The sequence below is a fragment of the Uloborus diversus genome, chromosome 3, assembly GCF_026930045.1.
Source record: "Uloborus diversus isolate 005 chromosome 3, Udiv.v.3.1, whole genome shotgun sequence".
NCBI classification, from domain to species: Eukaryota; Metazoa; Arthropoda; class Arachnida; order Araneae; family Uloboridae; genus Uloborus; species Uloborus diversus.
In genome coordinates, this window is record NC_072733.1 from 109026527 (window position 1) to 109170705 (window position 144179).

At 34.3% G+C, this 144179-nt stretch overlaps 1 protein-coding gene across 1 annotated transcript; it reads right to left on the reverse strand.

Annotated features, from left to right (window-relative positions):
- Window positions 1–36475: 36475 nt before the first annotated feature.
- LOC129219209 (uncharacterized) lies at window positions 36476–111267 on the reverse strand. Its single transcript, XM_054853534.1, has 6 exons — window positions 111182–111267; window positions 92074–92210; window positions 86390–86524; window positions 79481–79618; window positions 58033–58170; window positions 36476–36992 (listed from the first exon to the last, which is right to left on the reverse strand). The coding sequence occupies exons 2-6, from the start codon at window positions 92172–92174 to the stop codon at window positions 36899–36901; spliced, it is 606 nt and encodes a 201-aa protein (XP_054709509.1). The 5' UTR covers window positions 92175–92210; window positions 111182–111267; the 3' UTR covers window positions 36476–36898.
- Between the last annotated feature and the right edge of the window lie 32912 nt (window positions 111268–144179).

The window sequence follows — 144179 nt, forward strand, 5'->3', positions numbered from 1 at the left end:
AAGTTCAAGTTACTCTAGTAACAAAAATACGCTGATACCAATGATTAAAATTTAATAGCATCTAAAAGACACTTCAATATATTACATAAAAAAAGAACTTGAGTAAATTTAGAGCATTCCCTCATCTTCAAAAAAACATCTGAAATAGAGGAAAAAATGAAATTTTCGATTTTTTAAAGTACAATTTCGTCATCAAGAAATTCATAAACAATAACTAAATTCGAACAGATAGTTATAGATAGTTTTTCAATCTGAATCATTTTTACTCTTATATTTTCATTAAAAGAGCTAGGAGACTGATTTGAAATCTGAAGTAAATTGGCAAAATTTATATTTGTTAATATCTCAGATTCAAAAAAAGATCCGAATAAATTCTACTTTGCTTTTTCCCCAATAGAGATTTGTTTATAGAATGCGGAAATATTTATTTTTTAAGTGTACGTTTATAACCTATGGAGGTATTGAGTCACAAACTGGCAGCAATGAGATCTGAAAATTTAGGCTTAGCGTAAGCATCAACTTCTAATGTCAATAACAAAGCAACAAACAGTTTTTAAACTTCCATACTTTGCATTCCCTCATAGATATGCATGGTTTACCTAAACACAAATTTTCATTGAAATCTGTTACATGTCAGCCACAGCTGATTTACTCATTTCGCATGGAATGACCCATGTATCGAATATACTTATCAACTCATCCTCAAATTGGGAAATGATGGTCTTTGTGGGGGCTACGTTTATAATTCGAAAGTTTCCTTAATGATTAGAGTTTTCAAGTGATAAACGTTCACTCTGCCATTTACGATGAATTAAACATACTATTTACTATTCAACTTCTTTTCTTTGGTTGGCATGTATTTCCATTTTTACGGTATGTAGGATGCCTCAAAAGGATAAGAGTATTTTTTGTTCATGCATAAATCTAGGTAAAAAAAACGAATTGAAATTACCACACTCTACCAAACAAGGAGTCTTCTGATAATAGTAAACCACAAAATATGCTAAATATTTAATGCTGTCTCTTTTTAAAACTTTTTACATTTTAATATTGCTCTGCAAACAGATACCCCCCCCCCCAGCTCAAGTCATGTTCATGTGTGTGGGAAGTTGGACTTTAAAATAGAAAAAAAATCAGTTGAAGTATGAGTCGAAGTAACTGCAGATTTGTCATCTATTGTACTTGAACTTTATTGTACAAGCTTATTTGGTTTCCAACAAAAATAAAGCCCGAAAAAACCGCTATATCCCGACATTTCCCTTAGTGTTAGCATGGAATCAAAGACACGTTTCTTCAACTACCTCAAAAACTCATTTCTGCAGGTACTGCGCTTTGCCTACCCACGGCAGTAATCGAATCAAATTGTATTTACGACAACGTTAATGATGCATAAATATAAATATTAGTTAGTTGTATTTAATGTTAGATAATAATTTTCTTTAAAATGTTTGCTTTAAAAAATATTTTACATAAAACAATTGCAGACAACTCTATTGCATTAAAACTTTCTTGTGTAAGAGTTGGTAGTATTATAAAAAGAAACTCGCAGCACTTCGAAACCAACTAATTTCAGTTCTATTTATAACTCTTAGGATTGCTTATAAATGTGTAATACAGTGAAACTTCTATGAGCGACAACCTCTATATAGCGACCACCTCCATCCATTAACGACCACTTTTCTGAGGCACCGATTTTATCCCGTACATGACTACTAATGCTAAAATACCTCTGGGAAAGACCACTGAAACCTCTCACAACGACCGGCAAATCGTAAACCTCAGCATTAAGAAATATAGGAATTTTTGTTAGAGAAAACTCAAAAAGAGAGAGACAATAAAAGAAAAAATGCATGGAGTTCATACACAGACCAGTTTTCTCATGCTGACGAAGGTGGAAAGAAACCAGAATAAGGGATTAAAATGGATTCTTCAGTGGGTCCAAACGTATTCCGTTCTTGGTCTCTCTGCTTTCAACCTCAAAAATGTCACAAAAAGGAGGGCGTTGTTTTTCGGACCCTTGGAAAGTTTTTAAAGTGGCACATGCAAATCTCAAGGCAAGTCAAGCGTGCGCCTTTCATTGAAGGAGGTTGATAAGAATAGAACTTCGTTAAAAGGTTGTTTCTTGGAATTTCTTGATTGTTTACGGGAGAGGTGGTTAGAAAGGAGCATTCCTAGTTCATCAGAGTGGACAAAATCTATTTTTCGTGCCTTTGAGTAGCTCAAGAATTGGTTTCAGTGAATACATCGCTGTCAAAATTTCGAAAAAGCGAGTTATCTCACGCTCGAGAAACATGCAGAAGTCATGAACTTACACGAGAAAGGAAATTAGCGGTAAAAAAAAGTTTTTGTCTTTCAGGCACACAGAATCTGATGAAGAAAATGAAAGTGATGAAAATGTGGAGTTGAGGGATACTGTACAACCAAAGCTATCAGCACAATACCTCTAACAGAAATAATCTTATCTTGTACTAATAATGCCTATTAGTAATTAATTTTTGCAACTGAAAACTAAACTAGAAACTAAGGTTGTTTTAGAAAAAACCAAAAATCTGAAGCAAACGAATCTCTTCACATATTTTAAAGCGATTAGTTTTTAAATAGAAAAATCATGTAAAGTATATTTTTCGTTTAAAATTAAAAAAAAAAGTTTCTTTATTCAAATACATTTTTATCATAATGTTCTTGATTAATATACTGCAGGAAGAAGGTAAATAACAACTATGGTGCTATATCTGCAGGTTGGAAAAGGACCTCTAAGAGCGATCAACCTCCATTAATGACCACTTTTTTCAGGAACAGAGAGTGGTCGCTCCAGAGAAGTTTCACTGTATTTAGAAGCAAAAAAGCTAAAAAAATTTCATGATTTCTGCATAATAATGTTTTACATGATCTTTTAGCATTTTTTTTTTAAACCATAGATTAAAGAATAATGAATTGATAATAAAATGTGAGCACTTATATTTTAAAACTGGCGCAGTTTTTGTTCTGATTAGCTTACATTTTTATATATTAATGCATTCTGTAACTAAACTAAATAAAAAATATAGTAGCTCGATAATTTTTAAGAAAAAATTATCTGGGTTTTCCTAGAGTAGATTGGTGGTAAATTAGTTGCAGATCATGAAATGGCAGTATACTGCCGAGCAGGCCTACGTACAAGCGCTAAGCAAACTATAGCTTAGGGCCCCCGCTATGTTAGGAGCTCCATATCTCGGAAATTAGCATGATTTGTTCCAAAAAAGAAAAGAAAAGTACTTGAAAACATTAATTTCATTTTCTAGTACTTGAAAACCTTAAAAATTTGGAAAAGTGTGGCTACAAACCACAAATGGGAGGGAATAGGGTGAAGGGATGCCAAATATATGTCAAATTCAGTTCCCTGCTACATACTGCACCAAAAGTGTAAAAACCATGGTTCTCACGTTTCTGAAACATATCACAAATTTTTGTGATTCACATGTTTCATATCTTGCTGTTTATATAATTCCGAATGCAGTATTTAGGAAATTCTTTTGTTATTGCTTGCTTTTACCTTACTTCCTCTGCATATTGTCAATCTGTTAGCATGAAAAAAAAAACTACCTCTATTCCTTTTTGTTTTCTGCCCCACTTGCAACTGAAGAAAAGCTGTTGTCATGAGAAATCTGTAGTTTCTTTTTCTTTTAAATTTAAAATAGCAGTTTCTTACAAAAGAAGAACAGGACTAAAAATTTACAATTAACTTCCAAAATATTGTCGCGAAGACACGAGCCAAGGAACAGATAACGAGAGAGTTCGGAACCCCCCTCACCTCCTTCGAGTAACCCCGAGCCCCGGAGGGTGAGAGAGAGAGAGGAGAACTCAGACGGGGTGCGACGACCGGGAGACCAGTAGGAGTGGGCTCGAGCTGGCTAGCCACGGGGGGTAAGTGTTTCTTTTGGAATTCCTCTTAATCAGTTACTTGTCTATTATTGAATTATGTATTAAAATATAGAACGGACAATTCAACTCTCTGTTTATTGTCTAATCTTTGTTCCAACATGTTCGAGCGTTGGTTCATCTGGTGCCATGATCAGGAGAGTTGATGCATCGATTTGAGAAAGCATGCGTTCATGCGTATATGCATGCAATTTTTTTTTTCTCCTTGCACCATTCTGTTATAGTTTAGCTCTAGGCATTGTTAAAGGAAGGCGTAAACTAAGCAAAAGAACTATTTTTTGCAATTTTGACTTAGTATTCGTGCGTATTCCAGTCTGAGCCACGTGCAAGTTTTTTCAATAATCTTTTTGCATCAGTCGCTGAATTTCAATGAGGTATTAACGTTGCACTTGATCTTAATTCATAATGTTCACTGTAGACAATTGTACAGTTATTTTGTATATTTCTCAAGACGTTGCAATTAGCAGCACAAAATTTCTTGTTTGTGCCACGTGCTGCTAATGTTGGGTATAGCTGACGCGAAATTTCTAGTAATTTGTTACTTTCACATTGTATTGTTTTGTGTGCTCGCAAATATTTTATTTTCTTGGTTATTAATTTGGTCTTGTTCCATTTGAGAAGTTAAAATGAGTCGGAGGGGACGTAGGCAAAACAATAATACCGTATCGGGAAATTCGAGAGCTTCGTTAACAATGAACGCTAACTCCACGGTTGAACCAATTCCCAATATTTCTTTGCTGGAATTAATTCCTAAATTTTCAGGGACCGCTGCGCTTCCCGTGAGGGCATTTATAGCAAAAATTAACGAGATTTTTCACAAAAACGGGTGGTCGGATACACAGAAACTAATAATAACAAAACTAAAATTGACTGATGGGGCGGAAAGTTTTGTGCACGCGGACCCGAGGGCTTCGACCACACGAAGTTTCGATGAATTAGTAGAAAGGTTGCTATACAGGTTCGATAATCCTCTCCCCTTATCAACGTATCTGAACGAGCTCGCAACTTGCGCACAACGTACGAAAGAAACAGTTCATGACTACTCAACGCGGCTAAGAGTGTTAGGGAGAAATATAGGTTCAGTTCAGGGCGACAGAATCTCTCCAGAAATTCGGCAAGCAAGCGACAAGTTATTGCAAGCTCGTTTCGTGGCAGGACTGCTCCCCGAAATCCAACGACACGTCTTGAGCCGGGAACCCTCAAGCTTCGAAGAAGCTATCTCTGTCGCTTTGACCGAAGAGGCCAATAATAAGATTTTCGAGGGATCTTTGACGCGTCGGGAAAGTGAACGCGAGCAGGCCGACGTGTTTGCAGTGCTAACCGAACAGGTCCGCGACTTATCGATGCAAGTACAAAACCTTAAGGAACAAGTAAATGTAAATACTATTCATCCCAGAGGAATGAACGGTGCGCCATATCGCAGCAGGGCGAATGTCAAATGTTACTTTTGTGGGAGAGAAGGGCACTATCAATATGAATGCAGAAAAAAGATGAACAGTGGGAATAGATCCCCAATGAGAAATAGAAGGGTTAGCTTCTCCCCTCGCAGAGACGAAACAAATGAAGCACACGAAAGGCAGTTAAACACCAGAGGGAGGCGCCGATACTAACTCATTCCGGACCAGACGAGCAGCTTCCCGATACATTACGTAATGGTCCCAATTACTTCCTACCACTAATTAGAATCAGATCCCAAGGGAACGAATTTCTGTCCTTGCTGGATTCCGGTGCTGCGGTTTCGCTGATTTCCCCTAAAATCTTTAATAATAAAATTAACGAAACTGTAAGTCTAAGACCTCTGAACTCGTCAATTCAAATAAGAGCAGTCAACGGCGAGGAAGTTCCCATTAATGATTCGTAAAAATCGTGATCGAAATAGGCAACGCCCTGTTCGAGCACATATTTTTTGTTACAAAATTGGAAATCTCTCCAGCGTATGAGGCGATTCTTGGATACGATTTTTTAAAGTATAGGGGCGCAATCTTAAATCTAGATGAGAATGAATTGTGTATTTCAAATGAAAAGGTTTAACAATTCTTTTCAAAAGAAAAAGAAATCTCTCTTAAGGCTCTTCTAAAGCTCTCCATAAAATCTGACAAGGCGAAAACACGGAATCTGTGGCAACACAGAGGGTGTATCTGGGAGGGTCTAACTCGATTTTTTTTGCACTGCTAATTGGTCAGATTTCATGATGGACAGCGTCAATCACATACGTGAATGGACAGCCATAAATCTAAGCTGTGCCCGTCGGTACTGTCTTTGCGATCGGACGAGGGCAGAGAGGGCTTCCCTGAGGCAGAGGATCCTGTTCCAAACCATGTTACCCACCCGGCCTGTTTCCCCTCCGTAAGTTAGTAAACATGTGTTTTCGTTTCAAAGTGTTTCTAGAGCTGAATGCTTACGATTTCCGAGAAATCGGTATTCAGCGAAAGGAATAGCAGGGAAAGCTGTCTGAGTTGTCCACTCAAGTTCTCCCGCCAAAGGGTGACAGAAGAAAAGAAGAAAGAAGACTATGTGTCAGGAAATTAACTTATTCTGCAAACTAGAAAATTTGCAGAATGCGTAGAAAATAGAATTGAGAAATGAAGGCAGAAAAAAAAGAGAGACAAGAAAAGTTATAAAATAAATTCAAGTGCTTTATTAATCATCTAAATTTCAATATTGAACATGGTGCGCACAAACGATGAACAAAATTTTTAAAAATCGAATTTTCGAAACTACTGCACATATCACAATAAGTGATACTTGAGAATAAATAGGAACATTTCAAGGTTTTTTTTTTCCTTTTCAGTTACAAACAGGGGCGGAGGGCGATAACAGAAATTAATGTTGCGAGGGGGAAGGGGGATGTATAATAGTCATTGAGATAAAAGACGCAATTTCAAGAACAATCACTAACAAAGACAAAAACATTATTATTCCACTATAAATATGGATGTTATTCTCAGACATTAGTCATTCGTCCTGAAAATTTTTTTATCAATTCCACAATGCTACAAGTTAGAAATAAATTCCCGTTCCTTGAATTTATTTTTTCATATCAACTGATGTATTTGACTGTACTCGGGTTTTCAACGCAACATTTCAATCCGAAGAAAGGAGTAAGTAATGAAAACTACCTAATAACATAACATAAAATCAAGTTACATGACATAAAGTGGAAACAATAGATCGCAGTCCGACGGAAAAGGTATTTCTACTTCTTTCATTCGATTTACAACTGCTCGGGGTTTGAATTCTTTAATGCAGTAATGAAAATAATTGAGATCAATATCATTAAGTACAATAATGACACCTTGAGAACAAAAATTAACATTACCCAAAACCGCTGAACTATGCACTGGAAAATTGTTAAAAGCCATTTTATATAACTGCCGAGCACAGACCAGGCATTAAAAAAAAAAAAAAAAAAGGTTCAAAAGGTTCGCGTACATTCAAGGAGGATATAATAAAAATTCTAATTTTATCAACCCAGTATGTCGAAGGGAAACATGTTAGGAAATATTTTTTTATCATTTCATTGAACAAAAGAACCTTTCAGTAATTCATGCATTAGAGACGTACCGAGTAGCACTTTGGTCGAGTATCGAGTTCCAATTATGTTTTAAGAAGAACCACCGATACACACGTGACGAATTTTGAACTCAGTGGTCAGTGGAATAGTATATACCTCCATGTCCACACACACACACACACACACAAATAATAGTTTTAAAAACAAAATTCCAGCCGAAATTTAATTACGCATTATTGAAAAGATTTGTTTCTGTCAATAATTTGATAAATAAGTTATTTTTTAAATTAAAAATAAACAAATACATAAAAGGTAGGGTTAATCAAGTTGGAATTAAAACAAATTATATCAATCCATACTTCTAGTCCGCAAAACGTAAATAATTTTGAAAAGCAAATGGAACAACGTTAAAAGCACAAATGTGTAGGAACACTGCAGACACGTGTTTCTGCATCACAAGGAACATCTTTTTCAGTGCATAAAGTATGAGCTAATGAATGTTTAAAAAATACGACTTTTGTCGGATGTCTTCAAATCCATAAGATCACGTTTTGTGCATTGAAAAAAGCATTTCTTGTAATGCCAGAACACGTGTCTGCAGTGTTCATGCACATTTGTGCTTTTAACGCTGTTTTATTTTTTTAAGAAAAGGTATTTTTATGCTTCAAAAATCCATTTAATAACATAGAAATTTCATATTTTCTGTACTTACCTTTTTTGTTCCATTTTTAATAAATAAGTTTCATTAACTTTGGGGCATTAAAATATAAGATTTACTCCATTGAAGCATAAAAAAAATTCCTTATTCTCAAAATTTGAATTTGACTTTTAAGTTTGAATTGTAAATGATTGCAGTATATTATATGCTTGCACTTTTTTATTAATTGTAAAATCTGCTTTGAACAATATTCAATTTTTTACAACTACGCGGTATTGGCTGAGTTCTTGATCAAAATATGGACGAGTACCGAGTACTCGGTGCGTCTCCTGTATGCATGCTGCAACAGGGAAAGTGACAAAAAAAATTTTAAGTTAATGACAATGTCTGAAAAATATCAACTTCACACTCTTGCAAAACTCTACCTTGCAATAATCTATTCTGTTGTGCTAGTAATTAAACTTTCCATAGCTGTAATTCCGTGATCAAAACATAATTATGCTACAATCCTACAAAGCTTTTTTAAAAAGATTTCTTTTGGTATTTCTGCTTTATTTTCGTTCACGTGGAATAGGAATGAGGCTCTTTTCCGTTACGATTAAAATTTGTAATTAACGTATGAATGCTTGGTGTTTTTTCCAGTTTTCTTGAAGATGTAAAATATGAGCACCTAACATTTGATTAAAAATTTATTTTAAAATGAGAGAGAAGAAGAAGGAGAAAGCTATAAAGACATATTTTTTAAAGTTTAAAACATCTTCAATCAGGGCTGCCAGTGCCAAATCTTTCTGCGATGCTCGAGTACACTGTTAAAAATACAGGTTGCATTCGGCACCTTTCAGGGGTTCAACGCTTGACCACCAGCGGCACCCTATACGGAGCCGAAATGGTACCTCTATCTAGGGTGAAAAACAGGCACCTTTTAAAAAATAGGCAGCTGGGTTGAAAAATAATCATTCTCAAAGAAAGAAAACGGCAAATCAAAAGTCCCGAAAAAATTAAACGCAACCCTCCATAAATACAACTAAAATCCACCCCCGCCCCCCCCCCCAAAAAAAAAGAAAGAAGATAAATCGCCAAATAATAAACCAAAAGGGGAATTTTGTACCTCAAAACAAAAATAAAATTTTATTTAGTCATAACCGAGGAAAAAAAACCTGGCAACCTTCTGAACGCTAATTTAAAATGAGTCGTGTCCGATGTAAAATTAGAGTTCCATTAGGCTTAGCAGTGCTTTTTAGTTTTTTCCCGGTGATTTAACGGCTTTTTTTTTTTTTAAATTCGAAAGAAATGAATGAATGAACTGTATGGGAGTCTTACGCGCGTTTTCGAATGGCGCCAAAACCGAACTGATCGGATAGTTATTTCGGGTAGAAAGAGTCATTTAATGTCATTTTCGGGCCCTAAAAATAAAATTCGAATGGTTCGGTTCTTTTTTGGCGTCTGAACACCCCCCCCCCTACGTTCTTTCTCGGGTGAGCAAGTACCTACCTGCTAAATTTGGTCCAGATCCGACGAAAACTGTGGATTGGTATAGGGAACATATACACACATATATATACACACATATATTTGTTTTATTTATATACGAGCTGCGTTGCCCTACTTTGCACGGTCTACCTCGAAAATAAAAGTTAGGTCAAGTGACGCATGCTCAACAATCAGGCTTCAATTACAGAAAAAAAAAACGACAAAATTTCCCGTCAAAATAATCATTCTCAAAGAAAGAAAACGGCAAATCAAAAGTTCCCGAAAAAATTAAACGCAACCCTCCATAAATACAACTAAAATCCTGAAGAAAAAAAAAAAAAAAAAAGATAAATCGCCAAATAATAATCAAAAGGGGAAATTTTTACCTCAAAACGAAAATGAAATTTTATTTAGTCACAACCGAAAAAAAAAACTGGCAACCTTCTAAACGCTACTTTAAAATGAGATAGCTCAAACGATATTTTTCCGATTTAAAATTTCTGTTCCATTAGGCTTAGTAGTAATTTTTAATTTTTTCCTGGTGATTTCAAAGCTTTTTTACTTACAAAAAAGGAAGTATTGTATTCACGAAAAAAAATTATCTCAAAATTCGGACTTAATTTCCATTTTGCTCACCCCCGAATGAATATTGAGTTTTTTTTTCCAACCCGACCACACGCGGATAAGTGCCTAAGAACGTATAAACACCCGAAATATCCATTTTGACATTCCCCGAGTTAATTACAAAGATTTTTCTCGTGACGTCCGTATGTACGTATGTATGTCGCATAACTCAAGAACGGTATGTCCTAGAAAGTACGTAGGTAGAAAGTATTTGGTACGTAGACTCCTAGTGGGGTCTAGTTGTGCACTTCCTATTTTGGTTTCATTCGGATGGTCCAAAGGGGGTCTTTTACACCTTTTTTGGGGGGGGGAATCAATGTTAATTCAATGCAAACTCAAGTAGCGTTATAATTTATGCAAACACTTGGCAATTTTTCGCCAAGCTTTTGGTCACCAAGTTTTGTCGCCAACTTTGCGACAAATTTGGCATTTTTTTGAGCAATCACGATCGCTAATTGTTTTCATTTGACCGTCCTTGATGCCTGGTTCCATTTTCAACCCCATCGCCCTCTGCAGGCGCGGCTCCGGCACGGCTCCTCTGGTCCTGAGCACTGGCCCCAAGTAGCCGATGCTCGTGGTCAGTGGTGTCCATGTCCTAGACACACGCACGCTCACACACACACGCGCCTTTACACACATACACACACACCAACGTGCATACACACAGGTCTACACACACATACAAGCCTACACATACACGTAACCACCCAAGAGAAGGGGCAGGCTTGGAGGGACAAGAACAGTTTCTAGAAACAAGTGAGTGGGGTAGTAACCAATGAGTAGCGTCCTATCGCAACTCGTGATTGTGTAAAACATAACTTAAATTCAAAATTTCAAAATTAAAATTAATTTTGAAAAAAAATTTTTTTTTTTTTTTTTTTTTTTTAATCTGGTTTCAATCTGGCCATTTTTGGTGATATTTAGAGAGTTGACTATTGAATCAAATTAAAATTGGCAATAATGGGGAAATAACTTTAAATTGGTGTAAAAGGAAGTCATGTGATGCACACATCAGCTCGTTTCTTTTAGTGAAACTCGAAGGAAATGAATGAGCTCTACCGGTGTTTTTCGCGGGCTTTTGAATGGCGCCAAAATCGTACTGATCGACTAAATATTTCGGTTAGAGAGAACCATTTAATGCCATTTTCAGGCTTTAAAATTAAAACTCGAAAGGTTCCGTACTTTTTGCATTCGAAAACCCTCCTACGTTCCTCCCCTCCGGTGCCCAAGTACCTCCCTGCCAAATTTGGTCGAGATCCGACGTAAACTGTGAATTTGTATAGGTAACATACAGACACACACATATAAATATATTCTCTATTTTATTTATATAGACTAGCTGCATTGCCAGGCTTTGCACGGTCTACCTCGAAAATAAAAGTTTTGTCAAATGACGCATGTTCAACAATCAGGCTTCAATTAGAGAAGAAAAAAAAAAAAACTACAAAATTTCCCATCAAAACAATCATTTTCAAAGATAGAAAAAAGAAAACGGGAAATCAACAGTTCTCGAAAAAATTAAACGCAACCCTCCAGAAAGATAACTAAAATCCTATAAAAAAAAAAAGAAAGAAAGAAGACTAATCGCCTAATAATAATCAAAAGGAGAAATTTTTACCTCAAAACAGAAACAGAAAACAAAATTTTATTTAGTCACAACCGAGAAAAAAAAAGGGGGTAACCTTCTGAACGCTAATTTAAAATGAGATCGCGCAAACGATAATTTTCCGATTTAAAATTTCAGTACCATATAGCTTAGCAGTGCTTTTTAATGTTTTCCCGGTGATTTTAAAGCCTTTTTTTTTTTTTTTTTTTTCGAAATTCGAAGGAAATAAAGGAACTCTTTGGGTGTTTTTCGCGGACTTTCGAATGGGACTTTAATTAAAGAAATCGGTTAATTATTTCGGGTAGAAAGAGCCATTTAATGCCATTTTCAGGTCCTAAAATTAAAATTCGAACGGTTCGGTTCTTTTTTTGGCGTTCGAACAACTCCCTACGTTCCTACTCGGGTGCCCAAGTACCTCCCTGCCAAATTTGGTCCAAATCCGACGAAAAGTGTGGATTTGTATAGGGAACATACATATACACACATATTCTTTATATATATATATATATATATATATATATATATATATATATATATATATATATATATATAATATTATATTTATTTATGTGTGTGTGTGTAACGAAAACAAACTGTTGATTATATATAACTAGCGACGATTATTCATAATTTTCAACAGACTTGGTAAATATGATACATTATGTAATGTTTATCAAATTTACTAAGTTTATTCACATAATTTCCTATTCTTCGTGGATAATGCAATAAATTAGGATTATTTGTGGAGTAATGAGATCTTAATTGCAAAAATTGAACATTTTCAAGCAACACAAGAAAACTCAATCGTCTAAAAAAAGAAAAATGTCTCGGTTGCAATTAAACTTTCTAATAATACTTCAATTAAAAAACTGAAATGTGCTTTTTTTCGTACATTACTTTCATTTCTTACCTTGGAAAATGTATATTAGATAATAGTATTAATTCTATAAAAAAAAAGTTTATATTATTAACTATTTAATTTTTACCTAAACAAAACGGAACTTCAATTTTAATTACATATTTAGAATTCTAGGTAATGTCAAAGTCTTGAAAATTAAAGATCTGAAAGTAAATGCACCAAAAAGCAAACTAAGCCAATATTCTAAAGAAAAACATTTTCTTGTAAGATAACCTATTCAGACTCATTCTGCTGTGACTTTCAGAATTATTACCAACTTTTTTACTAAACTTCATTTTTAAAGGCATCGTTGTGTGTGATATATCTGATCCTTCCAGAAAGAGACGATTATTTTAAATTAATATTGCTAGTTCTGGAACATTGTCAAGCAAAATATTTTTTCTATACAAATTGACCTGATTTTTAGTAAAGCTATGGACTTTTATTATATTCACCACTACAAGTCAAGGAATACATTTGATAAATATTAAATACTAGTGGTACCCACACGGCTTTGCCCGTAGTAGAAAATTAAAAAGTCTTATGGTTCGCCTGTATAATTACAAAAAATGTATGGTGAATTTTTCGTCAATTGGCTTACACCATGTTACGGTTCCACGTTATGATAACTTGGTAATTTACTCGTCCATCGTATGATAATTTTGTTCGGGAAAATGTTCTTAAAATTGGAGTAGAAAAAGAACAAAAACGAATTTTTGAAAAATTGCTTCGAGGCGCACACCCCCACGCTTACAAACTAACTTTGTGCCAAATTTTCCTGAAAATCGGCCGAACGGTCTAGGCGCTATGCGCGTCACAGAGATCCAGACAACCAGACAGAGAGACTTTCAGCTTTATTATTAGTAAAGACTATTTCCCAACTTTAGTGGCAATGGGGTTGTTTCCAAAATTAAAAGTATTTTTTTTTTCTGAAAGAGCATGCTTAAAAACATTCGCAACTCCAATAAACTATAGGGGACGCTGCAATCACTGTCTAATGGCGGATGAAAAAGGTAAAACAAACAGATGCCGTAACTTATAACCTGCTTTGACGCTTAGTGAATGACAGTAATTTTTGATCGTGTTTGTGGAAAGCTTTCTTTTCTATTCTTCTGAAATTACATTACACAACAAACTGGCTGAAGCCTGTAATTTACCCCAAAGAAAACACGTGGAATGGAATGTTTTACCTCTTTCTTTAGTACTGTTAATCACCGCAAGGTAGCGTATTCGAGCTCTGGAGATGCGAATAGGATCTGACCGTTTTTTAAATAATTTGACTAAGTTTAATAATTTTAAAAAATTATTTTAATCGGTGCGCTTTTATTATGTACGCTTCTGCCGATGACATCACAAATGATGAAATGTCATTCACTGTTGCCATTCGTAGAGCGTAATATTTAATTCGCTTCTTGATTAAACGTGAAAACGCAGTACACAGATGCGCCTAAGTACATCATTTGTGACGTCATAAAGACCACGTGTTATTTTCAAAATCGGACATGTTAAAAAATTCGTTAAAAAATAAGCGTCTGGAAAATGAAAGTTTTTTCTCGCTTCATGTTATTTTTATTTTTTGCTTATTCAATGAATTTCAATGACTAAAAATAGTAATTTTGACTGAAGGAAACAACCCCATTTTGAATAATCTCTGCGGAATATGTATACAGGGCCTGATTACCGCACAGGACTACTAGGCCTGGGCCTGGGGCCCTCTCTTCCTAAGGGGCCCCAAATTACGTAAAGAGTTTTGCATAACATTACAACTGTACAAAAAAAATAATCACATTTTTAAAATAATAGCCTTCAGGGGGCCTAAAAATTATTGTGGGCCTTGGGCCTCACTTTTAGTTAGTCGGGCTCAGTATGTATAATCGCCAGATTAATCTCATTCTACTGCACATACACTCAGGAGCGGGAAATTTCATGATTTACTTGCCACTTCCCCTAATGTGGCTAGTGTATTTTAAGTGAATTGGTTTATATTTTTGCAAATTTCACATCGAGATATAAATCGCAATCACTGTACTTGGCTATATATTTTTTAAATTAATAATTTAATAAAGAAATCTATACATATAATAAAATAAGATGTTTGTGTGTGTGTGGCGCGCATCCCGGGAAAACGGTAAGGCCTAGAAAGATGAAATTTGGTGTACAGGTGTAGTTTTTGCTGAAATTGTGCACCTCGGGCTTCGATTTTTGATATTTTAATTAGAAAAAAAGTTATTTAATGTTTTATGTGATTTTTAGCACTTTTTAGTACTTTTAACCTCACAGACCCCGAACCAATCGCGCCAGACGAATATTTTTTGTACTATAGTGTCGGAAATTTAATTTTAAATATGATGAACAAAAACATTTTAAAGATAGAGCAGTTTTTGTATTTTTTATGAATTTTTGAAAAAACCTTTAATTTGCATTCTTTCCTGGGTTTTATTTTTTCTAATATCATCCTGCGAGAAGTATCAAAGCCTCATTTCTAAAATTTAAGTTGGTAATAGTAAGAACATTTCGCCCTCTTCAAAAGAAAAAAGTTCTTAAAAATACGCAATAGTTTTTTTTTTACAATTTTTTTAATGCTGAACACATCACGTCTTTCCACGCATCGGTCGAAAAAAAGCGTTCTTCAATCTTTTATGTCTCTGACGTCACTATTTGGATTTCGATTCGATATTTAGGATGGAATCTTAATCGCAAACAAATGTTAATCTTTTTTTTTTTACCTATATAGTTTACTCCTACATTTTATGAAGTGATGACCACGTGTTTTTCCGGCAGTGCTTGCTTTTTTTCTTTCCTTTTTTTTTGTTTTACTTAGGGATTGCATTTATTTCTTTTTCCATTCCCCCCCCCCCCCTCGCCCAAACTGGACGTTTTGCTGTATCTATATTAGACAACATTTCATAGTTGTGCGCATTTATTTCAATAAAAACAGCGAGTTTTTCTTTTCTTTGTCAAACGCTACTTTTTGCACACAACGGGGAATTTTGGGGATAACTTTTTTTTTTGCTCTACTTGAATTTTTAAAAAAAAGCGATTTTTTGAGTGATCTTTGTTTTTATTAGGAAATGGGGGGGAGGTTAAAATAAATAGATATGGATAAGAAAATTAAGAGATAGATTGTAAGGGTAGATAGCCGCCGAAGGCGGCAATCTTGGCTTAAAAATGTGAATGGCACAAAAAAAGATAGAGATGGATTGATTAATACTGCTGTCAAATTTATTTAAACAGCCGCCGAAGGCGGCAAACTTGAAGTAAAAAGGTAAATGACAAGTTAGCCAAACAGCCGCCGTAGGTGGCTGCCTGCATAGAATGGCGAATGGCGTAAGAAGGCGAACCAGCTGGTCGCCGCAGGCGGCTATGATGAAATAAGATGTTTGTGTGTGTGTGGCGCACTTACCGGGAAAACGGTAAGGTCTAGAAATTATTCTATTCAAATTAATAATAGTATAGATATAGATTGATTGATATCGCCCCGAAATTTATTTAAGCAGCCGCCGAAGGCGGCAACCTTGGCGTAAAAAGGCGGACCAGCTGGTCGCCGCAGGCGGCTAGTACATAAATAAAAATGGCATTTCGAATTTTTTTTTTCATTTTAAAATGCGGTAATTTTCACTGATTTTTCAAACAAAATAACTTCTACATTTAAACGGGGTACTTATATTAAAACAGCATTGAAAAATATATCGCCTAAATAATTTCAAAAACTTATCGAATAGAACTCGAAAAAAGAAAAAAACTTCTTTTTAGAACGAGTTTCGTCGATGTCACAGAAATACAAGACCAACACACAAAACGACAAAGAATGAATGGTCATTAGTAGGGATTCAGTAGTTTTATTGCCTGCCATTGAGGCAAAGCGGAGAAGCAGCAGACAAGACCCTAAAGACCCTGGGGGAGAAGAGAAAGTGGTCCCCCAAAGTGGGAGGAAATGGGTGTGGTCTGGTGAAAGGCGTGTTTTTCGCAGTTTTTCACAATTTTTCGAAAACAAGGCTTTACTACGTGGAGAATATCAATAGAACAAATTGTCTCAGAAATAAACTTAAAATATGTTTTTAAAGAGAAATGTTCAATCTCTTGCGCTCCTTTTTCCGTTTTTACTTCCTTTTACAAAAAAGGAAGTATTGTATTCGCGAAAAAATTTTCACTCAAAAATCGCCCTTAATTTCCATTTTGCTCACCCCCAAATGAATGTTGAGTTTTTTTTTCGATTCGACCACATGCGGAAAAGTGCCTAAGAATGTATAGACACGCGAAATATCCATTTTGACCATCACCGAGGTAATTACAACGACTTTTCTCGTGACGTCTGTATGTATGTGCGTATGTGTGTATGTGCGTATGTGCGTATGTATCTCGCATAACTCAAAAATGGTATGTCCTAGAAAGTTGAAATTTGGTACATAGACTCGTAGTGGGGTCTAGTTGTGCACCTCCCCTTTTGGTTGCTTTCGGATGTTCCTAAGGGGGTCTTTTGCACCTTTTTGGGGGGAAATCATTGTTAATTTCGATGTAAACTCAAGTGGCGTTATAATTTGTCGGACACTTGGCGATATATCGCCAGTCTTTTGGTCGCCAAGTTTTGTCGCCAACTTGGCGACAAATTTGGCGGAGTTTTTTTTTTTTTGGTTTCAATTTGGCCATTGTTGGTGATATTTAGAGAATAAATATTGAATCACATTAAAATAGCGAATAATGGGGAAATGACATTAAATTGGAGTAAAAGGAAGTCATGTGATGCACACATCAGCTCGTTTCATATCATTTTTCAAACGTGTGAAAATAGTCGTTTAAAGTTTTAAAATGTTATTAAAAAAGTTTCAAAATAACCACAGAAAAAATAAAGAAGCACATCTCTAGTTCTGTGTCATAGCCATCGTTTAAAACAAACCGCATGAAAATATTCCAGTAATTTCTCGTGTTATGCTTTGAATAAGTAGCAGATTTTCCCGTAGAGAAAGCATTAGCGTCGAAAACCAAGATGGACGGTATAGAAGAGCCTTAAGTTGCAAAGGAAAACTTTTCTCGCCCCAGGACAAAAGACTATTGTCAGCGTCTCAATTCCGATTCTCCCCCATTCAAGCGTGAGTGTGTACATGTCTAGCACGGCGAAGCTGAAAGATAAGGGTGTCGACTTCCCCTCAACGTTTTGTACGATCGACAAGGAGAATAGGGAAGTGCTTCTTGAATTGAATAATAGATCTCACAAGGAGAGGTTACGGTCTCGGAAATTCAGATCGAGATGAGATTTGGTAGATTAGTAGTATCCTTTAAGGGTACTCGCAGGGTAAAATAATAAAGCGCACTATCCATAAAATTCCGAGAAAACAGCCTTTAAAGATTTACGCGCAACTTATAAACTAGTAGAGATTGTTCGTAAACAAGCGCCCGGTGGTCATGTGGGCAGCGCTCTGGGGTTCCATGCGGCCGATCCGAGTTCAAATCCACTGCAAGTTTCTTTTTTGTTCATTTTATGAAGTGACTATTACCGCTTTTTGCAGTTTGAATTGAAGGTAATACTTAATTTAAAAAATATGATGTATTTTTAATGTGTGATAGTACATTAAATTTCTATTTACTATTCTCACAAACAAGTGATTACACATTTTTAGATATTATAAACTTTGACGAAGTAAATGATTTTTGCAATAAATGCAAAATTTAGTTTCTTTGTGGATGAGTAAGAAGAATGTTGTTTTATTGCATATAAGCAGGTAGTCAAATTTTAAAAACCCTAACCACACTTATCGAGCAATGGTTTTGCTCCTTGATTCTGTTATTTGTAAATTTGTCGTCTGCTGTATTTTATATTGAATATTCAACTCTTTATTTTCCATCTAATTATCGTCTGCAATGTTCATGTTTGTTTTCATCATTAAATTTATTTATCGTCTGTGCTGTATATTAGACTGGAAAATTCTATACCGTGAAAAAGGATTTGAGTTTTTTAAATATTGTGAATCGAAATGGTCGGTTATTGAAGTAACCCTGAAACGAATAAAATCTGTTAACAAAATGGATAAAAATTCATTGCACAGTGAAATGTTGAAGCAGAGATTAAAAGATGCTGTCGTTTATTACGAGAGCTTGCTTACTGAAAATCATTTGATTGCATCAGAATCATATCAAGTTCAATTTCTCGCTTCCATTTTTATAGACAGGTAAAGAATTTAATAAAACGTATACAAAATTGCGCGTATCTCGTTGAAAATAATAGAGAAATGAATACCCGTGAAGACTACATAAAATACAATCAATTGTCCATCATCAACTGTCATCACCAATTTTTGATAAAATGATTCGATGCCTGGTATACTTCTAAACTTTCTGACAAAAGAGAAATTTTCCTGAATGTAAATGAAGTATGTTCCAACGACTCTTTTACAAAGAAGTTGTTCCTGTAAGCAATCTTCCTTTATAAATTGTGCGAGATGTCAAAACAGTTTTTGTTTTCCATGTTTTTATGATAAATATAATTCTGGTGTATGTATATAAATAACAACTATATTGTTAAAAATCATCTATAAATTAAGCTCTACAGTGATTTTGTAGCCGTTGTAATTCAAATTTTAACTTGTATCGATTTAATTTATCTCCATTTTCTCTATTAAAGTGCTTTACGTGTTCAAAAATTTCGCATTATCTTCAATTCAAATTGCACAAAGCTGTAACAGTCACTTTATAAATGAACAAAAACGAAACTTGCAGTGGATTTGAACTCGGATCGGACGCATGGAACCCCAGAGCGCTGCCCACATGACCACCAGGCGCTTGTTTACGAACAATCTCTACTAGTTTATAAGTTGCGCGCAAATCTTTAAAGGCTTTTTTCTCGGAATTTTATGGATAGTGCGCTTTATTACTTTACCCTGAGAGTACCCTTAAAGGATACTACTAATCTACCAAATCTCATCCCGATCTGAATTTCCGAGACCGTAACCTCTCCTTGTCAGTCTAGCGTCTTGTTAAATAAAAACATGAGGATTTGTAATGTCAATAGCTTTGAAGAAATTCCTACCTCAGAGGTACCTATTTCAAGTGAAGTTTTACCCCCGCTAAATGAAAAGGATTTTAAACTCGGGTATTTAGACGTGAGAATAAATTCTAGAGTCGCGAAAATTTTACTGGAGCATTCGAATGCTTTCGCTAGGACAACAAAAGATCCGACGGGCGCGTTTACCGAGACGCACCGTATCATTCTTGAGCATAACAGACCAGTCAGGTGCCCAATTTACAAAATTCCTTACAACTTAAGATCCGAATTTAGGAAACAAATCAACGACCTTGAGGAAGCGCAAATTATTTCAAAATCCAAATCTCAATATAATGCACCAGTACTTTTTGTGAAACAAAAGAATAAATGGCGATTGGTTTTAGACTTTCGTAAACTGAATGAGGTAACCGTGACAGAAGAATTCGGAATTCCCACTTTAGACGATATTCTGCATGAAATATCGGGCTCAAATAATTTTACTGCTTTAGATATGAAATCAGCGTTTAATCGAATTCCCCTGCACAAGAGCGATAGATACAAAACTGCCTTTGCTACACCTGATGGGGACAAATATGAATTTAATAGATTGTGTTACGGACTTAAAAATAGTCCGAAAATTTTTCAGTCGATTGCACAAAGCGTCCTAGGAGATCTTCTGCACAGCAGCGTTCTTGTTTACATCGACGATATAATTTTATTTACGAAAACGATCGACGAACACCTAACACTATTAAACGAAGTTCTTAAACGGTTCGAAGAAATTAATCTCAAATTCAATCCGGAGAAATGTCAATTTCTAACGAAGTCGTGTAAATTTTTAGGATTTATAATAAGTTCGGACGGAATGCGTATCGATGAAGATAAAACCGTTTCAATAAATAAGTTTCCGCCTCCGACCGACCAGAAGCAAGTTAAGTCGTTTTTAGGCTATTGCAATTTTTATAGACGCTATATCAGACACTTTGCCCGTAGAACTCTTCCCTTGACAAATCTGCTGCGCAAAGATGTGGATTTTGAATGGACAGAAGAAGCTCAGGCTTCATTTGAGTACATAAAGTCGGCAATTTTAAACCCCACTGTGCTAGCACTACCCGATCCTGCAGCTCAGCTACAAATCACCACGGACGCTTCTGCGCTTGGTATTGGAGCTGTTCTAGAACAGAAGTATCCAAACTCGGAAGTCAAACCATTGTATTTTTACTCAAAAAAAGTTAAACCCCTCGCAGTCCAAATACAGTGCAACAGTTTTAGAGTTTTTTGCTATCTATTCAGCTTTGAATTTTTTTAAACCTTTTCTGTCAGGGAAATATTTTGAAGTGTTTTCAGACCACAAGCCTCTTGAAGGGTTTCTCTCAAATAAAAATCCGGCCGCTAAAATATTAAGGTGGAAGTTAGCACTCGAAGAGTTCAATTACAAAATCCGCTACATTGAGGCTGCTTTGAACCCAGTGGCCGACCATCTCTCTCGTTGCGTGAACGCGATAACGATCATCTTTCCAAGTACTGAAGAGTTGATAAAAATGCAAAACAACGACCCTAAATTAAAGACTATTATTGACTCGTTAAAAAACCAAAAAACTCAAACCAATTACAAAAATTATACAATCGATGAAGACGAAATTTTAGTTCATTTGTCCAAACGAAATAGCAGATCCCTCAGGAAAGGCATTAGAAGACAAATCAGTGTGCCGCATTCCTTAAAAGGCAAAGTCTTAGAATCAATTCATTCGGAGATTGGCGGGCATCTTAGGTTTTTTAAAACATACAACAGACTTAGCGAGAATTTTTCTGGCCTACGATGTATAGCGACACGCAGAATTACTTGCGCTCCTGTACTATTTGTCTTTCTAGACGGAGCGCGCAGAAAGTGACTAACGCGCCGCTTCAGCCGTACGATGAATGCGGGATTCCTTGTCTAAGATGTCATATGGACGTTTACGGCCCTTTAAAAATGACAGAAAGAGGTAACAAGTACGTTCTCTCTATGGTTGATGCGTTCTCAAAGTACATCCATGTAGTGCCACTTCCGGATCTGAATTCCGAAACTATATCCAAAGCCTTTTTCGAACATTATATTGTGCACAAAGGTTGCCCCAGAGTATTGATTACCGATAACGCCCAGTACTTCAAGGGTGCGGAGTTAACAGATTTTTGCAAAACACAAGGTATAAAAAAGAGGCATATTTCTGCGTATTCTGCTCATGTCAATGGCACGGCCGAAAAGCCAAATCAATCGATAGCAAATATTTTGGCAGCTCTCTCTATTGAAAAGCACGATTGGGATATACATTTGCCTAATGTTATGTTAGCATTAAATTCCGCGATACATGAGGCGACGCAGACGTCGCCCTTTTTCTTAGAGCACGGCAGAGATATTAAATTACCGTATAGTCTAAACAAAACTGATGAAACCCAGCAATCAAAATTCGAGTACACAAAACATCTAGTATCTTCACTTAATGATGTTTTCGAAAAGGTTCTGGAAAACCTTAAACGTCAAGAATCGAAAAACATAGAACGTAGCAGAAGGGGGAAAAGGGATAATAAATTCGACTACTCAGTTGGCTCTCTATGTTACATTAAAACTCCGAATTTTAACCTGGGAATTTCCTGCAAGCTAAGAGCAAAGTATGAAGGTCCCTTTCGAGTAATCGAGCGATTTTCAAACGTGAACTACAGAGTGCGCCATGTCGAGAACCCAAAAGAGACATTAAACGTTCATGTTAATAGAATGAGTCCTTACACTCAACGTTTCAGTCACTTACACTTAGTAAACACTGAACAGATTGACAACGCGGCTCCGTCAGAAACAGACGACGATGAGATTATCGCACCAGAACCAAATCAGAGGTACAATTTGCGAACGCGTCATTAAAAAAAAAGAAAAAAACGCTAACAATTCTTTTTTTTCTCTTCCTTCACATTGGCTCAGACTACGCCGAAATATTAGTCTAATTTCCGTTTTGACGAATAAATTAGTTTAAGCTAACCAAGTAAAAAAAAGAGGTTTTTCCAGAAGGGCTTTCCCTGCTTGTTACCGCCAAGGTCTACCCGAATGACAGTTTCAAAACAAAAAAAAGAGACACGGATTCTGCCTCTGGTATCTTTTCCCTAGGAGGCGTGCCCACTGGCCACAGCAAGAGAACCTGTAGAGCACAGGAGGATCACTTGGTACGAGTTCCCTGTCAATGGAGTCGACGGATTCATCTTACTACAGCAACATGAACACTACCGACGCTGTCCTGCGTCATGCCTCTGCGCATCACCGGACTTGCTGAGAGCCCCCACCACTTCAGGCCAGGCAAGCGATATCGGGAAACGAGGGAAACGTCCCACCTGTTTTCAAACACAGTTTGGACATTACTCAGGACTTTATGTGCTTATTATGTACAGGACTTTGTTATGACTCGTTATGTACAGGACTTTGGACATAACTCAGGACTTTATGTAGCCCTGTAGGCTAGCCAGTTTATTCGAACAATTTTTTCTTGGTGGGGAGGAGTGTCGCGAAGACACGAGCCAAGGAAGAGATAACGAGAGAGCTCGGAACCCCCCTCACCTCCTTCGAGCAACCCCGAGCCCCGGAGGGTGAGAGAGAGAGAGAGGAGAACTCAGACGGGGTGCGACCGGGAGACCAGTAGGAGTGGACTCGAGCTGGCTAGCCACGGGGGGTAAGTGTTTCTTTTGGAATTCCTCTTAATCAGTTACTTGTCTATTATTGAATTATGTATTAAAATATAGAACGGACAATTTAACTCTCTGTTTATTGTCTAATCTTTGTTCCAACATGTTCGAGCGTTGGTTCAATATCAGACTGGAAAGAACAAATAAATGAAACGCGTGAAATAACTGTAGTTGTTCAAGAGTCCCTGAAAATAATTAGGTAAGTCTTTGAAAATCCTAAGTAAAGTGGGCTCAAATTTTATTTCTTATCAAGTGCATAAATTATGAATTATTCAAATGAGCAGATGTCACTCTCTTGTAACCTATTTTCTAAATCTGTACACCATTCCTCAAAAACTATAGTAGCTCGATAAGCATTTAATTTGTTTAAGCATTTTTTACTATTGATCATTTGTATTTAATTTATTGTATATGTCGGTGGGTTGGCGAGGTGATCAAAAACTGATTGTACCGAAAGCCAATATGAGCAAGTAACAATGCATTGTCTTTTCCTTTCCCGCTCTCTTTCTCTTTGTCAACTGCTGTCATTGGTTTGTTGAATCAAAACATTTTTTTACTGTGTATTATCTTAATTTGCGAAAGAGTAGACTGTTATAACTAGGGGTTCCAGACGAGTGAATATATTCCCTCTAAGGTGAAAGCATGGTGCCATAAGGTGCAATACTAGCCAGGAAATAGAGCAGAGGAGCCAAAACGACATGCAATCATAGAAAGACTTGCTGCGCATGCGCTTTTGCCTTAGACATGCATTCAACCACTTCAATATGGCGGACAAATGGTGGTTGCATCTTTCACATTGAATGAAGTACACTATTGGATTAAAACACAACTTTTCTAGGATTAATTATCCGAAATAACAAGTAAGTACAGCTTTTGATCACTTTTAGCTTTTAGGGCTTTCAAACATAGTTAAAAGTATTTAAAAGTGTCGTTTAGTTTCCGTTTATTGTTACTGTCGTGAAATTTCCATCATTCAAAACGCTAACAAAAATATCTATCATTATTTTCTTGAGTACTCGATAAGCAGCATTTAATCACGAAAATAACCAGCTAAGATTATCAATAATCAACAAGTGAGGACTAGAACAAAAATGATTCTTGTACTTCGTAGGATATAACAGAATAGCATGCGAAAACGTAACCAGCAAAAAAAAAAAAGAATCTTTCTCCGTCTGGCTTTTTTTTCCCCTTCTTCATTCAAGTGTTTGAATCATTTCCTGTTAGCGGTTAATGTCTCGATAGCGCTAAAAGTTTCTTTTGGTTTTTAAACTATGGACAAATTTCATGTGCATTTTATTTTGTTACTCTTGGGAATAACGTTTATGAAACGGTTTTGTTTTTCCGTAACTGTAATATCCCAGAATATTTTTGGCTCTTCATGTAAATAATCCATAAGTACCTCTATACTTCATTTTCGACACGGGTCACGTTTTGTAAATGTATAATTTCTCACATTATTTAAATAATTACTCGTCTTTAAATTATAACATCTTTGATACCAAGTGAAGGGTAGATATTTATTGTTTTATTGACTTTTAATGTTACTTCGTATAAAAGATAAAATTAAATTAACCAAAAAGAAACCCTCATCAGAACTCCGAATTTTTTTCACAAGTTTTTAACGCCCCCCCCCCCCCGAGTTATTATTATTCTTTATTTTATGAATTTTTAAGAAAACGATTAAGATTTCACTGGTCCGAAAAGTTTTTCATTTGCTTTTACCGGCCCGTGGGTCAAAAGAGGTTGAGAAACACTGAGTTAGAGCACGATTAGATGAATTAAAGCAATGAGCACTTCTTAACTATGTTGAAAACTCTGAAACATGATCAAATGCTGTAATTACAAGTTTTAATCATTTCCAGTACTGAGTTCAATGTGAAAAATGTCCAAAACGTAGAATATCATGAATCAAAAGAAAACTATTTAAAAACAAAACAAATACACAACTGTATTCAAAAATGCACACAGTACGGGGAAGGGGGGAAGAGGATCTACAGTAAGGGTACCATTTCTCTCTCTGAAGGTTCCTTTTTTTCACTCCGGCTGTCTATTTTTTAAAAGGTGCCTGTTTTTCACCCTATTTAGAGGTGCGATTTCGGCTCCGTATTGGGTGCCGCTGGTGAACAAGCGTTTGTCCCCTGAAAGGTGCCGGATACATCCTGTAGTTTTAACAGTGTATATATATAACTTTAAGAAAGTTTTGTTTTCCAACTTCTGTCCTGATATTTTTGTAATTCCAACTGCATCTTATAAGTCTTCAAAATGCAGAATTTTATATCTATTTTTCAAAATTTCCTCCGGGGGAGAAACCTCCGGCCCCCATACAATTGGAGATGTTCTTTACTCCACTTAAAGAGGAGTCCTGGGTCAAGCTCATGATACCATTACCCCTCTTCAAGCCAATCCAAAAAGGACATCATGGAAACACACATTAAAAAACAATCAAAAAAGTAAAAAGTATTGCTGTATGTATCAGAGGAAAGAGACATACCTAGTAAAGGGGAAAAAAATGTCTCTTACACCACATAGAAAAACGTTATTCAAACTACAAAAGGGGCCCTATATATGAAATAGCTTAGGGCTCCTAGTCTAAAAATCTGGCTCTAATAGTCTTTTCATCATCATAGTCAAGATCATTATAGTAGAGAAGGAAAACTTTTCCAAAACTGTCAGCTGGAAAATTGTCATTTTATTTTGAACATCCTTATTTGCGCACATGCATATATATGAAAGAAAATTTCGTTACTATTATTTTTTTTTAAATATAAATTCATGTATATTAATTGAAATTTGTAAACAAGTTTTGTATGTTTTAAAAAATATATACTTGAACTTCACATTCAATAAGTTTTAACTATAAAAGGTTATTTGCAAAGATTTTATTTTGTTTTTAAATTTTTTTTCTACAAAATACACCAAAAATATACTTTTAGACACAAGTATTTTGGACAGGACGTAAAAACCAGTTTTACCTTGGTTTTTACCACAGTGTTCAAAACCTTGTGAGCCTTGCCATAAACCACTATGAAAATTTGTAACACTGTAAGATTCAAATACTTTTAGTACTCCTACAGACTCACAACTTTTTGAAGTGCAATATGTGTGCCGAAGTGAATTGCATAGTAAACATCAAGTATTTCTGCCATCAATATTAACACGTTATTATGAGATAACCGAGATATATTTCACCTTGATAAAGAGATATAAAATATTTGAGTTTCCTACTTCATTCCTTGTCATGGAATCAAAATTGTAGGTTAAGTAAACTGAACATTAAATTTTCCATTAATTGCTTAAAATTGGTCATTAGATTTTTTTATGGGCATATCGCTCTCCGACGACAATAGTGGCATATCTCAAAAATAGGAAAAGGATATTATTGACTTAAAATCTGAATTTAATGCTCTTTCTCAGGTAAAAGTTTGATTTTATGTCCAATAATGTTTTTTAGAGATGTGCCCTTAGAGCAGGAATTAAAATGGAGGGTGCAAATCCAATCATTGGCTTAACAAAAGCTGAGGCCCAAGAACCCAAGTCACGTGACGCAAAAACGACGAATGGTGGGCACGTTTTGCGTGAAACAAGCGGAAGAAACCTGATTTTTTCCAATGCTTTGCTTTAAAATCTATCACATGACTTGGGGGTCTTGGTTTCATGAATAAAAGTATTCACTCTCTCCGTTTTATTTCTTTTCAATGGCCACGATACTTTCCGTGAGCGACATGCTACGTTTTTTTTTTTTTTTTCCAACAGATGACTCGGCATATAAATGCCTAAATAACCAGTTCTACGTACTCTTTTCAATATAAAATTATACTTTACTATTACCTTAAAAGGAGAAATAGATGCATAGCGTCCTTTAGAAAAGATAAGTGATTGATGTAAAAAAATCATTGCAAAAAGCAAAAAAACGACATCTTAAATGAGAGCTGAATACTTGGTATTCAACTTTTTTACATTCAATTCTTTTTAATGAATGCAATAAAAATTGAATTTTTGTAATCCAAATTCATTTTCGAAAAAAATGACTTGATTTTATGAAAGCCATGTTGAATTGCGTTTAATATGTAGTGTGTAGTGTACGAGCTGATTCATATATTTTTCAACGCTCAAAGTAAAACAATTGATCAATTAATGAAAGCCAAAACTAGTTATTTTTAAAAGTAATCATTTGTTTTGTTTTCTTTTATAAAATGTTACTTCTTGATTTTTATAAGTATATTATATTTTTATTTAAATCAGTATTTAATTATTAAATAATTAATAAATCATTTAATAAAATGAATCATTCCATTTTGAATAAATTATAAATTGCTTTAATAACTATGCTAATTAATGTTAATCAAATATTGAATTAAAAATGAATGTTTTTTTTTTCTTTTTGTTAATTAATTTTAGAGGCGCTGGTTTTCCTTGGAGCCGGAACCGAATTTTATTCCCAGTAAGACCCTGGTGTTGGACGTAATTACCAGATCAATAGCCAGTAACTTTTGGAATTTTTATTTTACGGTTTTTTTCAATAAAAACGTCATTGAAGGCCCTCATTGACGACAATTTCAAAAAAGTTTTTGATTCCAGCGATTTTTTCCGAAATAAAAGCTCCAAAGTTCAAAAATTTCGACGATCTTCGATGACTTTGAAGAGAGGGGTTGAGGAACTCTCTTCCGGAAATTTTTTTTCGGAATTAAAGTCGTAAATGTACAGTTGTTGACGATTTTTGTCATGTGTTGGAGGGGGGGGGGGAGAGAGTTTAATGACCTTTTAACGGAAATTTTTTGAATTTACAAACCTTTTGGGGGGGGGGCGATCGCCCCAATCGCCCCCCCTGTGGATCCGCCACTGCAAGAGAACCTGAAATGCGTTTTAAAGACTTCGAAAAAGTTCTGGAGATCTCCGTGAACACTCACTCTTTTCATAATGTTACTATAAAATATAGAATAAATTGTATCTTTGAAACTTCAATTTCTAAATTTAGCCGAAGAAGATACCTAAGTTCGTCTCTACACGCTTAACGTCTTTAAACAGAGCCAAAAATTGCTCTTTTAGGATTTAAACTTTTATAAATTTCCGGAGGGTTTTCCCTCGAGCACCTCTTCCATAGTATCAGCACAGACAGCTTTCAATTACGTTTTAGAAAATACCTCGGGAGAATCCCCGAACCTTTTTTCTTCACATGCAACTTAAAAATGACTTCTTGATAGAGATTTCGGGAGGGAAGGAGGCCGATAGAGTCAAGAGGCAGGATCCTCTTTCTTTCCCAAACCTAAACTTTAAGTCATATCTTTAGGACATCATTTTTTTTAAAAATCCGGAATAAAGACCTTACATCACTTTTGTGACGTTAGGAGATTCTCCTAATGTTGACGAAGAAGGCGTACACAGTTGAGTTTTTTTCGATCTTTAGGGTCCAAAAACTTCCAGAGACAGCCCGTGAACTTTTTCCATTTCCCAAATAAAACGCCACCAAGGACAGCCTTTTGAAGACTTAGTTGTTAAAATATTTTCATAGAGAGCCTCCAAAAATTCTCATTTTCTAAACTTAACTAATCACCGACTAAAAAATTGTGAACTGTTTTGTTGACACGAAAATTGTGTCTTTCACACTTCACTGAAGAAACTTTTCCAGAGAGGGTCTCCGAATTCTTTTCATTTCCTATACGTCACCAGTTATAGCCTAAATTGGAGTGTTCAATGTCGAAAAACTTCCGGAGGAGAGCCGTTTAGTAACGTAAATTCACCAGAAGTTGCGTAAAACTTCTTAAAGACTCCAATTTTGAAAAATTTTCAAAGTAAATCTCCTAACGTCCCCTAAGATAGTCTATCATCGTGATTTCCTGAGTTGAAAGACGTGCCCCCCCCCCACCCTCCCGTACCGCCGTGTCTGCAGGTACGTAGATCCGGGCCTGCCCTGTACCATCACAGATAGCATAAAATTGCGTTTTTAACCTATTATTTGTGCAAATTTCTGGAAAGAGCATTCGATTCCCCAATATTGCTAAAGAAAGCTTGAAATTGACTATAGGAAAGGTAGGAAAATACTCAAGAAGGAACCTCAACCCCATCTCAACTAACTTTACCACCAAAACGTTCCGAAATTTGCGTTTTTGACATCACTTTTTCAAATTTCTACGGGAGGGTCCTGACCCCCTTCACGCATCCGCTTCTTTTTACTACCTTTCTCTAGCAACAGCTGGGGTATAGTGTTTATACTGTAGCTTTTATCTTCGTGTTTTGATAAGGAGTCATACCATGTTGCACACATCTTTCTGTTATGCAAATGTATTTTTATCTACCAATGTGATAATCTACTCAGCTTTATAGAGGTTTTTGCCTGAGCATGGTTTTAGCTACTCCAGACTCATGAGCGCTGTAACTGACATTTTCGGTGTTTGCTTGCAATTTCGTCTAAGCTCTGGCCATTGTGCGGAAATTTGTAGCTTTACATCAAACTGAGGTGTATATAGTGTTTTCAGACCTTTAAAATGTTCGTGAACAGTACACTATATAAGTTTATTTCAAGTAAAAAAACCGTATTTAAAGTCCTAAATTTTTCGGGAGAGGGATATCTTGTAGAAAAAATTTCATATTGTTTAAACAAGGGTGTTTCCCTCTAAGATCGATCCCCCCCCCCCCCGAGATTGAGAGTATTCGCAAAAACGACGAAAAAGACCCTCTAAAACGGTGACTCCCAACTTAGACCGAGGTTAGTCCCCCCCCCCCCAACTTGCTCGAGTTCTAGATCCGCCACTGATTACATGTATACTTGCCATACAATAAAAAAAAAAAAAAAAAACGCACGTAAGGCAATAAAATAAAGGAGACACGAATGCTTAAGCCTGCGGTTAAAATGACGCCTATTGAAAAGGATTCCTTTTTTTAAAGCTTTGGTTCCACTCAGAAAAACTAAAGCGTAATGTAAGCATAAATAGAAGTATCAGATTTAAGATTCTGCATTAATGTCTTCTACTCTGACAAGAGACTTGAACTTTAGAGATTTTTAGAAAAACAGCAGAAAAAGAGAAAATTTACAAAATATTTTAAATTCCGCTGAATCGCCTTAGTGCGGTAATTTTTCAACTTCTAAACACGAACAACTGCGTAAAATTTCAAGCATGTGAGTTAATTTTTTTCTGCTCTCTGGCAAGAGTTCTGAATTTTGAGAATTTTACATAAAATTCCTTGAATACGAGTGACATCTTACAAAGTAGCTACATGCCTAATACGCTGCAATACTACGAATTTTTGATTAAATCAACGGCATAAGACCACCCCTTGAACCAGGTATTTCCTTTCAGGGTTAGGGTGAAGGGGGTCAATGGCCTCCCTTACTTTAAAAAAACTAAAGTTTTAAATGTAAGTGGGCGTGGTTTTGTAGTTTTTAATAAAATTTCATTGAATTCACGCCCTTTATCCCCTCCCCCTTGAATATATTGATATAATGGGCCAGTTTGGAACTGAAATACGCTCTATTTCTTGAATTATACGGGGGAAATGATAAAGAAGTCACGTGGTTTAAATATTTGTTAAAAGTTGTCTGTTTTTGAGAATGTTACGTAAGATTCCCTAAACACGAGAGTTACATTACAGAAAGTAGTTACGTACCTAATACACTGATATTCCAATTTTTAACCACACCAACGACATCCATCAACCTCTTGAACTAGGTCCGTCATTTAAGCGGGTAGGGGTCAATGCTCCTTCTTGAGAGCGTGATTTTGTGGTTTTCCGATTTAGTGCCCTTACCCCCCCCCCTCCCCTGTAAAATTAAAAATAACGGAACTGTCTTGAACAGAAATAGACCCTATCTCGTTGTTTATACAGGGGAAATGATGAAGAAGTCACGCGGTTTAAATATTTGTTAGAAGTTGTCTGTTGTGTCTGATGCATATTTCAATCTTTTAAATTCACTAGATTAAGAGATGGAATTGAAACAAAAGCTTCGCAGATGGCAGATCTCTCCAGTGGGCTGTTTTCCTTTTAGATCTTAACTCTCATTTGGGCATTCTACCAGTTTGTTGATGGTTCAACGTCAGGGGCTCCAAATCTTAGTCCAGTAACATTAGAAAAAGGCTGTGCGACTCTGAAAAGCGTCTCATAGTTGTTTTAAGCCATTAGAATGCAAGTTGACCCGATGAGCGATGATATTGAGAAAAGACAAACAATATTTATTACTAATATCACATGCCATGAATTAGGCGTATGCTCTTCTTATTTTCTTAACCGCGATCTGGGTGCGCTAAATATGTCTCTGTCTGAAAACAGCTAATAGAATACTGAGATTGTACAATTCTACTATAAAACCACTAAGTTTCACATTTTGGTCAAATTTATTAATGTGTGTACTCCATCCTGGTTTAGAACAAAAATCAACCCATTCTATTAGAGACGGAGCTAAGCATGCGTGGGAATTCCTTCGTGCATCAAGATACTAGCCAAAAAGGTATCAATGTAATTAATTCCATAAATTGAGCGAAAAAAGTACATTTTGTAGTTTTAATTACACATAGTAAACAAGTTTTATAAGAAATTTTATAATTTTTCCTCAAAGAATAGAACTCTATATCCTAAATGCAGTTCTAATTTTTTGCATATTTCCCAGAGAGTTTTTGTAACCGTATAAAAACATTGATTTTTTATCTAACTTGTCCTAGGAACCAACTCGCCGATCGTTGGCGTCGCTGAGGGGAAACTTGATTCTTCTGCGTATGCGCCCCCCGAGCTAAATCGACGTCGTGAATGGCCATGCCGGAATCCACTCGACTTTGATTTCAGCGTCACGGCGAGGAACGACGTCGAAGATCGGCGATTCGTTCCTAAGAAACCAGAGCTTTACGCGAGGGATGCGTTCCAAGACCCCTCGCATAAGACGAAATTTTGCGTTGTGGAAAAGGATATGCGTAATAACCTTTATAAACATACCCAATTATTTTAGACACTTGTGAACACCACCTCAAGCTGTTTTAAACCATTCCTTAAGTATACATTACCATTTCTTACATCAAGAACGGAATTTTTATTCGTATTTTTTTAAAAAAAGCTGTTTTATTCATCATAAAATACTGTTAAGTTTCAAAATAAATGATCAATGGGAAAGACGGATATAAAATAAACTAGTACGGTACGTATAGCAGACTAGTAAATAATGCACTATAACTGTACTGTACAGTAGATCCAATAATGATATTTGTAACTTAAAAAAGAATGAAGATGATAATGATTTATGCTGCGTTATCAAACCGTTATTCTAATATATTTTTAAATACAGTTGCGTCGCAAGTTCTTGTATAACGTTTCCATCTGCGGCAACACCGCTCTTCCTGGTTTCTTTAATTCACAATACAAGAGCACCATCCAATTTCATCATTTTTTGCGTTTTGCTTAGACACTACTCGGCGATATTTTACGAATTTCCTTTTCGACTTTTAGTTGTGCGTATGGAAGATTCACTCAGAATCATACCTAATTGTCGTGCTACCTTACTTTAGATGAAACAGCGCTCTTGGTAGACATGATTTTTATCAACTTTCGCATTTAGAATGAAAAAAATAAATGGAAAATGAGGAGTAGTTATTTGTAAGCTCTAACAAAGTGATGTTCAGACTAGTACGCTGTAGGAATTTCCGCTGTCAGTAATGCTAAAGGAGTGAAGTTCCATTTGCGAAAAAAATATTTTTAGCAGCCAATAACAAAATCGATACTTACGCACTGCGATTCTCTTCCAAAAATTTTCGTGTTGCTGGCGAATAATTCTTGTTTGATCCAAAATTCTTTACTGGTGAAAAATTTGCGTTATAGCCATTTCGTGTAAGTTGAATCGCGTTGTAGCGGGAGTCGACTGTAATCTAAATCGAACTTCTTACACAAAACTACACAAGATAATGATAGAAAAAAAGATTTCCATGGAGGATGTATTTGAGAAGTATGAATATAGTTTTATACACATGTAAAACTTTTGCTTTTTATCTCAGTTTATTAAGTTTTTGTATTTTTTTACACCAGACTTTATTATTTCACTAAAACAAGACCAGAGAAAGAGGAAAATACCCGATGTATTTTCTTAAGATAGTGAATTTATGAATACTACGTACTTCACTAATTATTTTTGTCACTTTGTAACTTTTTTACTATCATAAATCAGTTTGAAACAAATCTGTTTCACTTGATTTACGTTTTCATCACTGCAAACTAGTCTTTCAGGATATTTATTGCAGAAAGGGCATAATTCCCCAAATAAAAAAAAAATTAATATCAGTGACGAAATGAAACTTAATTTAAGGCGAGGTAGTGATCCTACTTGTGAATAGATTAGTCATAAAAATTTTCGTAGAACTTGGTTTATTTCTCAATGAAATAATCAATTTTTATTGATTCCTGAATAGTTGCATTAGTTGGACTTCTGCCCTTTCTAAAATAATCTATTTTACTACAGCCTGAAGCGTTCCCGTCTCATTTATTTTATTGTCTCACGTGAAATATTTACTGTACTGAAAATGTACATGTACAGTGCGATAGATTGGTGTATTTTTTTCAATGCTGGCGACCGCCTGGGCCAGAACCAGTTGAACGCTCTACCGATCGAGTTATTTAGCTCTGTCGGTCAAACAGCGCAAGTTAAACATATAAATTTAACCGAAAAACTTAGTCCGGTGCTTTTAAACACGTTTGTTTCATAGCAAAAACAAGTTTTAGATGGTTGGTCTATTTTACGTCATTAGCCTGCTCGATAAGCTTTAAAATGAGGGGTAAATCAAGAAAAATGATCAAGAGTTGAGGAAGATCTTGCATAGCGACAAAAATAAAACAGGCTACAGAAATAATATATAAGGATATGAAGATTATAAGATGACTGCAGTTATTGAGTGTTGTAACCAAGAAGTCATATCCTTATTATTATTTTTTTTTTCATACTTTTTAGTGAGAACCAAGCTTATAGAAATAGTCTTTAGATTTAAAAACCATTTGTTACCTTTTATTGCAGCTTTTGGATTCGTGGCAAAACTTATTTCAATTTACCGCACCCTCAGAAGTTTCCATCCAGGCTACAAGAGATAGATTCCTTTTACTATTCTATTATTTAGATCGAAGTAAAAAAAATATATTATTTTTATTTGAAAGTGATTATTTAGAATAGATTAGGCAACAAAACCGTTTGCTGACAGTTGCTATTGTTAAAGAAAGTTATAAAAACTAGTGGGTCGGAAGAGGTCACTATTACAGTAACTTTAGTAAACAATCAAGCTAGCAGTGGCGAATACAAGGGGAGAGTCATGACCCCGCCAAAAAACCGTCGGCAATATTATCTGCCCGCATTGTGTTCACATTTTTGTAAAATGTAAACAATATCCTAATCTGTTCAATTCATTATTCTTAAAAGTAAATACATTTAAACATGTTTTTGTGTGCGGTCTTTTCTTTAAAAAACGAACTGTTTTTTATGTGGTCCCTAACACCGCACAAAAACAAGTTTGAGTGTATATGAAATACTTCCTTTCACTGCTCATGAAATTAACTGGTGTTCTATTCCTAGTTAATTTTGTTCTTTTAATGCCCAAAACCGTAGCTTCGTTCATGGGGGGGAGGGGGTGTCACTCTTCAGCATGACTCCTCCCCCTCTAAAATGATAGTTTGTATCCGCCCCTACAAGCAAGATGGTTGCTAATGGCCGTTATTTTCTTATTAGTAGGCCTTTTCACATGAAAACATAAAACATGCAAGGAGAGTTTGACAATTTAAGAGAAAAGGAAGCTCGTAGTTGGCATGTTTTTTAATGACTCAGACTCCTTTACCCCAAAATCAGTCCGACTGTACAGCCCTATGCAAAACTCGGTACTTCCAATATTTTTTTAGATTTTTTCTTTTTACAACGTGAAAATTATTTGGGATATTGGGCTCATAAAAGTAAGTCCTATGTTTTAGTCTCTTATGCCGGAAAATAAGAAAAAATATGGTTAAATCTGTACAATAAAAGATTGGTTTTGAGGATTTAAAAAATATTTTAGGGGGGGGGGGAACACCCCTATAAGCAGGCTTGCCAGACGTCCCGTTTTTTCGATAAAATCCTGGTGTCCCAGCCGGTTTACTTCACGTCCCGGAAAATGATAAATTTGATTATAGGAGACCAAAAAGTCTAGACAACTGTGATTGGATGTTTAGAATATTTACTTTTGCATTTGAAACCTTGACGCATACAATTGCCATTGGATTAGCTTGTAAACATTTTTACAACAAGGTTAAAACCAAAAAAAAAGATCGACTTTCGAAAAAAGTCCTAGCCAATAAAAACAACAAGTGAATATCATGGTCAATTTTTTTTTTCATTTCAACTGTTTCTTCTTTCACTTACAAATATCCACATGTTTCAAATAAAATGGGTAAATAAATATGCTTCAGTAATTTATTATTGGTACTGGATTAGGTTCTCTCAATTAGTATCAATTTATTTATTAGCTTTTGAAATTACCCACTAAATCACTCTAAAAACAAACAGCCGATTGTACTCTTCAATTTGTGTGAAACTGGGGGGGGGGGGCATTCCATTGTCCCGGTTGAACATTTCAGAAATCTGGCAAGCCATCTCTAAGTATTCGAACTTGCTCCAAATCTTTATGCTTTTGAACTTAGCACCTCTCTAGCCTCTTAAAAATGTCAATGGCTAATAAAACGTGCCCTTCCTCTCCGAATATAAATAATGGCTCTGAACCTGTCAAAAACTGAAGAAACCCCCCCCCCCCAGACCGTGCCATTTCCAAAAAAAGTGGGACGTGTAGGGGGAAATCAGTGGTAATATTTGAATTCAGGGTGTCATTTTATGTAAGAACCAGCAAGAATTATGTCAGTATTGTAAAGGCATTTTTTTTTGCTGTACAGTGTATCTGATACTTTTTTTGTTACATAAGCTACAAAATAACTGTCACCATTTTTATTATTCTCACCTGAAAATGCACGAAATTTTCCGTTTCATGAACTATTTTTCCTTAATTATTGTGCCTAATGCTATGAAAATCATCATGTTAGGAAACCCCTTGGTTGCACCCTGACCATTTGTTAAGCATGATACAGAACTAATTCAAATCACTAGATACAAACTTTATTATAATGCCCGCCATCAACACAACATGGAACGGAGCTGTGTTTCCTCAAAAAAAAAAAAAAAAAAAAAAACGACGACCTGTCAACACAAGGAACTATTTAAAAAGCAGTATTTCACTTCTCTCCTCTCCTTAAAGCCAAGTGGATTGTATAAGTTCTATTGTCGTCCTTCACATGGGGATGGACGCCACTGAGCAGCAGCTTCTTTACAATTTTGATGGATGCTGACGAGCAGCAAGATGAATCGGAGTAAGACCAGATTCATCTTGTTCATTGTTCGTGCCGTCAGCATAAAGTAAAATGTCCACTACACCTGAGCCTGTTGTAGTTTCCTTGCACAGAAGCAGAGCGAATTGGAGAGGTATCCATCGCCTAGACCCGGGGCACGGGTGTCGAAACCTTCGCTCAGCAGTTCATTCAACCCTCCACATCTTCATCTTCTACTGCCCTACAACGCAGTGCAATGCTGTCCGACCACTTCTGTCCGTTCCTGGTGCGACCGGACGAGAGGTTTCAGCCTCTGGCTCACGTTTCCTGGAAGAAAAGAAGGACTTCTTGGTTAACACATACTAAACTGTTATTTGCGATTGCTTTAGGTTACAGTTCTCTAAATATATGGAACTGATTTCCCTAATACTGAATTGAAACAATTTTTCAAATATTTTTTCTGATCTCAATCGTTAGCGATGTTAACGAGATACGGGAAATTCAATATTTTAACTTCAAATTTTATTATGTTTCTCTTGTATGCTGTTAAATATTCTGAGAGTTTAGTAACGTTTGATGGCAAGCTTTACATGTTATGAGTTGAAAATCTTCAAATAAAATTTGTATTGTGGATATTAGAGATATCGTGGATATGAAAATTAATTCTACAAATTACGTTAACTTATTACTGAAATTTGTAGCTTATTCCCAGCTATTTACAATGAAGGATGATCAAATATCTGTTTTTTCAATTTTTTGCTGTTTCTCTAAAGCAATAGATTTAATTTTTTATTGAAAACTGACGTTTTGAGTATACCTTTTATGTGAAAAAAATTATAGAACAATTGGTTGCTTATTTCTCGAGAAATTTGAAAACATTTGGAAATCCGTGAACAATGAAAAATGTCATTGTTAAAGCTGGATGAAATTATAAGGACAACAAGCGTTTTGTCCTGAAAACCCTAGTTATCAATAATATCCCCCTTTTTTTCAATAACTTATCACAGGGCTGTCATTAAATTCTGGAGAAAAATATCCCCGTGTTTTCCCTGTATGAATATGCAACAATACAAATCGACAAACACTGATACGAAAAAGAACAATAATATCCCGATAGCTTCAATGCAGGAAAAACTAAATAAATAATTAACGGGGAATAAAGAAGAATTCATTATTACTGAAATAATAGCAGGGTGATTGAATTTATTCAACTTTTATTTAATTAAAAAAAAAACTCCTCTTTACAATTCATTACTTGGACCTAGATTTAAAAAATGTTTTGATCACTAGTTTCATGCTTCTTAAATTAAATTGGCATAAATTTCAAGTACATGAGAACTAAAACAATTAATAATTTTTACTTTTATGTTAGACATCATTTCATCACTTTCACATTACATAAAATAAAATGTTACTTTTTTAATTTATTTTTTGGTAGTTTATATACTTAAGCATGGATTTTTACAACTTCAATTTAAAAAAAAATAATAATAAAATAAAATTCCCAGCATTTTCCAGGTTTTTAAGGAAAATTTCAAAATTCCGGGGATTTCCCCAGCTTTTTGGTTGATTTTTGAATTTTCTGTATTTTACCTGTTTCTTCAGGTTTTCCTGTGACGTGGCAACCCTGTATCAGTCTTGATGTCATGGAAGTTGAAGAACTTTCTTGGGGAAATTTTTATCCCAACTTTTTCGATGGAGAAAATGAGTCCTTGCTTGTTTCGATATTGAATACCATTTTTTTAGACTTCAGGTGCCAGAATGCTCAGCAAAGTTTCCATTAAACTTACCTCCAGCCTTTTGTCCGACCAGCAAAGTTATTTCTCGAAATAAACATCAAGCAGTGGTTTTGAGGTTTGAGAAACATGCTGTCAGGCACTATCCTGCAGGTACAATTTGTTTAAATTCGTAGTTAACGGTGTTTTTGGTTTTAAAAAATATTGCTCACTATATCACCATTACTTTCCGAATTCATTATGCCCTGCACAAAAAGATTGGTTAAGTTTCTGTCTGTTGTGAAACGTCATCAGACCATTATTCAGCTGCCTCCAAATGTAAGCTTTCAGATTTTTTTCCTTCACAGAGATCAGGGGCGGACTGGCCACGTGTGAGATGTGGAAAATTCCACATGGGCCGTCCTTAACTCGGGCCGTTTTCTGTGCATTCAATTTGTACGTACCGTTTTCCTCAATTTTATTAAAAAAAAAGTTCTTTACTAGGCCGGCCGTTCTTGTGCCGAAGGCTGCAGACAGAACTGCTCTTTTTTGGGTGGGTGGGTGGGGGGGGGGGGTGAGAGAGGAGGACGGCCGCTTCTTTTCCAACGGTCACTTTCAGGAAGTTACTCTGTTGTTGCCTAACTATTACCGTATCTTGTTACGTAGGGAAAACAAAACAATGTCTTTGTTGGGTGGTCTTGTCCGAAGTGAAGCCTTCAGGGTTCATGTCTCCTCCCTGGTCCATGGATGTCTCTCGTATCTGTTCGGGATTGATGTTTCCTGGAATTCTGGTAAGGAGTTTTATTGGGGGTGGGGATCTTTTTTTGTGGCCATCTGAGACTGTCTGGGAAGTGGGAAAAGATTACATTGAACCTTTTTCTAATGAAATAAGAGAAAGGCGCCATCCTAAGTTCTAAGAATAGAATTTATAGGAGCAAAACGTCTGCTAAAAAGCTTTTTTTTCCCCTTTTCATCCTTCGTTCTTTTGTTATGTTTCCCAGCACTTTGCAATAGATAGATGCATGACTTTCTCAACCAATTAGATAATTTTGAGATCTCCTGAATTTCGTCTCCGAGGAAAAAAACGAGTCATTTGTTTATACACCGTGTTGACTGCTCAATGGGATTGCATGTGGTTTAAATCCAACGGTGACAAGAATCTCTTTTAGGTAAGTTTAATATTTTTTAATCATCATGTGTTTTTTAATTTTTTTTTTTTTTTTTGTCATCAGCACTTTAAATAATAAGAACTTGAACTATCAGTTATAATTATAACAAATTGACGGTGTTACACAAAAATGGGTCAACCCACCAAGCAGTACTTTTGAGTAAATTGAATTCTAAGCTGAACTTTATAGATGGCATATTAATTCAGAATTTGGCTTAAATCGTCTTTGTATCCCCTTAGTGTATCAGTTTATCTGCCAACCTATGTGAATAACTCATTATTTTTTTGGAAATTTTTGTTGGATAACTCATTTTTGTATAACACCGCCCAATTCATCTATTTTCGTTTAGCAAACATAAAATTCACAAAAGTACAAACAGTATAAATATTTAAAACTGTGATTTCCAACATTTTTTTTATCCGTCGCCCCCCTTACCTTTTACCTCGAAAAAAGCATATTTTAGAGCAACGTAAAATCGATATTAGGTATTTCTTGCATACAGTGAAACCCGTGTAAGTTGACCACTCGCGGTGCAGTACTTTGGTGGTCAACTTTGACTGGTGTCAACTTATAAAGGGCAGTAATGTTTTTTTGAAATATTTTTTGTCATTTCTCGCACCGTGTATTCATTTTTCGAGTAATTCACTCTTATTACTCTTTCTGTTCAACTAATTTTCATTGTTTAACATTATTGAAAGTGAAACCATAATTAAAAATACTATTCAAATAGTTTTGTTATTTTTTCCTTGTTTTAAACTATATTAGACACCGTAGTTTTAGAAATTCCATATGTGCCAGTTAATTTTCTCTGGCTTTCTCCGTTTTCAATTCATTTTAATATTTCATACTTTTTATTGATTTCAAGTTCAACTAACTTTTTTTTTTTGAAGTCTTTTTATGTAACACTTTTGCACAAAGAGCAACAAGCTCGACTCTCTCTGTTCATTAAAGCAAAATTAAAATGTCCTATATCTTAATCCCTTGCACCCGAAATAAGCCAGAAGGGCTCTTTAGCAAGCCCATATCTGCGTACACGCAGTGCGGGAGGGCTCACTTCCTCAAGGGGGCTAACGGCCCTAGAAATTGAAGGGAAAAAAATAGCATTAAGACTTATTAACTCTACAAATAGACTCTGCTGGCCACTAGGGAGATGCCCTACCCATTTGTTGCAGAGGGCCCAAAATGTACAGATCCGGGCCTCTGCACAATTCCAGTATTGCCACAGCCTATTGCAACTGAAAGAAAACACTTTGTACTTTTCTACTGACATCTATTTTTATTGAACAAAATGCAAAAACTATCTCAAATAGAACAACAAATGAAAAACAAGTTTGGAGAATAAAGAGCAGCATAAGCTTTTTGCTGCTTTCTAGTTAGTAAAATGCTAGTCCGTCATCAAAGCATTAAAAACATTCTTGGAAAGCTATCAAATAATAATAATAATACAATAATAATAAATTAATAAATAATAAAATAAAATAATTTACCGAAGAAAAATTTAAAAAATAAACCAAGTGGTAAACTTACAAAGGTTTTTTTTACAATACTCCAAACCAAATTTGGCGTACATTAGTATTCAAGATAGACAGGTGGTCAAGTTACAGAGGTTTTCCTTCATTATATAAGATAGGACTAATTCCGTTCCTGACTAAAGAGGTCAACATAGACATGTGGTCAACTTACAAGGGTGGTCAACTTTACAGGTTTAACTGTACTTAATTTTAATTTAAAACCTAAATACTGTAAAAATTTTATCCACTTATTGTTACACACATGTTTTATGTTTTTTTTTTTTTTTTCAAGAGTATTTAATTTTTGAAGGAAGATAATAAACTAAGATTATTAATGTACTTTTCAAAGACAGCAGCACATTTTTCTTTTTTTCCTTTTTTTTTTTGTATAAAATTTAGCATTTGGAAGAATAAAAAACTTTAGCAGTTTAAACTTGAAGAAAAAAAAAAAAAAAAAAGAAGAGAGATAATGGTTTGTTCCGGTATCCAGAACCTGCCCTGAGTACACAATTCGTATGCTTGTCCAAGATATGAGGATGCGCATGGCCCTCCTGAACTTAATTCATTTCTTTTTAAAACTCATGATTTTTTGTCTAAACTCTGGACCATCGATTTTGCATACGTTTTCACTTTCAATATTTGCTGTTTTGTTTCAATTTTTAAATTCTTATGATTTATGTTTATTATTAGTAATAAACACAAATCATTAGAATTTAAAAATTGAAAAAAAAATAATGATTTATGTTTATTTACTTATGTTTATTATTATTATTATTATCATTTAAATTTTTGTTTTGAATGTTCATTGCCTCAATGGAGGAACCAAATCAACCTTTTGGGGGTAATCGCTTCAGGTTGGAAACCACTGATTTAAAATATACTGGATATTTCACTTAATTAGAAATAAAAAGCAAAACATCCTTTTCATAACGTTCTCTTGAGGACTTTTGTTAATTTTAAAATGAATATGAACTTAAAATTTCAGTTGACAATCAGCGATTATGCTATAGAATTTGTAATTCGTATTGAAAGTTATCCATAAACTTTTATGTGATTTGTTTTGATTTTTAAAGAGAAAATGTCTTACATTTTTAGATACATCTATTTAATTCATGAATATAACACGGATTGTTTTTACATTTAGCTTTAAATTTTATGACGTAGTAACATTCCTGAAGTAAATTTCAGTTTTACTGTTAAATAAACAAATTAGTTAAAAAAAAAAGAGAGAGAGAGAGAGAAAGTGAGAACGTGAGGAAAAGTTTACGCTACAATAAACAATCATAATTTCCTATATTAGTTGGTGTTTTATGTTGCATATAAGCAATCTTAATGAATTCTTAAAACAGATTAATAAAATGTATAAGTCTAAAGAAGCTTAGCTGGCTCAGCACTTATAAATTGAATCAATACCAGCAACAACAGTGATTTATCATTATAAATAATGTCTTCACGATTTTTAAAGCAGAAATACATTAAACAATATACAATTTATCCCCCCACCCCCTCATCTCTGGGAGGGATGAGGAACCATTTCGCACTGAAAGCAATTGAAAGCCACATGCAATCTCAGAACTAGGCATTAAAAAAACAAATAAAAGGTGCGGCTATATGAAAATAATTTTTTCTCGTCAATACTTTTTCATTCTGTAAAAATTACGGATTGCAATAAAGAAGTTTAAAGTTTCAAAACTTATTTAAAAAACTTTAAAAATGTCTTTGAAGTTGTATATTTCGTTTTGGCATTTAAAAATAAATTACCTTTTACAATACTATTTATGATAAAAATTTAAACTAATAAGTTTAGGTACATTAGGATGTCTTCTTATGTAAAATGGAAAATAATACACAATTAATTGATATGAAAATTAAAAATGAAAATATTTTAAAAGATTTTGAGTTTACAGCGTTTAATAGATTTATTGCGATTTTTTAAATTTATTATTTGTAATTCGAGCATAACATTGCACGTCAGCTTTTCCCAGCAACCTTTACTTTTGCTCTAAAATTTTCCAGCTGCTGTATTTGTGTTTTAATGTTCATAAAACACTATTGCATTTAAAAGAAAGGACACCCGAGTGGAATATGCGCAGGACAATCTCCATTACTAAAACAAAGAAAGAAAAAAGTACATGGCTTAAAGCTTCAACGGGTCTCAGTTGCCTTAGTTTCCATAAAATTCTTAATTGTTTAAGAATTGTTCTAAAGTATCTAAAAAATTTAAGTATTTGTGTCTGAAATTTTTCATTTTTTTTTCACAACCTAAAAGTTTTCATTGTCTTGCAAACGAATTTTTAAAATAAAAACGCTAAATTTGGCTTCTATTTTATCGTTATATTTAATTATCAAGAATAAATTTTTTTATGTTTAATATTAGTTTCTGTGGTGAATTTTAAATTTAAGAATTTAATATTTATGTTTACAATTGCCTGCATACTTGCATATTCGGCACAATATATGCATCACCAAGAGTTCCCCGCCTTGTTTTTAAATAATTTCAGTAAAAAAAATTAATTCGAAAAAGAAAATATATTAGTTTTACTTATTATGATTATTGTTTATGTAATTCAAGTAATTCAATTTCAACTTATCACAGGTATGTAATCTAGATCTTGAAGTTGCATTTTAATTTGAATTAGTTTTTTGTTTTATACGAAGAAAATTAAGTATCAAGGAAAGAAAAAAAAAATTGTTAATTCTTTTCTTTTTTAAATTTAACAGTTTTTCGGAACATTAAAATAATTGTTCAGACAAATGACACTCAATTCATTAACGCAAAAAATGTTGTCTGTGCAAAAAAAAAAAAATTGTTAAAACGAAAACATTAAAGGTTTTTATTATTTTTTCTTTCTTAACATTTACTTACACACTGATCATTTGTTACAACTTAATCAAAGTTCCTATTTATTATTTAAGAAATGATATCATTTAAAGCGTATAAGACGGAATTATTTCCTCATTCGATCTTCTCTGCCTATTTTTTTTTAAATTTTATTGCACTAAAAATTTCCTGAAAATGTTTTCCAAATTGTGTTTTGATTTAACTTCCGCCCTCTTACTGCTGACTCGTATTACCTTACAACAATAAGATTACAACTTATGCATTAAAAGGTTATCTTATTGCCTCAAAACATGTGTTGCAATATTTTTTTGAAATGTTTGTGTTTGTTACACATTACGTTTACTAATTGTTTCCACACAAAGGTTTTACATCAGAATTACGCGTGCTTCAATTTTCTGCTAAGGACTACATATGTTGTTCTATACTGGATGTTCTAATGATTCAAAAATAATGATAACAATAAAACGCTTTATAAAATGAAATTCAATGCTTTTAGGCTAATTTTATAATGATTTACCCAAGAACTATTGAAATAAATAGCATTTTAAAACTGAAACAAGCTATAAATTTAAATTATTTGCTGACGAAAAATAATTATAGAAGATAAAATATCAGAAAAAAATATCAGTAAATGAATTTCGATATGATTCGACTTCGTCTTGCTAAACTGTTGGCTAATTGCTAAAAACTTGCTTGGGCATATTTGTATTCAGCTTTATTCTAAATGAAAGTTCCAAAAAATTAATTTCAAAATTCCTTTTTGATTTCAAAAATTTTAATTGGTTCAAATCGATTAAACTATTGCAAACTAATATTTTGAAAGTATTAAATTTTGCAAAATTAATGGATATTTGTTGAAATATGCTTATTTATCAATAAATATATATGAATTGGTTATAAAGGCACCCTGCTTATAAGGTCAGTTTCGTGAAGTACCGAGGGGTAACTTCCATTGGAGGTCTGACTGTGTATACATACATATATATATATATATATATATATATATATATATATATAAATTGTTCAAATTTTATATTGCTATTAAATTAGTCGTCTACCAGTATCAAAGTGCTGGCTATGGCGCCTATTGAACTGAGTTATGATCCTTGATTCAATTTAATTTAAATTTAATTTAATTTGTTTGTATTGTGCAGGTTAAAAAGTTTATGTTTCTTAGTATATATATATATATATATATATATATATATATATATATATATATATATATATATATATATATATATATATATATATATATATATATATATATATATAGGAGTGCGTGGAATTCATTTTTCACGAGTAAAACGTACGGAAACATTGAAGATAATAATAAAATATTGATATTCCGTAAGAAAAATAAATTAGCTTTCTTAAGGATTAAATGGAAGACAGCAATTAAAGAAGAGATGCGTAAAGTTTTGCTCTCTCTCTCTCTCTCTGCACACGCACACACACACACACACACACACACATATATATATATATATATATATATATATATATGAAATCAGGGGTAAGCTTGTAACTGTTCCAGTGTCATTGTTATCAACTTTATGTAAAAGGGAAAGTTAAGTTTGAATTTTGGACAAAGTCAATACATTTCAAAATTATGTTTTTCCTTTCTGGAGGTTTTTTTTTTTTTTGGGGGGGGGGGAGATGGTTAATGTGTAAATACCCAATTGTTTTCTGCACAAATTAGATATCAATATCAAGGCAAAAAGCTATAACATCATAGAGTATATATAGTATGTGAATAGTTTGGCTTGATCCCGTGATTTTAAAATTGCAGAATGGAACCGCAGCATGTGAAAAAAAAAGCAAAGGGAGGTCAAGAAAAGTTGAGATTAAAAAGAAAACGTGATATGGAGTCAATAGCTGAGCAGTGCTACAGTATACATCAAATGCTGAATAAAAGCGCAAAATGCCCGTCAGAAAATATGTCTGCCAGTAACAAAGGGAATGATAGTAGCAATAATATTGAAGAAAATATGTCTGCCAGTGACAAAGGGAATGATAATAGCAATATTATTGAAGAAAATGAAAGTATTGTATCTGTAATATCAAAAACAGTAGAAAAGGCTTCAAGTGATGAAAATCAATTAGAAACTGAAAAAATAAAAGAAATTTTGCCTGTTGTAGAAGTCTCAACATCTGGTTGTACAATTCAACAACTTGTTTGTACTGAAACTGTGCCAGACGACGATTCTAATAAATATTTTTCAAAACCTCATACCAACAGTATAAATGATTTCTTTATTTACCATCCAAAGCAACCCACTAAACAAGTACCTTTCAATCCCAAAATCTACAATAGAAAAATTGACTGTCAAAATCGAAAGTGGTTAACGTTTTGTGAAGAGAGAAGAAAACTATACTGTTCGCTATGCTTAGCATACGGGCGGGAATCTGAAATTCATTAAAGGATTCAACAACTGGAATTATGTCCACCAATATGTCGATAGGCATGAAAAAAGCAAATTTCATGACGAAAACGCAATCCGACACTTCATTCGATCAGAAAATTCAAGCATTGATACGCAGTTAAAATCCCTTCGAAAGGACAATATAATTAACAATCGTGCCATTCTAAAACGTGTTATTGATATAGTTAAGTTGATTGGCAAAAGAGGGTTAAGTTTTAGAAGCAAACGAAATGAGGGTCTCTATACATTGGACGATTGCAATTTAGACCATGGTAATTTTTTGGAAATGGTATTACTTATGAGCAAGTATGATGATGTTTTAAAAAAGCATGTAGATAGCTGTATTAAGGAAAGCAAAAAAATTCACCATCCAAGTCAAGAAAAAAAAAAAGACGCAAGGCCGTGGGAGTTTAGTTTCATTTTTATCAAAAACGACAGTGAGTTATATAATTGCAGCTATAACGAAATTAATGAAGAGCAAAATATCTAAAGAAATAAAGGATGCTGGAATGTACAGCATCCAGATTGATACGACGCAAGACGTCAGTGTCCAAGACCAATGTGCTATTATAGGGAGGTATGTGAATGATAGCATAAACGAGAGACTTATAGCGATTGTCACCATAGAATCTTCAACCGGTGAAGCATTTTATAACATTATAAAAGAAATCCTGCGAAGGAACAATATCAATTTTTCAAGATGCATTGGAAATTCTACTGATGGTGCAAGTAATATGCAAGGAAAATATCGTGGGTTTTCTACATACATGCATGAAGCAATCCCACAGCATGTGCATGTATGGTGTTATGCACATGTTTTGAACTTAGTCCTTAGTGATATCACACAGTCGTCAATTGCTGTGACCTCACTATTTAGTTTGGTAAATTCAATTGCAGTTTTTATTAGAGTCGTATATTCGAATGAATGTGTGGATGACTTTCTCTAAAGATAATAGACGCAAGAAATTGAATACAATAGGAGACACGCGATGGTGGGCAAAAGATGTAGCATTAAAGAAAATATTTGGAAATGTTTCTCTTCCTAAAGATTGTTTATATGTTGAATTAATATTAACATTGCAGTACTTCGCTACGTCAGTAGATATTCAACCTAATATTCGAGTAAAAGCAAAATCATTTTTAGATAATTTAATGAAGTATGAAACTATTTTAACAGCTCAACTTTTTTTACAAATATTTAGCATCACAACACCAATTTCAAATTATTTGCAAGACAGAAGCATTGATTTCATCAAAGCTCATTCTATGGTAATGAATGCCGTTAAAGCATTAAAGGATATATCTCGAAGATTTAGCGATGTTAAAAACTCAGCTGATGTGTTCGTCAAATTTGTAAATGATAAACTGGAGGAAATGGAATGTGATGCCGAAGTTGAATATACTTTACCGGTCATTAGATTTTGTAAAAGAAAGCAAATGGACATTGGTGAAACTATGGATGAACCGGTAAAAGATTCATTCAAAAGATACGAAATAAATCATTATAATCTTATATTAGATACTGCAATTCAAAGTATGGAAAGTCGTTTTTCAATAAACCAATTACTTTATTATGACTTCGCATGTCTGGATCCAAAAAATTTTTCTCAAAATATTCCTGAAAATGCATTTGAAAAATTGAGTAGCATTTTACTACCGTTCAATCCAGAAGCAACTCAACAAAATATTACTTCTGAATTACACCATTTTAAATCATCATGGAGCATTTTAAAAGAAAATATTAGTGAAAGTTTTGCAAAGCTAAAGAAAAATGACCATTCTACAGATGAAGAAGAAGAATCAGAAAATGATCCAAATGCGCTACCACCGTCCTACTGCAAAGAAGCTTGCAAAAATTGTGCAATATGTTGCTATAATGTATTGTTTAGGTATAATATGTTAAGCGGAGCTTATTCTGTTCTTGGTCAAGCGTACAAATATTTATTATCTTCGTCTGTGACGCAAGTATCCTGTGAACGGAGCTTTTCTACTTTAAAATTCATCAAAAACAGACTAAGATCAAGCCTTTCTCAAGAAAATTTAGAAGCTCTCATGTTGATGTCTGTAGAGAAGGACATTTTAAATCAAATAGATTCGGAGGATATCATTGATGTTGTTGCTCAACAAAGTAGACTTTTGCAAGAAAAATTAATGTTGTAGAAATGTGTTTTTTTCTCCCGATTTCATTAATTTTTATCTTTAGTATCAAGTAGTCTTTAACGGATATTCGTAATCTATTACATTAAAGGAAAAAAATATAAGTTACATGCTTTGAAGGAAATTTCGTGATAAAATTAAAAAGGAATGTTGAAAAATTTAAGTAATTATTATGTCTTAAATACTGTAAAAATTTTGTTTCCCTATCTTTTAAAGGGATACACTAAGTTATAGAAGAAAAAAATATTAGGTTCTTTATCCATATTTTAGGTATTTAATAATATTTCATCAAATAATCTTTATTTTTGAAGTTTTTTCCTGTTAACTGATTTGCAATGCTTGTTTATAGATCTTTCTTTCTAGCTAGACGATTATTGATAAGTGTGATTGCTTTAAGTGCTTTTGCCCATTTTAATAATAAATAACGTATCTATTTTTACTTATATTTTTAATGTTACAATCTTAAAAGCAATTCTAAAATTTCCGAATCTGAAATGCAGTATTCCCAGAAACTATTATTTTTTAATTCATAAGTAGCACTACAATATTGCAACTAGTACGAAAAGTACATTTTTAAAAATCTTATCATCATATACAGTGGCTCTCAAAAGTGTTCGTACACCGAACGACTTTCAGCGAAATTGGCCCCTATCCATTGGTTAGAATTAATATTTCGGAACAGGTATTTAATTATAAGATCAATGATCAATTTTTAAAAAAACTAGATGAAAAGTTTTTAAAAAATATTAAAACTTAATTTTTTAAAAATAAAATAACAAAAAGTGCCGGAAATTTTATCTCACAAAAGTCTTCGTACACTTTAAAAAATGTCTATGTATTATTGAATAATCTAAATTTTTATTAAATTATTATTTAGTAGATTATCATGCAATATCAACAACACCTTTTAAACGCCTGGGAATAAATTTCATTCTTTTTTCTTTCTTTTTTCTAGTAATTTCTGAGTAAGTGTTCAACAACACTTCGAGTCTTACTGTTTCTAGCTCTATTTTCGTTTCAAAGCCGTATTTTCGTAACCTAGCCTCCAAATATCTCTAAATATGTTGCATTAAGTTCAAATCCGGAAATTGAGGGGGTATTTTCTAAACGTTAGGACAATTTTCGAGGCACTAGATGCAAACGTTGGATACCGTGTGCTTCTTATCGTTGTCTTGATAAAAAACAAAGTTGTTTGCAATAACCAAATTTTTGGCTAAGAGTTCAAAATTTGGTTTTAAAATATTTAAAGGAACGGCATGATTCATTATTTCATCAAAAAATTCCAAACTACCAAGTCCTGATGCTAATAAGCACCCTCACACTATAACACCTCCACCGTCCTGGTTAACTGATCCAACTAAGTTCTTAAGATTAAGTTCCAAATTTTTTCTTCCTCTTACAATTATACAACATTTTAACCAAAAAGTTGAATTCATTTTTATCTGTAAGTAAGACGTAATTGTAAAACGTTTTGAGCTTATTTATCATTGATTTTGCGACGAAAAGCGTAAGCTTTCTGTTTTTCGCACGACCAAGAAAATTTCAGCGGGAAGAGGTCCCATTTAATGCAGCTAATCAGAGAACTTGGTGAACAGTTTTAGGTGAAAATTAAATGTAAAATTTTTCATTTAACTCTGCAGAAACATTTACAGCACTCAAATGTGTATTTTTCATAATTTTTTTAACTTTAAATCTCCGATCACGCTTTGTCAACTTTGCCAGTTGACCTTTTCTTACCTTATTTTCTGTCCGATTCTTTTCTGTAAAGCATTTTATCTAGCACTTTACTATGGAATGGTATGAATTATCTAATTTTGAGACATTTTAAACCAATTTAACGCTACCGCGAGCAAAAAAATCAAATTTCGAATGGTGTTTGTTGTTTTTTACGAATACCAGCCATTTTAAAATAATAAGCACAATATTAAGGAATAATAAACAAAAAATTAAAGCCAAATGACTTTTAAGGGTCAACACATTGCAAAAATATTAAATAAACGGCATATGATACTTTTAATCATGAATTTATTCGAAAATATTTGAGTGTACGATGACTTTTGTGGCGTGTTATTTCTCTGTCTCTTCTTTTTTTATTTCATTTCAAAAAGAAGATCCGTCAATATTTTCAAAAAACTACTAGACTGTATTTAGAATGACATAGGAATGATGTGAAAAAATATTGGACTTCATATTCGAATTCAAGTTTTGCGTTATTTCGGTTTTACTAAAAAATTTCAAAGTGTACGAACAGTTTTGGCAGCCACTGTACTTTTCAATTTTAATGTTATTATTCAGTGTCAAATTGCTAAATGCAGTGTTTAAATTCGCTAAATAGCATACTTTCAAATTTCGGATACAATTTTTCCGGATAAAATGATAAGATTTAGCACTAATTTGAAATTTACGAAGTTATTATTAGATTTTCAGTTTGACGAAATTAGGGAATTGTATGAAAACATTTTTACTGATTCTTGAAGAGTAATATTATTTTTGTCGTTTTTAGTTTATTACTCTTGAGTAACTTTTTTTCAAATATTATTTCGTTTTCATTAATTTCGTTTAATTTATGTCATTAAAAAGGTTTAAGTCGGACCATTTCTGTGTTGTGCTTTCTTTCGTTACTCGATTATTATTTATTTTCAGCAAGCAAGTAAACTCGTACAATAGAAATATAAGTAATTATATTTTTGGTTTAAGCGGTTGAGTTTCACTTTGTTGAACATCTTCGTAGGTTAAACTCTAGTTGAGCATATTTACTTACGAAAAAGAAATATGCTCATCTTATTGCTTTTCCCAATACATTTCTCCTTTTTCACTTTAAATCTTGGAAGCTGATAAATAAATTGTTCTAACTTGAAAACGTTGTGAGTCAGTGGAATATTATTATTAAAGGCAAGTTAATATGTAGCATAGGCCACACATATACAATAAAGCACAAGCGCGGCCAGAACTTGCCTTCTGTGGAGAGGGGAGGGGAGTTTGGTCATAACCATCTTTACATGCATATAAATTACCGTATTAAAACTATTGGCAATCTAAATCTACGTTAAAACCAAGGACCCGGGGAGGAGACCGCAATCCCCCCACCCCAAGTGTATATCCCATGATTTTCACTTTAGTTCTTAGAACCTGACAAATAAATTTCATTCACTAGATAACATTTTGAGAGATACCTTTGAAAATCAGTTTTCTCACTGAGACAAATGGCGATTTTTTCGGGCGAAACTCTTTTTTTTTTTTTTTTGTAGAGTAATTCGGGCTTATCCGATATTTCCGATCAGTTCTCACTGTCTCATGATCTGTGATGTATTCATTCTGAACGGATATATTACGTTTGGATTGCATGAAAATTTTCATTAGTTTGAATACGTACAATACAATTCTAAGAAAAGACTTTTAAAAAAATAGAGTTTTTTTTAAAGGGTAAATAGTACCGCTCAAGGCCATATGAGGCAGTGAGAAGCGAAGGGATGCAAGAGGCAAAATTAAAAATTTGGAGATAACCAGTACAAATGGTAGGTGGACCCCTCCTCTGTCTTGGAGCAAGAGATAGTACTAGCAGCCTTGGTAGGTGCTGCTGTACAGCATGATTTAGAAAAAAAATTCAATGAAAGCCAACCTAGGATGTAATCTTTATACGAGTTTTACTCGAAACTTGAAAATGTCTACTTACACCACTTTGCTCCTCACTCCCTCAAATGTATTACGTTTTGTTTCAAAATAAGATTTTTATTCACTTTTACATAAACGAAATACTCTTAAATGCGGATTTTCAAAGAAGCCACACAGTTTTTAGTGTTTTTTTTTTTTTTTTTAATTGCGTAGAGCAATTTAAGCTTGCAAATATTTTTGAGAAAGTTAGATCCTTGAAATATCGCCTATATATTATGGGCGTTTGCTGCATGCTTGTTTTAAATAAATCTGAGCACTAGTTTGCTTGAAATGAAAAGTTAAATAAGGATTTCTGAAAAAAAAAAAAAAAAAAAATCTTGATATTTCAGCGGGGGGGGGGGGGTGAGGGGGGGGGTGGAGGAACCTTTTTTTTTTTTTTTTTTGAAAAAACGCACTAGAAACTTATTAGGTTTGGAAAACTATAGCCAAACTTTTTTGGATGGGGCCGGCATGAATTTTTTTTCCACATTAAAAGTTCAGGGCCAGTCCGCCCCTGACAGAGATCATACAAAAAGTTGCAAAAACCATCTAGTCCAACCTATTTAAACTTTTTCTCGTCATAAAAGATTACATTATTCCCCCTCCCCCCTTATTAAGTGTTTCATATATACAGCAACAGATTTCCTACCTGTTCGTCTTTGTGGTCCTTATTTGCCGGGAATTTTAAGAAAGCTCTAAATAACAGATCTCTATCTATTTGGATTTGTTGCTATTTGACATGCAGTACCAGGTTGGGTCATAAGTTTTTTCATATTTTCCCTGTATTGGATCGGCAGGACTGAATGTAACATATGCAAATAATAGTACCTATGCAGCTGATCTAAAATGGTAGAGCAGAGTTTGCCCTTGATAATCCTTTTCAGTTGCTGTGAATTCTCGTACCTGTGTAGACTTTGCAGTCTTTTTAAATGGCGAACGATAAGCTAGCAATTTGAGTTATTTTGCATTTCCTCTGGAAAAAAGATCTTAATGCAAAGGTAGAGAAATTAATAATGCTGAGGGTCTAGGTTCTGTGAATGAGCGCACTGCTCAAAATTGGTTTAAGCATTTTAAGGAAGGTGATAGGACAATTGAAGAGGGGACGGCCATCTGTTATCAATAACTAAGTTTTGCTGGAAGCTATCCAACACCAGCCGAGTTCTAGCACCTAAGCATTATCAGCAGAAATTGGTACTTCCAAAAGTACCATCAATCAACACCTCCACCAACTGGGGCTAGTTGTGCATTTCTTTTATAGCTGAAAATACGAAAAACTTTTGATTCAACCTAGTAAGTCGTGAAGTTTTTCAAGCAAGCGCTTTCCTCTGACTCAAATTCTTTAAGTTTAGTACCTAACGGTATGACTGTAAAAATAGAATGTGACACACCCAATCTCTTACTAAGCATTTATGTTATGTAGTGCAGTGTGGAGAACAAAAAACAAGCAAATTTGCTTTTTAGAACACTCAAATCTAATTGTCCTTATAATTTTGTCCACATAACATGGATTTCTAAATTCAAACTTCATTCTATGACTACGAAATTCCTAAGAATTTCCAATAAAAGTAATAAAAAAGTTTCCATTACCATTAATTTCCAGCCATAAAATTTGCATAACTTTCTGACTAAATGCACCTAAAATTAAGGGATTTTCATTTTTTCCTTATAGTTTCAACCACCACTGTGCTGTTCATCAATCACGGGGTTAGACCATGGGTGCAAGTTTGGTGATGTGATCAAGACAGAAAATATTTTCAGCCCCCCCCCCCTCAACCATGTGTGTTTAAGGAAAAATTTATGTGTATAAATGTTGTATATTTTAACTATGCAAGTTTTGGAATCTGTGTTTGATTTGAATTTTAAGCTTTTGACTTTTGTAACAACATGAACTTGGTTTAAATTGTAATATTTAAACGTTTTGATATTGTAATTCCAAAAACATAAAAACTGCCAACATGGGGGGGGGGGGGGGTTTCCCTCAGAATTTTTTTTTTTTAATTTAAGCCAAAAAAACGCAATGGTAGGCCATTTTCGTAAAGTTCAGGGAAAGGATGGGTTCAGGGGCTCTCTTACATCTTTTTTTTCAAACTGATAGTCACAAAATCACAATATTGGGCTACCTTCAAAAATATTAGAGAAAGATGGGGGGGGGGGCGCTCTAGGACTCTCCCCCAAATTGAAGCTTTAAAAACAATATTGTACCCCATCTTTCATAACATTTATATGCTTTTTGAATGGGGTTTACCAAACCCCATTACCAAAGGGATGGACTTCAGGAACTCTCCTTTGGCAATATTTCAAAATTGAAGTTTCAAAAATGCAATTATAGACGATGTTGGATAATGTTAGGGGTAAAAGTGTTCAGGGTTCCTCGCCATTAGTTTTTTACCGATCGTAAACATTTTTATTGCAGTAATAAAATCCTTTGGGACATAACCTTTTTGCTTTTGCAACATAAAGGCAACCAAAGATAACATCCTTCCTGATAAAGATGACTTATCCACCGAAAAAACCCCGGGATGATCCTAAAAAAGTCGAAGATGAACTCAACACTCTCTCTTTTTCTTCCTCTTCTACTGACCAGTTGCCTGATGTGCATGCGCTGTCAGACGACTGAGTACATACTTGTTGCGCTGTCTTCACGCGCTTCTTTTGTGCTTCTTCTTTTTTTAAATTATAAATATATTTACTATATCTACCGTTCAGTGCCATTATAATGCTGTAGTGTAAGTACCATACTGCTTTATTTATGTTTCTCTTCCCCATTGATCATTGATTTTGTGCTCCATAACAGTACTTTATGTAAAATAATAAAGTTTTCTTCTAAAATACAGGAAAAAGTCTGTTCTTTCTAAAATATACTAAAATATATACTTAAGAAATGATTTAAAACAATTTGAGGAGTGTTTACAAATGTCTGAAATAATTAGTTATGCTAAAAAAAAAGTTCCTAAACATACCTTGTTTCACAATGCGAAATTTTGACTTACGCCAGGTGTTTTGGAACACATCCCTCGCGTAAGTGGGGACTCAAATGTTATATTTAATTTTTGCTGAAGATTGCCATGCCCATTCAAAAATATTTATCCAGTTCCATCAAAGTTAATGAAAGCGAGCACCATTCACCAAAATTAGTGTTAATGTGTATTAAACATATAGCTAATTAACAGTTTAATAACACTAAAACTATTTAATTTTTTTTTTTTTTTGCTGTTTTATTATGACATGTTTATTTTTTTAAACATGTTTTCACCCAAAACATGACAACGTGCTTAAAGCTGTTTTTATTAATTTAAAAATGAGTAATTTTATTGCTAGGGCTTGAAATGTTTATCAAAGCTCAAAATAAACTTTAGATAAAAGGTTTTAGTTTTTTTTAAATTTTCTTGTACAAAATTCTGAGCTGCTCCACAAAATTTCTAGATGTGCCCCTCAAAATCACCACATATTCCTCAAATTATTTCTCCAGGGTTGGCAACACTGATCATAAGATTGTGGAAAAAATAAAAGGGCATAAGTTTACTAGCATGATGGAGAAGTTTGCGAGGAACAAGTGTTATAGTAGCTTAGCATATTTTAAGTGCATTAGTAAGAAAGTTTAAACAAATTTCTCACAATATACAGTATTCAGTTTGCAAACATTTCAAAAGTGAATTCCTGTCAAATCAAATCTACAACTGTACTGTTATTGGGGGAAAAAAATGTTTTGAAGGACTTACAAAAAAAAAAAAAAAAATGGTTTGAAACTAATTTACTTTAAACTTGCATTTACATCTAAAATAAAAAAATATTTTGGAAGACAGTGCCCTCCAAAACCACCCAACTACAGCAGAGATTACAATGCTGCAAAAAAAAAAATAAATAAATAAATAAAATAGAAATTTTTAATAGCAATTACCTTTGTGGCTGCCATACTCTACAGGTAGCCAAACTGAGTGAGGAACACAGATTGCGACTAAAATTATGTGTATCAAATTAGCAGCAAACCACATACGTCATTTGCTCACTGGTCTGCACACTAGAGATAAGTTCGGGCTCATTTTTGAGAGCCCGGGCCCGCCCAAGCCCGAAAATTTGTAACCGAGTTCGCCCGAGCGTGAGTGAGATTGTCTTGAACCGAAATCCGAGCCAGCCCGAGCCCGAGTTAAACTTTCTTGTATCAAAAACTGAGCCTTCTACAGCTGACATGATCTCTCTGCTAATGAAAAATGTTACGTCAAATGTTCTTCGTTAACAGTAAATTTTCTTAAAATGCTCCACTTCAAATGCATTACTGTATGACATATTGAAATAGTAATCACAAAAAAACACTATAAATAAGTGTTAATTAATTTATTTATTTTTTTTTTTTTGGGGGGGGGGTTAATTTAACATTGATTGAACTGATTTAAATGTTCCTTTCATTTTCTCACAGTAGGAAAATGTTTATTTACTTTGAATTTGTATGGAGATTGGCGATTGAATATCTGTGCTTGAGCCCGAGCCTGAAACCTATTTTCGGTTCTAGAGCCCGAGCCCGTCTCATCTCTACCGCACACACATTTTTCTTGCTTCTGTGTTATAAAAGAATGAAACATTTTTAAAAATTAAAAAAATGCGTAAAACAAAATTGCATGACAAACTGAGTCGATTAGCAACTAGCAGGTTTCAATGGAAAAATTATGCAACTTTCTGTTCACCAATGCTGGTAAAGGTATTAAAGGAAATAGGGTGGCACAAATAATCTAAAATATGATAACACTGTAGAAAATTTAATTTTTCTTTTCTTGCTAATAATATTTTAACTACATTGTAAACAAAAAGCAAACTTGGAACAGTTTCAAAACTTGATGATGCTTACAATTTTTTGAAGGAAAACTGAAATAAAACTTTACTGGTCGTATGGACCATTAAAATTTACATTGTTCTGGTCTGATGAATGTTTTTTCGGTCCCGGGCCAGAAGACATTTGTTAATTTTGAGCCTTAGAACATATATTACATTTCCTTGTGAGATAAGATAGGAAAACAGGTGTATTGTTCTTCAGAACTTTTGGTTTTTGAGTGAGATATTTTTCTACTGTTACATTTAATTTTTTGCTGAAGACCACCATGCACGTTCAAAAATATTTATCTGGTTCCATCAAAAAAAAACTAAGCCAGCACCATTCACCAAATTTAGTCTTAATGCTTATCAATGATATATATTATTAAGATCTTAATTATATTAAATTAATTTTCATCTTTTTTTTTGCAATTTTATTATGACAGACATGTAAATGTGGGAGATTAAACATGTTTTATCTTAAAGCATGACAATGTGCTTAAAGATGTTTTCTTAATTTTAAAATGAATATTTTTATTGCTAGTACTTGAAAGGTTTCTCAAAGTTCAAAAACAACTTTAGATAAAAGATTTAAGTTTTTTTAAGTTTTTTTTTTGGTATAAAATTCTGAGCTGCTCCTCAAAATCACCAGATACTCCTCAAATTGTTTCTCCAGGGTTGGCAACCCTGATCATAAGATTGTGGAAAAAATAAAAGAGCATAAGTTTACTAGTATGATGGAAAAGTTTGTGAGGAATAAATGTTAAAGTAGCTCAGCATATTTTAAGTGCATTAGTAAGAAAGTTTAATCAAATTTCCACAATATACATTATTCAGTTTGCAAACATTATAAAAGTGAATTCCTCTCAAATCAAACCTTACAACCGTACTGTAATTGGAAAAAAAAATGCTTTGAAGGATTTACCAAAAGAAACAGTGGTTTGAAACTAATTTACATTACACTTGCATTTTTTTTTAAATAAAAAAAACAAAATATTTTGGAGGACAGTGCCCTCCCAACCCACCCAACTACAGCAGAGCTTACAATGCTGCAAAAAAAATAAATAAAATAGAAATTTTTAATAGGAATTACCTTTGTGGCTTTCTTACTCTACAGGAACCCAAACTGAGTAAGGGACACAGATTGCGACTAAAATTATATGAATCAAATTTGCAGCAAACCACACACATCATCTGGTCACTGGTCCGCACACACTTTTTTTCTTGTGTCCTGGTATAAAAGAATAAAAATGTTTTTAAAAATGAAAAAAAAAATGCATAAAACAAAATTGGCTAGACAAATTGAGTATATTAGCAATTAGCAGTTTTCAATGGAAAAATCGAGCAACTTTCTGTTCACCAATGCTGATAAAGGTCAATCAACTAAACTTTTTTAGTACAGTTGATTTGCAAAAAAGGAAATATTGTGGAAAAAATAATCTAAAACATGATAATACTGTAGAAATTTCTTAATCTATCTTTTCTTCCTAAGAATACCTTAACATTGTAAAACAAAAAGCAAACTTTAAACAGTTTCAAAACATAATGATGCTTACAATTTTTTGAAGGAAAACCGAAATAAAACTTTACTGGTCCTATGGACAGGGCCGGACTGGCCAATCGGCGGTCGGGCAATCGCCCGAAGGGCTGGTGGGTCGCTGGGCTGGTAGCGATTTGTGGTTAAGCTCCCCACTTTTTTTTTTACTTGCAGCACTGTCTTAATAAATACAAATTTGAAGGAACATCAAATTTGGTGGTGCCGGTACCCGACCTACGTTTAATAGAGCCTTGAGACCTTGAGAGGCAACCTGGCACTGGATATAGGTTTATACCAGAAGTGCCTACGGTAAGGTATTTTTTGAGTGTACTCAGGACCGAGGTGAGTAAAGGCGGGGGCCCCTGTCTGTTGATTTTCGAGCCTCCTATGCGATTCCGATGCAGGCCCCTATAGTTGCCGACTAGGCTGAGATGGCTTTTCAACGTGTCTGAGTGTACTTTAGGGCCGTCTTCAAATAGGAATAGAGAGTGATACCCCTCCCCCCCTTTAAAATTCTATTCTAATTATATTTTAGTAATGCACAAAAAGAGGTCTTCACAGTGTTACGAAATTAGAATAGTAATAATATATGAACTAATTGAATAAAAGTAAAAAGTATTTATTCTGAAAAATCTTAAAACATAGTGTAATCTTAAATAGAATCATCCAAAATACTGTATTATTAAAATTAAAGGTTACCAAATGTACGTTAAAAATTTTTCAATAAAAAAAATAGTATATAGTGTAAACTCGCGGCAAGCTTCAGTTTTAAAAAATGAATCGATAGATAAAATTAATAGCTTCATAGGGGTCTCTGACATATTTACATCTTTAATAGTTTACATAAAATATCACAAAAGTCACAGCTAAATGGAAAAAAAAAACACACCGAAGCCCCCGAAATATATTTTTAATTTAAAAAAAGTTCAAATACAGTGGGAGAGTTTTAAAATATTGCACTAAAAGTATGCACCCCAGTCAGGGTTGCTATTTTGTCCACTTTTTGGTAAAAAGTCCGGGATGCCGGAAGGAACTGGACAAAATGGACAAAACTAGACAAAATAAAATATAAACTGATTATACATACATAAATTTATTGTTATGGTGTAATGATATTAGTATATTATTCTAATACATTTTTTATTATGAATTAATCATACTATTAAAATAGAATCATTAGCTTTAGAATTTCATAAATCTTAAAAAAATCTTAATTAAACATTGATGCAGCTAATTTTAGATCATAATTTACTTAAAAGTAGAAAATAAACTCAATGGGAAATTCAAATAAAATGCTTGGAGACATACATACAAAACAAAGATTTATAAACTAGAAATATTTTATAACTGTTATATTTTTCGAGTTTTTATTGATGTCACCCCATAGTAAAATATTTATGTACTCAGTATATTTTATGGATACATTAATGTCATTCAATTTAAGAAAAATTACTACTTTCGTAGGGTTGTGGGTACTCTCGCAACTCAACTATAATACATGCTATTGCATGAATTATAATATTTTAACACTCATTTGATTTATTAACACACTTACATGAACTTCAACTGATCTCTTTTTTTATTTTCACTTTAAGCTATTTTACAATCAATTGTTTATATACATATATATGTATGCTATTTTTATATTAAAATATTAGTAGAATAGGAAAAATCTATATAATTATTTATAATTTTAAAACTTCAAATTTTTAACTCAAAACTTCCAGTTTACTGATGAAGTGGACGAAATGGACAAAATGACATGTTGTCTGGGACGGATTTTTCCGGGGTGGACAGAATAGGACAACCCTGACACCAGTTGATCTTAATGTTTGAATGTTAAAAAAAACTTAATCGAGAGATTCAGGAGGTATGCTATTTAAAATTAAAAAAAAAGTGGATAAAAGAACTAAGGTATCTATTGCTAAATACGACACGTCAGTCCAAAATGTTAAAAATCCTTTTAATTGAGGCCACAGACAACTTTGTATTCCAAATAGATGCAAAGCAGTCCAATGGTTTTGAAGAGGAATAACTAAAGGTTGGGTTTTCCACAACAGTTTTAACCATAGTTTCTAGGGAAGAGCCCTTGAACCCCCTCTTGTCATAACATCATTGCAGATCATCTACAACTGGGTGATTCTCCAAAAACCTGACATTTTCAATCACAAATATTAAAAAAAAAATGATACAAAAAATCTGAGAAAAAAAAAGAAATTATACTTACTCTTTGTTAGGAACTTATTAAGGGGAAAATAGGGGGAACTCACTTTAACTATGCTACATCCCTCAAAAATGGAGGTCAAATTTTCACACATCAGGAGAGTGACAAGCAGTAAGTTTCGTCGAAGGTTATCAAAAATTTAATTATAGTAATAGCATATAACTGTAAACTAAACCAAAAAGCATGTTATTGCATGACAAAACAAAATCTATGTAAAATCTCCCTTAACAGACACTTTCTAATAACAAACATTTCTTCGAGTCCCGGTCCCTTTATATACGTTTTTCCATATATTTGCTCTGAATATCTTACATCCCTAATAATAGATAGTTTTTTTTAAGAAAAAAAAAATTCAATTGCTATGCTAAAATTCTAAACCAGCAAATTAATAACTATTTTCACATTGAGTTCTAGTGTTAGTTATTTCGAATTCTCTAGTTTAGAAAAGTATTTACCAAATTCTAGAAAGTTGTATGCTAATTTATCTAAGCCAGAAATTTAAAGCAACTTCATTTACTTATTCGAGCAACATTAAAATTTAAAAAATGTATAACCAAGAAATCTATTTTTGAAAGGTTCGTCTTGCTACATTTTTTATTTATCGTTTGCTAAATTCAGTTTTTTAAATCATTACCTTATTTTCTAAATCATGGTTTTGAAATAAATTCTATTCCACTAAATGTACTATAAGTGCGTTATAAATAATGTTAGGAGAGATTTTTTTTTCCTCCCAGGAGTATGACTTTTTTTTTTTTTGTTCCTGGACAATAACATTTTCCTTGTAATTTGCTTGTTACGTAAGCCCAGGATTATAATTAAGGTAAATAATGTTATATTTCTATTTTAACCTCTTAATTCAACTACACACTATGGGTAGAATTTTCTTTTTCGTTTCTTAAACATAGAAATGTTGTCCAGAAGAATGACAGCAAAAATATGTTACATACCCATTTGTGAACTTCAAAGTTTTAGTAAGAACAACAGACAAATCATATTAACAAAATACTCAAAGAATCCAACAAGACAAATCATATTGACAAAATACAAAAAAAAATCCAACAAGACAAATCATATTAACAAAATACTCAAAGAATCCAAGAAAATGGCAGATTAAAAATTCCTTTTTTTAAATCTATAATAATTGAACTTATTCCTAGAACTGGAGAAAGACATGAAAACCTGCAGACAAACTTAAAAATGGTGTTCCTCAATTATTTAAATAGTTAAATTTACTTAAAGAATGCTATTTTACACCTTTAAGTATGCGTAATTTAGTACTACAAATTAAGTTTGTGGAATGTTGATGTAAAATTTTTAGATAATTTAAATGTATCGTAAAACCGTACAACTTCAGACCACTTTATATGTATTTTTCTTCATTCTTTGAAATTAGAACTTCCTTGCTTTTAGTACTTTTTTCTTTGCGAAAATGTAAAATCATTTCTTCTCCAGCAACTAATGAATAAGTTATTAAAAATGTCAAATTTTAATAACTCCATTCTGTACTGAAATTGGTTTCTATGGTAAAAATATCCTGCTAAACCATGAGGAAAATATCTGAGTCCCCCCCCTTAAAATTTTGCATATGGGCGCCCTTGCATTTAACCATACACTACCATACATTTCAGCTGTAATGTGACGCTTCGAAAAAAAATTCTAAATTACACACAAAGGGAGGGGGAATTTTTAGTATATCGGTACAAAGCTTGCACATGGTGGTGACAACTTCATATGATGGTAGACCACCTCATGTTTTCCTTGATATGCACCGCTAAACCACGCGGGTCTGAAGTTACAATGCATAGATCATTCTGTTCCAATCCCGTACACTGAAAAAATTTAAAAAAAAAAAATTTTTGTACTTTTTCCGATTTATAAATTGTTTTATACTTTTTGAGTCAATTTCAGTTTCTCTTAAATACAATCAATTGTGAAAAATACAATAGTTTATTCAGATACATAAATATGAACGTTAGATAGTATGAAAAGCAATTATTAGGTACCTACTGATGGATTTTATTACTTTTTTTACAAGGGCATTTTTGTTTATAATTTTTTATAAGGACTTGATACAAATTTTGTCCCAATTGGATAGGTTTCTTCGTTGTCGCAATAATCTTTTTTTCTTTTTTTGTATCAAATGACATCGGAGGAATGAAGCCAACACCAAAATTTACTCTTTTTTGTTTTCCTTGTTGAAATTTGGTTGTTCCTATTTCGTGGATCACTTTTTCCACAGGGCGAATCGTTGAGGTAAGGACGGCCGCCTATCTTCTTTCTTTTCCCTGCATTCATGTCTAAAACTAAAGAAAACCCGAAAACTGAAAAAACTGCTCAAGACAACACAAAATATTGACAAACGATAGTAAAAAAGGGTGATCTAAAGTTTCAACTCGAATTCCAGGATTTTATTTACTTCGAAACGACAGGTAAACAAAACAACATCAGGATTCGCTGATAAGGTTAAATCATTTTAGATATCTAAGTAATAAAGTAATAAACTTGCCTTCGGAGAATTTGATCGGCAAATATAGGTTTCGAAGGAGATTTTGAGAGCTGAAGCAAAAATTTCAAAAAACCTCCCAACACAAATGAATGTTGACACGAGAATGATAACACTGGAGCTTGGGGTAAACAACATGAACTTCTCTGGACAACACTTGCGAAACTACTGAACATTTTTAAAGACTTGAGCTTTGCTTCAACGACCACTACATGGCACATACTACCAGATTCCTTCAATGGTCTAAAGTTGCAACCCTGGTCTAATGTTGTATGGTTTTAGGGTATTTGAGAAACGAATGAGGGCACGCCAAAAGAGTGACTTTCTGGGTTTTCAAAAAATTCTGTTGGGGGAAATAAATGAGTTATTGTTTTAATAAGAATGGAATAACATCGCAAAAAATATTTCCAAATATTAAAAAAAAGAAAAAAATCTAGGTCAAGCAATCCTTGTGTTCGGCTCCTGGGACTTAATATTATTAGGATTTCGGAGAATCACCCAACTGCGTGTTTGAAATTTCAGGTTCAAAAAATTGTCCGGCCCCCAAACCTTTCCCTCACGAACAGTACAAAGACATTCTAAAACTGCGCTTTTGAAACTACAATTTCGGAAAATTTCCGGGAAGAGACTATCAGAAAACTCCTCCATTCAATTTCGAAATCCTTTCAGAATCCTATTTCAAAACATTTCTGGAGGAAGGCCTCTAAATCTCTTTTCCCCAAACACCATCAAAGATTGTCTGAAACTGCGTTTTTAGAACTACAATTTCGAAAATTTTTCGATAGAGATCCCTAACTTTCAACCTAGTTTCAACTTTGAAAATACAAGCGTGGGCTCTCGAACTCACTCCTCCTCCCCCCACCACACACTAGTTTAAAGATTGTCCAAATGGCGTTTACAAAACTAGAATTTCGGAAACTTCCTGGGGAGAAAATCCCGAGCTCCCTATGTCTGTGAGAATGTTACAGTTATGATTAGGTTTATATTGCTAATATTTCAGTCTTGTAATGAAAACCTCTTAAACCAGAAGCTGAAATCTTTTTTCTCTCTCTCTCTGTTAAAATTCGTTAAAAATTGAGGTACCATTAAACTCATACACTCCCCGAGTTTTTGACCTTGCGACCTGCGTTCATTTTATTGCTCTTTTTCCTACCATTTTCAAAAAACCCTTAAACTTGCAAGATTGTGTACATGGGGGGGGGGGGGGGTAGATTTATCCCTGAGATAAGGGCAGGTTTTGTGTAGACGCCTGGGCCGTTTTAACAGTTCAGTCCGGCCCTGCCTATGGACCAATAAAATTTACATTGTTCTGGTCTGATGAATGTTTTTTTTTTTGTCCTGGGCCAGAAGAGAGTTGTTAATTTCGAGAATTGGAACATACTACATTTGTGAGATGAGATGGGAAAACAGGTGTATTGTTCGTGGGAAGTTTCGGTTTATGAGTGAGAATTTTTTAAACTGGTACATTAAACTTTTTCTGAAGACTGCCATGCCCATTCAAAAATATTTATCCAGTTCCGACAAAGCTAATGTAAATCAGCACCATTCTGCAAATTCAGTCTTAATGCTTACAAAAGATATAGCTCATTAAGATTATAACAATACTAAATTTATTTTACTTTAAAAATTTTTTTTTTTTTATGATAGACATGTAAATATGGGAGATTAAACATGTTTTCACCTCAAAGCATGACAACGTGCTTAATGCTGTTTTATTATTTTAAAAATGAGTATTTTTACTGCTAGCGCTTGAAATGGTTATCAAAGCTCAAAAAATCCTATAGATAAAAGGCTTCAGTTTTTTAAAAATAAATTTTGTACAAAACTCTGAGCTGCTCCGCAAAATTTTTAAATGTTCCTCAAAATCATCAGATACTCCACATATTATTTCTCCAGGGTTGGCAACCCTGATCATAAGATTGTGGAAAAAATAAAAGAGCATTTGTTTACTAGTATGATGGAAAAGTTTGTGAGGAAAAAGTGTTATACTAGAGCTTTTTCATTTCTTAAGTGCATTTGTCAGGAGGAAAAACTAATTAAAGTTCTTGGTGGACCTCACAAATGTGTCTTGGTTGAGTCAAATTAAAAAGCATATTTAAGCAAATCATTAACATTTATTAGTACTAAAATACAACATGTTAACAAGAAAAAAAGGCTTCTTAAAAATATATTATTCTTGTAGAATCCTATCCAGCAATAATAAAAATATTGCAGCGAACATGAACAATAAATAGAATAGTTATACCACAGGTGCTCCTAAAAAAGTTCATCTTGATAATGGAAAAACTGTCCAGCGATATCAAATCATCTTCCGCCAGTTGATTCCAAACGAAGTCTTGAAACATCCATAAGGCTGGCCGGCCATATTCATTTGACATGTAGATCAAGTGGAACGCTATTCCATCATCAATTGGACGGTAGATCCAAGGGCTGGTAGCCCACCACAACAACTTATGCCGGAGGAGACATCCTGGTTATGGTTGCAGGGGAGAGAGAGAGAGAGATCGATGGACGGATGTCCACCGCTTAAATACAGCTTCGATGACGTTCCACACAATTTACATATTCTTGGTTGCAAGGTCGATGAAATTCACTAAGAAAACTCAAATAAATATTCTTGGCAACACTTAATTTTGTTGAAACAGTTACATTGACGGACAAGATTTTTTTTTTCACTGTGATTTTAATTGAACCGTCAATCAAGCACCGTGCGGTTTGTTTACATTTCTTACTACGCATGCAGGAAAGAATGAAAGTTTTGGGACTGTATTTAATTAGTGCGGCGTCAAGATATGGAGAGTCCCCTCACATAAAAATAGGTAAGTATTATTAATATCATTTCCCCAGTACCGGGAAGTCAAGAAAACAAATAAAAGATATCAAATATTTTGACAAGTCCCCCCCTCTTGGCATTCCGGTAACAAGGAAATGCAACATACCCAATAAATCATTCATTTAAAAATATGTATAAACACCATGAAGACCTTTACACTTTAAAACAGTATGATATCAAAAACATTAAAAGACATTTAATATATTTTTGCAAACATTTTCCAATTCAATTTTACTAAAAGGCTTTGTAAAACAATCTGCGGCATTTAATTTACTGTTTACATATTTTTATTCAAAAATATTATCCAAAACCAAATTCCGTAAAAAGTGATATCTTACATCAATATGCTTTGTGCGCGAGTTCTCTATTGATGAATGTGAAAAATCAATAGCTGCTCTATTATCACAATGTAATATACATTTAATTAAATCAAATCCAGAGATTTTGGTTTGGGACATTTCATTCAAAAGTCGATTTAACCATACAATCTCCTTGGAAGCCTCACATAAAGCAATGTACTCTGCTTCCATTGTGGATAGGGCAACACATTTTTCTTTAAAGGTACGCCAAATAATAGGTACTTTATCCAAAAAAATAACTAGTCTCCCCATTGATATTCTGTCATCGCGATTAGCCGCATAATCAGAATCTGAAAAACCATTTAAGGAAATATTATCAATGTTACTTAAATTTAATTTATAATGACTAGTATATTTCAAATACCCTATTAACCTTAGTACACATTCCCAATGTCTCATGCCTGGGTTTGCTTGAAATTGAGACAAAATGTTAACTGCGTAGGATATGTCAGGTCTTGTTTTTCCAGCTATATAAGCTAAACACCCAAGAGCATTTCTATATGGGATATCAATCATTTTGTCCTCTTCACTTTTATTTTTTGGAGTCTTTCTTGGACAAAATGAAACCTTTTGCAATGGGTAGTGTGGACACAGGATACTTATATGCTTTAAATGTATCACACACTTTTGATATGTAGCTCAGCTGGTGGATAAACAGTTCCCTGCCTTCTTGTATGAACTCTACGCCTAACAATTTTTTCGTTTTTCCCATTTCTTTGATATCATAATGCAATTTCAATTTACTTAAAACATGATTTATATGATTTTGATCCTTTCCAAAAATTATTATGTCATCAACATACATTAATAAAACAATTTCACTATTATAGGTATAAACACAATTACAACTAGTCAATTTTTTAAAGTTCAGGCCTTCTAAAACACTATCAATTTCAAAAAACCAGTTACAACCTGATTGGTGTAACCCATATAGTGATTTTTCTAGTTTACAGACATAATTTGGATGGTATGGATCAATAAATCCTTCAGGCTGGCGCATAAAAATTTGTTCGTTTAAATCAGCGTATAAATATGCATTTTTTTACATCAACTTGAAAATGCAACCAACCCAACAAGCATACAAAGATTGCAAAAAATGCTCTGACAAGAGAAAAACTAATAACTGGGCTAAAAACTTGAGAATAGGATTCTGGGTATTCCTGGCGGTTTCCCTGAGCAACAAGTCTAGCCTTATCTCTCACCACTTCATTTTTATCATTTGTTTTAAGGTCATACACCCATCTGTTTCCTAACACCTTTTTATTTTTCTGGGGTGGTACCAATGACCAGACCTTTCTTTGGCGGATTACGTTCATTTCATCAGCCATTGCTTGTTGCCAGTTCTCTCTCTCAGGAGTCCTCAAACTTTGCTTGTAATTATTTGGAATGATAATTTCTGAAATGTTTGCTTCTAAAAGATTTATTGTTTCTTCATCCCCCCTATCTGAATTTAAGTTAACAACTGGACCCGATTCATTATTTTTGGTGGAAAAATCGAAAACATCCTGATCAAATTCTATATTATGGGAATTGCAGTAGTTTTTTACATCATTTTTAGACCTTAATTTGACATCCTCGCCTTCAATCAAATAGTAAATGTCCAAGCGAGTATCATTTTTTCTTTGAACTGCTTTTCTCACCCATGGAATTTCACGACAAGATGTCCAAGATTTTGTAGGGGTGGTTTTAATTTCTTCCTCTTTGATATCCATTTCACTTAAAGGTCTTATATAAGTAAAACTGTCCCCCCCTTCCCGGCTAACTTCTTGTTTATTTTCCCCCCAAATTTGGGATTCATCAAATCTAACATTGATTGTTTCCTCTACTTCCCGGGTTTCGGGGTTCCAAATCCTATAGCCCTTAGTGTTTATGGCATAACCGATGGTACAGATGTGATATACCCCCCCATTTGGCGACATTCGATTTTTTTGCACAAAATTAAAATATTTTTCTCGCCAATGAGGCGATAATTTTTTATGCATGCCATCCCTGGTCAAACTAACCTGTGTTTAGCAACCCGAAGGCAATCTTACAGATCTGTTCAAACTTGTTTACTTGGGTTGTTTGGGTTTCACGCAGGAGAGATACGTGGTGTTGTTTCGTGCAATATACCTTACAGGAATGCTTATTTTGTGTTAGTTTAAATTCAGTAGTTGTGTTTTGAAGTAAAAACATTAGAAAATGCCAGTTTCTTCAAACTTGAAGGTTAATTAAAAGTTAACTCCAACGTGGTGTGTATCTGTAACGTGCCATTGTCATATGATGTATTGTTTTAGACTGAGTGTGAATATTTATACCATATAAAAAGGTAAGTTCTTTTTTTTAGAATTCAAAAAAAACCTCTCACTTCCAAAATTCTTTGTTTTTACAAATCCTTGAGGGATTCTTGTAGTTTTTAACTTTATTTTTACTGTATGTAAATTAATTTTACAGAAATAGTACGGTTACTTTGTTCTAAAAGTTAATTCTTATCGATGCCACGAATTATTTAGACATTCTATTAACGTGCCTCCTTTAGGTACTGAATTTTATGTTAACAATTGAAAGTTCTTTCGGTTGTACTCTTAAAAATGCTGAATTTTATTAATAAATCTGCACAATAATGGTGCATATTTCACACTTAAAACTGTGTCATTATTGTACACTGAACGGAAGGAGCCACCCTTGGGTGTACATACACATGAATATGCATAATATACATAAATATACATAATTGTGACCATACTCCGACTGTAATGTATATTAACAGTCGGAGGGATAACGGACCGAGCGGAGCGAGGTCCTGGCGAGCCAGAGGTCTCATAGTACTTTCGTAATGAGACCGAGGCAAGGCCGGCGAGCCGAGGTCTCATTACGAAAGTACTATGAGACCAAGGGCTCGTATCCCGGAGAAATGATGAAAAAACAATTAATGCATTAATTTCGACTTGTAATTAATACAATAATTTATTTCATTGTATTTTAATATGTTTACAAAAAACCCCGGCCCTGTACATTTTTGAAGCATATATTCGTGATGTTTTTTGTTGTGCTTTTATGTTGTTTTTATATATATTGTGTTCTGAAGTGCTTTGATCATGTTTTTTTATCTGATTTTTTCCTGTTGGCGCTAAAAAAGCATCGCTAAGAACGATGTATGACATATGTCGTCATACATCGTTTTCTTGGCGACGCTTTCTTGGCGCCAACAGGAAAAAGTCGCCAAGGGTGGGGTATATCACATCAGTTCCTAACCGATCATTACACCTTGATATGCCCTCATGTCTAATTTTTTCAATTTCTGTTTTGGCCGACCTACGTAGGCTATACATCCGAAAATTCTTAAATGTTTAACCGATGGCTTTCTGCCACAGTACAACTCAAAAGGAGTCTTCTCTCTTCCTGTTACAAGTCCTATTTCGAACGTAATTGAAACATAAGGCTGCTTCGGCCCAAAAACAGTCTGGTAAATTTGATTCCCTGAGGAGGGTCCTTACCCCGTTCATTAAGGTTAAGTTGTATCTCTCTGCTATTCCATTCATTTCAGGACTAAAAGTGTTTGTTCTCTGTATATTAATACCCTGGTTCCTAAGGTAATTTTCAAAACGGGCATTTTTAAATTTTTTACCGTTATCTGAACGGATTTCTTTAATTTTTTTCCCTGTAAACCTTTCAGCCCTTTTCTGGAACCTTACAAAATATTCAAACACTTCGTCCTTCGATTTCAGGAAATATACAACAGATTTACGAGAAAAATCATCAATTAAACACAAAATATATTTCGAGCCCCCCAAAGACGGAGTATTTACAGGCCCCATTAAATCCATATGAATTAGTCCCAATGGGGTACGAGATTGAATCCCCCGAACCGGTTTGAAAGAAACCCTGCGGTTTTTGGCTAATTTACAAGGCTCACAACTTGGAGCATTCTTATTCTTTATAGCTAGTCCCTACACATGTTTTTCTGTTTTCATTATATCTTCATTATTTTCATGACAAAACCGCTTATGCCAAACTTCCAGATTCAAGGGACTCAATTTTTCCCCATTGATCTGATTAGAATTTTTAAAAATTTTACAATTTGATACTGAAGGCTTGGGTTCTTTAAAAACATATGAAAAAGGTTTTACATAATACAAATTATCCTTTAAAAATGCATCAAAAGCTTTTCTCCCCCCTTTAAACACTGATAATTTACCATTTGAACAAGAAAAATTGAACCCATGTTTATCTATGCAACGACCAGACATTAGATTCCGTCTTAAACCAGGAGCATAAAATACATCATTCAAAGTTATCTCATTAATTTTTCAATTTACTTTAACATTAAAAATGATTTTACCAATTCCCTCTATTTGGCTCTATACTCCGCCTACTGCTACTTCCATTTGAACATCTTTTACTTCATTTAGTTCAAAGAACAACCTTTTGTTCCCACAAAAATGAGCAGTGGCCCCAGTATCTACTGCAAATCCCTCATTTGGATCGCTTTTACTGGCTTCTAAAACCTCATGGTTTGTTTTAATAGTACAGAAAAAACCAAATTTCTCATTTCTACCATTTTCATGTCCTGAATTAGCTTTATCATTTTCTTTCCTTGAAAAATTTCTACTTTTATTTTTACTTCTATGCCAACATTGACTTGCTAAATGTCCGGGCTTCTTGCATAGAAAACATGTTTTCTGTTTAAACTTTCCCCCTGAGGATTCTCCATATCTTGAGGTGGCACTCATCACCACTGATTTGCCCTTGCCATTCTCCCCATTATTAAGGTACTTAATCCGTCCTTCTTCAGCTAACAATTCTGTTAAGACATTTGAAAATGTGAATTTTTTTTCTTCCCAACGGTATATATTTTGTACAATTCCCCGAAAATCCTCAGATAAATTTCTAATAAGTTGAAAACTTTGTAACTTTTCATCCATTACATAATTACTTTCTTGTAACTGTTTTAAAATTATCCTTAGCCTTGATGCAAACATCCCAATACTTTCGTTTTCTAGGATTCTACATGAAAAAAATTCTTCCCATAAACTAGCAACTCTGGCCAGGGATGAGGGTTCAAAATTTTGTTTGAGAGTTTCCCAAACGACCTGGGGATCTTCAATTTCAAATATTAATTGTTTAAGTTCATCATTTATATTTAAATAAATCAATGCCAAAGCCTGATTGGCTTTCTTTTTGTTTTCGGGCACTTCCCGATTTAATGTTTTATCTTTTGTTATTTCCCACAGGTCCCTCTCTATAAGAATCATTTTCATATCCCTTGACCATGTTGACCAGTTTTGGTTATTTAACTTTTTAATGCTTTTGTAATCTTTTTCCATTTTTAAAATTTAAACTCAAAATACCAAGACACAGAGGTAACCACGAACTCTGCTACCAAATGTCAGGAGGAAAAATTAATTAAAGTTCTTGGTGGACCTCACAAATGTGTCTTGGTTGAGTCAAATTAAAAAGCATATTTAAGCAAATCATTAACATTTATTAGTACTAAAATACAACATGTTAACAAGAAAAAAAGGCTTCTTAAAAATATATTATTCTTGTAGAATCCTATACAGCAATAATAAAAATATTGCAGCGAACATGAACAATAAATAGAATAGTTATACCACAGGTGCTCCTAAAAAAGTTCATCTTGATAATGGAAAAACTGTCCAGCGATATCAAATCATCTTCCGCCAGTTGATTCCAAACGAAGTCTTGAAACATCCATAAGGCTGGCCGGCCATATTCATTTGACATGTAGATCAAGTGGAACGCTATTCCATCATCAATTGGACGGTAGATCCAAGGGCTGGTAGCCCACCACAACAACTTATGCCGGAGGAGACATCCTGGTTATGGTTGCAGGGGAGAGAGAGAGAGAGATTGATGGACGGATGTCCACCGCTTAAATACAGCTTCGATGACGTTCCACACAATTTACATATTCTTGGTTGCAAGGTCGATGAAATTCACTAAGAAAACTCAAATAAATATTCTTGGCAACACTTAATTTTGTTGAAACAGTTACATTGACGGACAAGATTTTTTTTTTCACTGTGATTTTAACTGAACCGTCAATCAAGCACCGTGCGGTTTGTTTACATTTCTTACTACGCATGCAGGAAAGAATGAAAGTTTTGGGACTGTATTTAATTAGTGCGGCGTCAAGATATGGAGAGTCCCCTCACATAAAAATAGGTAAGTATTATTAATATCATTTCCCCAGTACCGGGAAGTCAAGAAAACAAATAAAAGATATCAAATATTTTGACAAGTCCCCCCCTCTTGGCATTCCGGTAACAAGGAAATGCAACATACCCAATAAATCATTCATTTAAAAATATGTATAAACACCATGAAGACCTTTACACTTTAAAACAGTATGATATCAAAAACATTAAAAGACATTTAATATATTTTTGCAAACATTTTCCAATTCAATTTTACTAAAAGGCTTTGTAAAACAATCTGCGGCATTTAATTTACTGTTTACATATTTTTATTCAAAAATATTATCCAAAACCAAATTCCGTAAAAAGTGATATCTTACATCAATATGCTTTGTGCGCGAGTTCTCTATTGATGAATGTGAAAAATCAATAGCTGCTCTATTATCACAATGTAATATACATTTAATTAAATCAAATCCAGAGATTTTGGTTTGGGACATTTCATTCAAAAGTCGATTTAACCATACAATCTCCTTGGAAGCCTCACATAAAGCAATGTACTCTGCTTCCATTGTGGATAGGGCAACACATTTTTCTTTAAAGGTACGCCAAATAATAGGTACTTTATCCAAAAAAATAACTAGTCTCCCCATTGATATTCTGTCATCGCGATTAGCCGCATAATCAGAATCTGAAAAACCATTTAAGGAAATATTATCAATGTTACTTAAATTTAATTTATAATGACTAGTATATTTCAAATACCCTATTAACCTTAGTACACATTCCCAATGTCTCATGCCTGGGTTTGCTTGAAATTGAGACAAAATGTTAACTGCGTAGGATATGTCAGGTCTTGTTTTTCCAGCTATATAAGCTAAACACCCAAGAGCATTTCTATATGGGATATCAATCATTTTGTCCTCTTCACTTTTATTTTTTGGAGTCTTTCTTGGACAAAATGAAACCTTTTGCAATGGGTAGTGTGGACACAGGATACTTATATGCTTTAAATGTATCACACACTTTTGATATGTAGCTCAGCTGGTGGATAAACAGTTCCCTGCCTTCTTGTATGAACTCTACGCCTAACAATTTTTTCGTTTTTCCCATTTCTTTGATATCATAATGCAATTTCAATTTACTTAAAACATGATTTATATGATTTTGATCCTTTCCAAAAATTATTATGTCATCAACATACATTAATAAAACAATTTCACTATTATAGGTATAAACACAATTACAACTAGTCAATTTTTTAAAGTTCAGGCCTTCTAAAACACTATCAATTTCAAAAAACCAGTTACAACCTGATTGGTGTAACCCATATAGTGATTTTTCTAGTTTACAGACATAATTTGGATGGTATGGATCAATAAATCCTTCAGGCTGGCGCATAAAAATTTGTTCGTTTAAATCAGCGTATAAATATGCATTTTTTTACATCAACTTGAAAATGCAACCAACCCAACAAGCATACAAAGATTGCAAAAAATGCTCTGACAAGAGAAAAACTAATAACTGGGCTAAAAACTTGAGAATAGGATTCTGGGTATTCCTGGCGGTTTCCCTGAGCAACAAGTCTAGCCTTATCTCTCACCACTTCATTTTTATCATTTGTTTTAAGGTCATACACCCATCTGTTTCCTAACACCTTTTTATTTTTCTGGGGTGGTACCAATGACCAGACCTTTCTTTGGCGGATTACGTTCATTTCATCAGCCATTGCTTGTTGCCAGTTCTCTCTCTCAGGAGTCCTCAAACTTTGCTTGTAATTATTTGGAATGATAATTTCTGAAATGTTTGCTTCTAAAAGATTTATTGTTTCTTCATCCCCCCCTATCTGAATTTAAGTTAACAACTGGACCCGATTCATTATTTTTGGTGGAAAAATCGAAAACATCCTGATCAAATTCTATATTATGGGAATTGCAGTAGTTTTTTACATCATTTTTAGACCTTAATTTGACATCCTCGCCTTCAATCAAATAGTAAATGTCCAAGCGAGTATCATTTTTTCTTTGAACTGCTTTTCTCACCCATGGAATTTCACGACAAGATGTCCAAGATTTTGTAGGGGTGGTTTTAATTTCTTCCTCTTTGATATCCATTTCACTTAAAGGTCTTATATAAGTAAAACTGTCCCCCCCTTCCCGGCTAACTTCTTGTTTATTTTCCCCCCAAATTTGGGATTCATCAAATCTAACATTGATTGTTTCCTCTACTTCCCGGGTTTCGGGGTTCCAAATCCTATAGCCCTTAGTGTTTATGGCATAACCGATGGTACAGATGTGATATACCCCCCCATTTGGCGACATTCGATTTTTTTGCACAAAATTAAAATATTTTTCTCGCCAATGAGGCGATAATTTTTTATGCATGCCATCCCTGGTCAAACTAACCTGTGTTTAGCAACCCGAAGGCAATCTTACAGATCTGTTCAAACTTGTTTACTTGGGTTGTTTGGGTTTCACGCAGGAGAGATACGTGGTGTTGTTTCGTGCAATATACCTTACAGGAATGCTTATTTTGTGTTAGTTTAAATTCAGTAGTTGTGTTTTGAAGTAAAAACATTAGAAAATGCCAGTTTCTTCAAACTTGAAGGTTAATTAAAAGTTAACTCCAACGTGGTGTGTATCTGTAACGTGCCATTGACATATGATGTATTGTTTTAGACTGAGTGTGAATATTTATACCATATAAAAAGGTAAGTTCTTTTTTTTAGAATTCAAAAAAAACCTCTCACTTCCAAAATTCTTTGTTTTTACAAATCCTTGAGGGATTCTTGTAGTTTTTAACTTTATTTTTACTGTATGTAAATTAATTTTACAGAAATAGTACGGTTACTTTGTTCTAAAAGTTAATTCTTATCGATGCCACGAATTATTTAGACATTCTATTAACGTGCCTCCTTTAGGTACTGAATTTTATGTTAACAATTGAAAGTTCTTTCGGTTGTACTCTTAAAAATGCTGAATTTTATTAATAAATCTGCACAATAATGGTGCATATTTCACACTTAAAACTGTGTCATTATTGTACACTGAACGGAAGGAGCCACCCTTGGGTGTACATACACATGAATATGCATAATATACATAAATATACATAATTGTGACCATACTCCGACTGTAATGTATATTAACAGTCGGAGGGATAACGGACCGAGCGGAGCGAGGTCCTGGCGAGCCAGAGGTCTCATAGTACTTTCGTAATGAGACCGAGGCAAGGCCGGCGAGCCGAGGTCTCATTACGAAAGTACTATGAGACCAAGGGCTCGTATCCCGGAGAAATGATGAAAAAACAATTAATGCATTAATTTCGACTTGTAATTAATACAATAATTTATTTCATTGTATTTTAATATGTTTACAAAAAACCCCGGCCCTGTACATTTTTGAAGCATATATTCGTGATGTTTTTTGTTGTGCTTTTATGTTGTTTTTATATATATTGTGTTCTGAAGTGCTTTGATCATGTTTTTTTATCTGATTTTTTCCTGTTGGCGCTAAAAAAGCATCGCTAAGAACGATGTATGACATATGTCGTCATACATCGTTTTCTTGGCGACGCTTTCTTGGCGCCAACAGGAAAAAGTCGCCAAGGGTGGGGTATATCACATCAGTTCCTAACCGATCATTACACCTTGATATGCCCTCATGTCTAAATTTTTCAATTTCTGTTTTGGCCGACCTACGTAGGCTATACATCCGAAAATTCTTAAATGTTTAACCGATGGCTTTCTGCCACAGTACAACTCAAAAGGAGTCTTCTCTCTTCCTGTTACAAGTCCTATTTCGAACGTAATTGAAACATAAGGCTGCTTCGGCCCAAAAACAGTCTGGTAAATTTGATTCCCTGAGAAGGGTCCTTACCCCGTTCATTAAGGTTAAGTTGTATCTCTCTGCTATTCCATTCATTTCAGGACTAAAAGTGTTTGTTCTCTGTATATTAATACCCTGGTTCCTAAGGTAATTTTCAAAACGGGCATTTTTAAATTTTTTACCGTTATCTGAACGGATTTCTTTAATTTTTTTCCCTGTAAACCTTTCAGCCCTTTTCTGGAACCTTACAAAATATTCAAACACTTCGTCCTTCGATTTCAGGAAATATACAACAGATTTACGAGAAAAATCATCAATTAAACACAAAATATATTTCGAGCCCCCCAAAGACGGAGTATTTACAGGCCCCATTAAATCCATATGAATTAGTCCCAATGGGGTACGAGATTGAATCCCCCGAACCGGTTTGAAAGAAACCCTGCGGTTTTTGGCTAATTTACAAGGCTCACAACTTGGAGCATTCTTATTCTTTATAGCTAGTCCCTACACATGTTTTTCTGTTTTCATTATATCTTCATTATTTTCATGACAAAACCGCTTATGCCAAACTTCCAGATTCAAGGGACTCAATTTTTCCCCATTGATCTGATTAGAATTTTCAAAAATTTTACAATTTGATACTGAAGGCTTGGGTTCTTTAAAAACATATGAAAAAGGTTTTACATAATACAAATTATCCTTTAAAAATGCATCAAAAGCTTTTCTCCCCCCTTTAAACACTGATAATTTACCATTTGAACAAGAAAAATTGAACCCATGTTTATCTATGCAACGACCAGACATTAGATTCCGTCTTAAACCAGGAGCATAAAATACATCATTCAAAGTTATCTCATTAATTTTTCAATTTACTTTAACATTAAAAATGATTTTACCAATTCCCTCTATTTGGCTCTATACTCCGCCTACTGCTACTTCCATTTGAACATCTTTTACTTCATTTAGTTCAAAGAACAACCTTTTGTTCCCACAAAAATGAGCAGTGGCCCCAGTATCTACTGCAAATCCCTCATTTGGATCGCTTTTACTGGCTTCTAAAACCTCATGGTTTGTTTTAATAGTACAGAAAAAACCAAATTTCTCATTTCTACCATTTTCATGTCCTGAATTAGCTTTATCATTTTCTTTCCTTGAAAAATTTCTACTTTTATTTTTACTTCTATGCCAACATTGACTTGCTAAATGTCCGGGCTTCTTGCATAGAAAACATGTTTTCTGTTTAAACTTTCCCCCTGAGGATTCTCCATATCTTGAGGTGGCACTCATCACCACTGATTTGCCCTTGCCATTCTCCCCATTATTAAGGTACTTAATCCGTCCTTCTTCAGCTAACAATTCTGTTAAGACATTTGAAAATGTGAATTTTTTTTCTTCCCAACGGTATATATTTTGTACAATTCCCCGAAAATCCTCAGATAAATTTCTAATAAGTTGAAAACTTTGTAACTTTTCATCCATTACATAATTACTTTCTTGTAACTGTTTTAAAATTATCCTTAGCCTTGATGCAAACATCCCAATACTTTCGTTTTCTAGGATTCTACATGAAAAAAATTCTTCCCATAAACTAGCAACTCTGGCCAGGGATGAGGGTTCAAAATTTTGTTTGAGAGTTTCCCAAACGACCTGGGGATCTTCAATTTCAAATATTAATTGTTTAAGTTCATCATTTATATTTAAATAAATCAATGCCAAAGCCTGATTGGCTTTCTTTTTGTTTTCGGGCACTTCCCGATTTAATGTTTTATCTTTTGTTATTTCCCACAGGTCCCTCTCTATAAGAATCATTTTCATATCCCTTGACCATGTTGACCAGTTTTGGTTATTTAACTTTTTAATGCTTTTGTAATCTTTTTCCATTTTTAAAATTTAAACTCAAAATACCAAGACACAGAGGTAACCACGAACTCTGCTACCAAATGTCAGGAGGAAAAATTAATTAAAGTTCTTGGTGGACCTCACAAATGTGTCTTGGTTGAGTCAAATTAAAAAGCATATTTAAGCAAATCATTAACATTTATTAGTACTAAAATACAACATGTTAACAAGAAAAAAAGGCTTCTTAAAAATATATTATTCTTGTAGAATCCTATACAGCAATAATAAAAATATTGCAGCGAACATGAACAATAAATAGAATAGTTATACCACAGGTGCTCCTAAAAAAGTTCATCTTGATAATGGAAAAACTGTCCAGCGATATCAAATCATCTTCCGCCAGTTGATTCCAAACGAAGTCTTGAAACATCCATAAGGCTGGCCGGTCATATTCATTTGACATGTAGATCAAGTGGAACGCTATTCCATCATCAATTGGACGGTAGATCCAAGGGCTGGTAGCCCACCACAACAACTTATGCCGGAGGAGACATCCTGGTTATGGTTGCAGGGGAGAGAGAGAGAGATCGATGGACGGATGTCCACCGCTTAAATACAGCTTCGATGACGTTCCACACAATTTACATATTCTTGGTTGCAAGGTCGATGAAATTCACTAAGAAAACTCAAATAAATATTCTTGCCAACACTTAATTTCGTTGAAACAGTTACATTGACGGACAAGATTTTTTTTTCACTGTGATTTTAACTGAACCGTCAATCAAGCACCGTGCGGTTTGTTTACATTTCTTACTACGCATGCAGGAATGAACGAAAGTTTTGGGACTGTATTTAATTAGTGCGGCATCAAGATATGGAGAGTCCACTCACATAAAAATAGGTAAGTATTATTAATATTATTCCCCCGGTACCGGAAAGTCAAGAAAACAAATAAAAAATATCAAATATTTTGACAGCATTAGTAAGAAAGTTTATTCAATTTTCCACAATATATATTATTCAGTTTGCAAACATTTTAAAAGTGAATTCCTCTCAAATCAAACCTTACAACGGTACCATAATTAGAAAAAAATATTTTAAAGGACTTACTGAAAGAAACGGTGATTTGAAACTAATATACATTGCACTTGCATTTACTTTAAAATAAACAAACAAAATATTTTGGAGGATAGTGCCCTCCACACCCACCCAATTACAGCAGAGCTTACAATGCTGAAAAAAATAAATAAATAAAATAGAAATTTTTAATAGCAATTACCTTTGTGGCTTTCCTACTCTACAGGAACCCAAACTGAGTGAGGAACACAGATTGCGACTAAAATTATATGTATCAAATTTGCAGCTAACCACAAACATCATCTGGTCACTTTTCCGCACACACTTTTTTTCTTGCGTCCTGGTATAAAAGAAAAAAAATGTTTTTAAAAATGAAAAAAAATGCATAAAACGAAATTGGCAAGACAAATTGAATCCATAAGCGATTAGCAGCTTTCAATGGAAAAATCAGTTAACTTTCTGTTCACCAATGCTGGTAAAAGTATTAAACCAAATAAAGTTTTTTAGTACAGTTGATTTGCAAAAAAGGAAATAGGGTGGCAAAAATAGTCTAAAATGTGATAACACTGTAGAAAATTTAATTTATCTTTTCTTGCTAAGAATATCTTAACTGCATTGTAAACAAATAGCAAACTTGGAACAGTTTCAAAACATGATGATGCTTACAATTTTTTGAACGAAAACCGAAATAAAACTTTACTGGTCCTATGGACCAACAAAATTTACATTGTTCAAAAACTTTAAAACGTCTAGTATTCGTAAAAAACCACTAACATCATTCGAAATTCGAATTTTTTTCCTCGCAGTAGCGGTAAATTGGTTTGAAATGTTTCTAAATTAGTTTATTTATTCCATTCTATAGTAAAGTGCTTGATAAAATGCTTTAAAAAAAAGAATCGGATCAAAAACAAGGTAAGAAAAGTTCAACCGGCAAAAGTGGCAAAGCGTGGTCGGAGATTTACAGCTAAAAAAATTATGAAAAATACAGATTGGAGTGCTGTAAAAGTTTATGCAGAGTTAAATGAAAATTTTTACATTTAATTTTCCCCCTACAATTGTTCGCCAAGTTCTCTGGTTAGCTGGATTAAATGAGACCTCTTCCCGCAGAAATTTTCTTGACCAAACGAAAAACAGAAAGCTTACGCTTTTCCTCGCAAAATCAATGATAAATAAGCTCAAAAAATTTTGGAATTACATCTTACTTACAGATAAAAATAAATTCAACACTTTTGGTTAAAATTGTTGTATAATTGTAAATAGAAGAAAAAATTAGGAACTTAATCTTAAGAACTTAGTTGGACCAGTTAATCAAGATGATGAAGGTTTTCTTGTTTGAGGGTGCATATCAGCATTAGGACTAGGTTGTTTGGAATTTTTTGATGAAATAATGAATTATGCTGTTCATTTAATTATTTCAGAAACTAATTTTAAACTCTTAGCCAAAAATTTGGTTATCGAAAGCAACTTTGTTTTTTACCAAGATAACGATAAAAAGCACAAAGTGTTCAACGTTTGCTTCTAGTGCCTCAAAAATTGTCCTAAAGTTTAGAAAATACCCCTTCAATCTTCAGATTTGAACTTAATGTAACATATTTAGAGATATCTGGAGGCTATATTACGAGAATACGGCTTTGAAACGAAAATAGAGCTAGAAACAGTATGACTCGAAGTGTGGTTGAACACTTACTCAGAAATTACGCAAAAAAAGAAAGAAAAAAGAATGAAATCTATTCCCAGACGTTTAAAGGGTATTGTTGATACTGCATGATATTCTACTGATTAATAACTTAATCAAAAGTTAGATTATTCAATAATATGTAGACATTTTTTAAAGTGTACGAAGACTTTTGTGAGATAAAATTTCCGCCACTTTTTGTTTTTTGATTTTTAAAAAATTAAGTTTCAATATTTTTTAAAAACTTTTCATGTAGTTTTGTTGAGAATGGATCATATATCTTACAATTAAATACCCATTCCAAAATATTAATTCTAACCAATGGATAGAAGCCTATTTCGTTCAAAGTCGTAGGTGTACGAACACTTTTGGGAGCCACTGTAGCTAGGAAGTGTTGAGAGGGGGTAGAGTGCAACTTAAGTGTGAACAACTTAAGTGAACAACTTAAACTTCAACAAATGAATTGGTTCTGGATTGTTAATAATAGTGTTGAAGTCATCAATTTACTTAATATGCTTGATATAAATTACTTAGAAACTTTTGATTTTGAAAACCTCTTCACCAATATCCCACTCATTGAACTTTTTTCCTCTGTTTCAGAACTTTTTAATTCAGTCAAGGATTCCCTTGATTTTAATGAATTGTTTTTTCTTGGTCTTTTTAAATTTTGTATTTTCAATAATTTTTTCAAAAATGGTAATTCATGTTTTCTACAAATTAATGGCATAGCAATGGGAGCTAATTTTAGCTCTACATTAGCCAACCTTTTTCTTTTATATTATGAGAGAAAATATTTAATTGACAATCCTTCCTCTACACCTCTTTGTTGCAGATACATTGATGACCTTTTGTGTATAAATTTTCCTAATTTTTCTGAACTTAGCAAAACTATTTATCATAGTTCATTAACGCTCAAAAAGACCAGTTCTAATCAAAATAGCTTTAATTTCTTGGATATCAACATACAAATTGACTCAAATTGTTCCACTACAATCTATGATAAAAGACGTGAATTCAATTTCACAGTTAACAGCTTACAAGATTTTTCCTCCTGCCTAAGTAAAAAGGTTTTTATTGGCATTATTGTTTCACAAGCTATCAGAATTAAAAGAATTTGCAATACCATTTCTGCATTTAAGCAAGAAATTTCAGTACTCAAAAACTTACTTTTTAATAATAACTTCCCTAAAAATCTAGTTGAAAACATTTGCTTAAGTATAGCCTTCGATGAGCATTTCGCTTCTTTTGAAACTGTTTAACTGTGTAAATGTATGATACAACCGTGACAAACCATTTTTTATGAATCACCGGGGTGGATGAATTTTTTACACGTGCGAAACATGCGACTCGGTATGTCTATGGACTGATTTCTGGATTTGTATTTATGTTTTTAATGTTTTGTTGACAAATGGAATGTTTTTTTATCAGGTTGAACAATGGATTTGGTTTTGTTTACGTGGATTTCAAGGTAAGACAATTTTGTTATAGGCAGGTACTGTTCCGTGGAAGGCTAATTATCGGAACTTGTTTTCCTAATTAGTCGAGGCGAAACCCCCTGCTTTTAGTTTTAGGTTTGAGCTCTAGTTTATTGTTTTTAGCTTAGCAAGTGATGTGTTTGCCCATTGTTACTCTATATTACATGTACTGGAGCTTAAACATTCTCTTCTAGTTTATAGTTAAAATTTTGGTCTTTTGACCATAATTAATGAATCCTCCACGGCTGATGAGCTCTGGATTCACTCTTTATCAATTCCTACTTAATAGCTGTTTGCATTTTTCCTTTTTATCATCATTATTTATTTAAAAAATTGTTTAATATTTGTAATTCTGTTTGCTTAATTTTATATATATATATATATATATATATATATATATATATATATATATATATATAACATAGGCTTTAAGATTTGCTTGAAAACTTCTGAAGAATCAGAATTTTCAAATATTAAAGTAAATTAAATTACGAATTTTGAATTTCAGAAGTATATAAATAATTTCAGGAAAAGAAAAATATGAGAGCAAGAATTTCACTTGGATTTTTGTTCATAGTTGCGCGCACGAACTCATTATACTTTTCTCCTCATCACCCCACTTCTAAGCATACGCCTTAGGATTACCACCCAGGACTCCAAAAGCCGATGAACTCTTTGAATTTCAGAGAATACTCGAGCAAAGGTCCCCAAACAGACTTTCTTGATTATCATAAAAAAATTAAATTTTTTAAACTACACTTAGAAAAAATTAAAATGGTATAGCCCCTGAATATAAAATGTTGCTGAAGTTTTTAGGACCATAATTTTGAAAAAAAAAAATTTCATAGAAGAGCCCCAGCACCTCTTTCCCGTAAAAATTGTTTATCATGTAAATTTTGTCTGCAATAGTGTTTTTGAAAGTTCAATTTCTAAATTGGGAAGGGGGGGGGGGCAGAGAATTGATTTTGATCTATTTTTTTTAAAAAAAGTATTGGGGGCACTCCCTGGGCTCCATCCCTTACCTTAACGTAATAAAATGGCCCATAATCGAGTTTTTAAGGTTTCAATTTCTACCACTTTCCGCTGAGACAACTTCACCTTTTTGTCCATAAACATCAGCAAAGAAAGTCTAAAATGGCGTTTTTAAACCTTCCAAGTTTCAAAAATTTTCCGGGGGAGAACCCCCAAACCCCCCTTTCCTTATCAGATTACAAGTTTTCTCTCTCTTCTTTTTGCTAAGTGCATCGCCCTCCTTGGACTTTTTTCTGATTGCACAACTGAATTATACTTGCATTGGTAAACTGAGCAAAGCTGAGATTTTGCTAAATGCCCAGGTTTAGGAATTGTCCTAAAATTTCTATAATGTTCACACTATATTCCCTACTTGTGCAGAAAAATGAAACTTTTCATGCTGATATGCCTGTATTGTAAGACAAGATAAACTTCGTAGACCTTAAGAATTTTTTTTTTTAAGAAAGAGAAAAACCTATGCTGCTGCTACTTTTTTTTCTAGAGAAGGGGGGGGGGATGCAGTTAACAAAAACAAATGCTCAATATAAAACTGCTTTGTCTATACTTTCTAAATCTTGCAGTCATTCCTATTCTACAAAAAAGCTATACAACAAAATAAGAACCCATATGTAAGCACCTGGTTCAAAAAGCTTATTTAGAACAAAAGTTAAATGGTTTGTCCCCAGGTGGGAAGTAATATTTATTTTTATAATGCTTACCTTGCGTTGTAGTCTGAGCATTAGCTTGTTCTTCCAATACAAAGACTCAGTTTGCTTTTATTTGTGTTTCTGTTCAGTGAAGTTGGATTATTTCTTGCACATATAATTTTTAAATTTAGTCACTAACTTTTTGTTTTAAAAATGTGAATAACAGTTTGTTTTATTTAAATGCCATGGGAAACGAAATTCTCTTCCCTGTGGTTGAAAAGGCAGAGAAAAATAGATGCAAAATTAGCGCATGGTGCCATGCAGACAGGGATGAATTTAAAGCATTTTATTTTCACAGGTATTGTCTTATGCTGATGCGGCGAGACATAAGAGGTTGACAAGTAGCTTGAAAAATCAAGCCGCATTTATAAATTCCATATTCTTTGTCTTTTACTGAAAACATATTGGTTATAATGAAGCAATCCAAAGCTTTTGTTTCAATTTCACTCCAAGATAAAATTTCGTAAGCGGAGGTTTTCTTATAGTTTTAGTTGCCATAAAAAAACAATTATTCATTTGCATCTTTAAATGATTTATCTGGAATTTACAGGGGTATTTTTGATGATTTTGAGGTACCAAAAAGTATCAGATTATCTGATAAAAAGAAAAATGCAATAAATTTTGGACTTGCACCTTGCACTCTGCTTTTAAACACTCCTTATTAAGGACATTTTTTCAACAACAACAAAGCAAGTAAAGAAGCAATTGGACATATGTACATTTATTTTTATTTCATACTGGTCACTGTGTTAAAGAATAAAAGATTGAATGCATTGTATTGTAATTTTCAAGATTGAATTTGAAACGTTTTATCATCCACTGCGAAAATCAAGCTTATACATTACGTTTAAGTTAAAAAAAAAAAAACTTGATATCTGTTGTCCTAAAATTTTATCAAAATTGTATCCTAAAATTTTTGAAATCACCACTCAGACCCCTGTAAATGCCAGAAAGCGGGGCTCGGAGGATTTCTCCCCCTGTACTGACTAAATTACGTACTAATATAGGAGGCAAAATTTTTCACTGTATTTTTTTTTTTTGGGAGTGGGGCTCAGAAATGTCGTTTTTTCCCTTTAAAATAAGAATGTAACTGTCCCCCCCCCCCCAAAGCTTGTTCGTTTATTCAAAAAATAAAAAAAGTTATGATTTCCAGCATTGTTAATATTAGTAAGACTCTATCGTTTTTGTTGTGAGGGCCTCAGGATCAGGCTGCGCCTGGGGCCTCACAATCACATGATCCGCCACTGGTCTGATGAATGTTTCTTTGGTCTTGGCCAGAAGACAGCTGTTAATTTCGAGCCTTGAACATATTACATTTGTGAGATGAGATGGGAAAACAGGTGTATTGTTTGTGGGAAGTTTCGGTTTATGAGTGACAATATTTTCAACTGGTATATTTAACTTTTTGCTGAAGACTGCCATGCCCATTCAAAAATATTTATCCAGTGCCGACAAAGCTAATGTAAATCAGCACCATTCTCCAAATTTAGTCTTAATGCTTACAAAAGATATAGCTCATTAAGACTATAACAATATCAAATTTATTTTACTTTTTTAAAAAATTTTTATTATGATAGACATGTAAATATGGGAGATTAAACATGTTTTCACCTCAAAGCATGACAACGAGCTTAATGCTGTTTTATTATTTTAAAAATGGGTATTTTTACTGCTAGCGCTTGAAATGGTTATCAAAGCTCAAAAAATCCTATAGATAAAAGGCTTTAGTGTTTAAAAAAAAATTTGTACAAAATTCTGAGCTGTTCCGCAAAATTTCTAAATGTTGCTCAAAATCACCAGATACTCCTCAAACTGTTTTTCAAAGGATGGCAATCCTGATCATAAGATTGTGGAAAAAATAAAAGAGCATTTATTTAGTAGTATGATGGAAAAGTTTGTGAGGAAACAGTGTTATACTAGAGCTTTTTCATTTTGTAAGTGCATTAGTAAGAAAGTTTATTCAATTTTCCACAATATATATTATTCAGTTTGCAAACATTTTAAAAGTGAATTCCTCTCAAATCAAACCTTACAACGGTACCATAATTGGAAAAAAATATTTTAAAGGACTTACCAAAAGAAACGGTGATTTGAAACTAATTTACATTGCACTTGCATTTACTTTAAAATAAAAAAACAAATTATTTTGGAGGACAGTGCCCTCCACACCCACCCAATTACAGGAGAGCTTACAATGCTGAAAAAAATAAATAAATAAAATAGAAATTTTTAATAGCAATTACCTTTGTGGCTTTCCTACTCTACAGGAACCCAAACTGAGTGAGGAACACAGATTGCGACTAAAATTATATGTATCAAATTTGCAGCTAACCACACACATCATCTGGTCACTTTTCCGCACACTTTTTTCTTGCGTCCTGGTATAAAAGAATAAAAATGTTTTTAAAAATGAAAAAAAAAATGCATAAAACGAAATTGGCAAGACAAATTGAATCCATAAGCGATTAGCAGCTTTCAATGGAAAAATCAGTTAACTTTCTGTTCACCAATGCTGGTAAAAGTATTAAACCAACTAAAGTTTTTTAGTACAGTTGATTGCAAAAAAGGAAATAGGGTGGCAAAAATAGTCTAAAATGTGATAACACTGTAGAAAATTTAATTTATCTTTTCTTGCTAAGAATATCTTTACTACATTGTAAACAAATAGCAAACTTGGAACAGTTTCAAAACATGATGATGCTTACAATTTTTTGAACGAAAACCGAAATAAAATTTTACTGGTCCTAAGGACCAATAAAATTTACATTGTTCTGGTCTGATGCCGTGGCAGATCACCGCATAAGCGCATGAGGCGCTAGCTGGGGCCTCCAGAAAAGCAGGGGGCCTCGGAGCTGCGAACTGGCCTATCCTCAAAACCAAAATTTTTGTTTTGAGAATTTGTCGTGGAAAGCTATAATTTTAAGTGGAAAATGTTCAAAACTCATGAAAATTGATATTTAATCATGAATTTTAGGCACGGGCTGATTGCTTCCAATAGGGCCCCCTGAGTCTTAGGGGGCCCCTGGTTTCAGGTGCCTTTGTTTGGATTTTCCCTAGAGTTTGGATTTTCCCTTTTCTTCCCACAATTTCAGCATAAAATTGTCTTTGTAAAATACTCGACAAAATTATTCTGATAAAATGCAGTTAGTCTTGCCAGCAGGCCCTGCGTACCCGCAAACCACGCAGTACAGGGGGTGGGGGGACACGACCTGAAATGGAACAATGTCCCAAGAAATTGAAAAAATAATAATAAATAAAAAAAAAAAACTAGCACTAAGTTCTTATTAGCGGTACGAATGTACACACTGCTGGCCTCTGGGGAGTCGCCCTACAGAGTTTTTGCAGGGGGCCCCAAAATTTATACATCCGGGCCTGCTTGCCAGAAGAACTTTTCTCGTTCCATTGAGTTCTTTGACCACTTACAAGTCGCCTTCGTCTGAGTAAGGAGTATGCATCTTGTTTTAAACAAGAAGTTCTGTCTAGAACTAGACGAGCCTACTTTCCCGTATACCCATACTACTTTCTAGTACCTGATCAATATTCTCAAAAATAGCTAAAATCGCAAATGTTTTCAAACATATTTTTAAAATACTTTAAGCTGATTTCTAGGAATATAATATTCCTCACTCATCTAAAAAAAAATTAGCTGCGTAGAAAAAAAAGAACAAATAAAATAGCAGCAACTTTTAAACTAAGCAGCTAATACACTTTTTTCCATTAAAAAATCTTTAACAGCTTTCAAAACGAAAAAATAATAATTAAAATTAATAAGCTCATTAAAATAAATACATCATATAAAAAAAAAATCGTTTCTTTTTCCCCTGTTGCCAAAAACAATTTTTTAAATGAATTATTGCACTTACCAAAGTAAATAAAAACATAATTTTCATTGCCAAAAAAAAAAAAAAAATCATCTGCGCATATCTTTATGTAGAAACATAAATGACTTCGAGTTTATTCGCCGAAAACTGAATACCTAAACTAAAACTTTAGCGTAAAAATAAAAACAAGTCAGATCAACAATAATTGTTTCACAGTCAAAACCATAGCTGCGGAGTCGGAGTCAATCTCATTTTGGGGTAAAGGAGTCGGAGTCGAATATCTAAGAATCGGAGTCAGTCATTTGTCCTCCGTCTATAAATTTTTGCCAAAGCTACGAAGTCAGAGTCGAAGTCGGAGTTCGATTAATTGTCGGGCACAGGAGTCGGAGTCAAGTGCCCCTAAATTCTCGGAGTCGAAGTCTGGAGTTTGGCGTCAAGAGCTATTTCCAACAAAATTTGTTAGAAGTAAATCCGCCTTTAAGTACGGAATCTACATTGACTTTCAGTTTCCCCGTACGCGCTAATGTTAAGGGATTTGAACTGTTCAAAATTGAATGGAAAATTGTTCAAATCAAAAAGATATTTTATATACAAGTTTTTCATCAAAAGCTTTTTCCTACAAAGTTTGTTTGAAGCCAATTTGCCTCACAGTTCGGAATTGCCTTGAATTTCCCCGTAGGCGCTATTGTTAAGTTTTTTGAACTGTTCAAAATTGAACGAAAAATTGTTCAAATCAAAAAATGAATTATGGGAATGAGATGTCCTCGCCGAGATTTTTCTAACAAAAAAAAAATTTGTTCGAATCGGACTATTCATTCAAAAGTTATTAGGGGGGGGGGGGACAGACAAACAGACCGACAGACATTTTTCCCCATCTCAACACCCTGCTTTCCAATTTTTAATTTTTCAATATTTATCTATCTATTTTATTTATTTTTGACTTTTTTTGTTTTTCGGGATATTTTTAAGATGCATTAAGCCTTCTTTCATGCTTTTTTCTTCTTTCTCTGACTTTTACTGGGAAAGTAGGCTAAAAAGTACTATTGATATACACATGAAGATACTTGCTTTAATTGGAATAGCCGTATACAGTGGCTTCCAAAAGTGTTCGTACACTTTGAAATTTTTTAGTAAAACTAAAATAACACGAAATTGAATTCGAATATGAAGTCCAATATTTTTTCACATCATTCCTATGTCATTCTAAATACAACCCAGTAGTTTTTTCAAAATATTGACAGACCTTCTTTTTGAAATGGGTCAAAATATGAAGAGACAGAGAAATAAAGCGCCACAAAAGTCATCGTACACTCAAATATTTCCGAATAAATTCATGATTAAAATTATCATATGCCATTTTTTTAATATTTTGGCAGTGTGTAGACCCTTAAAGGTCATTTAGCTTTAATTTTTTGTTTATTTATTCCTTAATATTTTGCTTATTACTTTAAAACGTCTAGTATTCGTAAAAAACCACAAACATCATTCGAAATTTGAATTTTTTTCCTCGCAGTAGCGGTAAATTGGTTTGAAATGTCTCTAAATTAGTTTATTTATTCCATTCTATAGTAAAGTGCTTGATAAAATGCTTTAAAGAAAAGAATCGGACCAAAAACAAGGTAAGAAAAGTTCAACCGGCAAAACTGGCAAAGCGTGGTCGGAGATTTACAGTTAAAAAAATTATGAAAAATACAGATTGGAGTGCTGTAAAAGTTTATGCAGAGTTAAGTGAAAATTTTTACATTTAATTTTCCCCTACAATTGTTCGCCAAGTTCTCTGGTTAGCTGGATTAAATGAGACCTCTTCCCGCAGAAATTTTCTTGACCGTACAAAAAACAGAAAGCTTACGCTTTTCCTCGCAAAATCAATGATAAATAAGCTCAAAAAATTTTGGAATTACATCTTACTTACAGATAAAAATAAATTCAACATTTTTGGTTAAAATTGTTGTATAATTGTAAATAGAAGAAAAAATTAGGAACTTAATCTTAAGAACTTAGTTGGACCAGTTAATCAAGATGATGAAGGTTTTCTTGTTTGAGGGTGCATATCAGCATTAGGACTAGGTTGTTTGGAATTTTTTGATGAAATAATGAATCATGCTGTTCATTTAATTATTTCAGAAACTAATTTTAAACTCTTAGCCAAAAATTTGGTTATCGGAAGCAACTTTGTTTTTTACCAAGGTAACGATAAAAAGCACAAAGTATTCAACGCTTGCTTCTAGTGCCTCAAAAATTGTCCTAAAGTTTAGAAAATACCCCTTCAATCTCCAGATTTGAATTTAATGTAACATATTTAGAGATATCTGGAGGCTATATTACGAAAATACGGCTTTGAAACGAAAATAGAGCTAGAAACAGTATGACTCGAAGTGTGGTTGAACACTTACTCAGAAATTACGCAAAAAAAGAAAGAAAAAAGAATGAAATCTATTCCCAGACGTTTAAAGGGTATTGTTGATACTGCATGATATTCTACTAAATAACAACTTAATAAAAAGTTAGATTATTCAATAATATGTAGACATTTTTCAAAGTGTACGAAGACTTTTGTGAGATAAAATTTCCGCCACTTTTTGTTTTTTGATTTTTAAAAAATTAAGTTTCAATATTTTTTAAAAACTTTTCATGTAGTTTTGTTGAAAATTGATCATAGATCTTACAATTAAATACCCATTCCAAAATATTAATTCTAACCAATGGATAGAAGCCTATTTCGTTCAAAGTCGTAGGTGTACGAACAACTTTTGGGAGCCACTGTAGCTAGGAAGGGTCGAGAGGGGGTAGAGTGGGGTGAGACCCCCCCCCCTCCTCTCAAAGAAATGATAACCTGTATTATATCCGTCCTCAAAATATACCAATCGTCATTTGTGCGATTATGCCCGAATCGGTGTTTTTCTAAATAAGGGGAGCAGGCAGCAGGATTTACAACATGGGTTGTAAAACTCGACCTCTTGGAATGGTCACTCTTCTTGACTAACAATTATATTCCCTTTCCTTATCTAGAATGCTGAAGGGAGACGAGACAGATCTGTGGAATTTTCTGAATGAAAACCGAAATAAAACTTTACTGGTCCTATGGACCAATAAAATTTACATTGTTCTGGTCTGATGAATGGTTTTTTTTTGGTCTTGGCCAGAAGACAGTTGTTAATTTTGAGCCTTGAACATATTACATTTGTGAGATGAGATGGGAAAACAGGTGTATTGTTTGTGGGAAGTTTCGGTTTATGAGTGACAATATTTTCAACTGGTATATTTAACTTTTTGCTGAAGACTGCCATGCCCATTCAAAAATATTTATCCAGTGCCGACAAAGCTAATGTAAATCAGCACCATTCTCCAAATTTAGTCTTAATGCTTACAAAAGATATAGCTCATTAAGATTATAACAATATCAAATTTATTTTACTTTTTTTAAAAATTTTTATTATGATAGACATGTAAATATGGGAGATTAAACATGTTTTCACCTCAAAGCATGACAACGTGCTTAATGCTGTTTTATTATTTTAAAAATGAGTATTTTTACTGCTAGCGCTTGAAATGGTTATCAAAGCTCAAAAAATCCTATAGATAAAAGGCTTTAGTGTTTAAAAAAAAATTTGTACAAAATTCTGAGCTGTTCCGCAAAATTTCTTAATGTTCCTCAAAATCACCAGATACTCCTCAAACTGTTTTTCAAAAGATGGCAATCCTGATCATAAGATTGTGGAAAAAATAAAAGACCATTGGTTTAGTAGTATGATGGAAAAGTTTGTGAGGAAAAAGTGTTATACTATAGCTTTTTCATTTTTTAAGTGCATTAGTAAGAAAGTTTATTCAATTTTCCACAATATATATTATTCAGTTTGCAAACATTTTAAAAGTGAATTCCTCTCAAATCAAACCTTACAACCGTACCATAATTGGAAAAAAATGTTTTAAAGGACTTACCAAAAGAAACGGTGATTTGAAACTAATTTACCCTGCACTTGCATTTACTTTAAAATAAAAAAAAAATATTTTGGAGGACAGTGCTCTCTACACCCACCCAATTACAGCAGAGCTTACAATGCTGAAAAAAATAAATAAATAAAATAGAAATTTTTAATAGCAATTACCTTTGTGGCTTTCCTACTCTAATGGAACCCAAACTGAGTGAGGAACACAGATTGCGACTAAAATTATATGTATCAAATTTGCAGCTAACCACACATATCATCTCGTCACTTTTCCGCACACACTTTTTTCTTGCGTCCTGGTATAAAAGAACAAAAATGTTTTTAAAAATGAAAAAAAAAATGCATAAAACGAAATTGGCAAGACAAATTGAGTCCATAAGCGATTAGCAGCTTTCAAGGGAAAAATCAGTTAACTTTCTGTTCACCAATGCTGGTAAAGGTATTAAACCAACTAAAGTTTCATTAGTACAGTTGATTTGCAAAAAAGGAAATAGGGTGGCAAAAATAATCTAAAATGTGATAACACAGTAGAAAATTTAATTTATCTTTTCTTGCTAAGAATGTCTTAACTACAATGTAAACAAAAAGCATACTTGGAACAGTTTCAAAACATGATGATGCTTACAATTTTTTGAAGGAAAACTGAAATAAAACATTACTGGTTCTATGGACCAATAAAGTTTACATTGTTCTGGTCTGATGAATGTTTTTTTGGTCCTGGGCCAGAAGACAGTTGTTAATTTCGAGGCTTGGAACATATTAGATTTGTGAGATGAGATGGGAAAGCAGGTGTATTGTTCGTGGGAATTTTTGGTTTATGAGTGAGAATTTTTTCAACTGTTATATTTAAGTTTTTGCTGATGACTGCCATACCCATTAAAAAATATTTATGCAGTTCCGACAAAGCTAATGTAAGCCAGCACCATTCTCGAAATTTAGTCTTAATGCTTACCAAAAATATAGCTCATCATAGGCGGGTTTAGGACAGTTCCTGGGGGGCAGGATTTTTTTTTTTAACAACATTTTTATTGCCCCCCACTCTCATGTTTTTGTGTTTCCTGGGATGTATAAGTCCATGCTTTACTTTTTTGTGTGTCGTTTTTATTAATGCGTGTTCTCATGCTGTCCTTTTTGAATTGACCTAAAGAGAGGGAGCTGGTATCAAGAGAGTGATGCAGGGCTCCAATTTTAGGGGGACGGGGGTTTCTCCCCCGGAGGAAATTTTGTAAAATGGATATAAAATTCTGCATTTTGAAGCCTTATAAAGGTTAATTGTATAGACATAGAAATTGATAACCAGATTATACAGTTATACAGTATTGTTCAAATTTTGTAAGAAACAGATATTTTAAGTTTGAAAGAAAAAATAAACTATAGATTTCTCATTACAGCAACTTTTTTTTAATTATAAATTAGTGCAGAAAATGAAAAGGAATAGAGGTAGTGTACATTTTTTTCCTGGCTAAACAGATTAACAATATGCAGTAGAAGTAATTGGAGCCCACTTTGCTTAGGATTTTCAAATACTTATCTAATTATTTTCAAGGACTCTAGAATAAATAAAATTATTTAACCCACTTCATTTACTTCATTTATACTTTCCAGTGTCTGATATTTTAGTACTTGAGTGTAAAGTTTTACAATCCTGTTTTAACTTTGTGAGAAATAGCTATTTTAAATTTAAAAGAAAAAAAACTATAGATTTCTCATTACAACAACTTCTATTCAGTTGCAAGTGGAACTGAAAACAAAGAGGAATAGAAGTAGAGTGTAATTTTATTTTTGGGCTAAACAGATTGACAATATGCAGAAGTAAGATAAAAGCAAGCAACATCAAAAGAATTTCGAAAATTTTGCATTTGGGATTGAACAAATAGCAAGATATGAAACATGTGAGTCACAAAAATTTATTTCAAATAATATGTTACAAACGTGAGAACCATGATTTTTACATTTTTGATACAGGATGTGGCAAGGAGCTGAATTTGACATATTTTGGCATTCCCCTCCCTCTACCATTTGTTCGAAATTTTAAAATTTAAGGTTTGTAGCCACACTTTTCCAAATATTCAAGGTTTTCAAGCACTTAAAAATGAAATTAGTTTTTTCAAGCAATTTCCATTTTTAAGGAACGAATCATGAATTTTTTGGGGGGGAGTTACGGACCCACTTCAAAGCAGGGGCCCTAAGCAATAGCTTGTTACCTTATAGGCAAATTCGGCCCTGTTTGTAATTCACTCTTACCTGCAAATTTTTGCTTGATTTGTTTGTAATTTTAACGAAAATTCGTCATTTTTTCGGTTAAAGGATTTCGACGATTTTACCAATCTTTGTTAGGTTTTTATAGACTTTAAAAAATTTCAGCAAATTTTTCCAAAACTTTTGATGACTCAATTATTTAGATTTCAATAATGACAAGGTCTGACTCAATTAGACCTAGATGATTATGACTTACCTTACTTTTTAAACAGTATTTATAAAGTAAGTAAAATTGTACTCAGTAAAATTGTACTCTCCCTCTAAGTAAAAAGATTCATTTAATCAGAACACTCAGATAACTGAAATTTATTCAGTTTGCAGTAGTATTTATTCTCTCTCTCTCTCTCTCTCTTTTTAAGAGAGAAGGAAAAAAACTGTTTTTTGTTCTTTAGAATTTCTCAAAAGGCCAAATAATCTACTAAGAACATAAATATTATGCATAAATATACTTGAAATGTGGACACAAATCATAACGAGTAGATCGTTCTGTTAGCGCTAATGGGGGGCAGGGGCGTAGCTAAGGGGGGAGTTTTGGGGACAAAACCCCCCCCGAAACGATTGTCCCAAAAAAAAAAGAAGGAAAGACATTCCCTCTTGGGGAAAAAAAGAGAGAGAAAGAAAAAAATCAAAACGACTTTTTCCTGGGTAACAATGTTCAAATATTCACTTTGCTCCCCGCCCCCCCCCCCCCCAGTGCCATTGAAAAAAAATCAGCTCCATGAGAGACCCTCAAGTATAAAGACGCACACGCTGTGAGAGGTGGGGGGGGGGGACGTTGACACCGTGCAGCCCTATCGCTAAGCAGCGACATTTGTTTTGATAATTCAGCAAATTTTGGCACTTCGCTTTAGAAATGAGATTGATTTGTTACATCCACGTATATGTAGCCTTTTTTTTTTTTTTTTGTCACAGATTCTGCAAATTGTTAAATATGCTTAATTTTACGAGCGTCGCAGTGGGAATATTACATACAGTCGAATCTGTACATTTCGAATTTCACAGGAGGGAAAAAAATATCGAGATAAAGAGGTTTTGAGATACTGGAGCTTTAAAAAACTTTATAGAAATTTGGAATATGATGATAAAATTTTTGAAATCGATACTAAAGACAATAACAGCCAAATATTCTAGAATTTTCCTTTTTTCATCACGTGAAAACATTTTATTCAGTTGGCTCTCTGTTTAACGATGCTCTATTTAACGACTTTCTCCATTTAACGACGGCTTTTCACGGTCCCAGATGGTCACTGTAGTGTTAAAAGCATTCTATTTAAGGACGCTTTCTACTTAAGGACGATTTTTTGTGGTCCCTTGAAAGTCGTTAAACAAAGAGCCAACTACTTTCTTTTCACTCCTATCATTTCGGTTTTCTAGGGAATCAGAATTTTAAGAAAGAGAGCAACCAACAGTACTAATCCAGATAACAGAGCGAAATGGCTTTAAATTTCAATGACCTCTATGAAGTTGAAATGTACTTCCTTCATGTCAAACCTGTGAATTTCACCCCTTATTCTTCTTCCAAGAAAGTGCTCGAAACGACGGTCCTTTTGTTAACCTTCCTAGAAAGCCTAGATATGCGCAGACGATTTTTTTTTGGACAATGAAAAGTATTTCTTTACGTTGACATTTTAATTGTTTTTATTTATCTTGGTAAGTGCATTAATTCATTTAAAAAATTATTTTTGGCAATAAGGGAAAAAGAAACGATTTATTATCATTATTATTTTTTTGATATGATGTATTTATTTTAATGAGCTTATTAATTTTAATTATTATTTTTTCGTTTTGAAAGCTGTTAAAGAATTTTTTTTAATGGAAAAAAGTGTATAAGCTGCTTTGTTTAAAAGGTGCTGTTATTTTATTTGTTCGATTTTTTTTTTTTTTTTTTTTTTTTTTGCGCATCTAATTTTTTTAGATGAGTGAGGAATATTTTATTCCTAGAAATTAGCTTAAAATATTGGAAAATATGTTTGAAACAATTTGCGATTTTAGCTATTTTTGAGAATATTGATCAGGTACTAGAAAGTAGTATGGGTATACGGGAAAGTAGGCTCGTCTAGTTCTAGACAGAACTTCTTGTTTCCACTGCTCCCTCAGCCTTTGAGGACAATTCCTTTATTTCTGAGTTGAAGAAAATGTTTTTGTTTGCTGCTTTAAAGATCATTAGGCTTTGAATCCGTAAATGATAGCACAGCCTGATGTCGAGACATAGAGGTTTTTGTTGGCGCCATGAGGTCATAGCAAAACGACCTTTGCTTACCAAAGTATCCACCGAAATCAAATCGATTTGTCAGCCAGTAAGTGAAAGTTGCTGCATGATGAAGCGAGCAAAACTTATAACAAGCTTTTTCAAACCAAAAGAAAACAATGAAGATGACGAAAAAGACTGCTCCAAAAAGAGAAAGTTAACGTCTGATGAAAGTGAAGCACAGTCTGCTGAAGCAGCATTAGTCCCATCGAACCCTTCTGAAGGTAATTTTATTTTACTTTTGAAAGAAAAACTGCATAGCATTAGGGTAGGGTGGGGCTAGTTGAGCAATTTTTCACTTGAGCGGATATAGCTTCACAACGATAAGTCTCTATCGATGGCTTAGTAATGTATCCTTTTTCAAAAGTGTCCATAGTAAATTGTTGCTAATAGCACACGTTTAAGAGCTACAGCTGTCGGAATGCAATAGGTCAAACTTGCTCAACGCACCCCATAGATGGGGTGAGTTGAGCAAGGATATGGGGTAAGTTGAGCACTTATAATGTCTAGCCAAACCATAAGATAAATAATAACTAGAGATGAAATAAAATTTCTGTTTGACAAGCAACTCTTTATTTATAGTCTTTTAGTGACACATTAGCAAAACTTAAAAAAGTTTTTTTTTTTTTTTTGCGAATTAACTGAAATGGTTCTGGTTTTTGGGCGGCTATTTCTGAATTTCGTTTTAAAAACTTTGTAAGCCAGTCTTTTCCAGCCATCTTATTTCGAGTGCAGGCGGATGGAATTTTAATGCTAAATTTAACAGCACACTTGCAGGCAAGGCGACGAACGTCTTTTGGGGAATATCTATAATAGATTGATGCCATATGCAGAAAGTATTTTTTTTATAGAGTCCTCTTGTTGGGAAGAAAAACTTGCCTCGGTTTTGCACAAAGCCGTATTTGAATGACCACCTTTTAACTTCTTCAAAAATCTTGTCAAAGTCATCCGTTTGATACCGAATGCACTTATACTTCACTCATTTGTCGAGCTACAATTGAAGATCGTGCGATGAGTTCCCCTCCCATAACCCCTTCTTTTCGCCTACTCGTACGGTGAATAGTTTTCTAGAAATATCGATTGCTCAACTTGCCCCTATGCTAAACTAGCCCGCCTTACCCTACATAAATAATATGTTTAAAAACGAAATTAATCTAATACTGTTTCTGTTAGCTTGTTTCGTATTAAAAAGTAGAAAATAAACTATACTTCTGTTTATAACACTCGAAAATTGCAGTTGCTCTCTCTCAAATAGATATTTTTGTAAATTCTAAAAGAGCTAATAAGATTAAAGATAAAAACTTGAGAGGAGAAAGGATGGTATGCAGCTCTGTACGAATAACTTTCATTACACCGGCTACATTTCTTCCCTATTTTATTTTTATTTAAATTTTATTAACTGCTTTAGAAGTAGCATAAATGTAAAGACATAGAAAGCGACATAACGAAATAAAAAAACCATTTCATTTTTTGTGGGTTATAATCAAGAAGTCTTTTTCAATTTTATTTCATACTTTTAGTGCGAACCAAGTTAGTAAAAATAGTCTTTATAGTCCGACCACCGATGAGATGGAAAGGCAAACATCCAGTTTACAGGCGGAAATGGATGCATATATTAGCTTTCAGGGATGCCAGCATTTGTATACGTTTGTTAACCTCTAAATTAAGCAGTCACACTGAAATGAACGAAACACGCTCATCAGATATTTGATTTTCCCCCTGATTTGGATAGACTGGTTTTGGCTAGACGTTTGCAATTCCATAGCAACCGTGAGGGGACAGTAGGTTAGTATTTTATATAAATGTATTTTAATACTGAGTTTTTGTTTAATACCTAGTTTCTTAATCTTTGTTTAATGCGTAAATTGGTATAGGATCGAAATATACCTGTGTATTTTTGTTGCTTCAAATTAACCTGGGAGGAAGGGGGGGGGGGTGATCTCGTATGTTGTATTTGAAAGTTTCAAAATGAGTCATAAATGAAGACTTCTGGTTCATATTTCTAGAATGTAAGGAAAAAAACTATCAAAGCCTTTTTCTCTTTTGAAAAATTGTTACATTCTCAGGCTGTGAAAGAATACGAATGCAGATCATTTAGTTTTCATGTAACAAAAATATTCGGTTACTTTGTTTATTATTAATGTGAAATATCTTTTAGGAATGCATGACACTGTTCCATCTTGTAGTAGGCAACCGAATCCGAGTGACATAGGTTGTTATTTGACGAAGAAATGCTCTGAGGATGAAATGTATCAGTTCTTAAAAACTCGTCATATACCCAAGGAAGGCTACCAATTTCCAGTCAGCGGTAAAAGAAACTTAAAATTCCAACGGACTTGGTTGTTCGAATTTCCATGGCTTGTATACTCCGAGATGCTTGATGGTGCATTTTGCCTGCACTGTTTCTTTTTCAGTGCTTCGCTAGAGGTGGGCAAAGGAAATAATGCTGTACCAAAATCTCTAGTAACATCTCCTTTTACTAGATGGAAGGATGCAAAAGAGCAGTTTCGATACCATCAAAATTTAACTTATCACAAGAACGCTTGTATTTCCGCGCAAAACTTCGTTAGCATTCGGGAGAAAAAAATTGTAAGTGTTGACATTCAGCTTGACGCTGCAAAACAAGCAGCGATTCAACATAACAGAAAAATTTTGAAATCAATTATTGAAACGATAGTTTTTATTGGTAGGCAAGAAATTGCTTGTCGTGGGCATTGTGATTCTGGTCCAATATCAATAGAACCCCCCGAGAAGAATGACGGAAATTTTAGGTCACTGTTACGGTTTCGTATGGCAGCGGGAGACAAAATCTTGGAAGAGCATTTAAACCGCATAGAATCTTCTAGAAACCGTTATACCAGCCCAGAGATACAAAATGAATTCATTGAAATCTGTGGTGACATAATTTTGAAACAGATAGTGTCGAAAATTAATAAAGCAGAATGCTTTAGCATTTTAGCAGACGAAACAACTGATATTAGTGGAATCGAGCAATTTTCGATGTGTGCACGGTACACAGAAAAGAGCGACGAAGGAATTCTTCTAAGAGAAGATTTTCTAATGTTTGTACCTGTTGGTGATACTACAGGAAAAGGATTGTCAGAGAAATTAATAGAAACATGCGAAAATTTAAATTTAGATTTGAAATTTTTAAGAGGCCAAGGATATGACGGAGCAGCTTCCATGAGTGGAAAATTTCAAGGCTGTGCTTCTAGAGTTTCGGAAATTTATCCTCAGGCTTTGTATGTCCACTGTGCAAGTCACTCACTAAATCTATCTATTAGTGACGCATGTTCCATTCCAATAATAAAAAACACTCTCGGTTCTATTAAAGAGATCATTAAGTTTTTCAGATGTTCAAGCAAACGAGAAACTGCTCTTCGAAACGCAGTTCAAGAAATAGGATCGGAAATAAAAAGAAAGCGTTTGACAAAATTATGTGACACTCGCTGGACGGAGCGTTTAGACGCCATTATCTCCTTCAAAGAGTTTTTCGTTCCGATTTTTGTTGCGCTCGAAAACATTCAAGAAGGTTCAGACAAGGAAAATTCTAGGAAAGCATTTTCATTTCAGCAAGTTCTGAGAAATGGAGGATTCATCGTAAGTCTCATAGTAATCCATGAGATATTTTCTTTCACTCACTCCTTGTCGACCTATCTACAAGGTATCAACGTAGATTTATCATCTGCGATGAAGATGGCAGATGATTTGTGCGCTTTATTAAAAGAGCTAAGATCTAACGCCGAATTGAAATTTTCTAATTTGTTTTCCGAGGCGACACATCTTGCTGATGAAGTTGGCATCCAAATTAATGTACCACGAACAACAAAAATTCAGCAGCACAGAAGTAATTACGAAACAGTTTTACCCGAAGAGTATTTCAGATTATCCATATTTATTCCATTTGTGGATCATTTTATAAGTGATCTCGAAACAAGATTTTTGAAGCATAAAAACATTCTTTCTAAGCTTCAAAACTTAATACCTTCTACACTTAGAAACGTGCCTGAAAGTGAGATAAAAGTCACCACAGACGACATGTTGCATATGTGGTCAGACGATCTGAAGTCTAGTAATGCCAATATTGTGACCAAAGAACTTCTTCTCTGGAAACAAAGATGGTCAGAATTCACCACTGAGCATCCTAGAACTTTTATGGAGGCATTGAACGCATGTAATGAGTTTATGTTCCCAAACATTCATCAACTGTTAAAAATTGGAGCAACAATTCCAGTCACTGTTGCAACAGCAGAACGAAGCTTTTCTACACTAAAAAGGATCAAAACATACCTCAGAAATTCAACTGGAGAAAACCGTTTAAATGGCCTTGCTCTCCTTAACATTCATAGAAACATAACAGTGAAAACTGATGAAGTTATAGATATTTTTGCACGAAAGAAAAAACGAAATCTTTTTAACTTAAGTTTATAATTGTGGTAGAAATCTGATTTTTTTCCCCCTTATCCACTCAAATTCATTTCCGCAGAGTACATTTTAAGCATTGAGATCTAAGAGGTACTGAAATCGGACAGTACTAAAAAATTAAGCAATTAGTTACTATTTTTTATGATTATTAAAAGTTGAGACATAATAAAATCATTAATTCTACGATTTGAAAAACATTGTTATTATTATTATTACTTTCAGATTTCTTAATTGCATTTGAGTGCATGCTTGTTTTATTAACTATTTAGATTTATGCATTAGCAATTTCTATAAACTTCATTACTTGTTTAGCTGTTTCATTATTTTTATTGTATTCCCTTTCATTGAAAAGGCTGAAACGCCTTTTACTGTAGCTCATTGTTAAACGAGAAAAATCATTTTCTACCAATATCAATAATTAAAGTGTTTAAAGTTATCTCACCTCCAAATTTGAAAATTTCGAAGAACATTTCACTTTAAATTAAATGGAGGGAAAGAAAATTGAATTTTCCAAAACATAAAAAAAAGAAAATGTTTGACACAAGTATCGGACTTGGGGCACCCCATTCTAAAGCATGTAAGATTCACCTCCCTCTTATTTTTTTAATACTAAAAAATGTGTACACATACACACACACGCACATCTCTCTCTCTCTCTCTCTCTCTCTCTCTCTCTCTCTCTCTATATATATATATATATATATATATATATATATATATATATATATATATAAGTAACCCCCCCCGAAAGTCGGGTCTAGCTACGCCTCTGATGGGGGGGGGGGGTGAGTTTTTCCCCCTTTTGCTTTAGGTTCTAATTTGTTAAAATAATTGTCAATTATTATAAGTGTTGCAGCTTAATGTATAGCTCTTTTAGCCTTTATTTTCATTCATATACTTGCCCAAAAGGTTTTTCAGTCCAAAATAGTGAATTTTGACACATTTTCAACACTCCAGTGACAGCTGTACTATTTTCATTTAATGTTCGTTTCCCCCCCCCCCCACCCTCCTTTTCTTTTCTCTCATCAGAAAAGGACATTCGCTTTTCTCTTCATTTTCATTGAACTATTCAAAAAAGAAAAAGTAATGATTTTTTTGTTTCAAGATTTTGGAAGATGAGTTGTTACTATATAAAGTCCTCCCACAACTGGGGGGGCATTGCCCCTATGCCCCCCTCTAAATCCACCCATGCCCTTCTAAACTATTCAAAAAAGAATTTTTTTTTTTTTTTTTAAATATTTGGAAAATGTGTTGTTACTACATAAAGTCCTCCCAAAACTGGGGGGGGGGGGCATTGCCCCCTTCTGCCCCCAATAAATCCGCCCATGTAGCTCATTAAGATTTTAACAATATTAAATTTATTTTACTTTTCTTTTATAAATTTTATTATGACAGACACGTAAATATGGGAGATTAAACATGTTTTCACCCAAAGCAAGACAACGATTTATTAATTTAAAAATGAGTATTTTTATTGCTAGTGCTTGAAATGTTTATCAAATCTCAAAAAATCCTATAGATAAAAGGTTTTAGTTTTTTTTTTTTTTTTTTTAAATTTGTACAAAAAGCAAGTTTGTCTGAGCAGCTCAACAAAATTTCTAAATGCTCCTCAAAATCACCAGATACTCATCAAATTGTTTCTCCAAGGTTGGCAGCCCTGATCATAAGATTGTGGGAAAAATAAGAGAGTATAATTTTACTAGTATGATGGAGAAGTTTGTGAGCAACAAGTGTTACAGTAGCTTAGCATATTTTAAGTGCATTAGTCAGAAAGAACTTTCAGCATTTACAGTTTCACAAAAAAGTTTTTAAAATCTGACAGAGTGTCTATGCTCAAAGATGTATAATATAATTGGAAGCAACTGCATGCAGCATGACAAAGAAATAAATGATTATGAGCTATTAGACAAAAACTTGAGCAATAGGGAAGTTTTCGATTTTTCAATTTTATTTTTATATGATAGAGTAACATGTATGAACATTATAGGTGAAAAAAATTTTGCAATACGATAAGTAGTTTTTTTAAAATTAATTTTTAAAGTTCAAGCCCTTGTGACGTCAAATGGCATAGGAAGTGACGTCATGCGCGCTTCCGATAGGAGAGAAACGCTAGTGAACCGGTTCCCATGTCATGGGAGAAACCGAAGAAGGTGCATTCGACTTCGAAGACGAAACATAAAAGGCTTATCTCCTCACATTAAACTCCTCGCTTTTCTGGAACATTAAACCTCTCATCCTCTCGGAAATATTCGAATATCATGATTGATATTATTTGAGGAAGATTATTTAGATTGTGCTTTAACGAATCCAGCCTCCATAGTGTGTTCAAAAGGATTATTGAATTTCTAAAAAATAAAAATATCAGCGCGCTCAAAATGTCCCTAGCGAAAACAAGGGATCTTCGGTGGAAGGCTGCCCATTCGCGCCCTGTGACGTAGGCTCGTGACGTTTCAGAAGAGCGCACTTTTGCGCGTGGATTTTTAAAAATTCATTAAAAATCAACCACGGTGTTTTAAAATTCGGCGATGGTGAATTTTATAGTTTTGAGGGTCAATTAACAGTATCCAATAGCCAAAATATGAACATTTAATAGGTTGCAACTTCCCTATTACTTATAAGTGAAGAATTTCATCTAAAAATAGATAACTTGTGCAATTCAGATGACAATTCAAAATCAAAGTCTGACTCTGAAATGTTTAAATGAATCCATAGCTTTCTCTTAAAGTGAGTAAAAACTCGTAATATTTATTAATTTCAAAAAGATGCACTTCAAGTCAAAAAGGAATTTATCTTGTCTTTTCTTTTTGCTACAATTTTCTTTTTAATGTTATATTAAAAATTTTTTGAACAGGGTTATTGATGCATTAGTTTTAAAGACTTTAGAAACAGCATCGCATTTCCTCCTTTTAATTCTTTCTATCATTGATTCTGCTTTAAAACATCAATTCTATTCCTTCCCCATTTTAAAGATAGACCCTTTTGAATTGGCCACAACTGTTCTTATTTTTAAAGTTAGCACCAAAAAAGAGTTTATATTTAAATCACTTATTGAATGTGTTGAAAACACAAAAATGTTATACAACATCATGAAAAATGCATGATGTTGTAATTTGTGTTTTCCTGATTTATTATAAAATTAAAAGTTTGTATGGAGGGTTCAAATGTTTCTTTTTTTTTTTTTTTTACATTCAACATACTATAAGATATCATTATATACAAACGTGGGTATTTTGCAGGAAAAGAGTTTTACTGGAACATAATTATCCAGGTAAATACCTTTTTTGGGGTATTTACCCAGGTATTACCCTCAGAAATAAGTATTCTTTACATCACTGATAAGGTTTGATTCATCAAAGGTCAAGTAGTAGTTGATTTGAGTTTTGTATGTACCATTGTATTAAATCCATATTAATATTATAAATAGACAGAGCGGATTTTGCATGTTTATATGTTTGAGGTAATCTCTGGAACCATTGCAACTATTTAAAAAATTCCTTCACTACATGAAAGGTGCATTCTTACTGAGTGGCATAGGTTATAAATTATGCATATATGTATTTATACTAATTTTTTAAACCCATAGATTTTCTACGCTACCAATTTATGTTTCGTTCTGTTTTATTCTTAGATAAGTAAAAACCAATTCCGATTGTACTGAGTTTGAAACAACAGCATGGTTGAAGTTTCACGAACTGATATGTCAAGGGATGGACCTACATGAAAGAAAATATAATCAAGTTGTCACAGGGTTGTCCGGATCGGACCCAATGTTTTTTTTTTTTTTTGAAAAAAAAAAAAAACATTTAAAAAAAACAGTATTTAGCCCCCTTTTGGGTTTTTTTAAATTTTCTGAGAAGTGTTTAAAAATTTAATTTAAATACTTTCACAATTTAAACTTTTTTTTTATTTGATCTTCACCACAGGCAATGGACATAAAAAAATGAATTTTGAACTTTAATAGTACTTCTTAACGCTTAATGGCATTAAAAAAATACTTCAAAGATTTTAAATAAATATATTTAACTTATTTCTTTAACTGGTCAATAAATACCTCAAATTATCTTGACTAAGTCTTGTCACGTTGATTTTCTCAATATTTGTAGATTGTGCAGTGGATTACTCTAGCTAAAAGGCTTTCATTTTAATTATTTTCTGCAAACCAACATGTCACAAATCTCGAATAAACACAAGGTAACACAACATAAAATTCAAAGAAATGTCTTGATTAAGTTGCAATTGTTAAGATTTCAATTACGTGGGTACAGTGGTGTGTTGTGTGTGTGTAGGCATGCATGCATGTATAAGCTTGCGTGTGTTGCGAATAGACCAGTGTGTATGCAGGTACGTGTGTGTGAGTTTGTATGTATGTGAGTGTGCATGTGTATGAGCGTGTGTGTGTGTAAGACATGGACGGCACCGACCAGGAGAAGTGGATGCCGGGGGACAGTGTTCAGGAGCCGCGCCGGTGGTGCTGCAGAGGCCCCTGGACCAAGCTGAAAAAGGAACCAAATGCCACGGACGGTCAAGTGAGAACAATAAGCAATCGTGATTGCTCAAAAAAACTTTCACTTCTGAAATTCTTTAAGTTTTCACAAAATCTTGAGAGTTTCTTGTAGTTTTTAACTTTATATTTACTGTATGTAAATTTATTTAAAAAAAAATAGAACGGTTATTTTATTCTTCAAGTCAATTCTTATTGATGCCAAGAACTATTCAGGCATCTTCTTCAAACGTGCCTCCTTTAGTTACTGAATTTCTGAAAATTAGTTGGCTCTAGCATTTTATAAAAATATGAAGGTGTTATTTTATGTAAAATATAGTAAGGTACAGACGTGATATACCTCCCCCCCCCCCCTTTGGCGACATTCGATTTTTCGCACAAAATTTAAATATTTTTTTGGCCAATGAGGCGATAATTTTTTAAGCATGGCATCCCTGACGAAACTAACTCCAACTTGGTGTGTATCTCTAAGGTGCCATTGTCATATGTTGTTTTGTTTCAGACTGAGTGTGAGGATTTATACCATATATAAAAAGGTAAGTTCTTTATTTTAGAATTCAAAAAAAAAACTCTCACTTCCGAAATTCTTTGTTTTTACAAATCCTTGAGGGGTTCTTGTAGTTTTTAACTTTATTTTTACCGTACGTAAATTAATTTTACAAAAATAGTACAGTTATTTTGTTCTAAAAGTTAATTCTTATCGATGCCACGAATTATTTAGACATTCTATTAACGTGCCTCCTTTAGGTACTGAATTTCTGAAAATAAGTTGACTCCAGCATTTTGTAAAAATATAAAGGTGTTATTTTATGTAAAATATAATAGGTATTTTTAAAGTATGTCTAGCTAGCAAACTAATGTATGGCATTTTTGTATTGTGTACGTTTGGGATGTTGAGTCATTTCCACTTTTCATACATCGAAATTTGAGTAACTAAGTTTTTTTTTTGGCTAAAATAGTTATTGATTTTGGGGGTGTTTTCCGCTTTAAATATCGCAATTTGAATCGCTTTGCTCTTTTTTATTAGAGTATGAGAAAAGTTTTTGTTCGATGAAATGCATGTTGAAAATAGTTTTTATTTCTATTTGTACATATATTTCATTAGTGAGCTGTTATAGTAATTTGTTAATTTAAGCATTTTAAATACTTTCTAGTAATTGTTCTTTGTGTACAAAAACTTTCTAGTTTCTGGTATTTTTGAAGCGTACACTCGCAAAGTTTTATTGTTGTGGTTTTATGTTGTTTTTATATATATTGTGTTTTGAAGTGCTTTGATCATGTTTTTTTATCTGAATTTTTCCTGTTTGCGCTAAAAAGGCATCACTAAGAACGATGTATGACATATCAAGGTTCATACCCTTAAGGGAGAAAAAAATTCAAGCACTTTTCAAAGCAAAATCATAAATTTGTACTAAAAATATTGTATGCAGATTCCATTCAAAGCAAACATATAAATAATAGATAATAATATAAAAAAGAGGAAACCAAAATTGCCTTTCTACAACAAGAGACTCTTTGATAAAAAAAGATCCACTGTGTTGAAAGTTTTTCTGCAAATGTCTGTGAAAAACTTGGTCATAAAGAGGAGCAGGTCCCATGAGGTTTACTTTTGAAATCTTCCCATTCAAAGAGGAATGTTTTATAGAATATGCAAGTTAATATTAAAAAAAAGAAAAAAAAAGAACCTTTCCCGAATAATATTAATTTTTATGAGAGGAAACCAAAATACAGTTGACTCTCTGTTTAACGACGCTCTATTTAACGACGTTCTCTATTTAACGACGGCTTTTTACGGTCCCAGATGGTCCACCGTAGTGTTAAAAGCATTCTATTTAAGAACGCTTTCTATTTAAGGACGATTTTTTGTGGTCCGTTGAAAGTCATTAAACAGAGAGCCAACTGTACCTAAATTCAATGGAATTGCTAGAGAGGAGGTTTTGATTGCCAGTGGTTCATACACACATATAAGGGCGGTTAGGATCAAAAACACAACCCAGAAAGTAATTTCCGGTTGCACAAAATTTAATAGCGTTAGACGTTTGATAATTATTTATAAGTATTCAAAATATAAATCAAGTGATCGATTTCATAAAAAATCACCTGTAAGCTTGAAAGAGCTAATCGGGGGGAGGGAAAATTTTTAAAATTAAGATCCCTATTACTTAAATATACATGTGTACAACAACTACTTTTGATATACATGAAATTCATTTCTTATGTGAAAATAATTTATAAAGTCAAAATATTGCACAGATAAGTGCCTGTTGATAACCAGCAACAAGCAATGGGCCTAACTAGGCTGTTCCTAGTCAATTCATTAGACCCCAATGAATATCAATGACCTTCCTTAAGCTATCTACCCCTTTGCTGATTACAGCCTCTACCGGTAAGCTGTTCCAAGTGCCCACAACCCAACAAAAGTAGTAATTTTGAATATTTGAGGTAAAGGAGGAAAATTGGAAGTAGGGAGGTGAAAGCATAACAAACTCTACTGGATTTCCAGTAGATAGTCAAAATACAAATCACCCCTGTTACATAATTTAATTATTTTAGCAGACATAAAGAAAATGACGTACTTATAAATTCAACTTTACAAAATTGTATACTTCAACTTTATCTTTAAAATACAAACTTTAAGTCAAAATGTTAGATGCTCAATCGTTTAAATTAAATTTTTTTTCAAAAAACCTGTAATAACCAAGAATTAGCTAATGATAAAATTAAAATCAAAATTGCAAAATTAAATAAGTATACATGTAATTGAACAAAACAAAAGTAATTAATTTTTTAGTTATTAAAAAATATTATATAACAAGCTAATCTTATGTGGCATGTGTCAAAATAATTTCTAATTCCAAAAAAAAAAAAATATTTACAAGATGTAAAAGGGTTGAAACCTCAAACAAGGGAAGCAAATTTTCGCGAATTAAGTTCAATGTTGGCATGTTTCCCATAAATAAATTCCTTTATTTTTTACTAAAATTAAACATAAAATATGCTAATCTAAGGTAGCATGTATGAAAATAACATCTGATTAGCCAAAATATTTAAATATTTGCAAGATGCAAAAAGATTCAAATTTCAAACACGAGAAGCAATTTTCTGCTAAGTCTGAGTAAGTTCAACGTTGGCATGTTCTCCATAAAATAAATTTATTAATTTTTTATTAAAATTAAACATAAAATATGCTAATCTGAGGTAGCATGTATGAAAATAACATCTGATTAGCCAAAATATTTAAATATTTGCAAGATGCAAAAAGATTCAAATTTCAAACACGAGAAGCAATTTTCTGCTAAGTCTGAGTAAGTTCAACGTTGGCATGTTCTCCATAAAATAAATTTATTAATTTTTTATTAAAATTAAACATAAAATATGCTAATCTGAGGTAGCATATGCGAAAATAACAATCCATTAGCCAAAATATTTAAATATTTGCAGTATGCAAAAAGATTGAAATTTCAAAAACCAGAGAAATTTTTCGTGAAATTCGGGAAAGTTCAATGTTGTTATGGTTTACAAAATAATTAATTTTTTAGACATTGAAATTTAAAAAAAAAAAAAAAAAAAACTGATCTGAGGTACCATAGGTCAAAATAGCTTCGGATTGTAAAAAACTTCAAAATATTTACAAGATGCAAAAGGACTGAAATCCCAAACACAGAAGCGATTTTTCGCGATATTGCAAATCGAATGCATGTTCAAAAAATTGCGTTAGTGAAATATACTATTAAAAATTTTAAGCACAATCCGATGATTTTTGAAAGAATTAAAGCACTAAGAAACTTTTTCAAGGTTTTCAAGCACTTGAAAATGAACTTTTTTTAAAGCACTTTTTAAGGTTTTTCAAGAGCGTACAAACCCTGCATATGTCATCATACATAGTTTTCTTAGCTACGCTTTCTTGGCGCCAACAGGAAGAAGTTGCCAGGGGTGGGGTATATGACAATAGTTCCTATAGTAGATATTTTTGGTAGGTATTTTGAAAGCTTTTCTGAATAGCAAATTAATGTATGATATTATTGTATTGTTTATGTTTTGATGTTCTGTCGAGACATTTTTACTTTTCATACATCAAAACTTGAATAACTAACCGTTTTTTTTGGCTGAAATAGTTATATTCTGGGGATGTTTTCTGCTTTAAACATCGCATATTGAATCGCTTTGCTCCTTTTCAGTAGAGTATGAGAAAAGTTTTTGTTCAATGAAATGCATGTAAGAAAATAGCTTTTATTTCTATTGGTATGTATTTCTTTGGTGAGTTGTGATAGTAATTTTTTAATTTAAGCATTTTAAATACCTTCTAGTAATTTTTCTTTGTCAACAAAAACTTTCTAGTTTCTGGTATTTTTGAAGAAAATATTACAATGTTTTTGCGGTAGTTTTATGTTGTTTTTATATATATTGTGTTCTCAAGTGCTTTGATCATGTTTTTTTTATCTGAATTTTTCCTGTTAGCGCTAAAAAAGCATCGCTAAGAATGATGTATGACATATGTCGTCATACATCATTTTCTTGGCGACGCATTCTCGGCGCCGACAGGAAAAAGTTGCCCATGGTGGGGTATATGACATTAGTTCCGATTTAAATTACTGTTTCGATTTTTCCAAAAAATTCAGGAAACTGAAAAGAGTAAGTTGTAATTATTTGAATTGGAATGCAAAATAATCAATAACTCATAAAATTTTCTAGTGTCACAATGCCCAGTAAGATGAGGAAAACAAAATTTTGAGCCAGCCGAAACAAATCAACACATTCTCATGACAAATAGATTATATGAATGCAGAGTAGGTTTTGCAAACAATGGCAAAAAAAAAAAGATTTGATTTTGTATAAGAGAAAATAAGGAAAGAATCCTTTATCATGAAAAAATTAATCATGTGAGCAAACATTATATTGGCCAAATACTTTAATATTCGGCAACCAAACAGTAAACAAATTCAAATATTCAACAATTGATAAACAAACACATATTTTTTCACGTAATGAGAGAAAGCTGTAGTATAGTACCAAAGTACAACAAGCATTATCAATTTAGATTTAATGCAATCTATTCAGATATAAAATTTAACTTCAGTTGCTTTCTATATTTTCTTAAATTATTATGACACATTAAACTAACCTTACAATTGCACTCATTTAATAAAACAGTAACTAGAAAAAATACTTTTAATATAAAGTATTCATTAATATGTAAAAGCAATTAACTGTTATACTTTTAAAAACTATACAGCTAAAAAAACCAAATTCCGAACTAGTCAAAATGAAGAGCAATATACAAAAGAAACACTTGGGTATTTAATTTTGCAATATATTAATTTTTGAAGTTTTACACCATATGAAATATAAAATATTGTATAATAACAATCTAATTAAATTGATCATTTTAATGAAAGTTTAATAATGATAAATTATAGTACATTACTAAAAATTCGATCAAATAATCGTTTCGTTGCTCGGCAAAATATGGCGTTAGGCACATGTCTAATCCGAATATCAATAAATACTGTCAATGCTGTTTAACTTATAGTTTAGAACTAAAAAGCTGAGTGATTTCATCATTTTCATTTGAAACACAGAGATAGAGAAAAATGATAATTGTTTAAAAGAAGCCATTCTTTTGCTTTTTAATTTACTTGTAAAATGCAACAGTAAGTTGATAGTTAAAATGGCGCCACTTCCTTTGTTTAAAGTGAAAACAAAGGAGACGAGAAACGACAGAAATCAGAAGTCATCTGAAAAGTTTTCTTATAATTCTAACTTCGTAGAGTGAAATAGACAGACAACATGCAATAAATTTGATTCTTTGGGGTAAAATAATTATAAAATCGTACCTTTAGAAATCTCGCTGGAACACTTTTGTCAAAAAAGACCTACAAATACTATTCTGATACTTATAAACCGGTTCGTTCACTCTTTCAAATTAAAAAAAAAAAAAAAAAGACATAATGCTTTACACTATAACGAGTAATTGGAGTAAAAAAAAAAGTGAAGAGATCTTTGTAAACGGCTTCTCCTCTCCGATACTTATGGAGCAGAAGAAGTGTAACTTGATCTGCGAGTTCTGTTTCCGTATTTATTCGCAACTCCAACGAACTATAGGAGGCACTGAAGTCACTGTCTAATGGCGGAATTGAAAACTAAAACAAACGCACATGGTAACGAAGAAAATGCTAAAAGTGTTGTGATTTTTGTTTGTACGTATGATTTTTTCGCTTTATTCTTTTTAAATTAATTTTCAAAGTCTTGTGGATATTCTGGCCCACGTAGAAAGAAATGAGAATTCAAGAAGCATTACTAAACGTCAAAGATTAATGCAAACTACGTAGTTCGTAGTTCTAAGCAGCTATTTCCACGATGTTGAATTCGATATTTATCAATTCTTGATAAAAGTAAATAATAATTGTAGCCTGACAAGAATAACAATTAATGCTAGAAAATTCAATGTGACATTACAAATTGTTATCGAAAGAAGATGATACTTTTTTGCCTTGCTTGGCTAGCGCTTATTTTTTTTTTCCATTTGTAGCTGAGTTATTTCTCTCGAATTCCCGAATCGGTTCATTTAAAAATTTTCTGTTTCGATTTTTCTAATTTCTGAGTTACGATTTAATTGTGTCATGTTATGCAAATCATCAACAAAATTCTCACGGATATATGGTGGTAGTTTTCTTTTCAGTTGATTGACCATTATTTCCTTTCACTTATCGAATTCTGTAATCTTACTACCATTTTATTCCGCTCATGATAAAAATTAAAAATGGTTTAACTAAAAACGCGAAATCTCGCCAAGGCTACTTTGCTCGCACTATACTAATACTATAACCCTAAACAAATTTGGCGAAACCTTTCAGCTGAGAATAAAAGGAATAAAGTAAATTCTTTCTCGGTTATTCATTTTATTCTACGATAATATATTCAAGAAAATATTTTGCATATTGTCCATTCCAACTAAATGCTGCTGTAAAATATGGTAAGTTTAATTAATTTCAGATTAAGAAAAACCCCATATTCTTACAAATTCATACAAAACAATAATTTTTTTTACCTTGTATAACGTTATCCAAGTTTGTTAATCCAGAATTTTCGCTTTCACCAATTATTAAGGAAATAATGAAAACTAACATTATTTTGAGAAGCTCGAGAATACTACTAAGGGACGAATTAATTTCTGTAGCTGAAAGCAAACTAAGACACATCGATTGCGTTAATAAATACTCAGAACAAACTGCTTGTGTTTACGTCAACTGACAAACGTGGAACGCAACGTGGCAATGTTTAAGTTTCATTTGCAGTTTTGTAAATCACCGCAAGGTAGCGTATTCGAGCGCTGGAGTTCCGAATAGTGTTTGTATTGCTGGGCATAATCGAGATCTTTTGATAATCGAGGTCTCGGAAATCAAGCACTTCTGATAATCCAGTGATTACTAATCGAGATCTTTTTAGATCCAGTACTCGAGCGATTGATAATCGAGTGATGGATAATCGAGATCTTTTGAAATCGAGTACTAGAGCGATTGATAATCGAGATCTTTTGAAATCGGGAACTCGAGCGATTGCAATCGAGATCTTTTGAAATCGAGAACTCGAGCGATTGACTTCTCGAGATCTTTGGAATCGAGCACTCGAAGCGATTGACTTCTCGAGATCTTTTGAATCGAGTACTCAAGATGTTTCAAATCGAGATCTCGAGATAGTTGAACTCAGTTAATACGAAATGTCAAAAATCCATGAAATTGTTCGTATTAACCGTTATTCGTTACAACCATGAATGATTGATACGGTAAAAAAACGAAGAAATGCTTACATACATTAAAGAATTTTACTACTAATGCACACATTGTAATCTAACTGTTATACATTAAAAAAAATCACTTATTTCTTAAAGTTGAATGTGCTAGGAAAATATTGAAAAGGATGCTGATAATCGACAATCGCTGAATTGGTTGTAGTCCACAATGGAAGATAAACAGTTTTATCTCCTAGTAAATTAAAATATCCACAGGTAAACAAATGTACGAGCTATACACTAGTGAGCAAAAATTAAGGACGAAGTCGAAAAATTAGCCTATCAGATGAACGAAGAGGCAGAACGGACAGAAAGACCAATCAGGAGTTTAAGTAAGGTGATGTACGGTAGCACATGTGCAGATATGCAGGCAATATAATGGCGGAGTATCTGATTAGAATAAAGCATGTTGTCGGTGTAAGATCAGTATTTCTGGCAAAGAGATTGCGCGCCGTATAGCAGTTAAAATCACACCGAGTTGCTGCCTCAGCGAGAAATGGTGAATAATCAATCTGTTAGACGACATCTGGATGCTTTTACCCGAGGTCGAATCATTGGGAAGTTGGAGGAAGCCCGCAGTGTGACAAGTGTGGCTACAGAGTTCGGAATTGCTCACAGCATCGTTTCACGACTTTGGAGACAATTTCAAACTACAGGAACAGCTATCCGGGGGTTCAGTAGTGGTCGTCCACGGGGAACCACACCCGCAGATGACCGGTATATTGTCTTACAGGCCAAAAGAAACAGGCGGCAGACAGCGGGAGAAATCGCTAGACACACGACACAAGCGACTGGACGACCGATATCGCGTTTTACCATGGCCGGAAGACTGCACGGAGGTGGTCTGCTTGCACGACGCCCTATACGGTGTGTACCTCTAACGCCTGCCCATCGGAGAAGGCGTTCTCTGTGGTGCCGGGAACACCGTAATTGGAGAGACAATGAATGGGGACAAGTACTCTTTACAGATGAGAGCAGATTCAGTCTGAGTAGCGATTCTCATCGCATACTCATCTGGAGAGAGCGGGGAAACCGCAATCATCCCTCGAACATCATTGAAAGGGACAGGTATGGAGGTCGCGGTGTTCTCGTTTGGGGAGGCATCATGCTTGGTAGTCGTACAGACCTTCACACCTTCGACGCAGGTTCAGTCAACGGGACCCGTTATTGTAACGAGATTCTTCTTCCATATGTGCGTCTTTTTAGAGGCGCTATGGGTCTGCAGTTCCTTTTCGTGGACGACAATGCACCATGTCATCGCACAGTAGCTGTCGAACAGCTCTTAGAGAGTGAGGATATTGAACGTATGGATTGGCCGGCACGATCACCGGATCTCAATCCCATCTAGCATGTATGGGATTTTCTAGGCAGACGCTTGGCAGCTCGTACCTTACCACCAGTAACGATTCGGGAGCTTCGATTGGCGCTGCAAGACGAATGGGCAGCAATGCCTCAACAACTCATTGACACCCTTATTCTCAGCATGGGCAGACGCTATGAAACCTGCGTAGCAGTCGGGCGAGATCATATCCCCTACTAAAGACAGGATGTTTCTTGCTGGACACCCATCACAGGGATGTTTCGGCCTTCAGTCGCATTGCGCTCCATGCTACTTTTTCAATAAAGCTTCTTTTTATCACTCTGATTTCTCTTTTAGTAAGTGTTGCTTACATTACACATGTCCTTACGTATTGGGGATCTTAGTGGTATTAAATGTGTTGATTTGGAAAGCTTTTGTACAAAGTGATATTGAAAAAACCGTCTCGTCCTTAATTTTTGCACACCAGTGTAATTTCCATGCAAAATATTTAATGTTTTCATTTCGATACACGATGGTATTTCTACTACCTAACAAAATGATGAATATTTTCTGAAAAAGAAAATTACAGTATTCAACAACGAATATTTTAAGTAAAGAGGTCAGAAATTTTTGTTCGTTTTAGCCGATATTTTGAATTTAATGTACGTATTATGGGTGAAATTTTTAATGTAAATTGATAGCGAACCGAACTTAACGAACAAAATGTTCTTCTTAGCCGTGATTTCGTATTAAACGTGATCGTATTAAGAGAGTTCAACGAATCGAGTACCCGAGTAGTTCATTTTCTAAGCTTTTTTTTTTTTTTTAATTGAGTTCACTTTTACAGGAGTGCCCACTTAAGGGGGGATGGGGTATGGTGCAGCCTAAGTCATTAAAATTTTTAAGGCCGATTTTTTGAGAGGATTTTTGTAAATCTCATTGTCGGGAGGGGGGAGGGGTCCATGGCGCTGCCTGCAAAACTGAAATTTTTGGGAGCGGTTTTTTGAGAGTTTTTTTAAAATCTCATTTCGGGAGGGTGGGGGTGAGCTCTTTTTCTAGACGGATGCTCCGTAACATTTGAGAGGGTGCGCCATTGCCCTACGAGAGGGGGGGGGGGGGGGCGTGACGTGACACCCTTGACTTTTGGAGTTGAATTCTCGAGTTGTTTTGGCAGGGATGCGTTTGAGATACAGATTTGCCATCAAGCCTGTCATTTAGGGGTTTAGGAAGTTACGAACCCTCCTGGCTTTTAGAAATTGTGCTCATATAAATGAAATTTTTACTGTTATTCGGCATAATATGCACCCAGTAAGATACTATTTAAAACCTGGTTGTCATAGGGGGGAGAGTCAATGCCCCCCTTCCATTCCTTGAAAAATTCTAGTTTTTACATTAAAGTGGGCTTAGTTCTTTTGTTGTTTTCCAATTAAATGAGCATATACAACTTTTGCCCCCTACTTTCCGGAAAAGTTCGAAATGCAAGCCTGTTTTAAGGGGTCGATTTGATAGATTTTAGTTGTCATTTCGGGGTCTCAATTTTTGGGGGATGCAGGTTCGTCGAGATTCCATGTTTGCTTATCAGAAACTAGGGGCCCGGCATTTGGGAGACCCGACTCGGAGTAGTATAAAGTTTTAGATGTTTATAGGTAGCGGCTAGAAAACTGGAACTAGAAAGGCAGTAGGTCCGCCTTGACTCTTGGTGCCCTTCATGGGATGCTCCGTAGCGATTGAGGTTGGTGCGTATCCCCCCCCCCCCAATCTCAATTTGTGAGATGGGTTGATGTCTCGTTTTTTCTAATTAATTTAGAGTGATATTCGAACGGTTATGTATTTAAAAATATGATTCTCAGTTATCACGTGATTATTTCGAATGATTTCGGCTTTTAAGCAAGAAGTTAATAATGTAAACAAGTAGGGGAATCGTTGCTCTGCGCAAAATGACTCATTTGTTCTTGTTTATGGCTTTTCTCTTCTTTTCTTTTTTTTTTTTTTGGTGTGCTTTTTAAGAGTAATGGAATTATATTTATCTGACTAATATATGAGGAGGGAGGGTAAAATATTTCTGGCTGCATTTTCCAGAGGATTGGGACTCCCGGCGCTTTGAAAGTACAAACCTCAAAGTGGCATTGAAGTTCATGATTATTTTTTTCTTTCTTGATTCGCTCTTTTCAATTTTTCTTTTTCATTCGGTGACTTGGGGAATATGTAATAACAGTAAAAGTGTAGGGAGTGAAGTTGAAAATTTTCTGAGTGCACTAAAAAGAAATTTTGAAACTTGTTGTGTGCGATTAATTTTAGCTTACAATCTTTGGCCCAGTTTTTTAAATAAAATACATTATAACTTCTTGTGCGCGTAGCATTTATTTTCGCGTGCGTAGTTAAATTTTAGTGTTTTGCCTATTTTACTCGCTTCTGATAATATCATATTCCTTATATTTTCATAAATACTGATTAGCATATTATTTACTCAAGTAAAAAAATGGAGTCATTATATTGAGATGCTGATTTTATTAAGATCTTTTTTGTAAAGAATAGGCAAAACTGTTGAAAATGTTTAGACTGGCGATGTTCCATTTCGGATCGAAAAAGGGTCCCTTAACTATGCTTCATTTTCCGTGCGTTAAGGGTTAATAAATAAAGAGTTAATTGATTACCAACTTTCTCTGAAAAGCTGGTTATTCTGTTTTGAAATCATCCGAGTCGCTCGATAACAAGCAATATACTATGCAAGGGTCCCCATGAGAGGGGGGGGGGGGGTATGACGCTGACCGCGCCATTGAAGTTTTGAAGAGGAGACGGTAACTTAAGAGGGCTTTTAATCTTGTTTTAAAGGGCTCTCGTTCTGTCTGTTTTCCGACGCATTTGAGGGATGGGTGTCATCGCCACTGGGGGGAGGGGGCTGCATTAAAAACATGCTGCGTTTAACAATTTCATAACGTTTTAACACGGTTGTCATTGCGTTAACAATCGTTTAAAAACGTTTACTCAGCGAAGTGTGCTCTCTGGGTAATCCCATTCGAAAAACGCACCCGAGAAGCAATTCTTTGATTTTAAAACTATGTAGCAGGGGTGCTCACCTAGAAGAGGTCATGGCGCAGACTGCGCTATTGAAATTTTTAGGGGTGGGGTAGGGGTATTTTTCACTTTTTGGGGAGCTCTTGCTTTTTTTTTGGGGGGGGGGGGGTGCTAAGGGGGTGCGCACTTGCTCTAAGAAGGGGGGCTCCTCTTAGCCCCCTGTGAGCAATGGTGCGCCCTTTACGACAATCCCCCCCCCAGTTAAGAAACAATAGTTCAAAAAAGAGCTAAGACCATTTAAAAGTATCAATTACACGGTTTGTGCCTTACCGTTTTCTCCCCGTGGGCACCTCTGCGAAGGAATCATGCGAAAAGTAAACCACTCTAGAGATTTGTTTAATTTCACAGGAGTGCAGTTGATGGGGACGTGGGGGGGGGGGGGGGGGGGGTCCCCTCTGATTTTTAGCTAAAGTGTTCCCACTTTTATGTTTAAATATTTTAATTTAAACAACTCTCAAATTCGAACCAAGTGTCGTTCAAGATCCGCCTATATTCACATTATCTCTCAATTTTTAATTAAAATTTTATATATTTATCTTAATAACTGCCAGGTTCAAAACAGTATGATAAGCGTTTCTCTACCCTTTGTTTCAAGATTTCATCACCGGATCACACAACCCATGCCCCTCCATAAATCCGCTCATATGATAATTGATTAACAATTTTCGTTCGAAAAAATATCGTTCGATTATTTAGAAATCTCTCGATAATCGAAAATTCGAAGCCAAACATTTAACTATAATGTCATTCGAATAAAACAAGCGAGAAGTAATCATTTGATTTTAAAATCATTCCAAATCCTAACGGTGAAGGCACACCACCTATGAAGCTTTCCCACAAGAGCAATACCCCCAAAAGAGACGAAACTCCCTAAAAAATACAATCCCACTGTTTGCGTCAAAACAATCTCCTCCCCCTCCCTCCCTTATTTGCACCCATACGAAATGAATTACACGAGAAGTAAACCACTTATTTTACTAAGAAATAAATAAATAGCTTATCGCCTAAACATAACTTAAAACATAACCTAAACATAAATAAACGTTTTGTAGCCCTAATATACAGGGAACTGTAGAAACGTGTTTTGGGGTTTAAAGGAAACCTTTTTTTTTTCAACAAAATAGTAAGCTTTTGCATTTAAAGACATCCAGTAATGTCTTTACATCCACAATTGCACTCTTTTGCGTTGAAAAAAGGGTTCCTTGAAACCCCGAAACACGTTTCTGCGGTAATCTGTATATTTGAGCGCTAAAACGTATGTTATTGCCTGTTAAACTTGTATCATTACCCAATGGTATTATAGTCGAAGGTGGACGTAAGGGGGAAGACGTCCCCTCAGGTTTTCAACTTAAGTATTCCCTCTTTTTACCTGAAATATAATTTTAATTTAAATGCCTCTCAAGTTAGAACCTTATTACCGCCCCCAACCTTTACTTCTACCAGTGGGACACACATCACACGTCTGCCACAGACCCGTCCATGTGTTCATTCATTAACACCTTTCGCTCAAAGCACATTATTAGACTACCAAATCATCCCAAAGAATCATTTGATAATCAAGCATTCGACAGCATACACTCAATTATAACTTTATTCGAATGAAACATTCGAGAGGTAATCATTTGATCATAACACCATTTAGATCGCAAGGGTATCTATTCCTCAAATGTGCTATTAAACCTTTCAAAATTAGGTACCCTCCCCCCCACCCTCAAAAAGGATACTCCCAAATACAAAACTAACGTCCAATTAGAATTTCAATGACGCAGTTTGTGCTATGACCCACCTCCTCTCTTGTTTTTTTTTTTTTTTTTTTTTTTTTTTGAAGAAACTTGAAATTGACAATGTTAATGTTGGTCCCTCCAATAAATTTGATCTGACGACGCCAATGTGTAGTGGTCATCTTATTCTGTGTAGCCAAAGAAAGTCGATAGCGCACATGGTGTCTGTCTCTCGAGGACAGGTTCAGATCTTTTAATCATCGATCCATTAATTCCTCTTTTCAAAACATTTCTAATTGCACATCCAGAACGTTTAACAACTTCTGAAATATTACTAATTGAAGCACCCATTCCATTTAACCTTCAGATTTCGCAATTTTCACTTTCTTGAAACTCTGTATCTCATGGGTCGTTTTTAACTGCGTGAAGTCGGTTATCGTCTGCTTTAGTTAACTGCTGACGTCGTAGCAGCGCACACTGCTGCAGCCTATGGTATGGACAGAAGTGGAAAATGCGACTATTTTTTCCAACTAGTTTTGTTTTATTAATCCTTTCATGGTGACCTTAGTGAAATGGAAGTTGAGCTTTTAATCCGATATCATAAAAACAAAGGATAGAAATCATGTTTGAACAAGTGGCAGATCACATTTCTGTATCAGTGAAACAGGTTTCATTTAGTAGCTTAGTGAACCTACAAAACCACAAGTAAATTTCTTGTTGAGGACACATTGGCAATTTTTATAATTTTTTTATATTCCATGAAGAATGGAAGGCATCAAAGAAGGTGAGTATGTTTCATTATTTTGTTAACATGTTTGAATAAAACTTTTTCGTAATAAAATTTTAAAAAAAAATCAATTTTGACCCAAAACATTCCGAGTTTCTGAAATATTTTGATTTAATAACGATCATACATCATAAATATACAAATATTTGCTTCTTTAAACCGCTTTGAATAGTTCTGGGTGATTCTCCCAAAACTTAACATTTTCCTATCACAATTTTTTTTAAAAAGTAAAAATGCTAAAAAAAAAAAAAAAAAACCCTGAAAAAATGTATACTTACTCTTTGTTAAGAACTTATTAAGAGAAAAATAGAGGAAGCTCACTTTAACTATGCTATAATAATATATATCACAAAGTCCCGTCAAGAACGACTTTTGTCCACTTTGACCCAGTAGCGTACGTTCAATTTTTCGGCCCACCCGCAAAATCTGGTTTTGGGCCCACAACTAAAAAATCGTATTAATCTATATTTGTAGTACAATTTTTCAAGTTTGTCGGCCCCGCAATTTATTTTCAAACATACATAAACACACAAATATATTATATGTATATATATATATATATAGAGAGAGAGAGAGAAAGAGAGGTGGGGGCATATTGAGTTTTTAGTTCACAAAGGGATCATTAGCGGCAGAAATCTGGAGAATTCGCTACAATGAGGAGAAAAAGAAAAAGCAATATGAATTTAATCCTCATATAAATAATAGTCGATGATCGAGCAACCCGCGTGTTTCAACAATGAAATTCGCGCCACGGTATGATAATTTGATAATATGTTTTGGTAATGTTTAACATGCAGGGAATGGCTTCATTATGACATCCAGTATTTTAACCGCTTTACTGGTAAGACTGTGTCATTTCACGGGAATGAAGAAACGGAAAAATGGTCAAAAATGAACGCTACCTACTGGAGTTTAGGGTTAATTCACTGAAGTTACGGTTAAAATTTCAACTATCAAAATATCTCTAAACAGGCAATTTGCTTCGGTCAAATGAAGCGATTTTCACCCGTCATACCTTGACGGGCGACTTTCTGGTTGTAAATATTGTAACGGATTCGGTGCGACTTCCACTTTCTTGAAATGAAGACACAGTTCTTGATAAAAGCACAGGAAATTTATTTACACTATGTACAGGAAAGATCGTCAACAACTGCTAAATTATTCATCAGCAATTAAGCAATTATCACACAACACCGTAAACTCAACGTTTACACGCGTATTTACTTCCAAATACGAAAACAACACAGCGAAATGCCTCGCTATAAACAGAGCTAATACACACTCTCAGTTCGGAATCTGAATCGAAACTCCCTCCCCTCTCCAGCGTAACCGTTTATATACACACCGAAAAGAGAGATCTCAAATATTCCAGAAAAAGCTACAACGTTCTACAACTACACTTTCATTGATAAAATCAGTGAATGAAATAAGAAAAAAAAAAGAATAGGGGGTTGTATACTTTAGCTATATGTTAAGGGGTTGTATATTCATTACGGGAAATTATTTACAGGTTACGTTACTACAATAATTACTATTTACAGGATTTGTAACATTGCCCCCTTCCTAAGGACTGCACGTCCCGGGCAGTACAATCCCCAGAAAGGGTGCAAACACAAGTCTATCACAAGTTCACAAATACACACATTAAATAATAACCAATAGTGCAAAGGAAACACAATAATAACAAGAAATATTACTAAACATTAAAAGGAAAAATTAATTATCTACAACTTTTATGTTATCAGCCATGGTTGTTTACGTAATACTCATGAACTATGGCCATAGTATGGGGCTAACCGATCATAATGTACAACCCTAGGTTTTGCATTAGGTGATTTTTGGATCCTCACTACGACGTCATTTAGTCGTTTAAGGACTTTGTAGGGTCCATCCCAATGCGACTGCAATTTGGGTGACAGACCTTTCCGTCGGATGGGATTCCATAACCAAACCTTGTCGCCTTCGTTGAATTCATGTCCAGTAGACCTTGTGTCGTATCGGGTCTTCATCTTCTCTGCCGCGATGTTGATTCGCTCTCGTGCGAAGTTATGAACGTCTTCCAACCGGGCCTGGAGATCCTGGATGTACTCCTCAGGCGATGAAGGCGCATCCGGAGGACGACCGAAGACGAGATCACAAGGTAGCCGAAGCTCTCGTCCAAAGAGCATCTGAGATGGGGCATATCCGGTAGTCTCGTGGACAGCACTGCGGTAGGCCAGCAGGAGCAAAGGTAGCTTCTTGTCCCAATCCTGTTGATTTCTGGATACCATAAGTGAGAGAATATTCAGGATTGTGCGGTTAAATCTCTCCACCATGCCGTCCGATTGTGGGTGTAGTGGTGTCGTCCTAGTTTTCTCAATTCCGAGAATTTGACATAGGCCCTTAAACACAGCAGAGATGAAATTCCTCCCTTGCAGGGACGTAGCCAAGGGGGGGGGGGTCCATGGGGTCCGGACCCCCCTTTCCTGATAGGTCACTGTCCTCCTGCACTAACATAAACAGAATTTTCCAACAAAAAAAAATTTTTTTTGGAAAAAATTTTTTGTTCTAAATATTTTTATAAATCGACAACTTTCTCACGTTCAGTTTAGTTCAGAACAATAGAACCTCAGGATTGGTGGTAATTGGGGGAGGGGGGACATAAGTCTTCAACCCGTGGTTCGCGTCTTTGTTCGCGTCGCAGACCTGCCGAAAAGGAGACATTATCTTTGTCCCCTGCCTCGCAAGAAAATCGCCCAGCAGCGAGCAGCGAGTGAATTCCTAGTTCTCAGATTTAAAACCATGCCCCTCCCCGCAAGGAATAGCCGGCAGCTCGTAAACAAACATTTGTTGTCAACGAAAGATTGATGAGAGTCATCAATGATGAAAATGGTCGGAGACAGGAACTTCGCAGGAATGTTTTTGCGGGAAGGTCACACAAAGAGGAAAGCGACACTTGCCCTCTGTTTTTTTATTATTGGACAGTCGTGGGGTCCGGTGGGGTCAGCCGCCCTTGTAATACAGCGCCGTCTTTTTTGAAGGTGCCTAAAGGCTCCTAGTCATGGAAAGCGCAGAACTCTGGTGACAGGTCGCACATTCACTTTTTCTATCGCTGCTATTGGTATTGGGTCGGTAGCACGAATGTTTTCCTCCAAAGTTGAAAGGGAAAAATCATGAGTAGAACCATAAAAACATAGGAAAAAATTAGCCGACCCCCCCCCCACCCCACAGGGTAAGTTGTATTGCAGTTTTTTTTTAAATGTTTTTGTTTTTCTTTTTTTAACAATAGGAGCAATTTTATGCATTGCTTTCGCATTTAAAAATTTTGTTCGGACAAAAATAACATCGAATATCATTTCATTTTTTAACTAATCAATTCCATTTATTTCACTTATAATTTTTATTCGTAGCAATAATTGATTACTTATATCATTGTGTCCCAGAAGCTCGCAACTTTTACCATTGATCAAATGTCTTTTTACAACCATGAAACTAATGTCTGGAAATTCGTTCTGAATATTTGTTCATTTTCATCACAAGGTAACAGAGAGATTTTTTTTCTTTCACTCTTTCTGAGCAAAAATGTAACGAAAAGAAATAAAAATTTTTGCAAATGTTTTATCTTTTGTGTTTTAGATACGATCTATAAAAAAGGGAAAAAAAACATGCATCTGGAGGTTAAAAAAAAGATGAATAAATAAAGGTTAATACTAATGTAACAAAATTGATTTCAACGATATCAAAGTTTAAAAAAATGACGATTTCAATAAATTTTTTTTTGAATGTGTTCGGTTTTTTTAAATTTGGAATGAATAACGCATTATTTTAAATCATTATTTAAAAATACTAACTAAATTGTGTTCACGAAGTCAAAAGGAAAAGTTATTAATTAGTTTAACTGAAAATATATATTTTCTTCTATCTTCTAGTTCCATTTTTCGAATAAAATACTATATAATATTCGTGCATATGCTTCATTCAGCAAATTTTTTGATAGCTATTTACTGACTTTTTTGTATTCAAGAATTATTTAATAAGTATCTGTACATTAATGGTTAAAAAGCACAGTAGACTCCGAATGCAAAAATAATATAGTTGTTATTCTTGTTCTCATATATATAATAGCGAATGATTGAGTAACACTCCTGACGTCATCAATAATGAAACTCGCGCCACGCCGTGATAATTTGATAACATGTTTTAATAATGTTTAAAATACTGGGAAAGGCTTTGTTGTGACAAGGCTGAACGCTGAACTTGATCCAGTACGCTGAACTTGATCCCTTAGCTGATTTACTGGTTAGACTGTGTCATTTCAGGGCACTGAAGAATCGAAAAAGTGGTCAACAATGAACGTTATCTACTGAAGCTTATAGTTAATCCACTGGAGTTAGGGTTTAAAATGTCAACTATCAAAATGTCACCAAACAGGCAATTTCTTCGTTCAAATGTGGAGTCAATTTTCATCCCTCATATCTTGACGGGCGATTTTCTAGTTGTTATATAATTTCAAAATATCAATTTAAATCGTATCTGGATTTTTAATTTACACCTTTTCTCAGAGTTTTTACAAGAGATTTGTCTTTTTTTTTAAACTTTAGATTATAACATCTGATGACTTAGAGCAAAATGTTTGCTAATTGAGTCTTTAAACTACCTATAAACCTTTTATATTTGTCACCGAAATATGATTAGCTTGTACACTATATCTAATTTTGGTGCTGCCATGTTATCACAAATAGGACAAAGATTACCTCCTAAAGGATCGAAATCGGATGACTACCGCCAAATGTAGAAATTTAAAATTTTCATATTTCCATATTGTTAGTAAAATAACTAGGTTTAGAGTGTGAAATTTTGTTGTGATGATTCAGTAGTGTTACTATCGGTCATTTTCCCTACAGTTGTTGTTTAAATTGAAATTTTAAATTTAGAATGGAACATTTTGCACAGAAGTTGTTTTGAATCAGCTTAATGAACAGAACTACGGATTTGATTTAGTTTATTTGTTTTCCTGAAGAGGGGTAAAGACTATACATAAAAATACTATGTATATACAATGTGTTCGCAAGTGTATTTATTCATTTTCCTTAGTTCTAAAAGTAACACTTCCTCTTATCACTCTTAAATGACCCTACATGCGAAACTGCTTAAATAGAAAATGTCCAAGAAAAATGTTTAATATCTTTGATGGCCTAAAAAATAGTATTTACAAACAAATTATCATTCAAATTTTGTTCAAAATTTTGACAAAGAAATTTTACTGTTTAACTTAAGTCATCGTAAATACCATAACTGATCCTTAGATATCTATTTTAGCAATAAATCACTAGAAAATACTTATTAACGAGCAAAGACACTTCCTATGTATTTCAGTTGTTTGAACAGCCTTAATAATGTTTTCCTAAGCTTTTATATGAAAATACTATAAAAAAAGGATGAAGATGAGAAGTATCATTCCATTTTTTATCGTTAAATGAATTCTAAAAAATTTAATGAATTAAGAAACATTTCGAGCTTCTGTTTAATGAGCCTTGGCGACATTTTCGTCCATACAAGCATTAAATGCAGTCCAAAATCCAATTCGAAACAGTCAGGAGTGGGGAATTATGGAGCATTTATTGAGTTATTAGACAGTTGATATTGTAGTGAAAATAAATATGAGTTGTTTTTTTTTTTTGAAATCAAATATATTGCAAAGCTTTAATTATCATACTTATATTACATCATTACTTAATTAAGCTAATTATCATCCTCATTAATTGTAGTTTTGATTGGATTAGTATTAATTTATACAACTAACAGTTAATGCTTCTGATTTAGCATGCTTCCATTTTTAAAGTCCGTGCAACCTTGGACCCCCCCCTTAACAAAATCCTAGCTACGTGCCTGTCCCTTGATCGGAATGAATCTGCAAAGGTGTTCCATATCTCGAGATCCAGTGTTGGACCAGAGTCTCTGCTACGGTGGTAGCCTCTTGATCTGGAATGGGATATGCTTCCGGCCATTTGGTGAAGTAGTCGATGGAAACAAGAATGTATTTGTTCCCATCAGCAGTTCTTGGTAGAGGACCCAGGGTGTCAATCCCAATTCGTTCGAAAGGAGCTCCAACGTTGTACAGATGTAGCTTCCCTCTGCTTCTCTTCTTCGGTCCTTTACGAGCAGCACAGGCGTCACAAGAATGGCACCACTTCTCCACGTCATCCTTCGCCTTGCTCCAGAAGAAGCGCTCCCGAACTTTATTGAGGGTTTTCAAGACACCAAAATGTCCTCCAGTCGCACTACTATGTATTTCTTTCAGAACATCTGAAATCCTTGATCGGGGAAGTAGTAACTGCCACCTAGACGTTTTGCCGTCATCAGATTCCCATTTTCGGTGTAGCACGCCGTTCCGTAAATGGAGCGAGTTCCATTAAGCCCAGTATCTTTTTGTTGCAGGACTAAAGATGGAAACGTCCTGCCAGCTAGGGCGTCGACTGTCACTTTCCATGAACTCCAAAATTGGTTTTATGTCGGGGTCTTCAAGTTGATCTTTTCGAACTTGGTCGTCACTCCATGGATCAGGTTCTGATGATATTGGAGTCACTGTCACCTGATAGGCGATAGGGCTAGTCGTTCCATACTGTTTCTCGATTCGGGAACAATAGTGGCAGTTCTCAGGACAGGGTCTCATTGATAAGGCGTCAGCATTACCGTGAGATAACCCTTTTCGATGCTTGATCTCCATGTCATATTCCTGGAGCCGCTGTATCCATCTGGCTATCTGGCCTTCCGGATTTTTGAAATTCAAAAGCCAAGTTAATGAGGCATGATCTGTCCGAAGCAGAAATTTTCGGCCGTAGAGGTAATGATGGAAGTGTTCTATAGCTTTCACTATGGCCAGTAACTCCTTTCTGGTGACGCAGTAATTTCGCTCCGACTTTGATAAGCATTTGCTCCAGTAAGCGATGACATGTTCATTTCCGTCAATTTCTTGGGATAAAACAGCTCCGATGCCCTCGTGGCTCGCATCAGTGTCTAGGATGAAGGATTTTTCAGGCTGAGGATAGGCGAGGACAAGCGTTGATGTTAAAGCCTCCTTCAGTCGTAGAAATGCATCTTCGCATTCTTTGGACCATTCAAACTTTTGCTTGCTCTCCGTCAGCTTATGCAAAGGTCGTGCAATGTTGGAAAAACCCTTCACAAACTTCCTGTAGTACGTGCAGAGCCCCATGAAACTTCGCAGCTGATGGATGTTTTCGGGACGACTCCAACTCTTGACCGCGGACACCTTTTCCGGATCGGTTTGTACACCCTCAGAAGAGATGATGTGACCAAGGTAGTTCACTTCCCGGCGGAACAAATTACATTTGGACGGGCTTAACTTCAGATTGTCTTCCTTAAGCTTTTGCAACACCTTCCTAAGATTTGCCAGATGTTCTTCGAAACTGCGTCCCACGATGATGATATCGTCTAAATAGACCAGACAGGATTCGTAGGAAAGTCCTCTTAACACTGTCTCCATAAGACGCTCGAACGTAGCTGGTGCATTGCAGAGGCCGAAGGGCATCACTTTAAACTGCCACAAGCCTTGTCCAGTTGTAAACGCTGTCTTCTCTCGGTCGTCAGGGTGTATTTCAACCTGCCAGTAGCCGCTCTTCAAGTCCAGGGTCGAAAACCACTTGTGTCCGGAAAGAGTGTCCAAGGTGTCGTCTATCCGTGGAAGAGGGTAGCTGTCTTTCTTGGTGATTTCATTCAGTCGTCGGTAATCGACACAAAATCTGGTGGAGCCATCTTTCTTTCGGACCAAGACGATGGGAGAGGCCCAAGGACTGGATGGAGGTTCGATTACATCATTCTCCTTCATCTCTTTCAGGAGGGTCTCAACCTCTTCCTTCTTGGCGAACGGTAGTCGTCTTGGATGCTGTTTAATAGGGGGGTGTTCTCCAGTGTAGATCCTATGCTGCGTTAAATTCGTACGGCCAACATCCTCCGATGTAGATGAAAACAGATGCTTGAAGTCATCCACCAATTGTTCCGCAGCAGTTCTTTGATCTTTCGATAAGGGTGCACTCCCAATTAACTTTGATGTCAAGGACTCAGAAGACACAGTCTCGTGGGAATTGATTCTTCTAATAATGCAGTTTACTGGAGTACAAGTTGCCAGCACTTCAACTTTCCGGATATTCCTTGGCCTTTCACTCACGTTGACGACTCGCACAGGAATTACATCTTTAGAAAGGTCCACCAGCGTAGATGCTACCAGCACTCCTTTTGGGCTATTGCTTAAGTTGGGGTATTCAATGAGTCCAAATCGAAAACTATTGCTTTCTTCAATGGAGCCAGGTATTAATGATTCTGACCTTGAGGGAATCGATAAATCTGTTTGGGCTATTATTTGATGAGCGGATTTTACATCACTTTCTGCGGGGAAAACGGCTATGTCTTCTCTCATCGAGTGCAGCTCATTTGTCTTGAAGTCGAGGTTGAAGTCATACTTCTTTAAAAAGTCCAATCCGAGAATGAAGGGGTCTGTGATAGCAGCAACGAATGCCGTATGATGGTAAGTGGCATTTCCAAACACAATTTCTAAGTTTACTTTACCTTCAATCTCGATCTTGTCACCTGTCACAGTTTGGAGGGTAACGCAGGGCGGCGTCCATAGAATGTTGAGTCCAAATTGACGAGCCACATCTGTTCTAATGATTGTAACATTGGCTCCAGTGTCAATAATCAGTTCGCAGGGAAACCCGTTTACGTATGCGTAAACAAACAGTCCATTACTGCCGCCACTCGTCGATGAAATCTGGAAAACTTTAAGATGGGGCTCATTCCAATTTGGCGACCTCCGCCCCGCGAGATTGCCATGGCTTAGTTTTCCTGGACCTGCGAGGAAGAGGTGCTCTTCCCTCTGGTTTCTTGGCGAGCTTCACAGTTTCTTCGTAAGTGACCCTCGCCGCCACATTTCCAGCACTTAAGTGATTGTCCATTTTGGAACTTGGGAGCCGAAGTCCTTTTGAGGATTCCTGCAATTTCTTTTATTTGCTTTTCCAGTTCAGCAAAGCGTGACGAAACCGGATCAGACTCATCAGTTTTCACGCCGCGGATTGAATGGCGATCCTTGCGGGTTGCTTGCTGGGCGGCCTCCAACTTCATCGCATACACAACAGCAGAACTCAGGTCTTTGACATCCGCCATCCGTAGAGCTTTCTGGATTTCCGGATCTCGAACCCCGTCGATGTAGTAATTGAGTGCCAGGTTGTCTCGAACATCCGCAGGACAGTCGCAAAAAGCAAGATGAGACAGTCTCTCGACGTCCGCCGCTAGCTCTTGCAGGGTTTCCCCGGTTTTCTGGAAACGGGACTTCAACTGGAGTCGGCTGAAATCTTTCTGGCACTTCTCACCGAAGCGAAGCTCCAACGCAGATGTGAGGGAGGCGAAATCCAGGTGCTGGCTGTCCGAAAGGGTCTGAAGAATGTCCGCTGCGTCACCTCTCACGGATGCTGCAAGATGGCAGGCTTTGGTAGCAGAGTCCCATCCGTTCGCTTCCGCCACTATCATGAATTGGGTCTTGTACACCTGCCACGAACTTTTCCCATCAAATGTGGCCAGTTTAATGGACGGTCGAGCAACAGATGTGGGAGCGCAAAATTGTACAGAGCTGCTTTCCGCGGTCGCCAATCTCCTTTCCATGTCTTTAATTATTTCTTCCTTAAATGAGGTAAATTTCTTGTCTTCTTCTTCCAACTTATTTTCCACATTGGCGATACGCTCTTCCACAGTATCAAATTTTTCTTCCAGAGCATCAACTTTATCTCCCATGGCGGTTAGCTGATTCTCCATCATGGTTTTCATCGACGTTAGGTCACTTTTTATTTCATTTTGACTTGTAGTAATTTTAGCAGTTAAATCACTATTTAACTGTTCTTGGTTAGTCGCCAATTCATTTTTTACAGAGTTGATTGCGTCAAGAAGTTGTTTTAATTGTTCATCCATTGCGCGAGTAATCACCATAAAAATAAAGTCCAAATTCAAAAAGTCTTTATGAAAAAAAATGTCCAAAGTCACACTTACTCCAAGAAAGTCCAGAAGAAGCCCCACGTTGGGCGCCAAATTGTAACGGATTCGGTGCGACTTCCACTTTCTTGAAATGAAGACACAGTTTTTGATAAAAGCACAGGAAAGTTATTTACACTATGTACAGGAAAGATCGTCAACAACTGCTAAATTATTCATCAGCAATTAAGCAATTATCACACAACACCGTAAACTCAACGTTTACACGCGTATTTACTTCCAAATACGAAAACAACACAGCGAAATGCCTCGCTATAAACAGAGCTAATACACACTCTCAGTTCGGAATCTGAATCGAAACTCCCTCCCCTCTCCAGCGTAACCGTTTATATACACACCGAAAAGAGAGATCTCAAATATTCCACAAAAAGCTACAACGTTCTACAACTACACTTTCATTGATAAAATCAGTGAATGAAATAAGAAAAAAAAAAGAATAGGGGGTTGTATACTTTAGCTATATGTTAAGGGGTTGTATATTCATTACGGGAAATTATTTACAGGTTACGTTACTACAATAATTACTATTTACAGGATTTGTAACATTTTCAGATCTTTTAATCATCGATCCATTAATTCCTCTTTTCAAAACATTTCTAATTGCACATCCAGAACGTTTAACAACTTCTGAAATATTACTAATTGAAGCACCCATTCCATTTAACCTTCAGATTTCGCAATTTTCACTTTCTTGAAACTCTGTATCTCATGGGTCGTTTTTAACTGCGTGAAGTCGGTTATCGTCTGCTTTAGTTAACTGCTGACGTCGTAGCAGCGCACACTGCTGCAGCCTATGGTATGGACAGAAGTGGAAAATGCGACTATTTTTTCCAACTAGTTTTGTTTTATTAATCCTTTCATGGTGACCTTAGTGAAATGGAAGTTGAGCTTTTAATCCGATATCATAAAAACAAAGGATAGAAATCATGTTTGAACAAGTGGCAGATCACATTTCTGTATCAGTGAAACAGGTTTCATTTAGTAGCTTAGTGAACCTACAAAACCACAAGTAAATTTCTTGTTGAGGACACATTGGCAATTTTTATAATTTTTTTATATTCCATGAAGAATGGAAGGCATCAAAGAAGGTGAGTATGTTTCATTATTTTGTTAATATGTTTGAATAAAACTTTTTCGTAATAAAATTTAAAAAAAAATCAATTTTGACCCAAAACATTCCGAGTTTCTGAAATATTTTGATTTAATAACGATCATACATCATAAATATACAAATATTTGCTTCTTTAAACCGCTTTGAATAGTTCTGGGTGATTCTCCCAAAACTTAACATTTTCCTATCACAATTTTTTTTAAAAAGTAAAAATGCTAAAAAAAAAAAAAAAAAAACCTGAAAAAATGTATACTTACTCTTTGTTAAGAACTTATTAAGAGAAAAATAGAGGAAGCTCACTTTAACTATGCTATAATAATATATATCACAAAGTCCCGTCAAGAACGACTTTTGTCCACTTTGACCCAGTAGCGTACGTTCAATTTTTCGGCCCACCCGCAAAATCTGGTTTTGGGCCCACAACTAAAAAATCGTATTAATCTATATTTGTAGTACAATTTTTCAAGTTTGTCGGCAACGCAATTTATTTTCAAACATACATAAACGCACAAATATATTATATGTATATATATATATATATATATATATCGAGCAACCCGCGTGTTTCAACAATGAAATTCGCGCCACGGTATGATAATTTGATAATATGTTTTGGTAATGTTTAACATGCAGGGAATGGCTTTATTATGACATCCAGTATTTTAACCGCTTTACTGGTAAGACTGTGTCATTTCACGGGAATGAAGAAACGGAAAAATGGTCAAAAATGAACGCTACCTACTGGAGTTTAGGGTTAATTCACTGAAGTTACGGTTAAAATTTCAACTATCAAAATATCTCTAAACAGGCAATTTGCTTCGGTCAAATGAAGCGATTTTCACCCGTCATACCTTGACGGGCGACTTTCTGGTTGTAAATATAATACTTGTACAAAAATATGGGATGGGGGGAGTTTCTAAAACTTTAGTTTAGCAAACGGAATTTTAGACTATGTTTGGAATGATGAAATTGTTCAGGGCTCTTTGTCTTAAACTTTTTGAGTTTGAAGTGATTGTAATTTTTTTTTTTTTTGTAACATAATGGAAAGGGGTCAGTGACTCTCTTCCTGCAATTATTATTGAAGTTCGAAAAACGCAACTTTAGAACATCTTCGATGGTGTTAAAATCGCTCGGGAATTATCCCCGGAAATTTTTCAAAATTGAGCTTCTAAGAATGAAATAAGCCCTCTTTGAAGACATTAGCTGAAAGGATGAGATTCGGAACTCTGCCTACAGGAGTTTTTTGAAAATAGCAATTTTAAACGTTCTTCAGTGATGTTAGGAAGATGGAAGGTTTGGGGGTCTTACCCGTAAATTTTACGAAAGTTTTTACACACGTGATTATGTACCACCTTTGGGGAAGGAGTTAGGGACTCTTCCGAAAATCTCATCATATTAAAGTTCCAAAAATGTATTTTTAGACAAAGCTTTGTTAATGAAACGGCAGCGGGGGCACTGTCCAAGGAATTTTTATTAATGGAACTTCTAAAAATGCAGTTGTAGGCCACTTTTGAAGACGTTAGAAAATGGAATTAAATTGGGGGGACCCCAGAATTTTCGAAATTGAAGTTCCAAAAACGCAATATTAAAAAAGGGGAAAGTTTTGGGACCTTTTTTGTAATATTTCGAAATTGAAGTATTACAATGCGATTGTTTGCCATTATTAAGTTACCTTTTTGAATCTTCGATATCGGAGAAGTTCGGGGCAAAGTTCCAAACCCCCTCATCTCTTGCTCTAACAGCATTGAAAATGGTGTATAAATGCGTTTTTAGGCTGTTATATAAAGAAGAGGGGGTGAAAGATCACGGAGGATCTTTCACCGTTCATCTTCAGGATTTTTTTTGACATTAAAGCTCCCAAGATGCAATTTTAGATGATTTTTGATAATTTTAAAGAAAGGGGGGTTCGAAGGCTCCCCCCCGGGATTTTTTCAAAATTGAACTCCTAAAATTGAATTGCCTTTGCTGACCTGACAAGAAAGATAAGGTTCCGGGGCCCTCCGGGATTTTTTTTAAATCAAAGTTTTAAAGCCCCAAATTTTAGGCGATTTTTGATGATATTGGGATGACTGACGGTTCGAGTCCCTCCCCCGAACATTTTTCGAAATAAAAGCCCTAGAAAAACAAACGTGGACCATATTTAAAAATGATAAGAAGAGAAAGTTTCAGGACTCTCCCCCCCGGAATTTGTTTACTATTGCTTCAAAAACTCAATTTTAGCCGATCTTGAATGATATTATAGCACTAGGAAGCCCCAAAACCAATATAAGCTTCTGAAATCAAGTTTTATTTATGGAAAAAATTAATAAAATTGAATAAAAACAATGCTTACAAAATTTTGGGCCCTTGCCGACTCCCCCCCCCCCCTCCCTCCCATTCCAGGTCCTACTCAAAAAACTTCTCTTGACTCTTTTTCAGGGTCCCTTACGGTCAGGCGTTTTTCCTTCTTTTCTCTTTTTTTTTCAGGGATTTTTCCATTTCTCCACTTTTTGCTCAGTGCCGTCCCAAGGTTTGGTTTTCGCACATGGAAGGTGGGTCGCGGGTCCCCTTTTTTCCACTTATAGGCCGATTACTGAATAGGCCATGGCCTCGGGCCCCTGCTATTTGGAAGCCCCAAATTGGCTAAAACTGTTTTAACAAATGGCAAAAATTGTAATTTTTGGCTACAAGAGGACCCCGGAAAAATGTCTGGCATGGGGCCCCCGATATCTTAAACGGGGGTTCTACATCGATAGGTTCTGGGGTTCTAGGGGGCCCCAGAACCAATATAAGCTTTTCAAACTAAGTTTGATTTACGGAATTTTTTTATAAAATTGAACGAAAAAGAAGCCCAAAAATTTTCGGGCCCCTCCCGACTCCGGGCCCCCCAGCGTTGCGGGGTTGTGCGATACGTAGTTACGCCAGTGCTTTGACCGTAAGAGCGCCGCACTGTGCAGAGTGCAGAATGTTCGCACTATGCACATTATTTTTGAAAAAAAAAAAAAAAAAAAAAAATGGTGATTCAATTAAAATGCTAGGGTGTCTTTTAATTTTATCCATAGTATTTTAAAGATACATACATAGATCAGTCTGTGTCGCTTTCTGTCCGTGTCCATTTGACCAACTGACCTCCCCTTCTCCTATCCCCGGTATTTTTCTCTGTGAAAAGTTTTCTCATTAATATAGTGCTAATTTATTTATAGTGTAAAATGTCTTCTAAAACATTTAAAGATCGACAGGAGTATAAAAACATAAGTTTTAGCAGAGCTACTGTTAAATAAAAGCATATATATTTGGCTTTAGATAACAGATAGCGCCACCACTTCTGCTGTTTTTAATAATTTGTTTTTGTTTTATTATTGCGCATTGACACATTTTGTTTTTCTTACCTCGTAATTAAACCTGGATTATCCAAGCATTTTTTAAAGCAATTATTCTTTTTTTCCTCCATGGTATTTTTATATTTGTGTTTAGGAGGAGAGAGTGATAGAAAGTCAATGTACAGTAGGGTGGAGTGAAAAAAATGAATTTTCGAATTTCGAATCGCCTGGGATCTTAAAAGTTGCCTTTAAGGATCAATAGATCCCTTTTAAAAGTTTAGCCTCCTAGAATAATATCTTTAAGAACCGAAATTGCCCCTTAAAAGCCCAAAAATGCAAAAAAAAAACGACCTTTTTTGAACTTTTTTTTTAACGAAATTAAATATATAAATTTGAAAATGCTTGAGGGGTGTAAGTGTTAACTCTTAACATTTTTATCTCTTAGAAATTTTATTTCAATAGAGTTGTTTCTTTAAAATTTCCAAAAGCATCAAAATAAACCAAAAATAGACTTTTTACTTCCATTATCACACGATCTTGTAAAACAAAAATAGTTTGGGTGCACACAATATAAATATTTTAAACCCAGAATCTAAGTTTATTTATCAGATAAATATTAAATTTCTTATTTAAATAATTTTTTACGTTTAAGAACTTTTGCTGTATGTCGTAATTTTTTTATACAATCATGGTACAATTCAATTAATGAGCGATCAAGTAAAACTACGATCTGATAAAGAAAACAGCAATCTCAGGACCTAAAGAAAGAAACCCTTCAAAAACTAAAATGCAAAGATAATTCACTATTGGTAACTCAGAAGTATTAACACTCTAAATTACGCTGTAGGTAAAAGCTTATGCTTGGAAAAAATATGGTGGTTGTGTTCTTGAAGGATGTTTTTTTGAGAATTCACTGATGGTGTTCCTTCTACACTATATGACCAAAAGTATTGGGACACTTTCAAAAATTCCCATTTTAATGAATTTTTGGAGAAATAAAATGCCAATTGCTTTGTAACTTTTGTCACATTAAAGGTACAGTAACCCCTCGTTATATCGTGCTTTTAGGGGACAAAGAAAAAGAGCGATATATCCGAAAGCGCGATATAACGGAAGTCATTAAAAATAGCTTTAAGTCCAATACAAGTAAATTAGCAGTCGTTCTTTTGACATGATTTTTTAATGGTTTCGATATAGTTCACGAATGTACTATCACACCTATTGAAATTTAAACAAGATTGAAATTTAAGCAAATTTTCACCGTCAGAAAATTAAAAACATCAAATGGCGAATGAAGACGATCTTTCTGAGCTACAGCGAGATAAGAGTGAGCATTCCAATACTCTCCCATTCGTCATTCCCAATAGACTTTCTAATCCGTTTGACTTGCTGTAGAAAGGATGTAAAAAGTAAAAGTAACCACGTTGTTTACAAAAAACTCTTTTGCCCGTCCAGATCATTCTTCCTTTCAGTGGCGTATCCAGACAGAATTCTCGGAGGGGGCCATTTGGAAAAATACGCTGCTTTGGAAAATTTTTGAGTTTTACAAATATCAATACGGCCCACATTTAACTAGAGCATTTTTAAGAAATTTTCACTAGGCGACGCAAGTTTAACATAAAGGCTGTAACCTTCCCAATAATTTTCCTCTTTTCTTAACACACGTGTGCATATATCGTCGCCTCAAAACGGTATTCCTGTAATCAGTACTGAGTTCTGAGGTGACTGTATAGGACTTCTGATGCAAAAGGAATTCCATATGAACCAACCATAAGTATAATATTAACTCCGAATTAAATGGGGCCCGGGGGGTTGTCCCCCGGAAAATTTTTGAATTTGTAGTCTTAAAAACGCATTTTAGACGATATTTGGTAACGTTAGGTGAGAAGAGGTTCGGTGGCGCTCCCCTGCCTATTTTTCGAAATAGTAGCTCTAAGAATGCATTTTTAAACTATATTTGATGATCTTAGAGGGAGGAGAAATTTGAGGGCCCATCTAAGGAAATTTTTCTGATTTATAATCTTAGAAATGCATTTAACTGTCTTTCGTAATATTGAGGACTCGGGTGTGACCCCCTCCCCGCTCATTTTTAGAAGTTGAAACCTTATAAACGCAAACATTATCTCCAATAATGTTAAAAAGGGAGTTCGGGGTTTCGCTTGCGGAATTTTTTGGCCATTGTAGAGCTAAAAACGCAGTTTAATACGATCTTTTCGTGATGATACGTGGAGGAGAAATTCGAGGACCCATACCAAGAAATTTTTCAAATTTGCAGTCTTAAAGATGCATTCTAATTATCTTCGGTAATGGTAGGGGAGAAGAGGTTTGAAGCGCTCCCCCGAAATTGTAGCACTAAAAAGGCTGTTTTAGACGATTTTTGATGTTAAGGGGAGGAGAGATTAAAAAGCCCATCCCAGGAAATGTTACTAATTTTTAGACGAAAAACCGTATTCTAGACTATCTTTGGTAAGGCTAGGGGTTGAAGAGATTCTGAGGTTCACTCCCAAAAAATTTTCAAAATTGAACTCTTTAAATTGCAAATGTAGGCAATGCATGATTCATTAGTAACTTTTAGAGGACAGGCAATTTTTCGAAATTGAAGCTCCAGAAACGTAATTCTTGAAGACTTTCAATGATGTTAGACAGGGAGGAGTTCTCCCCCCGGAAACATTTTTAAACTCAAGCGCTTAAAACAAAATTTAGGTCGATCTTGAACGATGTAGGCGAAAATGAGATGTGGGGGACCTTACCCTGAAAACTTTTAAATTAGCTTTTAAAACGTGGTTTGTAGACGATCTTTGGTAATAGTAATAAGGAGTGGTTTGCAGGGGTCCCATATTAAAAAGGGAATGAAGAATACTTACATAGCACTGCATAAAGCCAGGTGAAAACTTAAATGTAACTTTAACTTAATGCGCAATCATTAAATGTACAACTTTTTATCGGAGATTTACTAACACATATCCTTTTTCTTTCCCACATGTCGGATTTAAACACATCCAACAAGACGAGCTCATTATGCTAAGTGAACCCGAATATTTGCATACACTTCATACTTTTGAAATCTTCGTGGGGTGGCCATGCTGGCATTGTTTCCATTCATGTTAGACTTTACATGAATTACAATGATTTTTTTTTTCAATTTAAGCTAAAAAAGAGGGTTTAAAAAACTGCTTGAAACTTCCTCAGTACGGTTTTATGGCTCCCCGGCGTTGTTTTTACATTCTTGTTTAACTTCGAGGAATAATAAGGATTTTTTAATATTTAGCTTTAAAAAATGTTTTTAACTATTTTTGAAACTTTCTCAGGGCCTCCCTCTCATTGTTTTCCTCATTGTTAGACTTTTTATGTGTTATAAGGGAAATTTTTTGCATTTTTACTCAAAAAAAGAGGATTTTAACCGTTCTTGAAATTTTCTCGGAGGGGGCCACGGCACCCGTTCCAGCGGGTTCTAATTTTCCACGGCACCCATAGCCCCCTCCCTGGATCCGCCCATGCTGCACACAGACACAAACACACACGCCTACATACATACACTCGTGATTGCGAAAAACATAATTTGAATTCAAGATGTCAAAATTCAAAATCTTTTTTATTTATTTATTTATTATTATTATTTTCTTGTTATTTTGCGCCTTTCGTTATACATTTTTTCTCTCCCTTGAACGCACGTGCCTTTGTTTGTTTCTTTCCATTTTTTGCGCCCTGAAACCTCTGCGCCTTCGTTTCTTGTTGCGCCCTCAAGCCTGTGCACCCTCGTTTTTTTCCTTTTTGCTCCCTCAGACCTATGTGCTTCCTTTTTTTATTTTGCTCCTTATTAAGAGAACAATTTTCGTAGCCATGGTTAGGAATCTTTTGCGTTCATTCAACACTTAACTTAAGAATAAAACTTAACTCAGCGAACTCCATCTTCCACTGGTCTCCGTGAGCGAGACCAAACCTGGGTGGTGACCAGTGGTGGTGACGTCTATCCCTTACACACGCACACAACACACAGACCTACCTATACACACACATGCCCACACACGCACACACTCTCAGGACCGAATTTAGCCCGAAGTCGCCCCTAGGCAGATTTGAAATCTGCCGCCCCAGCCCCTGAACAAAACCATCAAAAAAAAAAAAAAAAAAAAAACCTTGACTCAAAAAACGCAAAAGTTTATGTTCCCGAAATTTAAGCATGTCAAGAAATAATTTGACGCATTACATTCGAGGAGCCCTGACGGAAGACCACTGTGAAATCTCAACAGATTCCTTATTTGGCAAACTTTGCGGAAGATTAGAAAAATTTGGAGACAATATTACAATATTGAGGTTCTTCCAAATTTTCAAATTGTTTTTTAATGATACGATGCCTAAGGTTCCATTCCTAACGTATGTATGATATTCGTGCATACTCATTCGGTATCATTCGGTAAAATGGGAACTTTATTCGGCAAATTGAGAGTTGTTTTCATCTATGAATCAACGATTTGAATATATTCCTCTGTGGTATTACGTTTTTCTGACTTGAGTTTCTTACCTTCCCTCAATGCTCGATGGTATTAAAATTGTTACTGAATTACATTCCAAAAAGTCCAAAGATTCTGCTTTAGAAAATTGAAAATTTTGAAAATATGTATCCCATTTAAAAAGCTTTTTGAAGACTCTTTTTTGTTCTTTGGCTCTTAATTTAGCATGTTTCCTTTATTTAAAGTCATTCAGAATTTTTCGTTCGTCAATCATTTTCAATTGCGCCGGCACTAAATTTTAACAGATAAGTTTTTAAATAAGGTCAAACGCAATGACATTTGCTTTTCTTCAGTCGACGCCGCTTTTTGACATAACACTTATTGCTTTACACACATCTATCTCTTACCATGATTGACATTTTTTTCATTTTCATATGAGACATGTGAAAGTAAACATTATTAAATAACAAGAAAAGGATGTCACTACGGTAAATGAAAGAATGCTAGTATAACAATTCACATTCAAGAATACTAATAATAAAAGGGGGAGGGGATGCGGGTTCTAATTTTGCTTCAGTAAAATTTGCCGCCCCTGAAATTTTTGCCGCCCTAGACAACTGCCTACCCTGCCTATTGGGAAATTGGACCCTGCACACTCGTGAATCTTGATTGCGAAAAACATAATTTGAATTCAAGACATAAAAAATTCAAATGTTTAAAAATTTTTATTTTATTTCATTTGCGTCCTCGAACGTGTTCGATTTGTTTTCTTTTTTTACGCCCTCCAACCATCTGTGCGCCTTCGAGTTTTTTTTTTTTTTTTTTGCGCCTTTTGGTAGTCAAGGTTGGCTCCCTCTTGGGGAACCCAGTCCGCCCCTGACTGCTTGTCGATCTGTCAATCTTTGATTTAAAATCTTCTCCAACGAGGTTGAACGCTCTCTTTCTTGTCTTACTGTGTCAGCTCCAGTGATAAATGGTCCGCATGCATGTTACATGTTAGTATCCAGAATTTCGTGCTCGTGGCTAAATGAGAAAAATTTCCTGAGATAATTTAGAACTGAAGAGTAAAAAAAAAACGTTTTTGATTTTAATGTAGTGTTACAGAATTTGCCGCCCCTAGGGAAATGCCGCCCGGGGCGAGTGCCCCCTTTGCCCCCCTCCCACGCTACGCCACTGTAAGCCAGGCACACCAGCGGGTGTCTCAAAGGGTTCAAAGATATCATGATATTTTCGAAAATATCCGATATTTTGATATATATTGGATATTTTGATATATATCCGATATTCTCAATGATTACAAACTAAAGTCTTCTAAATAGTAAATGCGTCCTCAAATCATTGTTTACAATATGGGTTGTAGACTTAAATTTAAGGTTTCTTTCATTATTTATATCTAATATTTAATTTTACATTTTTATCAATTTTAATAGAGTTAATTTAGCTGTTTTACTCATTTTTCTTCTGTTAACTACTTTTACACAGTTATATGACACAGAAATAAAAAATCTGCATTAGTCAGTGCGCAGTCGTAAGATATTTTTTTTTCTGACCAACGTTTAATATTTAACCATGCACTTTTAACATTAAAATTGTTATATTACTAATAATTTTAACAATATAAAATAAAAAAGGAATATTATACTATTTTGTTCTATTAATGATGTATTAATACATCATTAAAAGTTGGACATAACTTTTTGGTTATTTTTATCAATAAATGAACTTTGCTTTATATTTTCAAAATATATATCGAATATATATCTGCGAACCCTGGTGCCCCCTGAACAATATTCGACAAAAGTACTGTAGAGTCGCAACCACACACATTTTTTCTGATTGTATATGCTACAGGCTAGGGTACATATAGCAAAAAGTATCTGTTTTAATGTTAAAAATCACACTGCAATACACTTTATATGAATCGCTATTGACGTTGAACACCGTAACAAAAAAAAAAAAAAAAAAAAAATCCATATTTTAGAACAAATTTCTATCTAGTGTCATTTTTGGGGGACCTTAAGTCGTGCTCCATGGGCCTATAGGTAAATTAGGTCCTGCTCAGATGATTCGGATATTTGGAGTTTGACATTAATTTTTTAATAAAACTGAGTAAAGCGGACCGATGTGTCCCGCACAGGGTACATTGATCAGCATTACGGAACCAACTTTCTTAATAATTTTAGTGATAAATGTTAGCAGTAACTATGTTTTTTTGCGTTTTGCATGAAAAAAAAAAGGATCAGTACAGCATATTAAAATTATTTAATTTACCAACTTCTAATTTTGTACTATTTATGCCAGAACCATCTACATTTTCTCGAGAACCAGCACAACTTGGATCTTTGTCAACTTCACTGTTGCTATTACTCAAATTTTGTTCTTCTAATTCTTCTAAAAGTTTTCATTTTTTGTGAGTTTTCTAAAAGCGGACCAACGTACCGCAGGTTCTTGGTCTCAAAAAATGCTGTCTTATTATTTTTTTTTTTTTTTTTTGCTTTTTGCAATAAAATGCGTGAAGTTATTTTAGCAAAGTTAGACCGGATATTTTTCATTTAAAGATACACAATTTTTGCATTATGAACTATTGACTTTAGCTTAATGTACAAATGTTTTGCTGATTTAATTATAGCCCTGCTATTAAAATATCAAATTGGATAATTTACATTTTTTTTCCTTTTAAGGGATAAAATAATGAGTAAATAAGCCAACATCTGAGATGCGTTTATGTGGAGCCTGAAGACGAAAAGTGGGCAGGCAGCCAAGAAGAACTACATCTACCATGAACACTTGATGTTTCTGTTGCCATCGCAGGAGCCAAGCCACACTGAATCAAGTGTGCTTGATAATCAGCCGGAAAGCATAGAATAGTAAAAAGCACGTTCCTCGCTGATCCTATATATTACAAAATAGTAACAAACAACCTATTACAAATGATAAACTGATGTTTCAGTTTCAAGGTCATCCATCTTCTCTCCGTTGTCAAGCTTTAACAATCGAATTGAAAATATTTCATTCGAAAAATATTTTATTTTTCACTTTGCCCCATGAAAATAAGAAGGGAAAATTTTCCACCTTTTCTCGAATACACTACAAATTTGCTGCCAAAAAATGAAAAATAATGTTTCAATGCGAGTCTTATTCTAAAATATATTGTTCTTTCTTTATGTACCGTAATTTCCAGAACAAATTTTCAATTTGTTCCTTTTGAGAAAAGTAAAATCTTAACTGGTTTCACTTTGCCACACAGTCCCCTACCTGCATTGAAAAGATTTTACTCCCAAAATAGAAGTATTAATAGAAAATGAAATGAATAAATAAATGATTTAACTAAACTGACATTAGTGACAGTTTCACACTCTGTTATTCACATTCAAGAATGACTATTTGATAATGTATAAGGTACTAAATTTTCTGAAGAAGTAGTCTTCCAGCTATTAAATAAAAGGGTCAGTAGCATGATAATGCAAAGCAAATCCCAAATCTGTTATGAAAATTTAAAAATGTATTAATTGATAAGTTCTTGATATTACTTTGTCATGTATCAAATTTTCTACGTGTCTTTTAAAAATAAAATAAACATGTTTCAAAGCTATCCCGCGTTGCAGGGTGAGTTCGTGATTAAAACTTAATTTAATTTTCTTAAAAAGGCAAAAATGAAGGTTTTGAATTGCAGTTAGCGATATTAAGGTATACTAATAGGTTTCAAATCAAAGAAATCGGCGAAAAATGAACCTTTTTTAAAAAATTTTCCAACAATATGCATTTCATCTTTAGCTAATAGGACACATCAAGGTTGTAAAAATATTCCTACTACATGTATTAAAAAAGTAGCAAGATTTTTTCGAAAGGTCTTTTACAATGTTCTTTTAAACCTTTAAAAACGTTTTTCTCAGGATGACATTTTTTAATTTTGTATATATTTCAAAAAGGAATAACTCTATTTTAAACTATCATTTGAGTATTTAGGTTTTGCTACAAACTTTACAAAAACTGTTGGATGTTTTAAACCTAATTTCTAAGAGGTTGGTAAAAAAATATTAGTACAAAAACATGAGTTTTTGAAGTGCATTTCAGATTTAAAAAGATATCATAAAAACTATAGCTTATGTTCGAACCCCTATATGCAGTCAGGTCAAACTACACTGTGAAAAAAATCCGGAAACGTTTCTGAGTATATCGTGCAGCTGCGGTTCATGAAAGTTTCAAAAACGTTTCTGAGTATTTCGGAATCCTCTTTCTGTAATGTCCAGAAACGTGTCTGAGTATTTCGGAATCCTCTTTCTGTAATTTTCAGAAACGTTTCTGAGTATTTCGGAATCCTCTTTCTGTAATGTCCAGAACGTGTCTGAGTATTTCGGAATCCTCTTTCTGTAATTTTCAGAAACGTTTCTGAGTATTTCGGAATCCTCTTTCCGTAATTTCCAGAAATGTTTCTGAGTATTCTGTGCAGCTGTGGTTCATGAAAGTTTCGAAAACGTTTCCGAGTATTTCGGAATTCTCCAAACAGTTTTCAAAAACGTTTCCGAGAATTTCGGAATCAATTTTTCCGTTATTTTTTCTAAAATATAATTCTTTATTATAGTATTGCATACCATATCAGTTTCAATTCTTTCATATCTAAGAGCAATAATACAAGCAATTTTAGAATCATTTTGGATCATGGATTTTTTTTTTTTTTTTTTTTGGAATTTCTAATGACAAATAGCATGGTTAACAGCATAACATATGCACAGTTATAAATTTTTGAAAAATTATGAAATAATCTAGTAGTTTCATTCCTAATCACAAAATCGTCAGGGAATTGGAGTGGGGGTACCTTCTGAAAAGTGGGGATTGTTTGTTAAACAATCTTAAACTTCAGTTTTTCTCTCAATATTTTCAAGACAAAACTATCAACATATTGTATTTTTAATGCAGAACTTAAAAACATATCTTGTATCAAACTTGATAGCTTTTATCTTCGGATAAAATTTGACAGGACTTACCTACCCTTCGCGTTCCTAAATTCGTTCACCTCAAGTCAATTTCTCTGATGAACAAAGTGTACCGAAAAGTACCAACAGAGAAATTGATGAATTTAAATATGACACCAAGTCCCCCTGCTGGAACCATTCGGGTTGATTCTTCTGTTCTTGCCCTTTTCCATCTCATCACAAATATAAATACTTATTCAAAATAGGTTACTGATTTTATTTTTACAGTGTGCGCAAAATGCATTATATATTTTATTTATTAAAACATTGAACTCTATTACATGATTATTC

Coding starts and splice junctions, on each gene's coding strand:
- LOC129219209 (XM_054853534.1), bottom strand. CDS start 92,174: ATGATATGTGTGGTTAGCTGCAAATTTGATACATATAATTTTAGTCGC. Junction 86,525..92,073: donor AGAGTAGGAAAGCCACAAAG/GTAATTGCTATT, acceptor CTTTTATACCAG/GACGCAAGAAAAAAGTGTGC. Junction 36,993..58,032: donor AGAGTAAGAAAGCCACAAAG/GTAATTCCTATT, acceptor CTTTTCTTCCAG/GAAACGTGAGCCAGAGGCTG.